The sequence below is a fragment of the Bubalus bubalis genome, chromosome 15, assembly GCF_019923935.1.
Source record: "Bubalus bubalis isolate 160015118507 breed Murrah chromosome 15, NDDB_SH_1, whole genome shotgun sequence".
Classification (NCBI taxonomy): Eukaryota; Metazoa; Chordata; class Mammalia; order Artiodactyla; family Bovidae; genus Bubalus; species Bubalus bubalis.
Genome location: NC_059171.1, coordinates 23488660 through 23632838, shown reverse-complemented (window position 1 = coordinate 23632838; position 144179 = coordinate 23488660). Strand labels below are relative to the sequence as shown.

Sequence of the window (144179 nt, the reverse complement as noted above, 5' to 3'; positions counted from 1 at the left end):
TGAAAGTTTACACTAGAGTTAAACTAAGTATTGGGTAGTCATTGAATATTAAGGTCATTTCCAAGAAGATAATATACTGAGACACAGATTACTAAATATAAGTTTAAATCTATCTACTTTTGATTTGATTTTTATAGAGACAAAGTATATTTGAGTATATTAATAAATATGTCTTCTGCCACATTTAAAAATTATACTGTGAAAAACATGTTTCTAAAAAAATTATAATCTTTAATTCCATATTTATAAATTTGTGAATCTACTATAAGATGTAAATATATGATAGCTCAAAATTGCCTGTTTCTTAGTTTTGGCTGGAAAGTAAAGGTTACTAATAGTAAAAATTTATAATAAAAATTTATAAAAGTAGAACTACTAGAAATAGTAAGAGTAAAGGAAAGCAACTTTGCATGCAAAGTATGGGAAGAAAATGGGACATCAGTTCAGTTCAGTTCAGTCGCTCAGTCGTGTCCGACTCTTTGCGACCCCATGAATCACAGCACTCCAGGCCTCCCTGTCCATCACCAACTCCCGGAGTTCACTCAAACTCACATCCATCGAGTCAGTGATGCCATCTAGCCATCTCATCCTCTGTCGTCCCCTTCTCCTCCTGCCCCCAATCCCTCCCAGCATCAGAGTCTTTTCCAATGAGTCAACTCTGCGCATGAGGTGGCCAAAGTACTGGAGTTTCAGTTTTAGCATCATTCCTTCCAAAGAACACCCAGGGCTAATCTCCTTCAGAATGGACTGGTTGGATCTCCTTGCAGTCCAAGGGACTCTCAAGAGTCTTCTCCAACACCACAGTTCAAAAGCATCAATTCTTCGTCGCTCAGCCTTCACAGTCCAACTCTCACATCCATACATGACCACAGGAAAAACCATAGCGTTGACTAGATGGACCTTTGTTGGCAAAGTAATGTCTCTGCTTTGCAATATGCTATCTAGGTTGGTCATAACTTCTCTTCCAAGGAGTAAGCGTCTTTTAATTTCATGGCTGCAGTCACCATCTGCAGTGATTTCGGAGCCCAAAAACATAAAGTCTGACACTGTTTCCACTGTTTCCCCATCTATTTCCCATGAAGTGATGGTACCGGATGCCATGATATTCGTTTTCTGAATGTTGAGCTTTAAGCCAACTTTTTCACTCTCCACTTTCACTTTCATCAAGAGGCCTTTTAGTTCCTCTTCACTTTCTGCCATAAGGGTGGTTTCATCTGCATATCTGAGGTTATTGAGTAAGCAAGGAATATAGCATGTGTTTTTGTAATGAAAAATGAGTAATACCATCCAAAATAAAATGATTGGCTATTCCAGATTAAAAGGAAAAAGAATAAGAAAAATTCTAAATGGATATGGAATTTTTTTTAGAAGATCTGTGGAAAAGAAATGATGTTGTGAGGCCAAAGCTTGCTAAATTAGTTTTTCATTTTCATTTCACATTTAATGAGTCCAATAATGTACTGATACAAAACTAGAGTTTAATTTTCTCTTTGTTAAAGCCATAACATTTTGCAGATTATTGATCCACTCTTAGTTAAAGTTTATAAAGGGTTTTTCTTTATGTAGATGTAATCTGCCTAGGAACACAAAGACTCTGCACTTTAGAAAATATTTCCTGTGTTCCACATTGTCTTTATTAGGTCTTTGATTACTTAGAAAAACTAAGTCATTTCAATATTAAATAGCCAAGGTGTTTTTGTTTTTATTTACTTACAACCATGTAACTTCCTGTATTTGCAATGCATATCTTCTCATTTTCACTTTGGCTAAAGGTATAACTATTGTTTCACAGTGACTTATGTTCCTGTTTGACCAAATGTTTTAAACCTATTGGCATTTCAGACAAATTTCCCCAAATCAAATTTTGAATGAAGTCTTTTCAAACTTGCACTAATTTGGGGATTTTCCAGAGGGCTCCTCAAAAATCTCAAAAGTTGTACTTACTCCTTATAAAAGAGAAATGTTTTTCAATATTTAGGCATCTGATGTGAGCAATAGACTTACTGGAAAAGACCCTGATGCTGGGAAAGATTGAAAGCAGAAGGAAAGAGGGTGACAGAGGATGAGATGACTGGATGGCATCATCCATATAATGGACATAAACTTGGGCATATTCCAGAAGATGGTGAGGGACAGTGAAGCCTGGAGTGCTGCAGTCCGTGGGGTTGTGAAAATGTGGACACAACTTGGCAACTGAACAAGAAGACATATTTGATGCTAAATTGCATAGGAAAGATTGTCAAATAAATGATGTTTAACATCCTTAGATTATATGACATGTGTGAAAGCATTAGTCACTTAGTTTTTACTGACTCTTTGAGACTCCAAGGACTGTAGCCTGCCAGGTTTCTCTGTCTGTGGGATTCTCCAGGTGAGAATACTAGAGCAGGCTGTCATTCCTGGGGATCTTCCCAACTCAGGAATCAACCCCTATCTTCCACATTGGCAGACAGATTCTTTACTGTCTGAGCCACTAGGGAGGTTTCTTATATTTACATAGGTATATGTTATTAATATAAGTAATTTAGAAATTATATGAAATTCCTAGAATTCTGATCAGATCAGATCAGTTGCTCGGTCGTGTCCGACTCTTTGCGACCCCATGAATCGCAGCACGCCAGGCCTCCCTGTCCATCACCAGCTCCCGGAGTTCACTCAGACTCACGTCCATCGAGTCAGTGATGCCATCTAGCCCTCTCATCCTCTGTCCTCCCCTTCTCCTCCTGCCCCCAATCCCTCCCAGCATCAGAGTCTTTTCCAATGAGTCAACTCTGCGCATGAGGTGGCCAAAGTACTGGAGTTTCAGCTTTAGCATCATTCCTTCCAAAGAAATCCTAGGGCTGATCTCCTTCAGAATGGACTGGTTGGATCTCCTTGCAGTCCAAGGGACTCTCAAGAGTCTTCTCCAACACCACAGTTCAAAAGCATCAATTCTTCGGAGCTCAGCCTTCTTCATAGTCCAACTCTCACATCCATACATGACCACAGGAAAAACCATAGCCTTGACTAGACGGACCTTTGTTGGCAAAGTAATGTCTCTGCTTTTGAATATGCTATCTAGGTTGGTCATAACTTTCCTTCCAAGGAGTAAGTGTCTTTTAATTTCATGGCTACAGTCACCATCTGTAGTGATTTTGGAGTCCAGAAAAATAAAGTCTGACACTGTTTCCACTGTTGCCCCATCTATTTCCCATGAAGTGATGGGACCAGATGCCATGATCTTCGTTTTATGAATGTTAAGCTTTAAGCCAACTTTTTCACTCTCCACTTTCACTTTCATCAAGAGGCTTTTTAGTTCCTCTTCACTTTCTGCCATAAGTGTGGTGTCATCTGCATATCTGAGGTTATTGATATTTCTCCCGGCAATCTTGATTCCAGCTTGTGTTTCTTCCAGTCCAGCATTTCTCATGATGTACTCTGCATATAAGTTAAATAAACAGGGTGACAATATACAGCCTTGACGAACTCCTTGTCTTGTATAATGTTATCAATAATAATTCCAACATTTATCTTAAAATACTGTATATCACAAACACAAACAAGTTTACTCATCAGCTGCATCATTTTTTGTATGGGGATGAATTATCAACAGATCTTTAAACATGGATATTTTTAAGTCATTTATAGTTTTTGTCATTTATACTTTTGTCATTCATAGTTATAGTTTTAGGCTTCCCTAGTGGCTCAGACAGTAAAGAATCTGCCTATAATGCGGGAGACCGGGGTTCAATCTCTGGGTTGGGAAGATCCTCAAGTCTTCTCTGAAAGTGGTCATAATCAATTATAGGCAAATATGTTTCATCTTCAAAGATATTCATGGAAAAAACCCTGACAATACTGTAGAGTTCATGTTTCTGATCACTTTAAGATTGCAACAATGAACTAGGTAAGGATTTCTAAAACTAATGAAAAACTGATTCATAAATCTGCTAACCCAAGATGGAACAAAACAAGAATTACATGAGACTGAAAGTACTGATGAAGATAATCATAATTTTCATGGCTTTATTCAAAACATTCCTGGCTCTTTAATGGTTTGTTTTCCAGATTTAAAGGACTCTTTTTTTTCTCCTCTCATTTAAGCTATCTATAACTTACAGCAATATGGTAAAATATACTTTTGTCAACAACAGTTGAAACATTTGTTATTCTCCATCCCTGATCGCTCCAGAATTCAGGAACTCTTATTAAATATTCTTATTTTTCTTGACAATATATGTACTTACATAAGTTCAATAAAAATCTGTACTCCTTGTGTAATAGAACACAACTAGACAATTTCTCAGCCTGGATTCTTTACGTAAAGAGACTTTCAAGGTCTAATCTGAGATTCCTTATTACTAAACACTTTGAAGAACTAAGGTTGACCTTATAACAGTAGTAAAGTACTTTAGATATGACCCAACCTTTGACTGAAAAGTCATTTTCAAGAAAATACATAGACTATTTTTTGTTCCATTTATGTAAACAATCAAGCCATGTTTAATAGGATTAGTCTCACTTTACAAACAAATTGCTTTCACAGTAAATATCTTCGATAAAAATGTGCCGACTATAAAAAAAATGCATTTCAGTAGATAACTCTGGTGTACCCATTATCAGATTCTAGTCCTGTTAATTGTCTTTGAAACTTTGTAATCTACTGCTTTTGAACTGTGGTGTTGGAGAAGACTCTTGAGAGTCCCTTGGACTGCAAGGAGATCCAACCAGTCCATTCTGAAGGAGATCGGTCCTGGGTGTTCTTTGGAAGGAATGATGCTAAAGCTGAAACTCCAGTACTTTGGCCACCTCATGCGAAGAGTTGACTCATTGGAAAAGACTCTGATGCTGGGAGGGATTGGAGGCAAGAGGAGAAGGGGATGACAGAGGATGAGATGGCTGGATGGCATCACCGACTCAATGGACGTGAGTTTGAGTGAACTCCGGGAGTTGGTGATGGACAAGGAGGCCTGGTGTGCTGCAATTCATGGGGTCACAAAGAGTCGGACATGACTGAGTGCCTGAACTGAACTGAATCTACTTGTAAATTTAGGAGAAAGCACCACAACAGACCATATGTGGACAACCTCATGCCTGTTGCTATATGGTCACTTAAGACAGTTCACCAGAATGCTCTATAATGTCTGATACAGACAAACTGCAAACCAGGAAAATCCACAGACGAAACTGCCATCCTCATTCCACCATGTAAGGATGATTCAAACTCAAATCTAGAAAATTTTCTCAACTGGCTGCTCCCCAGATTCAGAAACTGAATTAATAATTTACTTGAACTTTAACCTTTGCTAACCTCTTAACCTTTCTTTAAAATTAACCTTTGTTTTTCTTTTGCTTCCATGGAAATGCTTCTCATTAAATTACCTGATTGCCCACAGCATATAGAGGTCTAACTTAGGTAGAAGTTCACTTATAATGCCACATCCTGAAATAAAAACATCCATATGTTCATCTTCTCCTAAGTGGTCACCAGGATATGTGATTGCTAATACAACATGTTCTGCCTATGTAAATAATGCAGAAAAAATCAAAACCCAAATACACATACATTATCCAAAAAAAAAAAAAATGTAGTGAAACCTGTATCTTAATAAAACCCACTTGATTTATTTAATTGGTTAAATCTTGGCTTCTGCAAATCTCTGTTTTGGGAAATTGTTCAATTCTTGGCTATTATTCTCCATATAGTCATCATGTTAATCTTTCCAGTGCATTGTATCCTCTCAAGGTCATTTTAAAATGCCTTTCAGCAGCCACTCACATATCAGACGATATCCATGAGGACTAGGCAATAGGAAGAACTCAATGATCTGACTACCCACATTCATGATGACATGAAATCGTTGGTAATGGAGACTACATGACTCTCCATCCTGACTACTGAACTAACAGAAATAGCAAATATGTGATTTTTCAGCCTGACTCCATTTACAGTGGAAATGCAAGTTAATACTCTACTAGTTGGTCACACTCTAAACTTGCTGAGAGAATGAACAAAAGAGGGAAATTTTTCAAATAAAATACAAAATGGAGACTAGAAATGAGAATTCCCTTAGCAGACAAAAAGCCATGTTAATAAAACTAAGTCTTATTTCATTAATAAAAGCAATATTTAGGTTACTTCTTGTAAACACCTCTGAAAATCGTAAAAGAAACGTAAGCCATCTTCCTAAAAATTGTATGAGATAATCACTTTTAATCAATATCCTGCCATCTGGAAACCTCCCATTGCATTAACCAATCATTGCAAAGGTTAACAGCTACCTTATTTTCGCTTTATAAGCCATCTTATAACAACACCTTGCCCCTGAGCTTCATGGGAAACACCTTGCCCCTGAGCTTCATGGGAATCTTTGAATCTGAAAACTCCCAGTTTTCAAACTGTTATTAAAAATATATAATACCTTGTACTGAATTTATTATTTATTAATTTGGTGATTTTAATTGTGCTATTTCTTGATTTTTGACACCCCCCAGTTCCATAAAGTTCTCTGCACTAAGGAAGGGGGAAGCACATACTTTTGTGGACAACTAGCTCTCTTAGCATGGATAAAGATATTAATACTATCCAGGCAAGAATACTGGAGTGGAGTAGCAATCCCTTCTCCATGGGATCTTCCCAACCCAGGGATCAAACTCAGGTCTTCTGCCTTGCAGGCAGATTTTTCACCATCTGAGCCACCAGGGAGGCCCAATAGTATGTATTACTTTCTTATTGCTGCTATAACCAGTTCCTATAAGCTTAGCGCCTTAAAACAACACAAGTTTACTACTCTACACTTCTGGAAGACAGAAGTCCAAAAAGAGTCTCACTAGGCCAAAATCAAGGTGTTGGCGGAGCTGTGTTTCTTTTTGGTGGCTTTAGGAGATAATCCTTTTTCTCACATTTTCCAGCATCTAGAGGCTTCTAACATTCCTTGTGTTTATTCCAATTGTGGCTCCCTCCCATTTTCAAAGCCAGTAACATTGGTCAAGTCTTCCTCTTCATGGCCATCTCTTTGGTTTTCTCTTTTCTGCCTCCTTTTCTACTTATAAGGACCCTTGTAAGTACCTTGGCCCACTTGGATAACCCAGGATAATCTCCTCCATCTGAAGGTGAGTGAATTAGCAGCTTTTACATGTCTTCAGCCTTAATTCCCCTCTGCATAATAACCTATCTATTCACAGGTTCCTAAGATCCAGACATAGACATTTTTCAGTTCAGTTCAGTCGCTCAGTCATGTCTGATTCTTTGTGACCCCATGAATCGAAGCACGCCAGGCCTCCCTGTCCATCACCAACTCCCAGAGTTCACTCAAACTCACGCCCATTGAGTCAGTGATGCCATCCAGCCATCTCATCCTCTGGCGTTCCCTTCTCCTCCTGCCCCCAATCCCTCCCAGCATCAGAGTCTTTCCCAATGAGTCAACTCTTCACATGAGGGGGCCAAAATATTGGAGTTTCAGCTTTAGCATCAGTCCTTCCAAAGAACACCCAGGGCTAATCTCCTTTAGGATGGACTGGTTGGATCTCCTTGCAGTCCAAGGGACTCTCAAGTGTCTTCGCCAACACCACAGTTCAAAAGCATCAATTCTTTGGTGCTCAGCTTTATTCACAGTCCAACTCTCACATCCATACATGACCACAGGAAAAACCATAGCCTTGACTAGACAGACCTTTGTTGGCAAAGTAATGTCTCTGCTTTGCAATATGCTATCTAGGTTGGTCATAACTTTTCTTCCAAGGAGTAAGCGTCTTTTAATTTCATGGCTGCAGTCACCATCTACAGTGATTTTGGAGCCCCAAAATATAAAGTCTGACACTGTTTCCACTGTTTCCCCATCTATTTCCCATGAAGTGATGGGACCAGATGCCATGATCCTCATTTTCTGAATGTTGAGCTTTAAGTCAACTTTTTCACTCTCCTCTTTCACTTTCATCAAGAGGCTTTTTAGTTCCTCTTCCCTTTCTGCCACAAGATTGTTGTCATCTGCATATCTGAGGTTATTGATATTTCTCCCGGCAATCTTGATTCCAGCTTGTGCTTCTTCCAGTCCAGTGTTTCTCATGATGTACTCTGCATATACGTTAAATAAGCAGAGTGACAATATACAGCCTTGACGTACTCCTTTTCCTATTTGGAACCAGTCTGTTTCAGGGGGCCATTATTCAGCCTGTGCTGTGCTTAATCTCTCAGCTGACTCTTTGAGACCCCTGGACTGTAGCCCACCAGGCTACTCTCTCCACAGGGATTCTCCAGGCAAGAATACTGGAGTGGGTTGCCATGCCTTCCTCCAGGGGATCTTCCCAACCCAGGGATTGAACCCAAGTCTCCGGCACTGCAGGTGGATTCTTTACCATCTGAACCACTAGGGAAGCCCATTGTTCAGCCTACCACATAGTAACAGAAAGATTAGTCACAATGACACTTATAAGTACTTACTGTATACAAGAACCATTATATAGAATAATTTATTCAATCCTTATAATAGCCCAATCAAATAGGTATTTTTATCACCATTTTATAAATGAAAATACCAAGGGAGAGATATGCAACAGCCTTGTGTTTAAAGTCATGGAGCCAAAGAAGGAAGAGAACAGGATTCAAACCCACTCCTGTCTGACTCTAAAACTCTTGTTTTAACCCAAAACATCTTTCCCATCAGATCTTCATTCCTTGCCTCATACATTTTTTATAAAAATGAAACCACACAGTTCTCTCCTTTTAAAATTCTTTTACATTTTTAATTGATTGGGAAAAAATTCAAAGAAGTATAACGTTTTGTGAACAGTGAAAATTATCAGAAATTCAAATTTCAGTGCCCATAAATAAGGTTTTATTAGCAAATGGTATACTTGTTTGTTTATGTGTTATCTATGCCTGCTTTCTCACTACAGCAGCAGAGTTAAGTCTATGGGACATATACTATAATGCCCACAATCTGGTCTTTTACAAAAAAAAAAAGAAGTTTGCTGACCCCTACTTTTCACCAACACTGCTAATATCCAGCTCTTCATCGGTGGCAGAGCCCAGACAGAATACACTGACCTGAGAAAGTAGCATTACTGTGTGGAGAGACTGATATTTCACTCATACCCCTGCAGGTAAAATTTCTGAAAATGGAAACAGTATTGAACACCTGCCTCGTAACCTTTCTCTGGTCTATGAACAAGGAGCAATCTATCTATTAGGATAATCTATTAGGATAATCTAATTTATCCTTAGAACTGTCGACTCTGACCAAGCACTGGATGAAGGGTCTTTTATTTATAATATCATTTACTCTTCACTTTGAGAAATATTACTATACCCATTTTACAGATAAAGCAACTGAGACACAGAGAATTTAACCCATTTGCTACAGATCCCAAGTGGTTGAAATCTAGAGTTTTTTCTCTCAAAACAAAGGCTGTGGGTCTGTTCTCTAGACAACACCCCCACATCGCCTGTACCCTGTATTCCAGAATAAATTACAGTGAACAAGAATTCTCAAATTATGTTTTTCACTGTTTTCACCTGTGACTATAAAAAATGTTAAAATGAATAGTGGTATGTAAAAAGTTTAAATACCCTCTTATATGAGTATCTTTCACTACCAAGTGAGGAATTCTATACCGCAGTGTGAAACAGGAGCAGAGCAACATCGAATCCTCCTTTTTTCCCACAAAAATGGGACAGAAGGGGTTGCAATGGTTGAAGTGAAGGAGGGCCCTTCAGAACTGCAAAGTAAATCTGAAGTACTTTGCCAATTGCCAATTGACTCCCAATCGATTATTCTAAGTGTTTGCACTGCCAAGAATGGGATTTCTCCCAGGGACTCTGAAGAGTGGTGCTTAATTATTCATCATAAAATTTAATTTCAGAGCTTGTAATCATGTAACTGTTTAAAATGGAATTTGTCACTGAAACACGATGCAAGAAAATAGAGGATTATTTAACTTGTACTCATCTCACTTCAAGATCAGTTTAAAATTGTATGAGTTTCATGATTTCATGATGGCAATCACATAAGGGCCATGTAAGCTAAACCCGTATATATTTTCTGCTAATTTGGTTGATTTAGGTCATTTTCTATTGTGAACTGAAAAGGATATTACAGATTAGGGGATGTAGATATAAGAGTTTTCTTTCCTCCCAAAGGTCCAGCTCTACAGAAATACAATTAACTTGTTCTAAGCCATTCCTTGAGATGCTTAGAAAAATATTAGCTGATAAATCAAGGCTAAGGTAAGAGATGAGGAAAGACACTAACTGAATTAAGTAAGGATGAAATGACTCAAATAAGTTTTAATCTTAAACAGAGGCAAACAGTGCTTTTGAACTTGAGAGTATCAAAGATTACTGAGGAAGACTTTCATCAGAAAACTCCGGTCCTGGGTTTGGCTATAACCAGAGAGAGTGAGGCATCCCACATAGATGTCTCAGAATGCCCTGCCTGGACACAGATGACCAAGACACAAAACCATTTCCTAATCGTGTTAATGAAAATGAAGTTTGCTGAGGCTTGTCGCTAAGTTCTGTCCCATTCTTTGTGAGCCCATGGACTGTAGCCCACCAGGCTCCTCTGTCCATGGGATTTCCTAAGCAAGAGTACTGGAATGGGCTGCCATTTCCTTTTTCAGGGAAGCAGTTTTTTTTTTTTTTTAATTACCACTAAAACATAAATGAAATGCTCTCTGAATGTGAAGGTGTTAGTTGCTCACTTGTGACTATCTCTTTTCGATCCCATGGACTGTAGCTGGCCAGACTCCTCAGTCCATGGGATTCTCCAGGCAAGAACACTGGGGTGGGTTGCCATGCCCTTTTCCAGGGGATCTTTCCAACCCAGGGACTGAACCTGGGTCTCTGGCATTGCAGGCAGATTCTTTACTATCTGAGCTACCAGGGAAGCCCAAAATGGTCTCAAGGAGTAATGAAATAACTACCATTAAAAAGAAAACCTGGCAATTGTCTAATAACCAATTGCAAAAGTTAAAAATATCTAATTTAAGGTGATACTATGATTTGCCATTATCTAGTCAAGGCTATGGTTTTTCCAGTGGTCATGTATGAATGTGAGAGTTGGACTATAAAGAAAGCTGAGTGCTGAAGAATTGATGCTTTGGAACTATGGTGTTGGAGAAGACTCTTGAGAGTCCCTTGGACTGCAAGGAGATCCAACCAGTCTATCCTAAAGGAGATCAGTCCTGGGTGTTCATTGGAAGAACTGATGTTGAAGCTGAAGCTCCAATACTTTGGCTACCTGATGCGAAGAACTGACTCATTTGAAAAGACCCTGATACTGGGAAAGATTGAGGGCAGGAGGAGAAGGGGACGACAGAGGATGAAATGGTTGGATGGCATCACAGACTCAATGGACATGGGTTTGGGTGAACTCTGGGAGTTGGTGATGGACAGGGAAGCCTGATGTGCTGCGGTTCATGGGGTGGCAAAGGTCGGACACGACTGAGTGACTGAACTAAACTGAACTGAGGTAATATGGTTCAATGAAGGATATAGCTTTTGCAAAAAAAGCATAAACATTTTGTCCTATTTGGTATTCTCTAATCTAGTTCCACAAAGCAGTAAAGTTGACCTCAAGGAACAAACCATCTCCCATTTTAGTTTAAACCAATTCAGTCTTTTTTTTTTTTTTGCATGGCTAGTGATTCCCTGGATGACCTGGAATATTCAACATCTCATCCTTGTCTCATGCTACTGTGTCCTCAACTTATTGGCTTCTCTTTGATTCTTCAAAGCCTATTATTTTTCCCTTTTCCCTATTTTTAAGCCTTTTCATATACTGTTGCCACAACCTGAAATGTCCCAGCCCTCATCACATGACTGGCTTCCTCTTCTGGGTTACAAAGTGAATGCCAGCCCTCTAGCAAGGTCATTCCTTTAGCTCATCTAAAAGTTGTACTCCTCCTACCCTCCATCCACTTTTCTCCATCACTGCATCTTGTTAATGTCAGAGAATTTATAACAGTTTATAAGTACATGTCTATGTGTCTAATAACTTACATAGCATCTCTTATCTCAAAGTTGATTGTAAGTCCCACAAACTTTTGATATTGCCTGAGGTGTGCAATAACAATTTGTTGAAGAAACTGATAAGCTCAGTTACCTCTTTCCATCTCCAAACCACTCCATTCACATGCATTTATGGGCAGTTGGCTAAATTCGTGCCTTTAGACACAGTTTTAAAACTAGTAACCTCATTCTGAATAATATAATGAAAGGTAATATAATTTATTAGGTAACATAAATACAATAATATGATGAAAGATCATATAATTTATTTATCCAAAGTTTATTAAGTGCAATTCATAGATGCTTTGTTTTATTCTAATAGTTAAGTGAGATGTACAAGTTTTAAAATACAATCTCTATCAATAAAAAGCTTGAAATTTTATCAGAGCAACCCCTATACTTTATAGGTACTAGACAAACAGATATTAAAGATAATTAAATAAAGTGCTGAAATAATAAGGAATAGGTCATTGTCAAAGGATTTAAAAGACTTGAGATAGGATATTAATTTGTTTAAGCATAGGAAGAAAGAAAAGCCCCAAGGAAGATGATTTTAGATGGGAATGCAAATACAAGGAATGACATAGAAGGAAAGAATAACATGCCATGTAGTAAAGAAAAAAAAAGAAAGAAGGACAATCAGCCAGGATTAGAGATTATCTGTGGGAAGTAGTTTATGTGGGTTTAGGTTGAGAATGTAACCTCATGGAGGGATATTAATGCTAGATGGAGCGGGTCAGTGTGAGTACTTAGCCAACAAGTTGTCATGTTGATGTAAGAGAGATGATAAGATACAACTGAAGTTTTAGGGGAAACCATTTAGCAGGACCTAATGGGGGACAAAAATGTTCTCTGTAACAAGACAAAAGAGATAACTGAAGCAATGCATAAAAGATGGTAATGAAGATGGACAAAAGTAGGAAACGAAACATTGAAGGTAATCAGTAATTCCTTTCATCTGAAAACAGGAGATTTGACCCTGTTGGAATAAAAGACCGAGAAATTTTAAGACACTTACAAATTGAAGTTGCAATTTTTCTTGTCATCAGAACTCGTAAATAATAAGACATAATTTTAAGGGAAAGTTGATTCAGTTTGAATAACCAAATGGCACACTAACTTAACTTCGGACAAGCATTCCTCACACATTCACTACTGAAGTTTTTATCAGCTAGAATAAACTTCTAATCAATGGACATTCAAAATAAAATAAATGAACCAGGAGTTTGGATTCAGTTTTCCTTAACCCAGAATGCTTCAGCTTTTCTTTTGGACAAAATTGGCTTAAAAACTTTGGCCCTGTGAATAATAGAAGCTTTCTTCACTTGACATTATTCTCAGATGTCACTTCATACCTCTTTAATTTATAGCAAATTCGAAAAGTCTTTGAGAAGCTAAGCACATGGGTCTTTTTAATGAAGACAAGCCAGGAGGGAACACAGTGCTCTTTTGAGAAATTAGAGCAGGACTCTTTGAACCTTTTTTCCCCTTCATCTTGCCTGGTTTTATAAGTTTGGTTTCTATTTCAATCTTTTAGTGTGTAAAAGTTATTTGCATAAAGTCATCTTCAAGAAAAATCGCTCTTGGGTCTTAGAAAAAAGTCTGCTACATCATCTTAAAGCATCTTAAAAGTCACAGAAAAAAACCAGAAGCCCAAAAAATGATATTGACTCTGTTCAGCAAAATCTCCTTTATCATCTATGCATTACAGAAATTTAGAGGTCTGCTTTTCACAATAGATCACAATGTCAGTGAAGCACATTGGTGCTTATTCCTTTCAAAAATAATGTACTACCATTTTTTAATAAAACGTATTGGCTTTCCTGCCTATCTTAAAGGCAATTCCAGTCTTCTGAAGCACATTTGAAAAATACAGAGAAACATAAACAAGAAGAAAATTATTTGTGATCTCATCATCTAACTTTACCACTTTGTCTGACTCTATGTAAATTGGAATCACACTGCACATTCCACTGTATAACTTGATTTTTTCACTTGATAATACATAATAAACCCTTGTCATCCTCTCAAACATTTTTAATGGCTGTCTACCACTAGTGGACTCATATTTTATTTTACTAACCAGCTATTGTAGCAACTTTTTGACTTTTTAATTATAAATAATATTACAATTAACATATTTTTGTAAAAACATTGTATATTTCTCTTTCTTTAAAGTGAATTTTTAGGATTGAAATTGCAGGGTCAAAGGTATTTATATTTTATGCACTTTTAGTACATTTTACCCAATTGCCTTTCTATTATTATTCATAAAAACATAATTTCAGATATCTTATCTATAGCCACTCATTTATGACTACTGATGCTTCGAATTGTGGTGCTGGGGAAGACTCTTGAGAGTCCCTTGGACAGCAAGGAGATCAGACCAGTAAGTCCTAAAGGAAATAAACCCTGAATAGTCATTGGAAGAACTGATGCTGAAGTTCCAATACTTTGGCCACCTGATGCGAATAGCCAACTCATTGGAAAAGACTCTGATGCTGGGGAATATCGAAGGCAGAAGAAGAGGGCGACAGAGGATGAGATGTTGGATAGCATCACCAACTCAATGGACATGAACTTGGGCAAACACCAGGAGGGAGTGAGGGGCAGGGAGGCCTGGTGTGCTGCAGTCCATGGGGCTGCAAAGACTTGGGCACAACTTAGCAGCTGAACAACAGCAACAACAACACATGGCATTTAAGCTTTCATTTGCTTTGCCATTTTGTCCTTTGAGCTGGTCATCAGTGCAGATTATCTTCTGTTGGGGTCATATACACATTCTGGGATATGAACACAGCTAGGTTCAGCTTCTTGCTTGCCTGTATTGAGGAGAATCAGTGGGATCATGATACAATATGGTATTGTAAAGGTAGTCAAGGGCAAGATTATCAAGGGACGATGGGTTACAAGAATTGGGCAGTCACTGTAGAATGTTGAGTGTGTGGGTGTACATGTGCGCACACACATATGTATGTTTATTTAAGGTCCCTTACATTTAGATGTGTAGGGCTGGTCATATATGTTACTAACAAGTATGTGCCAGTATGCATCAGTCAGTTTGCAAAAGTGCAACCATACCTGTTGTTGAAATACTGACATAATTTCATTATTAGAAGTAGTTGCTATCATGTGCCCAACTATCTTCCTGCCATTTGAGTGGGTAGTCTGGACTTTATGCCAGAATCAAGCAATAAAAAAAAAACTATACCTGATATCGCAGTGGGCTTCCAGAATGCTGTTCCAGCGCTTCAGCCAGCATCTAGTCTTTTAAGTTGAAATTGTAGATTTTTTTTTTAGATAACTCCTTCCCAAGGGGTTAATTCTTAAGAGAGTTTTCATAGTTGTTAAGGAAAGAAGTAACAGCAAGTTGTCCCACTTTAGTTAGGGTAACGGTAGTAAAGAAAAAGCAAAATAGAAAGAGTTGATTTAGGAACTAAAATCAGAGATGAATTGGATGTGGAGGTTTAAGGTAGTTACTCTGAAATGGTGGCCAGAGAAGGCTTCTCTCCATTGTTTACATGTAAGCTGAGCTCTGAATGAGAACAGATCATGGGGAAGAATATTTTTGGCAAAGGAAGAATAGTTATAAAGGCTGAAAGGTGGACATGAAGCAGGAGGGAAGGGGGCTGGGCACACACTTTAAAAAAAAAATGACATAGCCCTAGGACAGAACATAAACTGATTAGAACCAAAGAAGTCCAAGTTGGCAGACGACTTCCACTAGACCCTGAGCCTCAATAAATGTTCATCGTAACATACCAGCAAGCTAAATGACACACCATCAGTGCCAAGACAGTTCTGAGATGAACTATCAAAGGCCAAAAAGTGAGTGGTGGTCCAGTTCCTGGAAATCCCCACCCCTTCTCTGAAATAGTGGAACAATCCACCCATTCATTAGCCTACAAAATTAACCAGCCCATAAAAACTAACAGGCCATATTTCAAGGCCACTCTCTTCTTCTGAAATGGCCCATACTCCCTCTATAGAGTGTTTCTTTCTAAATAAATCTACTTCTTACCTATCACTTTGTGTCTCACTAAATTCTTTCTGCAATGAGACATCAAGAACCTGAGCTTCATTAAGTCCTGAAACCAGATGCGTGATCTCAGTTGGAAGACTGTGGGTTTTGACTGAGTTTGAGTCCCAGCGTGTGTGCACGCATGCTCAGCCGCTCAGTTGTGTCTGACACGTTGTGACCCCATGGACTGTAGCCGGCCAGGCTCCTCTGTCCATGGAATTTTCCAGGCAAGAATACTGGAGTGGGTTTCCATTTCCTTCTCCAGGGGATCTTCCTGCCCAGGGATCAAATCCACGTCTCCTTCACCGGCAAGCGGATTCTTTATCACTGTGCCTCCTGGGAAGCCCCCCATGTGGGTTCAAGTCCCAATCTGAGTTGCACAGTTTCAGAAAGAGATTGACACATTTGCAGACATCAAAGGAGAATAAAGCCACAGCATTCCAGAAAGTGGAGTGGAAATGATGGGAGAGTGGAAGAATAAAAGTTTAGCATGGTAGGAGGTAAGTACATTCTTATGATGGCAAGACTGATTTTCCTCTAATAGGGAGGGAAGACAGACACTCCAGCTGCATGTAGGTCACTAGATTTGATGACAGACATTGAACAAACACTAACCTGATTCTAGTCAATTTTCCTGTAGTCATGTACAGATGTGAGAGTCAGATCATAAAGAAGGCTGAGTCCTGAAGAACTGAAGCTTTCGAACTGTGGTGCTGAAGACTCTTGAGAGTCCCTTGGAGAGCAAGGAGATCAAAACAGTGAATCCTAAAGGAAATCAACCCTGAATATTCAGTGAAAGGAGTAATCCTGAAACTGAAGCTCCAAATACTTTGGCCACCTGATAAGAGGCGACTCATTGGAAAAGACCCTGATGCTGGGAAAGACTGAAGGCAGAAAGAGAAGGGTGTGACAGACGATGAGATGGTTGGATGGCATTACTGACTCAATGGACATGAGTTTGAGCAAACTCCTGGAGATAGCGAAAGACAGGGAAGCCTGGCATACTACAGTCCATGGGGTCACAAAGAGCTGGACATGACCAATTGACTGAAAAACAAACCTGATTTTATTTTTAATAATATTAGAATTATAAATTATAAATTTGCCAGATACATAGCTTATCTTACTATTTAAAACAATGTTTCTCAAAATACCCACATAGGTAAGGCATAGAAGTGCAGTCTGAAACTATAAAGATATTATCTTAGTTGTATAGAGAGTCAACTATAATGTGTATGTGCTGTGCTGTGCTGTGCTAAGTTGCTTCAGTCATACCTACTCTTTGCCATCCTATGGAATTTGGCCTACCAAACTCCTCTGTCCCTGGGATTATCCAGGCAAGAATACTGGAGTGGATTGCCACGTGCTCCACCAGGGCATCTTCCCAACTCAGGGACTGAAGCCGTGACTCTTAACATCTCCTGCATTGGCTGGCAGGTTCTTTACCGCTAGTGCACCTGGAAAGCCCAGAATCATGTATCTACATAATGTGTAATAATAAATGGATCAGCCATTGTGCATTTGTTCATTCAGTAAATAAATACTTACTGAATGCCTACTGTGTACAAGGTATTATGCTGGGTCCTTGTATTATAATAATAAAGAAAATAGTCAGGTACAACTTTATGGGAAAAACTTCACAGCTCTATCTCCTTGGGTTCCTTCTGACAACAGAGACTGCTCCCTTGTTGTTAATTTACTTTGCAAAAAGATCCTAGGGAACTAGAATGGGATAACAAGAGGAGAGAAACAGGAAGGAAAGAAAGGCAATTTGAGGATGTAGCACTGACCGAATTACCACTGTGGGCCCTTGAAGGAATGAGCTCAAGTACATCAGAACTGTCTGCACTGGATTTGGAAGTGAAGTGGGGAATGTGAGCCATTGGCTCCCATCTCCCACTGATCACAGGTTTCCCGGAGGAGTGCTGACTCCCTTGCACCTCAAAGAGGTATGCTGCTAAGTCACTTCAGTAGTGTCCGACTCTATGGGACCCCATAGATGGCAGCCCACCAGGCTCCCCCGTCCCTGGGATTATCCAGGCAAGAACACTGGAGTGGGTTGCCATTTCCTTCTCCAATGCAGGAAAGTAAAAAGTGAAAGTGAAGTTGCTCAGTTGTGTCTGACCCTCAGCAATCCCATGGACTGCAGCCTTCCAGGCTCCTCCATCCATGGGATTTTCCAGGCAAGAGTACTGGAGTGAGTTGCCATTGCCTTCTCTGCCAAAGAGATATAGAGTGTGGTTAACTGGGCACCTTCAGTTCCCCATGTTGAGCAACCGGATAGCCCAGGATTTCTTACATGGTCTGTGGTACCCAATGAAACTAGCTGCTAAATGATTAGTTTCTAAATATAAAATGGAATGTCTGTTACGAAACTAAATTATGATGAGCAGACTGCATGGCATAAATCCCTCACAGAATGCTACAACCTCTATCATTTTTTTCTGAAACTACACCACTCCTACATACAGGGGGAAAGAATCAATAAATATCTGACTTGGGCTTCCCACATGGCTCAGTGGTAAAGAATCTGCCTGCAATATAGGAGATGCAGCAGGAGCCTCAAGTTTGGATCCCTGGGTTGGAAAGATCCCCTGGAGAAGGAAATGGCAACTTGCTCCAGTAGGGACAGAGGAGCCTGACGGGCTACAGTCCATGGGGTCGAAAAGAGTTGGATACAACTGAGCGACTGAACAATAATACAATAGGAGTCTATGCATCTTATTTAGAAACACAGAAGACAACAGCAGAAGAAATAAATAAAACAATTGAACGCAGAAGGTAAAGGACTTGCAGCACAAGGTGTTTTAAGGGGGCACCTGCCTGCAGCTGGTTTAAACAGGAATAGCTGTGGGGGTGGAGGGAGGTAGGCCAAGGGGCTGTGTGAGAGACTTCACTGTCCACTGCTTATACTGTTTAGTTGCCCTCGCCGCAGACCCTTAACATATGCAGTTGGCTGCACTCTACAACGGAGAAGGCAATGGCACCCCACTCCAGTACTCTTGCCTGGGAAATCCCATGGACGGAGGAGCCTGGTGGCCTACAGTCCATGGGGTCACAAAGAGTCAGACTCGACTGAGTGACTTCACTTTCACTTCAACCACAGACCTACTATGTCCCAGATGTTTGTCTAACATGAATCTTATCATTTTTCATAATAATTCACTTAGTTGAAACTCTTCTCTACACTTTTTAAATGAAGATTCATAGAGTTAGAACTTTGTCTAGAGTGTGAAGGCATTGATGTCTATGATGTTCTTTGAAGTGAAAGTGTTAGTCTCTAATGTCATGGCTGACTCTTGTGACCCCTCGGACTGCCCTCCAGGTTCCTCTGTCCACGGGATTCTCCAGGCAGGAATACTGGAGTGGGTAGCCATTTTCTTCTCCAAGGGATCTTCCTGACCCAGGGATAGAACCCAGGTCTCCTGCATTACAGGCAGATCCTTTACTGTGTGAGCCACCAGGTAAATAAGTTGCAACATACTTTCTTTTGCTATTCCTCTTTCTCATCCTTCTTGCTGCTGCTGCTGCTAAGTCTCTGCTGCTCAGTCGTGTCCGACTCTGTGTGACCCCATAGAGAGCAGCCTACCAGGCTTCTCCACCCTTGGGATTTTCCAGGCAAGAGTACTGGAGTGGGTTGCCATTACCTTCTCCACTCATCCTTCTTACTGTGAAGGAAAAATTTTGCCTGCCATGGTAGTTAACAGAGGATGTTGTAACCATGAAGCCACCATATTATAGCTTCTGCAACTCAGGATGGAAACAGGATACCCACCATCTAGCAGTCAGCTGCTGCAGCCAGCCCTGAGGAGACCGGGGATGAGAAAGCACAGGATATGGACCCCAGATGGCTGAAGTGCATATCAAAGAAATGATTTCAGTGATCCCAGACTTTTGCATCTTCCCATACATAGAAAAGCACTAAATTCCTTAACTTGACATAACTGATTTTCTTTAATTAACAGTAATCATTTGATGTTCCAACTACCTGGTCTTTGTTACAAAAAGACTTTGTTACAAAAATTCTTATGTACACTGGCTCCTCACCTTGCCTCCTTGGAGCAGTCCTTCAGAGATATCTGAGAGCCTGTCTCCAGGCCTGAGATCCTCAGAAAGTCCACCAATAAAACATAATTTTCAACTTTTAGGTTGTGTATTTTCTCTCCCACTTCCCCCTTCTATTAATACATCTGTGTCTTGAATTAAGCTTTCAGTCTAGGTAGAAAATGTCACTGTCAATAAATGATGGTTCATAAATATTTTGAGAAAAAAAAGGTTCTTACAAGTTACTCTTCCTAAACTCTGAAATTTGATTTTAAAATCACTTCCCAAGTAAAACCTTGAAACATTGTTATAGCATATTTTTAAGTTTTTCCACCTGCAAGTTTTAAAATATGAAATTTACCTCAATAAAACACCTCGATAGTGATCTAATTTCAGACTGTAAAAGTTACATTTCATCATACCTGTTTTAAGCAAAAATAACTAAAGCCAAATATAATTTGCTTTGTCATAGTCCCACATGGACAATTTTTAATTAAGCATAATTAAACTCAGCCTCTTCTGTCTTATTTTATATTCCCATCCCATATGCTATATGTCTTCTTATTAAGATGTAACTTTAATAAAAATCAACTTTTGTTCTTTTCTCATATGCTGTTATTTTATAGCTTTTAAATCCATTATTATTAGGTTCAGGTGCTAGGGATTATTGATTCTCCATACTTTTCTCCCAGTAAAGATTAAGGTAAAATAAAGGAAATGACAATTTCTAACCTGGTCTAACCTTGGAAAAATAAGACTCAGAATAATATTGGGAAGTATTTCTCTGGAATGACTGGATTTGAGCAAAAAAGTATTACTTCTCCCATGAATTCAGGAGGGGGGATGAGTTTGGGTCAGGTATTCCATCAGAAATCCCCCAAGATTGGCTAAGTACTCGTAGGTTCATTCCAGTCTAGAAACCTTCTAAATGAGCCCCACAATAAGCTACCTCTAAGAAAACTGGAAAAATAAAAGCAAATAGCTTTATTATTATGTTTTTCTTGATATTCATTGACTCTACATTTTAGTGTAACCATGACCGAGTGTCTCAGTCATTGAATTGCAGAGAATGGTTACTGAAATGTCTCAATGCTGACCTCTGACCCTCTGTGACCCTAGAGAAGTCTAGTTCCCACTGGGGCAGCTGAGATTTCCAGGCTTCTCTATTAATACAAATAACCTTCTCTCTTTACCCTCAGTTCACTGATCACACATATCATACACATATCACACTGATCACATTTATCACAATTTTCTAAGTAGACCAAGATATCAGAAGAATGGGAAGCACTGTTTTAAATTACAGAGAGTAATGAGGGAAAACATTAGCTTTAGATAGACCTGCTATAAGATAAATTTAGTATATTCTTATTTAAAATATCATTATTTGTATCAATAGTTCTTAAATTTTGCTTCATATTAGATTTAGCTGGAGAGCTCTAAAAAAATCTTGATGCCAAGACTATCCCTCAAACTAACTACAACAGAATTTCTGAGACTGCAGCCTGGCTGAGAGATAGTGCTTTATGGGATTCCTAACAATAGAGAATAAATATGAGATTCTCTGAAACAGTCCCAATATCTACTATTATTTTATAAGAAAGCAAGTTATTAACTGTGTATCTAAATGGGCAAAATATGTGCATTTGAATATGATTCAGCTTTTATAGCTTAATACTATTTTTCTCATCAAGAAATTCACAAGAAAGGAGCAAAAACAGCTCTGATGTATCTGCCAAAGTGACAGCCAATCCACCAGAGTGGTGAATACAAAAGACATCGTGATCACTTCAGTTTGATGAGATTTTGTTTTTGGTATGGACAACTGAAAACATTTAAAAATTAAGTTTCTTTGCTAATTAATTATTTTATTTATATAGTCTATGGGTTTTGCTGTAAGGAAGGAAAAATAGGCATCGGTTTGGGTGAAGGAAATTAGCATGAGTTCCCTCTGTGAGCACTTTTGTGTTCTGCTTTGAGAGAATGTGTGTATAGTAAGCAGCCTGGAGGATGACAGGTTTGATTAAAATAATTCTTTTCCTTCGACTGAGAACAGCCAAACAGAATAAAATCATTAAAAACACAAAGACAAAAAGCAAAAACTAAGTAATTATCTGGGAAGACTAAGTTGTGGAAAACAAATTTAAAAAACTGAATCCTGAAATGCTAACTTTTCTTTACTATGGCAGGAGGAGAAGGGGATGACAGAGGATGAGATAGTTGAATGACGTCACCAACTCTAGGGACATGGGTCTGAGTAAGCTCTGGGAGTTGATGATGGACAGGCGAACCTGGCGTGCTGCAGTTCACGGGGTCGCAAGGAGTGGGACATGACTGAGTGACTGAACTGAACTGAACTGATCAATTGTTTTGCTAAGATATACTGCTCTTTTCTCTAACAGTGTGTATCACATAACTAACATAATCATGCTGAATAATCTGTTTCAGTTATTTCATTCACAGAAGACATTTTGTTTTAATCAAGTATTCTTAACTGTTTTACCAATTGGTTTTAGGAGTTACAAGGACCTCCTGAATTTATGAATACAATAGAATTTTACTTTCATTCCCCTACTGACTTTAGGGTAACAGTTCATTGTTTTTCATTAGTTTCTCATAGAATTATCTAACCCCAAAGTATTAGGCATCAAATTTTAATGGTCCATAATTTATTATATAAATTATTTAAATCTAAGCCCTCAAGGGCTAAATTTACATTTGTCTTTTATTTCATCTCCAAATTTAGCAATATTTAAAATTAATATAATGAACATATTGTACTATCAGGAAACAAAATAAGAAGAATAAAAGTTGACTTTGGTCCTTTCCTTGGGCTGACTTTGATGGAGAAATGCTGAGGAACAGTAAATATTCACTTTGGTGGTAGAGTGATCAGCAAGTTTCCAGTACCTCCTTTTATGACTTTTTCCAAAAGGAAGATACAGCTGCAGGTGCCACGTACTAAGAAAAAGAAGGAAAATAGCCATGAATCTGCTAAAGAAAAGCAATAAGAAGGGTAGTAGATGGTATTATGCTAAATGAAATAATTTCAACAGAAAAAGATAAATAACATATGATATCACTTATGTGTGGAATCTAAAAACACTACAAAATAGTGAATATAGCTAAAAAGTTAGCAGACCCATAGAGAGAGATAACAAACTAGTGGTTACCAGTAGGGAGGAGGGGAGGGGCAAAATAGTGGTTGGGGAGAGAGACCCAAGAATTTATTGTATACCACAGGGACGATAGTTAATATTTTAAAATAACTGTAATTGGAAAGTAACCTTCAAAAATTGTATAAAAATTTTAAAAAATATACTTTTTAAAAAAGAAGATAGTTAGAGACTGAAAGATGGAAACCCAAAAAAAAAAAAAAAATGTGCAATGAATTCCAAGCCATCCATTTCCCCTCTTTTGACTTGCTGTTTTTATACTTTTTTTGTTGGTTACAGCTGTGTTCTCAATAGATGAGCAATTACATAGTGTTCATTTTAATTTAACCTGTGAATAATGGTGATTAAGAGATCTATAACCCAAGCATGCTAATTAAGCACCCTTTGTATGAGTTCTAAGAGTGGGAGATTTGGGTGTCTATCCATTAGCCATGTTTGTGAGTTCATGGCGTCATCCAGCAACGATGAGATTTCACTGGGTTTTATTGCCTAGTATCAATTTTATACCCTGTCCTTGTCCATGTAAGGCTTTTCAGAAACATCAATGGAGTTGGACTAAAATATCTTAACTACTGCTTTCTTGCTCTTTTGAGGGAAACAGGCTATCTGCATGACAAGTAAGACTGCCTGCAATACCATGTCACAGCTCATTTATTTAAAGATTTATCATTCATCATTGTCAGAGACCCTGAGGACCGAAGAACATCATTGTCTATGTCTCATGATCATTGTGAGCTCTTTCAAGTGTTTAGAAGACTAGTCACAATGAAACTTAAGACATGAGTAGGAAATAATTTTAACTTTTCTGAAATGGATTCTCTTCATTTAAAGAAGAGATTTCCGTATAGAGCTGAGCTACAAAGATCACAAATTTTGCATATGTTTAGAGGTTTCTGATGCTTTATAATTTTATTTTTTATGCCCTCCTCCCATACGCAGCAACTTGTGCAGAACTTACACAAGGAGTAAGTAATCAACATTTATTATTGACTTGGTATGTATGACAGAAAGCAAAGAACTAAAGAGCCTCTTGATGAAAGTGAAAGAGAGTGAAAAAGTTGACTTAAAACTCAACATTCAGAAAACTAAGATCATGGCATCTGGTCCCACCACTTCATGGCAAATAGATGGGGAAACAATGGAGACACTGACAGACTTTATTTCTGGGGGCTCCAAAATCACTGCAGATGGTGACTGCAGCCATGAAATAAAAGATTCTTATTCCTTGGAAGAAAAGTTATGACTAGCCTAATCAGTATGTTAAAAAGCAGAGACATTACTTTGCCAACAAAGGTCTGTCTAGTCAAAGCTATGGTTTTTCCAGTAGTCATATATGGATGTGAGAGTTGGATGATAAAGAAAGCTGAGTGCTGAAGAATTGATGCTTTAAAACTGTGGTGTTGGAGAAGACTTGAGAGTCCGTTGGACTTTAAGGACATCAAACCAGTCCATCCTAAAGGAAATCAGTCCTGAATATTCACTGGAAGGACTGACGCTGAAGCTGAAACTCCAATACTTTGGCCACCTGATACAAAAAACTAACTCATTTGAAAAGTCCCTGATTCTGGGAAAGATTGAAGGCAGGAGGAGAAGCAGATGACAGAGGATGAGATGGTTGGATGGCATCACCGACTCAATGGACATGAGTTTGAGTAAACTCCAGGAGTTGGTGATGGACAGGGAGGCCTGGTGTGCTGCAGTGCATGGGGTCACGAAGAGTCGAACATGACTGAGTGACTGAACTGATGTATGTATGTACATTTGTGTAGGCATTTTATAAAGTTTATTTCCTTGTGGTGAGAACTTTAAAGATCTACTCTTAACAATTTCCAAATGTACAATACTGTGATAGGAAATTTAGGTATTTAAATTGATAAAATACCCATTTGCAAACACTTCAAGAATATGACTCCCAAATCACCAATTAATGTTGAATCACTTGTTAATGTTTTTCATAAACAGGCATCTGCCAATGAAGGTAGGCAAACTAAATTCATTCTTTAAATTTTTGTTTATATTATTGGATATTTATCTTTTTCTTTCAAATTTTCTTTTTGAAATCTGGTCTTGGCAATGTATTTTAAATGTCCAGGAGCTTTTCCTATTTTCATTGCCCTTTTTTCTTGGTTATCTAGTTCTTTAGGGTGGAGAATCTTTTTGAATATCCCTGAGAGTAAAAATTTTGTTTCTTAAGGCTAGATATTTCTTCCTCGTTAAGGAATATATATATATTTATATAAATATATTTATAAATATAAAATATTTTACTATATATTATACATTTATATATAAACACACAAATATAAAATAATCTATTTATTAAGATAATAAATTAAAATACAATAAATTTGTTAAATTTATATTAAATTTAAACATATTTATGTATACATATATATATTCACTTCTATTTCTTTTTTATTCTGAAAGCTTTCTTGGACTATTTGATGAGGCCCGGTAATTTATTTATCTTCCCTGATTAGGACTGACTGAGATCTTTGCATATATGAGCAGTTTATCACCTCTCATTCAACTTTGCTTTAGGGTTAGTAGGCAAAATCCAGTACTCTTGCCTGGAAAATTCCATGGGCGGAGGAGCCTGGTGGCCTCCAGTCCATGGGGTCGCCAAGAGTCGGACACGACTGAGCGAATTCACTTTCACTTTTCACTTTCATGCATTGGAGAAGGAAATGGCAACCTACTCCAGTGTTCTTGCCTGGAGAATCCCAGGGATGGGGGAGCCTAGTGCGCTGCCGTCTATGGGGTCGCACAGAGTCGGACACAACTGAAGCGACTTAGCAGCAGCAGCAGGCAAAATCCAACCATTATGGGGTAAAGCCTCACAAACACCAGAAAGTTTGAGTGGAGCTGACTCTGAGATGTTGGGAGCCAAACAGATTCCTTCATTCTCCCCAGTTTTTCTAATTTACTAACAACAGCAACAAAAAAACTACTGATATTTTGCCTTGGAGAGGGGAGATAGTCTACACCCTCTGTGATCTGCATGATAAGAGAATTATCTGAAATCTGTAAAAAGCAGAAGAGACTGTTCAGTTTTCTTTTAGTGGACTCCTGGGATTTATTTTTTATTAATGTTGTCTGTGCTGTCTTACAATTCTTGGGGGTGGAGGTTAATCTTTAGATTTTTGTTTAGTAGAGATACAAATAATTTCTGTCCAGTAGAAAAGATGATCCTAGAGATAGAGACGATAGCTTGTGCTCCAGATGGACATTAACCAGCTGTGTATCTAACCTAGCACACCTACCCTACCATAATCTCTATTAAATTGCCTCCCTATAACTTTATTAACTCCCTCATTAGTTGAATTTAATATCTTTGACATGTGTTCATTTTGTAATTATATGAGAGTCACGCTCTTATCTTTCAGAATATTATATTGAATAGCTGATAAAAACTAATCAGGTGACTAGGAACAAGTCCATGGTCTGATAAAATAAGATTTATTGATTTGCAGCCAGGGAGTACACGCCAGAGGAATTCTGCTGGCCCAGAGGGAGGAGGGAAGTGTGTTTTATAAGGTTTGGCTTTTCACTGAAGGACTCTAAGGAGGTGGCTCAGTGGAAAAGAATCCGCCTGCCAATGTAGGAGACTCAGCAGATGCGGGTTCAATCCCTGGGTCAAGAAGATCTCCTGGAGGAGGAAATGGCAACCCACTTTATTAATCTTTCCTGGAAAATCTCATGGGCAGAGGAGTCTGGTGGGCTACAGTCCATTCGATTGCAGAGTCAGGCACAACTGAGCACACACACCTTCAGTTCAGGACTGCTCGCTTTTTCTGAAGCAGGTTTAGAAGAAATGGGATTGACTAGGCACTGGGTCTGCCTTAAAGCGAGGAAGACTTAGCATTTCAATATTCCCAGTAATAAATGAAAATTGCCAAATGGCTCTGTAGCATCACTGATAAGAAAGCAGTAGTCAGTTGAAGAGGAACAGGTGGTAGTGTTTTACAACAGCTCTGTGATCTTGAGTGAAACAATGTTTTCTGTTAACTTTAAAGCTGGCTTTTTCTGTTTGTTTTCACAGCCTGAAGAATGGCAAAGTGCTCTTTTCCTTTTCAGTTTGAGGTGACTTTCCCTCTTTCCATCTTGGGTAGGTTTTTACTCTTTCCTGGCATGAGAAGGTGGGAGATGGAAGGTGAGGTAGATATTTTAACACCTTACCACCTTCACTTCTTCTCTCTTTTAAGTCCTATTTTTTTTCTCTCTGGTTATCTATGCAACATTCTATTTCTGAGTCTAGAGAGGGGTCAGCAAACTTTTTCTGTAAAAGGCCAGAAAAAAAGTATTTCAGATTTTGAAGGCCAGATGGTCTTAGTCACAACTACTTACTTCTACCATTATAATAAGAAAACATCCAAAGAAAATTCATATATGAATAGCTGTGTTCTAATAAAAATTTGTTTATAAGATCAGACAGTGGACTGGACCATAGTTGCACATTTGGTCCATGGACATAGTTGCTAATCCTGATCTAAAGTTTCTCTCTGTTTCTTCCAAAGTGATCAGCTCCATTTTTTTTTTTTTTTTTTTTACCATTGTCCCCACAACATCTTTTCTTAGCTGTGACTTCCTTTGCTGATTCATCCTTCAATGTTCTCATTTAATTTTGATGTTTCAGAAATGCACTGAAAGATATACTAATAGTCCATCTTACTTTCACCTCATTGTTAAAACTTTTAAATTTTTCTTATCATCTTTTTAGCAAGGTCTCTTATGAGATATGAGATAATTTCTTGGGCTCAACTTGTTATCTTGAACTGGAGACAGTATAACAACTTTTTAATAAAAGTGAGTCAAAATAAAATACTTGCATTGCTCATCAAGGTATGCATAGAATGATTATTTTATCACTATCAGCATTTCTTAAGGTTCCAAATTTTCATATTGAATAATGCTGGCAGCAACAACATACATTTGCTCGGTACTGGTAAATGTTTAAGTGAAGCAATACTACAAAAGAGATCCGATTCTGAAAAATGAGTTTATTTGTTGTTGTTGCTCAGTCACTAAGTGGTGTCTGACTCTTTGCGACCTCATGGACTGCAGCAAGCCAAGGTCATCTGCCCTCCACTATTTCCTAGAATTTGCTCAAATTCATTGAGTGGGTGATGCTATCTAAACATCTCATCCTCTGCTGCTCCCTTGTTCTGCCTTCAATCTTTCCCAGCATCAGAGTCTTTTCCAATGAGTCAGCTCTTTGCATCAGGTGACCGAAGTATTGGAGTTTCAGCTTCAACATCAGTGAATGAATGAATATTCAGAGTTGGTTTCCTTTAGGATTATTATGTACATAGAAAAAACTTTAAAATCAAACATTTCTGTTTGGATCTCAATCATCACCTCTTTTTCTTTAGGTTCTTCTATAAAGATACAAAAATACCAAATACAGATGTACAGGTTTTATAAATAATGATTCACTCATTTTCTAATGTACAGAACTTTCTGAAAAGTCTAGATTGGGGAGCATGTCTGGGAATTCAGGCCAAAGTAGGGACATTCTACTATTTATCGCAAATCTACTCTTTAACTTCCATCTGTGGGAAGAACTGAGTTTTCGAAGCAGATTCCAAGTATATTCACCCAGCCAGATGCATGGATTGTTGCAACTTTCTTCAGAAATCCAGTAACTATCAAACTATAGGTTTGCCTCCAGAAGGAGAAATGGAGGGGAAGCCTTGGTGCATGGTAACAATGCAGGAAAGGGTGAAACAGTTCTTGCTTTTGAGACACAGTACTGTTGCCCACTGCCAAAAGGACCAAATGGATATTAATCCACTTACCAGTTACATGAGTTATTCTTTCAGTCATGTAGTACATACGGGGTGGAAAGAGAAACAGACTCTCTTCTCTGTTCTCCTCGTTGTGAAAAGAAATGAAGATCTCTTTGCTTGTGGTAAAGGAAAGCAGAGCTAAGAAGAAAAGGGATCCTCCATTCCCTCAAAACTCATAAAAGAAAAATGAATTGTAATATAAATGCAACTTACATTCTACTAAACATCTTTTAATCTATAAATCTATAATGCAGATACAGTCAAACTCCTCTCTCTCTCTTTTTTTTAACCTAAAAACACATGGAAGATTTCACAAAAGAAAGGAAACTTGGGAATTATAAGTAAATAGCTAAATATCTGGGCTTACCTAAAAGAGTGAAATCAGCCATAAACTAGTTAACAATGTGCGTATCTTTAGGGTATGACTTTTCCAAGCTGATCATTTTAGAACTGGTGACTGGCAGGCTAGAACCACATATGCAGAACCTTTAAGGTATCTTCTTCAATAGCATCCTGACAGACAGTAATTAGGTTTAGACTCCAGCAGCCTGCAGCTGAGGCTGTGTCACATGGTGACGGATGCTTACGCATCACAGCATGACTCACAGAAGGTAAAAGTTAAATGAATCATCTTGGCTCCCTCTCCTTATTTTGGGGGGAAAAAATGGAATAAGCTCGCACTTCCACTTGAGAAAAAATTGAGAGTGAAGCACCCAACGTCCTATAATAAAAGCAATATTTCAAAGAGGTTTAGATCTGTGGCTGTTGCTAAAATCGAACCTGAAATTACAAGACTTCATCAAGAGCCAATCAACCAGTTAATTGTACTGTTTTCCATTGAATCAGTTCTGCATCATACAGCAACCTTATTATACACACAATATATAAATTCACCAAGTTACTATTTTAGGTATAAAAGCAAGCAAAGGGTGAAATAATTGAACTCTCTTTATGTAGTCTATAATTACTAATGAGGAGTAAGAACCAAGTACGCCATTCCTTTGTGCTGCCAACTAAAGAATGTCACTCTCCCTCTGGCTCTACGAGGATTATATCAGTAGCCACTGCAGCTGCTGACCTCCAACACCCCCTGAAAGCAGTTCAGGGTGGGGATCAAAAATGAGGTACTGTGCTCTGGGAAAAACTGGCAGAGCAGGCCTTCAGATAGGTATTTTCAGAAGAAAAATTTTTGAACCCAATTTTCTGTGTTTTTTCATATTTAGAGAAGCACTAAAATCTTTAATGAAGGCAGCTACTCTTTGTGACCAACAGCAATGTTCTACTGAGGCTCATGCCTCATTGCATTTGCCCCAAACCAAAACTGCATATATGCTGACCACCCCCTGGGCTTCCCTGGTGGCTCAGCTGGTAAAGAATCCACCTGAAACTTGGGAGATCTGGATTCGATCCATGGGCTGGGAAGATCCCCTGGAGAAGGAAAAGGCTACCCACTCCAGTACTGTGGCTTGGAGAATTCTATGGACTGTATAGTCCATGGGGTCACAAAGAGTCAGACAGGACTGAATGACTTTCGCTTTTTTGCTTGACCACCCCCCTTATCTCTTTGGCTCACTGAGAGAAATTCAGTCCTCTGGGCTGCAGTCCTCAGTAAGTTTCCAAGGAAAACTGAAACTCACAGTTCTCACACTGTGCCTTTTTTTTCCCCCACTCAACAGTGCAAGTCATCTGCTTCATTCATTCTTACTTAAACATTATTTATTCTTTTGTCCATGGCAACTTGACACTGAATTACTATCCAACATGCATAACCCCTCTTTTCCCCACCATCACCATCACCATCATTCTCAACTTAGATATTATCAAGAAGAAATAATAACTCATTGGATTTTTAAAAGCGGTATGTTACAAGATAATTTTAAATACAGCAAAACCATAACTCTCATACAAGTAAAAAATGAACATGGAGCAAAGTAATTAACATTAATTAATGAGGGACTGAGCAAAGGCATTAAAAATTGGTTAAAAGGAGAAGCCAAAGAGAAGAAACATACATAGGCAATAAAGCAATGATGAATTGGTATGTTAATAGATGTAAAACTGGCTCCTTTTTCAGGAGTTGGGGGATCCATATACCTTCACTGGAAAAAAATACACTTGCATATCTATGGTCAGGAATACTTTGCATCAATATCAATTTTCTAAACTTACAGAGCCATAAGATCAGATAAGATCAGTTGCTCAGTCGTGTCTGACTCTTTGCGACCCCATGAATCGCAGCACACCAGGCCTCCCTGTCCATCACCAACTCCAGGAGTTCACTGAGACTCACGCCCACCGAGTCAGTGATGCCATCCAGCCATCTCATCCTCTGTCATCCCCTTCTCCTCCTGCACCAATCCCTCCCAGCATCAGAGTTTTTTCCAATGAGTCAACTCTTCGCATGAGGTGGCCAAAGTACTGGAGTTTCAGCTTTAGCATCATTCCCTCCAAAGAAATCCCAGGGCTGATCTCCTTCAGAATGGACTGGCTGGATCTCCTTGCAGTCCAAGGGACTCTCAAGAGTCTTCTCCAATACCACAGTTCAAAAGCATCAATTCTTTGGTGCTCAGCCTTCTTCACAGTCCAACTCTCACATCCATACATGACCACAGGAAAAACCATAGCCTTGACTAGACGGACCTTTGTTGGCAAAGTAATGTCTCTGCTTTTGAATATGCTATCTAGGTTGGTCATAACTTTCCTTCCAAGGAGTAAACGTCTTTTCATTTCATGGCTGCAGTCAACATCTGTAGTGATTTTGGAGCCCAGAAAAATAAAGTCTGACACTGTTTCCACTGTTTCCCCATCTATTTCCCATGAAGTGATGGGACCAGATGCCATAATCTTCGTTTTCTGAATGTTGAGCTTTAAGCCAACTTTTTCACTCTCCACTTTCACCTTCATCAAGAGGCTTTTAGTTCCTCTTCACTTTCTGCCATAAGGGTGCTGTCATCTGCATATCTGAGGTTATTGATATTTCTCCCAGCAATCTTGATTCCAGCTTGTGTTTCTTCCAGTCCAGCGTTTCTCATAATGTACAGAGCCATAAAATAGCTTAAAAAAATGAAGTGCACAAAATACTCTAGATTTAGATATGGTAGAAAGCTGTGCTACATGTGGTTAATGTTCCATAAAATATGAAGTCTTGCTTTTGTTTCTTTTTATTTCCTAATAGGAACAAGTGTAAATTTAGATTACAGTTTAATGAAACCACTAAACAGAAAAATATGTACATGTTTGATAGGATCATACACATTTAACTCATTCTATTGTGTGCATATGGAAGATGAACCCAAAGATAGCCAGATAACTTGCTTTGTAACTATTGATGAAGCAGAAGTCTTCTACTATTCATTGATTTCTTTATTATTATTTCTTATACATTCAATCATCCAGATCTGACCTGTTGATTCTCCTTTTGTACATTCCTTACACCTCCCATTATTTCTCATCTTCACCTCAGCCCACCATTATTAGCCCAGCCATTCAGTCAGTAAATCATTCAGCAGTTGGGTTATGATACCACTGAGTCTCACTTCTTTGAACATCTGTTTACTGATGGACACACTACTGTTGGTGGAAATAACATTTTCATGGGACTCTCCAATAAAAAATCTTTTAAGACTTTTTAGCCTTACATTCGAGGGTAATTGGCTAATGGAAAAGCAACTACAACATGAATGAACCAACTTAAACCCTTTTTAAAAAAACAAGCTAGTAGATATTTAAACAAAGAGAAAAATCAAACCTGGTTTATGGTGAGTGAAATTCAGATAGGTCAACAAGTACGTAAAATGGAAACCTTTTCCAAAAGAGTTTTAGAGGCTACTAGATCCAACTTTTAAAATTTCTTCTATAAGGGATAGAAATGACTTTTAAAAGAGATTTCCATGTTTACCGAAAGTTCAAAATTCATAGCCTTTGTCTTCACTGTGACGGTATGCTGCAGCTTCAGAGTGATTCAGAAGACCTTAGTTGAAGCTTTGGCTCATTACGTCTCAGCTGTGTCACTTTGGTCAAAGTGTTCAGCTACTCTCAGCTACATTTCTTGTTTTGTAAAATGGAGATACAAAGGATAACAACCCTACTTACTCTCCAGGGTTATTGTAAGAAGGACTGGAGGTTGAAAACACTGAAATAATTACTAACTGATAAAATATTGTTCAGATACGAATAGCACTAAATCTATGTGCTGTGCTTAGTCACTCATTATGTCCGACTCTTTGGGACCCCATGGACTATAGCCCGCCAGGCTGCTCTGTCCATGGGATTCTCCTGGCAAGACTACTGGAGTGGGTTGCCACGCCCTCCTCCAGGCAATCGTCCCAACCCAGGTCTCCCACATTGCAGGTGGATTCTTTTTCATCTGAGCCACCAGGGAAGCTATAGTGCTAGCTTTTGCCTCTTCCACATAATTTATTCTTCACTGTACAAATTTTGCAATTACCAGTGATAGAAACTAATAATAAATTATAACATAAACTGCCTCAAGTTGAAGACTTTCTGCCATTTTCTTCCAAGAACAAATACACTGTTGCCTTTTTCCCAAGAACAAAAGTTACTTCAGTGCCTAGGTTCCCATGAAGAGTGTGTCAGTTGATATGCAGTTTGATGCAACTGTTTTCATCAATTTCTTACTCACAATTTTACTAAGTTACACAAGATTTTGACATTCGAATTTCATTTAAATAATATTCAAACAGATAAAAACTTAGAAATAGCTGGAAATGTTTATATGGAATATAACAAGAGGGATTTTAAAAAATATATTAACTTAGGTCACAATTTAGAAATATAAGTATGCATTGTATCAAAACAAATCACAACAAATGACTATGTAAAATGCAATGTCTTATCTTCAACTATTACAAACTTTATTTAATCTAAGTGAATAAAGTATCACACAAAGTTAAAGGCAATTAATATCTTATTAAATATCTACCAAGTGTCAGGCACAGTTTTGGGTTACCCTGTCTTGGGTTAAACTCTGTGGAGATGCTTTACTGAGTTAATAAAAATTATTATGAATGAACACATTATTAACTGGGTTTATGTGGAGGTCTCACAAAGCATACTTTTAAACAAGAATTTGAGTGCTAGTAGTTTATTTTGGAAATAACTCCAGAAGTACTCTAAACAAGTATGGAAGTGAAACCAGGCAGGGAAGACAGACATTAGAGAGTGCTTTATTGAGCAGTTTTCCTCTGTGGGCAGCATAGGAAAAAGCCAATTTATAATCCTGTTGTAATGAGACTGTAGGAAACATGCCTTGGAGTTTTTCCTATAAGAGCTAAGAGAAAGCTGGAATATTCATTCATCAACTTCCATTCCTAAAGGAAATCCAAGAAATATTCATTGGAAGGACTGATGCCGAAGCTCCATTACTCTGGTCACTTGATGTGAAGAGCCGACTCATTGGAAAAGACTCTGATGCTGGGAAAAATTGAGGGCAGGAGGAGAAGGGGACAATAGAGGATGAGATGGTTGATGGCATCACCGACTCGATGGACATGAGTTTGAGCAAGCTCCAGGAGATAAAAAAGACAGAGAAGCCTGGCATGCTCCAGCCCATGAGGTCACAAAGAGCTGGACACAATTTAGTGACTAAACAACAACTTCTGTTCCTCACTGGTTAAAGATTTCTACTGAGGCCTTAATCCTTCAGAAACTATAGAAGAGCATACTTGAGGCCAGAGAATACCCTCAGGCAGAAAGACAAAGGGAGTCACTGACCTGAGGGAAGAAGCATCTGCAGAAGTAGACCACAGGATATGGGTGGGGCATCTGTAGCATCTACTACACTAAATCAATGGAACTTGTCATTATGCTAATCATTGAGGGGACACGGAAGAAACCAAAAGACTAATGCATTCTATGAGTTGAATCTCTTTGTCATGTGCAGACCATGTGTTGTATATTGAGCTAGACACCAGGAGGACATTAAACAATAAAATACAATCTGTGAATTTAGGGGTCTTATATCAGGATGAAGAAGTATATGTAGGCCAAGATAAAAGATGTAATTTAAAGAGCTACATAAATTTTGAGCACCTCCTAAAAAAGCAAATCTAAGTGAAGTATTCAGATACAAAGAAAAATTAAACAAAGATATTATGGATGAAAATGATTGACATATATACACTATCGATACTATATTTAAATAAATAATGAATAAGGACTTACTGTATAGCTCAGGGAACCCTACTCACTGCTCTGTGGAGACCTAATTGGGAAGGAAATTCAAAAAAGAGGGGATATATGCATACATATAGCTGATTCGCTTTGCTGTGCAGTAGAAAGTAACACAACATTGTAAAGCAACTATACTCCAATAGAAACCAATTTAAAAATTAAAAAAAATAAATTTTAAGTTATACAATAAAACTAAAAAATCAACTAAAAAAAGGAAAGAATGATCTGAGCAGAGAGATAACCTGAAGTGAGGTTTTAAAGATGAGTTGGTTGAAGGATTGAAGAGAAAACATAGGAGACAAGAGACATATCATGTGTAATCTGATGTTGATGTGTTGAAAGCCTTGGGCTAAGATTGTGCCACAATCTTGGGCTAAGATCACATTACAATGGTGTGATCACTCACCTCGAGCCCATCCTGGAATGTGAAGTCAAGTGGGCCTTACGTAGAATAACTGCAATCAAAGCTATTGGAGGTGATGGAATTCCAGTTGAACTATTTCAAATTCTAAAAGATGAGGCTATTAAAGTGCTGCACTCAAAATGCCAGTAAATCTGGAAAACTCAGCAGCAGCCACAGGACTGGAAAAGGTCAGTTTTCATTCCAATCCCAAAGAAGGACAATGCCAAAGAATGTTCAAACTACCACACAATTGCACTCAGCTCACATGCTGGGCAAAGTAATGCTCAAAATTCTGCATGCCAAGCTTCAACAGTATATGAACCATGAACTTCCAGATGTTCAAGCTGGATTTAGAAAAGGAAGAGGAACAAGAGATCAAATTGCCAACATCCGTTGGTTTACAGAAAAAGCAAGAAAATTACAGAAAAACATCTATTTCTTCTTTATTGATTACACCAAAGACTCTGACTGTGTAGATCACAACAAACTGTGGTAAATTCTTCAAGAGATGGGAATACCAGACCACCTGACCTGCCTCCAGAGAAATCTGCATGCAGGTAAAGAATCAACAGTTAGAACCGGACATGGAACAATGGACTGGTTCCAATTGGGAAAGGAGTATATCAAGGCTGTATGTTGTCACCCTGCTTATTTAACTTACATGCAGAGTACATCATGCAAAATGCTGGGCTGGATGAAACACAAGCTGGAATCAAGATTGCTGGAAGAAATATCAATAACCTCAGATACGCAGATGACATCACCCTTATGGTTGAAAGTGAAGAGGAACTAAAGAGACTCTTGATGAAAGTGAAAGAGGTGGGTGAAAAAGTTGGCTTAAAACTCAACATTCAGAAAACTAAGATCATGACATCCAGTCCCATAACTTCATGGCAAGTAGATGGGGAAACAGTGAGAGACTTTATTTTGGGGGGCCCCAAAATCCCTGCAGATGGTGACTGCAGCCATGAAATTAAAAGACGCTTGCTCCTTGGAAGAAAAGCTATGACCAACCTAGACAGCATATTAAAAAGCAAAGACATTACTTTGCTGATAATCTAGTCAAAGCTATGGTTTTTCCATGACAGTAGTCATGTATGGGTGTGAGAGTTTGACTATACAGAAAGCTGAGTGCAGAAGAATTGATGCTTTTGAACTGTGGTGTTGGAGAAGACTTTTGAGAGTCCCTTGGACTGCAAGGAGATCAAACGAGTAAATCCTAAAGGAAATCAGTCCTGAATATTCATTGGAAGGACTGATGCTTAAGCTGAAACTCAAATACTTGGGCCAGCTGATGTGAAGAACTGATTCACTGGAAAAGACCCTGATGCTGGGAAAGATTGAAGGCAGGAGAAGAAGAGAATGACAGAGGATGAGATGGTTGGATGGTATCACTGACTTGATGGACATGAGTTTGAACAAGCTTTGGGAGATGGTGAAGGACAGGGAAGCCCGGCGTGCTGCAGTCCATGGGGTTGCAAAGATTCAGACATGACTCAGCAACTGAGCTGAACTGAAGATTGTGCCAATAGAATGGAGCAAAGACATGGTATCTATGGCCCAGTTGCTCATTTCTCATCCAGGTCAACCCTTTACTAGCATGTCTTTCAGCACCAAAGTGGTTAGACACCTTGAAATCACATTTTAGGCTCCCTTCCAGTTGGAGTGCCACATATGACTGGGATAAAAAAAAAGAGAGAGAGAACCCAAATATGGCAGAGATTAAAGCTTACATCCCTAAAAAATCTTAAATTCACATCCACACTCACCTCCCTTGTGTCAACAGTTTTCCTGGCCTTTTAGCTAGATCAATTTACCTGCTGACTTGTTTTTCATCAAAATGAACTTGGGAGTTCTAGACTAAGATTTTAGCCCCAAATCTCTCTAGATATTGGTCATTTTCTATGCCTGCATCCTATTTCTTAACAATAGAAAGTTTTATGACCAAGCATCTATCTTATCTTACAGTCTGGGTCCCTGTTTCGAGTGCAGTTCTTCTGGAAAGACAGTAATGATTTTTAACAGAAGTTTTCCCTGGAGCTGAATTTAAGGTCCTAAATTGAATAACTGGATCCTTGCTGTCATGTTTCCCATGTATATTTCTGCAAACATTTTGCTGGGTATCTACCAATGACCCTCTTGATAGTATTTTCAGTTCAGTTCAGTTACTCAGTCATGTCCGACTCATTGCTACCCCATGGACTGCAGCATGCCAACAACAAAATTAAATTGAGTGTCAAGCAAAAATACCAGCACATAATTGTCTCTCAAGGAATGTCAATATCTTTCCTGTCCTGATTTCTTTCTACTCTCATGACATTTTAGGACTTGCATTTCTGATCTGCTTTCCTCTGATACCTTACCCTCTCTTCTTAGCATCTATCAGTACCTCAGTTGTCACTTATGACCCTAGATCTTGCATTAAATTCTTTGTAGCTATTTCTGATATAACATCCTAGTCTTATCAGTCTTACTTTGCTTCACCCTTTCTCACATCCTGCCTTGTAATATGTATTTTTTTTAGCACATCAGCAAATGTCATGAGGAAGTTTTTCAGTAACTCACTGAATTGATAGCTTTGGGAAAGTTATCATTTGTTCCATTGTTGAAAGAATAAGATTGATACTGCTTTCCTAAAATGCACTTCAAGCCTAATTATACAGAAGTTATTCTTGCATGCTAGATTTTGGGTGGTTGTTTTGTCCATCCTGTGTTTTTCTCTAATTTTTTCACAGTGGGAGAAAAACAGTACCAAAATTAATTTCATTTAAATGAGGTGGGGCAGTAGGAATTGAAAACTGAGTAATATTTGCATCTAAAAAAAAAGTACTAAATTTTCACTTTAGTTTGGCATGGTTCAAGGCCTCATCGGTTCATTTCAGTTGCTCAGTCGTGTCTGATTCTTTGCAACCCCATGCACTGCAGCACGCCAGGCCTCCCTGTCCATCACCAATTCCCGGAGTTCACCCAAACCCATGTCCATTGAGTCGGTGATGCCATCCAACCATCTCATCTTCCGTTGTTCCCCTCTCCTCCTGCCCTTAATCTTTCCCAGCATCAGGGTCTTTTCAGATGAGTCAGCTCTTCACATCAGGTGGCCAAAGTATTGGAGTTTTAGCTTCAGCATCAGTCCTTCCAATGATCTCCTTTAGGATGGACTGGTTGGATCTCCTTGCAGTCCAAGGGACTCTCAAGAGTCTTCTCCAACACCACAGTTCAAAAGCATCAATTCTTCTGTGCTCAGCTTTCTTTATAGTCCAACTCTCACATCCATACATGACAATATACCAATAAATATGGCAGTTGCATAGAGATATAGAACCAGAAGAAGCATGTGATATACTTACTTTAAAAAATATATATATATGGGACCAATCCATTTCTATTTAAGAGGACTGAAACCTTAGAGCACTCATGTTAGATCTCTTGATATATATGTTCAATAAAATACATAATTTGATTGTAAGGAAAGGCTGAAATTATTCTCTGGATTCACTGCAACAAGTTCATAGCCTCAGGAGTTTTTTTTTTTCTGTAGAAATAAAATGATGTGATTTGAAGCTTGAATAAGATCCCCCTGGGAGGAAAGATGAGCACAAATGAGAAAAGTACTGGGGGCAATAGATCAGAAGATACTCTTTTGAATGCTGCAAGGGACAAAAGACAGCTAGAGGAGACATCTTAGCCAAGGAAGCACAGGGAAAGGGTGGCATATGCTTTCATAACTATCACGAAGACACCAAAACTCATGACAATACTTGTCAATTCTAAGTGATAATCGAGTTCTACAGACTTTATTTACATGTGGCCACAGAATCATGTAATATGATGGTTTTCTGCTACAGACTACATTTGTACCATTCTGACAGTCTGGAATGAGGCCAGGGTATCAATACTTACAAAAATCTCTACACAGAACTCTAAAGTGTTGCCATGTTTGGGAAATACTAACATAATAAAGGGGGCAACAGAGGATGAGATGGTTGGATGGCATCACTGACTCAATGGACATGAATTTGAGCAAACTCTGGGAGATAATGAAGGACAGGAAAGTCTGGCGTGCTGTAGTTTATGGGGTCGCAAAGAGTTATACATGACTTAGTGACTGAACGAAAACATAGGAAAACCCTAAGGTCTGAATAAATTTAAAACATGGGAAGGAGAACTTGCCATTTGCTGTAACTACCACCATTCCATATTTTACCACTAAGTGCACATTTTGTATTTGTTAATGAGTTGTAGACACAAAGGGACACACAGTGGAGATTTCATCTCAGGCTTATTAAGTACAGTGTCACAAGATGTGCCTTGCTATGCTGTCCTCGAAAAAGAATATGTATATGGTAACTCTCTCTATCCAACCTACTTCAAGCAAGTAAACCTTGTGTACTTGTGTGTGTAAGTGCCTATATGTATATACATGTAAATGTTTATGCTTTGGCAAGTTTGAGATCTGATTTGATATTTTATCTTGGGGAAATATACCTAAGATAATTCTGACCTGAATATACTCTGATTTTCTTCTTCTACTTCATCAGAACTAATTCCAGCCATGAGACCAATACTCTGCTGAGTTGCAGATTCCTATTATCCATCTACTCCTCCATATGCTGAAGGATGGTCAGATGGTCTAGGGCTTGAAAAGGGGTCCAGTGGAAAATCAGAGGCCTAACATAGATGTTTTATTTGTTCTTCTCTTTATTCCTTGTCCCTCGATCCTATATAAGCAATGGATCTTTTTGCACTGATGACAATCTAGTTAACTTTTACCCTGAGGGGATCCTGAATGTGCTCTAGTGAGATTGTGAATTATGCTTTTTTCTCAATATTTAGGTCACATTCTATGTGTATCAGGGAAGATGGGAAGGGAAGACTGGGGAGACTGGTAAGAGTCACAGCAAAGATGACTGATTTTTGGTTTTTTATTATGTTGGTATTTTTTTTTGAAGCAATGCATTGCATTTTCCTTATATCCTTCTTCACTTTTTAGGTTAGAATACATATTATTGCTGATGACTATGTTCTATCTGGTGGCCATCTTCTTAATTATTCTGAGCTGCATTTGATTACAACTTGCTTCAGGGATTACAGTATTATTTTATCATATTACATCTTTCCATCATCTCTTCAGTTCCTCTGTAAGTAAGGACTAGTCTGCTCTGAAAGTACCTCATTAGATTGTTACATTTGCTCTGTAAGTTCAGTTATTAATGTTCTGGAACATTTCCTTTGCTAATTTGTTCCAAAGTATAAATTTATAGGTCACCATTATAGAAAATCTCAAATGTCACAAGAGGAAGCTTACCATAAGATGATAATGTCCTTCTCTATTTCCCATCCTTGTTGATACCGATTGCATATTAAGGTTTCCTTAGACAACGCTGTTCTATGCAATCTACTCAAAATTTTACTGATGGAGCTAAGATATACCATTACAATAACATGTGAAAAATTATAGTAACTACGAAACTGGCTATTAGCTTTAACTTTGGATCTAACATGATAGTTTCTATATTACTGTTTCGTAATCTTTTTCCTGAAATGGTATGGACCTAACAGAAGCAGAAGATATTAAGAGGAGGTGGCAACAATATACAGAAGAACTATACAAAAAAAAAAAAAAATCTTAATGACCCAGATAACCATGATGGTGTGATCACTCACACAGAGCCAGACATCCTGGAGTGTGAAGTCAAAATGGCCTTAGAAAGCATCACTATGAACAAAGCTAGTGGAGGTGATAGAATTCCAGTTGAGCTATTTCAAATCCAAAAGATAATGCTGTAAAAGTCTGTACTCAACATGCAAGCAAATTTGGAAGACTCAGCAGTAGCCACAGGACTGGAAAAGATCAGCTTTTATTCCATTTCCAAAGAAAGGCAATGCTAAAGAATGTTCAAACTACCACATGATTGTACTCATCTCATACATTAGCAAACTAATGCTCAAAGTTCTCCAAACTAGGCTTCAACAGAACGTTATTTGAGAACTTCCAGATGTTCAAGCTGGATTTAGAAAAAGCAGAGGAACCAGAGATCAATTTTCCAACATCCATTGGATCATAGAAAAAGCAAAAGAGTTCCAGAAAAACATCTACTTCTGCTTCACTGACTATGCTAAAGCCTATGACTGTGTGGATCACAACAAACTGTGGAAAATTCTTCATGAGATGGGAATACCAGACCACCTTACCTGCCTTCTGAGAAATGTGCATGCAGGTCAAGAAGAAACAGAATCAGACATGGAACAACAGACTGGTTCCTAATCTGGAAAGGAGTACATCAAGGCTGTATATTGTCACCCTGTTTATTTAACTTATATGCCGAGTATATCATGCAAAATGCTGGGCTAGATGAAGCACAAGCTGGAATCAAGATTGCAAGGAGAAATATCAATAACCTCAGATATGCAGATGATACCACCTTTATGGCAGAAAGTAAAGAGGAATGAATAAGCCTTTTGATGAAAGTGAAAGAGAGTGAAAAAGTTTGCTTAAAACTCAACATTCAAAAAACAAAGATCATGGCATATGGTCCCATCACTTCATGGCAAATAGATGGGGAAACAATGGAAACAGTGAAAGACTTTATTTTCTTGGGCTCCAAAATCACTGTAGGTGGTACCTGCAGCCATGAAATTAAAAGACACTTGCTCCTTGGAAGAAAAGTTATGACCAACCTAGATAGCATATTCAAAAGCAGAGACATTACTTTGCCAACAAAGGTCCGTCTAGTCAAGGCTATGTTTTTTCCAGTGGTCACGTATGGATGTGAGAGTTGGACTGTGAAGAAAGCTGAGCACCGAAGAATTATGCTTTTGAACTGTGGTGTTGGAGAAGACTCTTGAGAGTCCCTTGGACTCCAAGGAGATCAAACCAGTCCGTCCTAAAGGAAATCAGTCCTGAATATTCATTGGAAGGACTGATACTGAAGCTGAAACTCCAATACTTTGGTCAGCTGATGCGAAAAACTGACTCATTGGAAATGACCCTGATGCTGGGAAAGATTGAAGGCAGGAGGAAAGGGGACAACAGAGGATGAGATGGTTGGATGGCATCACTGACTTAATGCACATGAGTTTGAGCAAGCTTTGGGAGCTGGTGAAGGACAGGGAAGCCTGGTGTGCTGCAGTCAATTGTGTCCCAAAGAGTCCGACATGACTGAGTGAACTGAGTTGAATTGAACTGAATCTTTTTTCAGTCATCAGAATTTTGCCTTAGATATTTATTCACTTCAATAAATTTCATTCCATGTGGATTTCCTGTTAGATTTTGCTATGATAACACAAATAAATTTAATATTTAGAGTACTTCTAACAGAAATAAACTTACTAGGGCCTATTTGGATCAAAGGATAGTTTAGCTTGCAAATAGTAGTGAGAAATTATTACGTATTTCTCCTTTAGAGTTCATGTTCTCTCATTAAAAGTTTAGAATGTGATAATCAAGGGATACTCAGATCTTTCTATACACTAAGCTTTGCTTCAGGTAATCTTCAAAGATAACAACTTAGCACTTTAGAAATGATATGTGATTAGGTATAAAATACAACTTGGTTCCAAGCCCTACTATTTTCTCTCTGTGCTCTTGATACAGTTCAATGTGGTCTCTATTCTCTTACCCATAACATAGAGAAAACTATGCCTACATTGTAGGTATGTTCTGAGAATTAAAATAATGCCTAGCTTATCAAATGAAACCAAGTGATGAAAACCAATGCAGCATTCGATCTTTAATTTTGGACATTTTATTCTTTTCTTGGATTCTTCTGTTTGATTCCTTTGGCTTGCTGAAAATGTTGCTAACATTTTCACTGGAGAAAGCTCTTCTTGCTATGCCTTTTCACTTCCCCTCAACAACAGTGATCACCTCTTCAAAACATTTTATGATCTTTTCATAAATAATTTTTCTTAGCTAATTATTTTATCTGAGTTACTTTATGACTTAGAGGTATTTTCCTGGAATGTCAATATATTTTAGAAGTCATTATTTGGTTTGTGAGCCTTTGAAATGCAGTATTAATACTGAGCCATGGTACAGTGGTCCATTTTTAGAAGCCCAGCAGAGTTTTAAGGTAATATCTATAATTTCTCTTGCCATCTGGATTATAAATGATATCTTGAAATTATAAGGACAATGTCTTTCAAATCCTTAGGTTCAAATGACCCTGAATCACCTGCATACGCTAAACTCGATATAAATTTTATTCACTGTAATATTCATCTGTTTATTGTAATAATTGGCCTAGCACATTACAAGTGGTAAGTACATCACAAATAATTTCTGACTGATCTTCCTATTTGCATATAAATTATTGAATGAGTGGACAGGTTAGCTATATATTTATATTAGTAGTATAACTAAATCGTTTTCATAGTGCTTAGATAATAGGTTTACGTGAGCCACTTCCAGCTTTGGAAAAGCATTATAAAATATAACAAAACAACATAGAAGAAGTTTAGCTGAAGATAATCACTCACAGGGATGTGATGGGACACTGGCTGCTCATGCTGGTCTCTGAGTTGTAACTTTCCTTATGGTTCCAGTTACAAACGGTTCCCAGGGCGCGAACAATGTAATACTGCTGGCAGTGAAATGGGCAAAGGCCGCTCTGTGTTCAGCTGGTACAAACTACAGGAGGGGCAGTATGTCCCTGTGTGGGTGTTAACCACGACTATGATTTCATGTGTAGACGTCTCTGTACCACATACACCGTGAAATAAGGCGCAAAGCATTTGCATTTCTAATAGATATCTGTTTGGGTTAACAACTTGGTAATATCTTTGTTGAAAAACATATGTGTACATCAGAAAACTCTAGAGGAGAATCTTTACCCTTGGACAAATTACACACTTTGTGAGTTGAGCCAAAGGCTGATTTTTTCCCCAAGTACATTACTTACAAAGTTTTGTTTTTTTAGCAAAGTGTTTTTCAGTCATAAAGTCAGAACTTTTTTAAACAAATTGCTTCCTTAATATTGATTTCATGTATAAGAATTGGATAATTACATAAAAATTCAAGTTGAACCAGGAAAGCAGGTTTTCAATTAACCTTGTGCTGAATATAATTACAAGGTGGCTGTTCAAAAACAACTGAGGGGGCCATTTACAAATTATAATTGCTTTTATCTTGAGAGTGACAGACGCAGAGTTAACTGTTTAATGTTATGGCGGTGTGCCAAGGCTTTAAATGTTTGGTCATAATGAAACTCTGATTAAGCAGTAGTTTCTACAACTTGTAACCATTTCATTTTTTGTTAAACATCTTTGTGCTGTGCTTAGTCTACCTTGTCGTGTCTGACTCTTTGTGACCTTACGGGCTGTAGCCTGCCAAGCTCCTCTGTTCATGGGGATTCTCTAAGCAAGAATACTTGAGTGGGCTTCTGTGCCCTCCTCCAGGGTAAATATCCTTTATAAAGATTTATTAGGGGGGGATGCCTTTCTCATATAAACTCTATAATTGTCTCTGTGAAAAAAATTGGACTGATCAGAACTTGGACCTGTTGTTATAAAGAAACAAATGGCAGACATAGTATATACAAGGACCTTACATTTATAGTTCTCTTTTCTGATATTTTTGGAGATATCTTTAATCTTTACTTTCAATTGAGAATTAAAATGTAGAATAAAACTAAATCCCATTGAATCTTCAAAAATTATATTGAAAAAATTTTCCATACACCCAACCTCTGAAGGAAAATCAGAAATTGCAAGTTTATTTCTTTAATAGAGTCAAGAAAAGTCTAATATAGAAATGTTTATTCAATAAGATTTTAGATGAACCTCTCAAAAGTCAATAAATTCAATAAAAGTTTAGCTTGTTTCATATTGAGTGGGCTTTTAAAATTTTCCAAATAGCTCTGATCCTCTTTTGGGAGGCTTTTTGATAAAGTACTTGATAAAAATCTTTGGAAATGTCTAGCAGATTACATTAATTCTGAGATCAAGATATCTGTCATTTATCTCTGATCCTCCCATTTATAGAGATACCACAAGTATAATGTGACTGTGTATAAGACAAAGAGAGGGAAGGAGGGAAGAAGGTTGGGAGCGGGAGGGAGGGAGAGAGAGAATAGTTATTGTTCATTTGGCTTGTTTAATAAATAGATGGATGGCTGGATGAATGAGTAAAGTAATTTAATACCTCACATTTTGGTCAAGAGAAGGAACTAGGCATGCTCATAATCTGATCTTAATGACATAAGATGAATTTCTGTGCATAAGTTGTCTTCCAAAAACACAAGAGAAGACTCTGCTGCTGCTGCTGCTGCTAAGTCGCTTCAGTCATGTCCGACTCTGTGCGACCCCATAGACGGCAGTCCACTAGGCCCCTCTGTCCCTGGGATTCTCCAGGCAAGAACACTGGATTGGGTTGCCATTTCCTTCTCCAACGCATGAAAGTGAAAAGTGAAAGAGAAGTCACTCAGTCATGCCCAACTCTTAGCGACCCCATGGACTAGGAGCCTACCAGGCTCCTACATCCACGGGATTTTCCAGGCAAGAGTACTGGAGTGGGGTGCCATTGCTTTCTCCAAGAGAAGATTCTACACATGGTCAATACCAAATTCAAATTGATTATATTCTTTGCAGCAAAAGATGGAGAAGCTCTATACAGTCAGCAAAAACAAGACTGGGAGCTGACTGTGGCTCAGATCAGGAGCTCCATGTTGCAAAATTCAGACTTAAATTGAAGAAAGTAGGGAAAACCGCTAGACCATTCAGGTATGACCTAAATCAAATCCTTTATGATTATACAGTGGAAGTAACAAATAGATTCAGGGTATTAGATATGATAGACAGAGTGCCTGAAGAACTATGGCAGAGGTTCATGACACTGTACAGGAGGCAGTGATAAAGACCAACCCCAAAAAAAAGAAATGCAAAAGGCAAAATGGTTGTCTGAGGAGACCTTAAAAACAGCTGAGACAAGAAGAGAAGCAAAAGGCAAAGAAGAAAAGGAAAGATATACCCATTTGAATGCAGAGTTCCAAAGACTAGTAAGGAGAGATAAGAAAGCCTTCCTCAGTGACCAATGCAAAGAAAAGAGGAAAACAATTGAGTGGGAAAGACTAGAGATCTCTTCAAGAAAATTAGAGATACCAAGGGAACATTTCATGCAAAGATGGGCTCAATAAAGGACAAAAATGGTATGGACCTAACAGAAGCAGAAGATATTAAGAAAAGGTAGCAAGAATACACAGAAGAACTATACAAAAAGATCTTAATAACCCAGATAACCATGATGGTGTGATCACTCATCTAGAACGAAGTCAAGTAGGCCTTAGGAAGCATCACTATAAACAAAGCTAGTAGAGGTGATGGAATTCCAGTTGAGCTATTTCAAATCCTAGAAGACGATACTATAAAAGTACTGCACTCAATATGTCAGCAACTTTGGAAGACTCAGTAGTGGCCACAGGACTGGAAAATGTCAGTTTTCATTCCAATCCCAAAGAAAGGAAATGCCAAAGAATGTTCAAACTACCATACAATTGCACTCATCTCACACGCTAGAAAAGTAATGATCAAAATTCTCCAAGCCAGGCTTCAACAATATGTGAACTGTGAACTTCCAGATGTTCAAGCTGGTCTTAGAAAAGGCAGAGGAACCAGAGATCAAATTGCCAACATCCGTGGGATCATCAAAAAAGCAAAAGGGTTCCAGAAAAACATCTACCTCTGCTTTATTGACTATACCAAAGCCTTTGTGTGGATCACAATAAACAGTGAAAAATTCTTCAAGAGATGGGAATACCAAACTACCTTACCTGCCTCCTGAGAAATCTGTATGCAGGTCAAGAAGTGACAGTTAGAACTGAACATGGAACAACAGACTGGTTCCAAATAGGAAAAGGAGTATGTCAAGGCTGTATATTGTCACCCTGCTTATTTAACTTATATGCAGAGTACATCATGTGAAATGCTGGGCTGGATGAAGCACAAGCTGGAATCAAGATTGCCGGGAGAAATATCAATAACCTCAGATATGCAGATGACATCACCCTTATGACAGAAAGTGAAGAACTAAAGAGCCTCTTGATGAAAGTGAAAGAGGAGAGTGAATAAGTTGGCTTAAAACTCAACATTCAGAAAACTAAGATCATGGCATCCAGTCCCATAACTTCATGGCAAGTAGATGGGGAAACAGTGAGAGACTTTATTTTTGGGGGCTCCAAAATCACTGCAGATGGTGACTGCAGCCATGGAACTAAAAGACGCTTGCTCCTTGGAAGAAAAGTTATGATCAATCTAGATAGCGTATTAAAAAGCAGAGACATTACTTTGCCAACAATGGTCCATCTAGTCAAAGCTATGGCTTTTCCAGTAGTCATGTATGGGTGTGAGAGTTTGACTATACAGAAAGCTGAATGCAGAAGAATTGATGCTTTTGAATTGTGGTGTCGGAGAAGACTTTTGAGAGTCCCTTGGACTGCAAGGAGATCAAACTAGTAAATCCTAAAGGAAATCAGTCCTGAATATTCATTGGAAGGACTGATGCTGAAGCTGAAACTCCAACACTTTGGCCAGCTGATGCAAAGAACTGACTCATTGGAAAAGACCCTGATGCTGGGAAAGATTGAAGGCAGAAAGAGAAAGGAACGACAGAGGATGAGATTGTTGGATAGCATCACCGACTCTATAGACATGAGTTTGAGCAACCTCTGGGAGTTGGTGATGGACAGGGAGGCCTGACCTGCTGCAGTCAATGGGGTCACTGAGTCAGACACAACAGAGCGAATGAAATGTGAAGAATGCTTATGATTGATTCTTAGTGACATTCAGTTTTATTAATACTGTGTCATTAACATAATACATATAACATAATGATATATAATATATATTAATATTATATAATATATATGATTAATGCTGTATAATTAATACTAAACATATAAATATACATTAGCTGAATATATAATCACATATATACTCATATATATCTTCAGAGCATATTTTTACAACTGGACATTTGCACCTTTTGACCTATAGCACCATTTTTCTTTTCCCTCAACCCCTGGGCAACCACTATTCTCTGGGTCTATGAAGTAAACTCTATTTTTTTCTTTAAGATTTCACATATAAGTGATACGATATACTATTTTTCTTTCTGTCTGGCTTATTTCACTTTGTAGAATTCCCCTCAGCTTAATCCGTGTTGTTTATTTCATGCTATCCATATGATTTAGTTTTACCGTGTAGTTTTGCTCTGTTTTTCTATTGAATTTGTGAAAATGCAACATATCTGCTACAATTGCCACTGCCATGACCAGAATCCCTATTCTAAGGGCGTTTTTATTTAAGGAATAGTATACATTTTCCCTAAAGTGGTTAAAAGTAACCCATTTCTTTAAGATGAACTCTTCCTCTTTATTCATCTACAGACTAAAAAAAAATACTTTTACTCATTAAGCTCACTGAAATTCATTGTGTTTATTACATTCATTATTATACAGAGTGAAGTAAGACAGAAAGAAAAACACCAATACAGTATACTAACGCATATATATGGAATTTAGAAAGATGGTAATGACAACCCTGTATACGAGACCGCAAAAGAGACACATATGTATAGAACAGTCTTTTGGACTCTGTGGGAGAGGGAGGAGGGGATGATTTGGGAGAATGGCATTAAAACATGTATAATATCATATAAGAAACAAATCCCCAGTCCAGGTTCGATGGAGGATACAGGAAGCTTGGGGCTGGTGCACTGGGATGACCCAGAGGGATGGTATGGGGATGGAGGTGGGAGGGGGGTTCAGGATGGGGAACACGTGTACACCCATGGCGGATGCATGTTGATGTATGGCAAATCCAATACAATATTGTAAAGTAAAATAATAATAATAATTTAAAAAAATAAATAATAATAATTTTAAAAATAAATTAAAAAAAAGAAAGTAGGATGAGTTCACTATGAATAAAAGGAAATAATTATTTGCTTGTAAATAAATGGTTTGTCACCAAAAATAAATAAATAAAGTAACAAAGATTTGAATGGGGAGGGAGGAGGGAGGAGGGTTCAGGATGGGGAACACATGTATACCTGTGGCGGATTCATTTTGATATTTGGCAAATCTAATACAGTTATGTAAAGTTTAAAAATAAAATAAAATTTAAAAAAAAAAAAAAAAAAAAAAAAAAATAAAATTAGTTTTACAATAATTGCTTTGGACTACTTTCCTTGTGGCTCAGTGGGTAAAGAAACCACCTGCAATGCAGGAGATGCAGGAGACACAAGTTCAATCCCTGGGTCGGGAAGATTCTCTGCAGGAGGGTATGGCTGTCCACTCCAGTATTCTTGCCTGGAGAATCCCGTGGACAGAAGAACCTGGCAGGGTACAGTCCACAGGGTCACAAAGAGTCGGACTGAAGCAACTGGGCATGCTAGCACCGTTAAATGAGAAGCTACTGCTAGTCCCATATCTCCTCTAGATTTGACCAGAAAATTGCCACTTCCTTTTTACAGTCACCTAATTCTATTATATGTTGTGATTTATGAAACTAAGTGCTAATATTTTACAATGTGACTTGTTGCTATGAACATAAGTGATATGCGAACTAAAGCTCTTTAATAGTTTTTTGGCATTCTACAAGTGGGAAATGAAGCAAACAACAAGAAAACAATTCAATATTATAATTTCATTTCATTTTAATGCCTTTTGGTAAATGTGCTGGGTTTAAATTCCTTTGAGACAATGTTCTGGGTTTCATTTTCATTCATTCCAGGTTTGAACTTCACAAATGTATAAAAATTGATGATCTGAATTTGATTGAGATGCATTCTAAGATCCTTGGTTATCTGAAGATACATTTTCAATCAGCAAAATGGATTGACACTGTACTTAAGGATTTTAATAGCAAAGATTGAAATAAATAGATTCAATCATTTAAGAAATGATTAAACATCTCTTATTTCCTGCAACTAAGAATAATAATGAAGAGTTGGACAGTCCTCACTTTCACATGGCTTACAGTCCAGCTGCATAAAAATGGGCTTTTCTGTAAAACTAGTCTGTTAACTGTGTGACTACCAATGAGTTTTAATCTTTGGCTCTTGGCTTCTTTATTTATAAAATGAGGATAATAGCTATAATGCCTACATAGCAGCAGCATTTTAGAGAGAGAGAAAGGTCTGAAATACACAATGAATGTGAAAAAGCTTAGTGTATAAATTAAGATAGTGCAGTCATTCTCTTATGTGTTAAGATTCCTCATGCAGACTCTGGAAGTGGATGAAACCACTTTGAGTTACCACGTGTAGAGTTACCCAGCAGAGGAAGAAAATGCCTGGACTCAGTAAAATAAAAATATGAGGATCATCAGGACAAAGAAGCTATTGGAAACAACAGGATGACATGAAATCAATTTGTCTAAGAGAAGAGACAGAAATTAAGAGGATCAGGTCATGGGATATTCTAATATTTGGATGTCAGTGGAGAGCTGCCAGAGGTATTCAGAGTCTGTGAGGACACATTCCCATATAGTAATATAACCATTAAATACAACCATTGCCTACTTTTTTCATTAAGTGGCTTAGGTACAGAAAAAGTTTCTGTGACGTTCTTAATTCACTTAGAAACTGAAGGTAAAATTATCTGATAGAATTTACTATTTGGAAAGAAATTATCATGTGGAGTCACCAGTGAGGATTATAAAATAGCATTAATTCATATCACAAAACAAAAAACTGCATTTTCATATAACAGACACAATTTTTCTGAAACACCAGCCTAATTAATATACGGAGGTTCCACTTAAACATCTCTTGCTTGCCAGGAAGCCACTATACGAAGATTTTTGCTAAATTTAACCAACGGAAAATAATTTCCAGTGCGTAATTAAAGTATGCACCAATGTATTTTAAATTTATTTAATTTTTAACTGTTTTACTGAGGAATAATCTATACATGATAAATTTCAGGTTACATAAAAATTTGATGTGTTTTAATATGTTCATATACCCACGAAACTAACACATACTAAAGATAGTGACATACATGTTCTGTTAGTTCAGGATGGTGTAACAAAGTCCCATAGACTGAGTGGTTTGTAAATAACAGAATTTTATTTCTCAAAGTTCTGGAGGCTGGAAGTTCAAGATGAGAGTGCCAGCATGGTTGAGTTGGTGAGAGCCCTCTCCTGGGTTGCAGACTGACATCTTGTATCTCATACATGGTGGAAAGAGAGCAAGAGGGTTCTCTGGGGTCTCTTTTATAAGGACATAATTTTATTCATGAGGGCTCCCCTCACATGACCTAATTACTTTCCAAGGGCCTGCCTCCTAAACTGTCACACTGGGAGATTAGGGTTTCAACATATGAATTCTGAGGGGACACAGTCAGTCCATAATGTCCACCATCCCCCAAAGTTTCCTCATGCCCTTTTCTCATCCCTACCCCCTGCCATTCTCTGTGTACTCTTCCTGCTGCCAGCAATTTATGTACTTTCTGTCACTACAGACTAGTTTGAATTTCCAAGAATTTTATATATATAAAATCATACACGATATGCTCTTTCATTTTTTTTCTCGTTGCTTTCACTTAGATTCATTTCTGACATTCACCCATGTTTTGGTTATCAACAGTTTATTCCTTTCCATGCGTAGAATAGTATTCCATTGTATGGTTTCACCACAATCTATTTATTTATGTGTTGAAGAACTAGCATTAAGGTTGTTTCCCATTTGGGGATATTACAAAGTTGATATAAAAAATTGTGTCAAGTCTTCTTATGAACATAGGCTGTTATTTCTCCTGATTAAATACCTAAGAGAGGAATCATACAATAGGAGTATGCTGAATTTTTCCAGAGACAGCCAAACTGTTTTCCAAAGTGACTGTACCATTTTACATTCCCATCACTGTATGAGTATTACATTTTCTCCACATTCACTCCAAAACTTGTGAATCTTTTAAAATGTTAGTCATTCTAATAGATCTGTTATGGTATCTTCCTATGGTTATAATTTGCATTTTTGTAATGAGTAATGATATTTTTGGTCTTTTCATATGCTTATTTGCCATCTTACATCTTCTTTGGTGAATTTTCTATTAATCTTTGGCTCATTTTTAAATGGATTGTTTTTCTTATCACTGAGTTTTAAGAGTTTTGTATATATGTGTGTGTATATATATATACACACACATATATTTTCTAGTGGCTCAGCGATAAAGAATCTACCTGCAATGCAGGAGCTACAGGAGACACAGGTTCTATCCCTGGGTCGGGAAGATCCCCTGGAGAAGGGCATGGCAACCCACTCCAGTGTTCTTGCCTGGAGAATCCCCTGTACAGAGGAGCCTGGTGGGCTACAGTCCATGGGGTCACAAAGAGTCGGACACGACTGAAGCAACTTAGCATGTATGCGTGGAATACATATTTTCCAGAGAGTAGATCAGTTGATATGATAGGCTACCATAACAAAATACCACAAACTGATCGACTGAACAACAGAAATGTATTTTCTTACAGTTCTGGAGACTGCAAGTCCAAGATCGAGGAGACGGCAGGGTTATTTTCTCCTGAAGCCTCCTCTCTTGGATTGCAGATGGCTGCCTTCTTTCTGCATCCTCAAGGCCTTTTCTCTGTGCATGCACATCCCTGTTTCCTCCTATTCCTAAGGACACCAGTCATATTGTATTAAGGCCCCACACTCATGACCTCATTCCCCCTTAATTAATTTTTAAAGGCCCTAAATCCAAAAAGAGTCACATTGGGGGAGCAGGTGTTTGGGCTTCAATATATGAATTTTTAGGGGTCATGATTTAGCCCATAACACTAGGCCTTTATTAGATATATGCTTTGCAGTTATTTTTTTCAGCCTTTGGTTTTTCTTTAGATTATCTTAATGGTGTCTTTCAAAAAAAAGTTTTGAAAATTTGATGAGGCCTAATTTGTCAATTTCATTGGAAGGACTGATGCTGAAGCTGAAACTCCAATACTTTGGCCACCCCATGTGAAGAGTTGACACATTGGGAAAAACCCTGATGCTGGGAGGGATTGGGGGCAGGAGGAGAAGGGGACGACAGAGGATGAGATAGCTGGACGACATCACCAACTCGATGTACATGAGTTTGAGTGAACTCCAGGAGTTGGTGATGGACAGGGAGGCCTGGTGTGCTGCGATTCATGGGGTCACAAAGAGTCAGACACGACTGAGCAACTAAACTGAACTGAACTGAATTTATCAATCTTTAATTTTGTGAATTTTGCTGTCAGTGGCATATCTAAGAAATCTTTACCTAACTCAAAGTCACAGAGATTTTGTTCTATCCTTTATTCTAGAAGTTTTAGTCTGTTAGGTTAACTTTTGTATATGTTATAAAATATAGATAGAATTTTTTTTTTTTTTTTGCATATGGATAGCCAGTTATCCCAGCAGAGCAGCATTTGTGGAAAAGATGATTCTTTCTTCAATGAATTGCCTTCATCATTGTTGTTGAAAATCCATAATTTTGGTCTTCTGGAGTCTCTATTCTATCCCATTTATCAAGTTGATTATCTTTATACTAAACTTTCTTGAATACTGCAGCTTCACACTAAGGCTGAAATCAGGTACTGCTGATTTTCCAACTTTTTTTTTCCTTGTCATAGTTGTTTATTTTTTCCTAGATTCTTGCATTTTCACATACACTTCAGAATTAGCTTATAAATTTATCAATACAAAATGTTTTCTGGGATTTTGATTCAGATCACATTTAATCTACAGGTCAATTTTAAGAGATTTGGTGCTTTTTCTCTGTGAACACCATGAAACTCTTGAATTATCTAGGTCTTTAATTCAACAATGTTTGCTAGTTTTTTGTTTCATTCCTGATCTTAGAGGGGAAGGATTCAGTATTTCATCATCAAATACAGGCATATCTTGTTTTGTTACACTGCACTTCATTGCATTTTTTTACAAGTTGAAGGTTTGTGTCAAGCAAGTCTCTAGGTGTCATTTTTCCAAGCACATTTCTCACTTTGTGTTTTTGTAATATCAATAATTCTTGCAATTGCTATATCATATGATGATTTGTAAACAGTAATCTTTGATATTATTGTAATTGTTTGGGGATATTACAAACTGCACCCAACTAAGAATGGTGAACTTAACCCATAAATGTATGTGTTTTGACTACTGCAGTGCCCAGTCATTCCTCCAGCTCTCTCCCTCTGCTTGGGCCTCCCTGTTCTAAGACACAACAATACTGAAATTAGGCCAAGTAGTTACCCTACAGTGACCTGCAAGTGTTCAAGTAAAAGGAAGAATTACATGTCCCTCACTTTAAATCAAAAGCTAGAAATGATTATGCTTATTAAGGAAGGCTTGCCCAAAATCAAGATAAGTCAAACGCTAGGCCTCTTGCACCAAACAGTTAGCCAAGGTGTGAATCCAGACAGAAGGAAATTAAAAGTGCTACTCCAGTGAACACACAAATAATAAGAAATTGAAACAGCCTTACTGGTGATATGGAGAAAGTTTAAGTGGTCTGGATAGAAGATCAAAGCGCTCATAACATTCCCTTCCACCAAAGCCTGATTCAGAGTAGGGCCTTGCTATGCTATGCTATGCTAAGTCACTTCAGTCGTGCCTGACTCTGTGCGACCCCATGGACTGCAGCCTTCCAGGCTCCTCCGTCCATGGGATTTTCCAAGCAAGAGTACTGGAGTGGGGTGCCATTGCCTTTTCCGGAGTAGGGCCTTAACTCTCCCTCAATTCTATGAAGGCTTAGAGAGATGAGGAAGTTACAGAAAAGTATGAAGCTAGCAGAGGTTTGTTCATGAGCCTTAAGGAAAAAAGCTGTCTTCACAACATAAAACTACAAGTGAAGCAGCAAGTGCTGATATAGAAACTGCAGCAAGTTATTCAAAAGAGCTAGATAAAATAATTAACAAATGTAGCTACACTAAACAACAGATTTTCAATGTATATGAAACAGCCTTATGTTGGAAGAAGATGCCATCTAGGACTGTCACAGCTAGAGAGAAGTTAAAACCTGACTTCGAAGCGTCAAAGGACAGACTGACTCTCTTGTTAGCTGATGCAATTGGTGACTTCCTCACATCTTTGATCATGCTAATTTACTTTTTCTCTCTAGTTAAAAGGGCTCCCTCATGGCTCAAATAGTAAAGAATCTGCCTGCAATGCTAGAGAATTCCTGGGTTCAATTCCTGGGTCTGGAAGATCCCCTGGAGAAGGGAATGGCAACCCACTCCAGTATCCTTGCCTGGAGAATCCCATGGACAGAGGAGCCTGGGGGGCTATAGTCCATGGCATCGCAGAGAGTCAGACATGACTGAGCAACTAACACTTTCATTTTTCTGGTTAAAAGTTAATCAATTTCATTGATCTTCTCAAAGAATCATCTCTGAGGTTCATTTGTTTTCTCTATTGATATTCTGTTTCAATTTTATTGATTTCCACTCTGATCTTTATTATTTCCTTTTTCATGCTACTTTGGATCTTCTTTGATCTTCTTTCTCTAGTTTATTAAAATAGAAGCTGACAATGATTTAGGAACTTGCACACACACACCAAATATGGGCATCCAGTGCCCAAAATTTCCTGCTAAGTAGTGCCTGCTAAGTAGCATCTCACATTTTGATATGTTGCATTTTTATTTTTATTCATTTAAAAATATTTTATTTCTTTCTTTGGAGTCCTTCTTTGACCCATTGTATTTTGTTAGCGACATTACTTAGTCATACATGTTTGCATGTTTGCTAGTGATTCTTCTTCTTTAATAACTAATTTTATTATGCTCAAAAAATTTGTTTTGTGTGAGAGTTGAATCCTTTTACATTTAATTGACACATTTTTTAACCTAGTATATAGTTTTTCTTGGGAAACATTCTATGCACGCTTAAAATAATGTACTGTTTTTTGCTGTTTGATGAAGTTTTCTATAGATGTCAATTAGGTCAATGCGGTTGATAGTGTTATTCACATCTATATCATTTCCTGAGAGATGGATACTCAAAATCTACAGCTCTAATATTTGACTTTTAAATGTTTGCTTGATAGTCTGTATATTTTAGCCTTAACATTTCTTGTAATCTGGTGGGTTTGCTGGTGATGAATTCTTGAGCTAGTGTATGTCTGTAAAAGTCTTCATTTTTCTTTTGTTTTTGGAAGATACTTCCACTAGTTATTTGTCTAGCTTGATAAATTTTTTGTATTTTCTGATTACTAAAGAAAGATCTTCTGTTGATCTCCAGAGTTCTCTTTCTATGTAACTTGATCCTCTATGTTACTCTGTCTTATGAACTCTAAGAACTTGGTCTTCTGGGATCCTTAGACAATTCTCCTCAATAAGGGAGTCTACCAGGCTCTCCCAGGTTCCCTTTTTTGTGTCATGGACTAAAAACTCGAAACAATAAGCCAAGGGCAATAGAAGTGCTCACCTCATTTGTTTCCCGTTTCTCAAGACTACTGTCTTTCATTGTCTGATGCCAGGGTCTTTAAAAGCAACATTGCTTCTTGTATCTTCTTTTTGTTGTGGTTGCTGTTGTTGAGGACTTAATAGGAGACTATATCTGATACTTGTTGTTCCATCTTGTTATTCCCTTTTTAGTCCCAATACATATTTTTGTTCTTGGATTTCTTTCTTATTCCATTCATATTAAGAAGTAAGCTTTCACTACACACATTTGTAACATCAGTCAACCTTCTGACATTCTGTCAAAATATTTCAGACTAAAACCTGACTCACCAGATATTTGTCAATGAAATTCTATCACTTATGCAAGGAGGAAGTACCTTCCATTTTTTCAAATTAATTTACTTCTGCTGAGAATGTATGAGTTATTTGTGTGATTGTTATCCTTCAAGGATAAGATACAATTAAAAAAGAACATCAATGTAAATGGAACACATACAAAAAAGAAAAGGATGACAATGTCTTTGAATAAGTATTTGTAGTCCTGTATACAATAATTATCTACTTCAGAATTCAAACAGCTTTTCTTTAAGACTATTATTCATGAAAATTTCAAACTGTAGAGTGCTGAAAATTCTGTACCATAAGAAAAAAATGCATTTATCCCAAGAAGACTGATTCATTTGTGTATGTGTGTGAACTCCCTTAAACATGAGAGAGGTGGGGGGAGGTTTCATGTGTATTAATCTACTCTCTAGTCAATTTCAAAGTATCTATCATATATGTTAACTTTAGGAACATAAATCCTAAATATTAAGAACTTTAATTGTTAATAATATATTAGACTTTAACACCTTTACAATGAATACAAATTCAATGAGAGTCTATTTTTGGTAGCTATCTTAACATTGGATTTTTTTTCAGAAATTTTAGTCAAAAATAGGGCAGGCTGTACATTAATCAACACACACAAAAAAGTCTGTCTGGGATATAACATATGCTATATTACTTGCAGGACTAATACCTGTAATTTTCCCCTAGTGTCACTGTTATGAACACTGAAAGTAGTGAGAGAAGGACAGTGGAATTGTTTAACACCGTGTCTTGAGGACATCTGCCTCTTATATTATGTCTTTTCAGAAACAGATATACTAAAAATGTCCTATGTTGGGAAATGAAAAAATGCTATAAAGAAAGCTCAGGAGTGACCTCTGTTCTTTCTTCTATTTCTTTTCTGAAGTCTCTTACTGTTAGTAATTACTTTAACAACTTTGACCTTGTGTAGTAATTAAATCCATCTCTTTTCTCCATGACACAATACTAACTAAAGTTGTCCTACTCACAACTTTCAAGGTGTAACCCATTCATGACTCACTCTCTATTCAATGTTTAAAAAACAGTACAATAGCAGCTATATTAGATAGCTCCATTTTCAACATCCTTTTGAAAAAGAAAAATAAAAAGGCGATTCTAAATGGACTAAAAGTGGAAATAAGGCTCAAACTGGAGAGTTCTTTTCCCAGATAAAACTCTACACATAAGTTCCAAATTCCAAATTTTTCCAGTGTTCAGCTGAAATGGAAAAAGCAGGAAAGTGCAAGCCTCAAATTAAAATTGGATATCAGTTCCAAGAACAAAATTATAATGTTAAAATTTTTATGTTGCAAATACACATTGACCACACTAATGAGTCACCGTTCACCACATAGACAAGGAAAACCAAACTGAAATAACCAATAAGGGTTTGTCAAACTTTCTGATGAAATCTGTCTCAACTACTAATATCAGAGGACTCCCTGTGAAATGGACAATGGATACTCTGAAGACACCTGGAAAGTTGGGAAACCCAAGTTCCCACTCCCAGTTAGAATGTAGAAGGATGTGAAATACCATTACTCCCACTGAGAAAATAAGAAATTACTGCACACATATACATATTCAGAAAGATAGACAGATACAGACATAATGTAAAGCTTGAAATATTATCTGTATTGTCATATGTCAACTGGCAATTTTGTGATTATCACAGTAAAGAAGAAACTAAAAGCATATGAAAATGGGGAACATATCCACGCTCCTAAGTCTGTGTGGGTGCATGTACAAAGAATGTGGTGGGGTCTCTTGAAAGGAAGCTTATGGAATGGGGTCTCTCAAGTTTCTCCTGGGTGTTCCTGTGTGGAGAATCACTGCTTCTAGCTGACTGGACTCTTCCGCAGAAGTTAGCAATTCTGCTTTGGCAAAGTTACATTAATTAGTAGAAATCATTTAGTTTTATTATATACTTCAATGTAAAGGTAAACATTTTACTCCAGATATACATATTTTCTTTAAAGAGATGTGAACACAAAGAAATGTAGGACCTAAAAACACTAAACTCAGAGGAATGAGACATTGTGCATTTACAAGGGAACAGATGGAGGAAACTTCCATCCTCGAGACCCATGGCTGAAGCTGTGTTAGGAGGAGAGGACAGGAGAGACACATTTTTGGTAAAATGAAAATCTTGGCTTAGATGAGGAGAAGCCAGGCAAACTTCTGACAAATCTGTGGGTTAGTGTGTCAGGCTTCAATCTGGAAAAAGCTCAAACCCAAAGACACATTTCTCTGCTCATTGCTGTTGCTGTTGTTCAGTCGCTAAAGTCCGACTCTTTATGACCCCATGGATGCAGCATGCCAGGCTTCCCTGTCCTTCACCATCTCCCGGAGTTTGCTCAAACTCACGTCCCTTGAGTCAGTGATATCATTCAACCATGTCATCCTCGGTTGCCCCCTTCTCCTCCTGCCTTCAATCTTTCCCAGCATCAGGGTCTTTTTCAATGAGTTGGTTCTTCGCATCAGGTGGCCAAAGTATTGCATCTAGAAATTTTGCTGCATAATCAGAGGCTGGGAATGACTGGAAAGCCAAAAGATCAATCTGGTTTCAAAGTATCACAATTTTGATGTCCTGTCATCTCAGAGACTCTAGTCACATCTTCCCACTGTCACTGAGTCTCAGTAGTCTTCGGTCCTCAATTTCAGACCCCATTGTATGCAGTCTTATAACATCAAGACCTCAAAATTTCACAGCCTTTTGGTCTTGAAATCTCACAGTTTGAGACATGGAAATATGTCTATAAAATATCACTACACCATGGAAACCACTCCTAAAACTGTAAAATCTCTCAAGACTGCATAGCAATCTTAATAGACTTAAGACTACTCATATTTTCTATTTCTTCAAAGCATTTGCACAGGAAAGAAAACCACTGATAAAAAGACAATCTATTTAGTGGAAAAATATTTGCAAATGTTACAATTGATGAGAGGTTAACATCCAAAATATATGAACAACACATACAACTTAATATCAAAAAACAATCTGATTACAAAATAAGCTGAAGACCTGAATAGATATCTTTCCAACGAAGATGTACAGATAGCTAATAAGCATATGAAAAGATGCTCAGTGTCGATAATCATGCCAGCGTTTCCACTCCTGGGTATTTTTCTGACAAAAACAGTAATTAGAAAAGATACATGCACCCCAATGTTTATATCAGCATTATTTACAATAGTCAATATATGGAAGCAACCTATGTACCCATCACTAGATGAATAGGTGAAGACAGTGTGGTATATGTGCAATGGAATACTACTCAGACATAAAAGGAATGAAATTTTGCCATTTGCAACACACGGATGGGCCTGGAATGTATTATGCTTAGTGAAATAAGTGAGATAGAGAAAGACAAGTACTTAAAGTTATCACTTAAATGTGGAATCTGCATTCAAATGGATATATCTTCCTTTTCTCCTTTGCCTTTTGCTGCTCTTCTTTTCTCAGCTATTTGTAAGGCCTCCTCAAACCATTTTGCCTGTTGGCATTACTTTTTCTTGTGGATGGTCTTGATCACTGCCTCCTGTACAATGTCACAAATCTCTGTCCATAGTCCTTTAGGAACTCTGTCTATCAGATCTAATTCTATTTCTCACTTCCACTGTATAATCATAAGGGATATGATCAAGGTCATACCTGAATGGTCTAGTGGTTTTCCCTACTTTATTCAATTTAAGTCTGAATTTGGCAATAAAGAACTCCTGATGTGAGCCACAGTCAGCTCCTGGTCTTGTTTTTGCTGACTGATGAACTTCTCCATCTTCGGCTACAAAGAATATAATCAATCTGATTTCCATATTGACCATCTGGTGATGTCCATGTGTAGAGTCTTCTCTCGTGTTGTTTGAAGACGGTGTTTGCTACGACCAGTGCGCTCTCTTGGCAAAACTCTGTTAGCCTTTGAGAAAATTAGAGATACCAAGGGAACTTGGTATCTAAAAGGTATCTAAAAGGAATCTTTGCATTTCATGCAAAGATGGGCACAATAAAGGACAGAAATGGTATGGACCTAGCAGAAGCAGATGATATTAAGAAGAGGTGGCAAGAATACACGGAAGAACTATATTAAAAAGATCTTCATGACCCGAATAACCACGATGGTGTGATCACTCACCTAGAGCCAGACATGCTGGAATGCGAAGTCAAGTGGGCCTTAGGAAGCATCACTACAAACAAAGCTAGTGGAGGTGATGGAATTCGGGTTGAGCTATTTCAAATCCTAAAAGATGATGCTGTGAAAGTGCTACCTTCAATATGCCAGCAAATTTGGAAAACTCAGCAGTGGCCACAGGACTGGAAAAGGTCAGTTTTCATTCCAGGCACAAAGAAGGGCAATGCCAAAGAATGCTCAAACTATTGCACAATTGCACTCATCTCACACACTAGCAAAGTAATGCTTAAAATTCTCCAAGCCAGGCTTCAACAGTACATGAACAGTGAACTTCCAGATGTACAACCTGGATTTAGAAAAGGCAGAGGAACCAGAGATCAAATTGCCAACATCCATTGGATCATTGAAAAAGCAAGAGAGTTCCAGGAAAACATTTACTTTTGCTTTATTGACTATGCCAAAGCCTTTGACTGTGCAGATCACAACAAACTGTGGAAAATTCTTCAAGAGATGGGAATACAAGACCACTTGACCTGTCTCCTGAGAAATCTGTATGCAGGTCAAGAAGCAACAGCTAGAACTGGACACGGAACACAGACTGTTTCCAAATTGGGAAAGGAGTATGTCAAGGCTGTATATTGTCACCCTGCTTATTTAACTTATATGCAGAGTATATCATGCAAAATGCCAGGCTGGTTGAAGCACAAGCTGGAAGCAATATTGCCGGGAGAAATATCAATAACCTCAGAAATGCAGATGACTCCACCCTTATGGCAGAAAGCAAAGAACTAAAGAGCCTCTTGATGAAAGTGAAAGAGAGTGAAAAGTTGGTTTAAAACTCAACATTCTGAAGACTAAGATCCATGGCATCTGGTCCCACCACTTCATGGCAAATTGATGAGGAAACAATGAAAACAGTGAGAGACTTTATTTTCTTGGGCTCCAAAATCACTGCAGATGGTGACTGCAGCCATGAAATTAAAAGACATTTGCTCCTTGGAAGGAAAGTTATGACCAATCTAGACAGCATATTAAAAAGCAGAGACATTACTTTGCCAACAAAGGTCCATCTAGTCAAGGCTATGGTTTTTCCAGTAGTCACATATGGATGTGAGAGTTGGACTATAAAGAGAGCTGAATGCCAAAGAATCAATGCTTTTGAATTGTGGTGTTGGAGGAGACTTTTGATAGTCCCTTGGCCTGCAAGGAGATCCAACCAGTCCATCCTAAAGGAGATCAGTCCTAAATATTCATTGGAAGTACTGATGTTGAAGCTGAAACTCCAATATTTTTGGCCAGCTGATGCAAAGAACTGACTCGTTTGAAAAGACTCTGGTGCTAGCAAAGAATGAAGGCAGGAGGAGAAGGGGATGTGAGAGGATGAGATGGTTAGATGTCATCACTGACTCGATGCACATGAGTCTGAGTAAGTTCTGGGAGTTGGTGATGGACAGGGAAGCCTGGTGTGCTGCAGTCCATGAGGTTGCAGAGTCGGACACGAATAAGTATCCAAACGGAACTGATAAAAAATAAATAATTGAATATAAAAAACAGAAAGAAACTTGTAGTTATCCATCAGGAGGGGAAAATGGAGAGTGACAAGATATGGGTAGGAATTTAAGATGTACAAACTAATAAGCATAAAGCAAGCTACAAGGTTATATTGTACAGCACAAGGAAGATAGTCAATATTTTATAAAAATCTTAAAAAGATAATAATCTTTAAAAATTTTGAAGATTATCATTATGTTACATATCTGAAACTAATACTTTAAGTCAACTCACTTTCTCAGAATCTCAGAGTCTCACAGACTCCCAAGTCTCGCAGGCCCATGATCTAGCAGACTTAAGGTTATGAAGTTTTGAGGTCTAGGAGTATCATAATGCTTAGTTTCAGAGTCCTCTGAATTCACTCTCAAAATGTTATGTCACTCTCAAATGGTTACTGTTGTAACCAAATCCTGATACAATTAAATTTTAGTAACAAATCCCCTTGGCAGCATAAAAAATTGAGGACTGGACTGAAAAACAAAGTCTTGGACACCTGTTACTTAAATTCAAGCGTAATTAACACAATGGCAGGAATATCAATGAAACTGAATACAAGTCAACAGAATTCAAAATTCTTGTATGAAAGAAAAAAAGATTGTGAAATAATGAGCTTAAGATTCAAAAAGATTTCTTACAGAGGACAGAAAACACATTAATCATTAAAAAATGTTTTAAACTTATGCTTCTCAAAATATGCTGTGAAGGAACTGAGAAGTCAAGTTACAAAATGACAGAAAACATTTGCAAACATTTCTCTGACAAAGCATTCCTATTCAAATATACTCAGATATTTATATTAAGAAAAACAGACCAATAAAATGGGCAAGAGACAAAAGTAGATATACGAATGGCCAGTAAGTACATCATAAGATATTCAATGTAAGTCATCAGTAAAATAAAATCCAAACAATAATGTGATACCACTCTATAGCCATTAAAAACTGACAAAACAAAATGCTGACAAGAATTTAGAGTAAATGAAATTCTCACACACTGATGATAGAAGTTAAATGGTTCAGCCACTTTGGGAACTTTAACTTTCATAAAGTTATGCACACACACACACACACACACACACACATATATATGTACACACACCTACTCAATGACACAGCATTTCTATTCCTAGATATTTACTCAAGAAAAGTGAAAAAATGTGGCTATAAGAAGACTTTCCTGGTGGCTGAGATGGTGAAGAATCTGCCTGCAATGCAGGAGGACCCGGGTTCGATTCCTGGGTCAGGAAGATCCCCTGGAGAAGGAAGTGGCAACCCACTCCAGTATTCTTGGCTCGAAAATCTCATGGAAAGAAGAGCCTGGCAGGCTATAGTCCATGGGGTCGCAAAGAGTTGGACACAACTGAATGACTGACACACACATAAGAAGACATCAATATTTGTACAGCTATTTTAATTTTCCAAACAGGAAATCATCTAATGTTTATCAACATGTGAATTTCTAAACAAAACATGGAATATTTGTATAATACAATGTTCCTCAGCAATAAAAATAAATAGACTACTGGTACATATAGCAACATAAATAAATCTAAATATTATACTGAGGGTAATAAATCAGACACAGAAATGTAGGTACAATACTCTTCTGATTTCGAATTCTACAACTCCAAATTGGTGATAGTGGTTTTAGGGGTTTAGGGTTGACTGAAAAGGGGCATGAAAGAATTTTCTCTGGTAGTGAAAATGGTTTGTATCTTGACTGAGGTAGTGGTCACATGGTGTAAATATTTGTCAAAGCTCATTAAACTGATCACTTAAAATATATGCATTGTATTGTATGTGTATTCAATGAGTCGATTAAAAAAAAAAGAGGAACCACTTATGAAACCAGTGTATATATGAAAAATCTTTTAAAGATATTTACAATTTATAGTCTTAATGAAATATTAATTATAACTATCATTTACTGAATGTTTACTATTAGTCAAGAACTGGGGTAAGCATTTTAAATATACAATATAGTTCAAAATATCACAATAAAACTATAAAGTTATATTAGCTTGAAATTCCCAAATGTAATAATTTTTAGTCAGTTAGATGAAAAATCTCATGATTGTACCAATTTACATTCCCACTGACAGTGTAGGAGGATTCCCTTTTCTCTACACCATCTCCAGCATTTATTGTCTGTAGGTTTTTTGATTACTATTCTGACAAGTATGGGGTGACACCTCATTATGGTTTTGATTTGCATTTCTCTAATAATTAGTGATGTTGAACATCTTTTCATTATGGAGAACAGTATGGAAGTTCCTTTAAAAACTAAATATAGAACTGCCATATGATCTGGCAATCCCACTCCTGGGCATGTATTCTGAGAAAACCATAATTCAGAAGATACATGTATCCTGTACATGTAAACATGCAGCTCTGTTTACAATAGCCAAGGCATGGAAGCAACTTGATTGTCCATCAACAGAGGAGTAGATAAAGAAGATGTGATACATATACACAATGGAATATTGTTGTTGCTGTTTTAGTTGCTACACCATGGGCTGTAGCCCACCAGGCTCCTCTGTCCTTCGGATTTTCCAAGCAAGAATACTGGAGAGGGTTGACATTTCGTTTCCCAGGGAATCTTCCCAATGCAAGGGTCAAACCCTTCATCTCCTGCTTGGCAGGCAGATTCTTTAAATGCTGAGCAAGCTGGAAACCCCCAGTGGAATATTATTCAGTCATAAAAAATGAAGGAAATGATGCCACTTGCGGCAACATGGATGGACCTAGAGATTGTCACACTGAGCGAAGCAAGTCAGACAAAGACAAATATCACGTGATATTGTTTATATGTGGAATATAAAATACGGTATAAATGAATTTATTTACAAAACAGAAATAGAGTCACAGATGTAGAAAACAAATTTACGGTTACCAGGGGATTAAGGCGTAAGGGAGAGATAAATTATGAGATTGGGACTGACATATACACACTACTATATGGGATGACAAATAGATAACTAATTAGAACTTAGAACTAATTAGAGCACAGGGCTCTACTTAATACTCTGTAAGGACCTATATGGAAAAAAATCTAAAAAAGGAATGGATATATGTATATGTATAACTGATTCACTTTACTGTACACCAGAAACCAATACAACATAGTATGATAAATCAACTATATGCCAACAAAACTTATCAAAAAAATAATAAGACACACACAGAGAATTTTCCTTTGCCAAATACCCCATTCACAACAAATAAGTGTTTTTTGTTTCCTTTGTGGACTATCCTTTACATATACTGCCAGGTAGGTAGGTAATCCTTATGTTAACTAGTTTATATCCTGCAACCTTTATTTCACGAACTCGGTTACTGTCAGCAGAAACAGTCTAACCATATTTCTACTTTCTTGATATCCTAACACTCTGGCATCCACAGGTAGGTTGGTCAGCACGCCTGCATTACTGTACTGCCAAGGTTTCTTTCAAAACCAGACAATAAAGACAAATCAACAGATACCATCTCTGAGGAAAGAAACCGCCAGCAGAAGATTAACTCTTACGCTGTTGTCTCCTATTCTACAGCAAAGTGACTAAAATTAGTGTTGCATCAGTTTTCTTCCCTCTGTATCCAGTCTCCAATCCATTCTTCCCGAAAGCAGAGGTAGTGTTGTCTTTCAAGTCCTACAGAGTTTTAAAAAGACTTTGTCCGTTCCTTACATTACATTAAGACACCTGAAAACATTTGAATTTTAGATCACACATGTAGCTCTGAGATGTTATCAAATGCCATTGTGCATTTTCTTGGTCCCACTACAGTGAATGCTATATTTAAAAGGTGACTTTTCATCATGAATATCCCATATGAAATGCTATTGTCTTTTTTCCTTCCTGTTTAAGTGTTTCCTCAATCACATTGTGAACAAAATTGGAGCCATCATATTCGTACAGCAATGAAGTAATAGCTTGACTACTTAAACAACCTCAACAAAACCTGCCTTTCGGCACACTTACAGAATCTCAAGCCCGTTCATCCTCATTTTTTACTGTGTTGACTTACATTTCACATCCATGTGGCTTCATAATGAGAAGGTTAGAAATGATATAATTCTTATTGATAAGAAAGAAATCTGAAGTCAATCAAAGAAAATGTTATTTTAAAAAATTCATGGTGCAGTCTCTACTATAGAAAATAAAGGATAAAATTATACTACATTTTGATGGGTGCTTAACAAAATATGTTCATAATAACATAACCATATTTGAAAAACAAGACTGGAGTTAAAGTAAGTTGTAATTTTACATGGGCAATAAAATGGAAAATCTCTCCCTTGATTAAATAGAGCTGAAGTGTTCAGTACAAATGAAATTTATTAAAGGAATCTGAACAAAAATTGGCAAGCTTGAATTTTGCATTGGGATGTTACAAACAGTATATTCTAAGATAGCATTTTACTAATAATATGTAAAGCTACAAACCTGAATATATTTTAAAAGGACGTTTGCAAAATTATGTCTAAATGCTAATTTCATCTGAGAAACATAATGGATTGATAAGACATTTTATTCCTACAATCTCTTCCAAATAGCATTAAAAATTCAGTGTTATCTCACAGAAGATATCTCAAATGAGATTGCATATCTATCTCCAAAATAAGATAATACATTAAAAATTTGCCAGTTATATTTTTTATCAAAACAATGTATGATACATATTTATATCCTTCTATTTTGGGAATGAAGAATGGGGTCTGTAATTTCATTTATATCCATATACTTTGTGTTTTCTTTAATAGCTTTAAAAAGTCCAAACAGTTTGTTGTTTGTTATGTTTCCATAATAAAGGTAAATAGTTCTCAAGTATAGTATTCCATTTTTACTTCATGTCCTCAAGGTTAGGGTTTCTGCAACAATTTCTCTATTCATTTCATCATGGACATCTTATAATCCAATATCAAAATACATGGTTAATATATGAATATGAGATATTCAGAGCAGAAAATGAAGGTATCTACCCAATATCCATTTAACTTTTTTTTCCTTTCTAACATAACTGCAGTTGTGTTCAGGACATCAATATATCTAAAGAAAATAATTTAATCGCTCGGTTTCAACTGCATTTAAGGATGGTCATGTGTTATATTTCCAGATGAGTTGTTGGAGATTTTTTTTTAATAAATAAATGTCACCACCAGCAATATGGATATAATGAGTAGATATCTTGAGAGCATGAGAAAAATACTGTGTAAGAACAGCAGATCTGGAAATCGAAAGGCAAATGAATTTTTGATGGCATACTTGAACTGATGTACCAAACCTGAATTACGTATTTCCTAATTTCATGCTATGAAGCAGGTAACCTAAATAAGACATGGTTAAGCTACTCTTTTGGTGCTTTTATTATGTGCCCTGGACACCATTGTGATATTGTGTTTTTATTAACTAGGTTAATATTTTTTTATTAACTAGGTAGGAACTGTAATTCTTCCTTAAAATCTACCAGTCCCTACCTTTTCAATCACTTCACTGATGTCTCTACCTTGAGACTCAGCCTTGTCTGATTTCTGAGCCAAAAGCAAATAGAACAGTGAGTATATTAGGTATTTTAGCACCACGGTCTAGAAGGCCTTGCAATAAATCTTGCTGCCAAGAGATCAGGACTTGGCGCTTGAGCATTCTTATACCCTGAAATAATGGCTTAATCTTAGGAATTGGTTTTCTTTCCCTAGTGTTGTAGTTTTCTCTAGGACTGGCAGGAAGCTTAAGTCTCAATTTTATTTGTGTAAGAACCTGATATTCTTCCTAATCCTTGTCAGTATCCTTCTAGAAGAATGTTGCTGGTTAAATGCAAAGGTTTCAGGCCATGCAGATGTCTTATTTTGGGTTAAATTGTGTAGTCATTCATTTGCTCTAAGCCCCAATGGAGCTTCATGCTTGAAATCTCTTCCATTATGACTGATCCAGGAAAGCAGAGATGACCCAAGAATTTATCATGTAATTTGGATTCAGAATTTCTTTTAAAATTAAAAATTTGCACTTGTGGTTTGAAGCTGGAAAGTCCACCAGATTTACCAGTCATTTAAGTAAGGCTTGACCTGAAAATAACAGAAAGTGACAGCTTTTCCTTTGCTTTTGGGCTTTAAAAATCTTGAAACTTTCAAGAATTGATGAGAGGGGCAGAGATTTACTTCTCTGTGAATCATTCATGTGTAAAAGCATTTTATTTTATACCAAAAAAATTCCTGAAAAACTCAGAAGATCCGTATCGCTCTGTAAAGTTCAGTAGGCTCTCTACTCACCATTATCAAAAGGGAAACACAGGACTAAGATATTTAACTTTTAACTAGCCACATTTTGGTGGTTAAAATGTTGACAAAAGGTAATCAATGCTTTGTACAGGTTAATAAAAGCTGCATGAATGGGATGTATGTGTGCACGCACACACATATATATATACACACACATATATATTCAATTTCGGTGATAGTCATTGAGTAAATGACATTTACATTTTAAACTTCTATACAGTTATATTAGTGAGAATAAGAACACTGTACTTACAGGCCATTTTGAAGAAGTGTATGGGTTATCTCTGTTATGACATTCAACAGATTTATGTCTTTTCCACAAAATAAAATAATTTACAAAAGAGAAAGACCTTCAAATTATTACAGTTGTAAACACTATGAATTTTACACACATCACCTAGTCCAGATAAAAATGTGTAACTCCTATTGTACATACCAATTCTGCTTTACTTCCATGTCCAACTGCATGGTGTTACTCATTGAGCTTTGTATAAGAAACTAACTGATGAATCTATTTTGAACTTCAGAGTCAAATCATTCTATCTTTTGAAGGACTGACACATTTACCAGAAAATATGAGTGCTATTGCTTTTTGTATTTTTAATTTTTGGAGCCTGAATGCCAGAAACCACAGAACTAAATTTAAGTGCTTAGTTATGGTAACCATCTGATCCCTTTTCCAAGTACTTTTATCTCCCTTCATCGTAACCAAAGTGTACACATATAATAAAGTCTATCTTCTTTATCTTAAAAATTGTTACCAATTGTTTTTAAAAATTAAGCCATTTTAATTTTGTGAGGGAAATAAGGGGAGAATCATATAAATATGTGGAGAAGGGAAAAAGCTACCCACTCCAGTATTCTGGCTTAGAGAATACCATGGACTGTATAGTCCATAGGGTTGCAAAGAGTTGGACATGACTGAACGACTTTCACTTCACTTTCGTATGAAAATGTGTGAAGATATAGTCAAATAGTTGAAATGTGAAAATTGAAATAATTTGAATTAGCATGAATATTGATAAAATAGCTGGAATGTGAATATTGAAATAATAAAAGTCATGTAACTAGTTTGATTACTATTTAAAATGGGTTGGTTAGGTTTACATTGTTTATAAACAGCCTGAAGAGTTGAATCTTTCAAGTCAATTAGCCTTTAACACTATTTCAACTGTATCAGAAGCAGTGAGAAATTACAGAGGAAAAATATAGCATAATTCTCGATGACTGACTCTATTCCAGCAGTTTTGCAATTTAATTTTGAAATGCTGCTGCTGCTAAGTCACTTCAGTCGTGTCCGACTCTGTGTGACTCCAGAGACGGCAGGCCACCAGGCTCCCCCGTCCCTGGGATTCTCCAGGAAAGAACACTGGAGTGGGTTGCCGTTTCCTTCTCCAATTTTGAAATGCAAGTGACACCAAAAGATGAAATCACCAAATTTTAGCCATAAATATATGAGAAATAATCATTCACCACAATGATACAGAAAAGTTTATGTAATTATTTTATGTTATAAAAATAAAACTTAGGCAAAAGGGCATAAAGAAATTGGCATTATTATTACTGCTATCATTTGGACATAATTGAGAACAAATATAAGATGAATGAAAAGTTTTTAGAACATGTTATCTAGGAAAGTTTTTAAACTTTGTTTTATTTTCAAGAAGTGTCAAAATGGCTGTCTCCAGGTCATCATGCAATAAACTTGGTAAGAACCAAAATATGATCACATAAATATTGTGTGAATTTGCCAGCTTTATACTGAGGATTTCCTGTTATCTCCTCCCCTTGGTGAAATTTCAGTATAATCCATAATAATATATCTAACTATAAAATGATATATTTATGTAATATGTATATATAAAATATGTACACATACACTCAATACTCATGGCTCAATACTCATGGAATACTAGGGATAGTAGAAGTGTTCTTAAGATACATTACTATATGTAAAATAGAGGAGAAAAAAAAAAATGTAAGTTTCCATGTTACTCTTTCCATACATCTCACCCTCTTCTCCCCTCTCTCCATGTCCATAAGTCTATTCTCTGTTTCTCCATTGTTGCCCTGAAAATAATTCTCCAGTACCATTTTTCTAGATTCTGTATATATGTGTTAGAATATAGTATTTATCTTTCTCTTTCTGACTCACTTAATTCTGTATAATAGGTTCTAGGTTCATCCACCTTATTAGAACTGACTCAAATGCATTCCATATTATGACTGAGTAATATTCCATTGTGTGTATGTACCACAACTTCTTTATCCATTCATCTGTTGATGGACATCTAGGTGGCTTCCATGTTCTAGCTATTGTAAATAGTGCTGCAATGAAAAATGGAATACATGGGTCTCTTTCAATTTTGGTTTCCTCATGGTGTATGCCTAGGAGTGGGATTGCTGGTTCATATGGTGGTTTTATTCCTAGTTTTTTAAGGAATCTCCATATCATATTCTATAGTGGCTATATCAATTTACATCCCCACCAATAGTTCAAGAGTGTTCCCTTTTCTCCACACCCTCTCCAGCATTTATTGTTTGTAGACTTCTTGATGAGGGCCATTCTGACCGGTGTGAGTTGATATCTCATTGTAGTTTTGAGGTGGCTCAGATGGTAAAGCGTCTGTCTACAATGCGGGAGACCTGTGTTCGATCCCTGGGTTGGGAAGAATCCCTGGAGAAGGAAACGGCAACCCACTCCAGTACTCCTGCCTAGAAAATCCCACGGACGGAGGAGCCTGGTGTCCATGGGGTCGCAAAGAGTCGGACACGACTGAGCAACTTCACTTTCACTTTCAATAATGAGCGATGTTGAGCATCTTTTCACGTGTCTGTTAGCCATCTGTACGTTTTCTTTGGAGAAATGTCTGTTTAGGTCTTTTCCCCATTTTTTGATTGGGTTATTTGTTTTTCTGGTATTGAGCTGTATGAGCTGCTTATGTATTTTAGAAATTAATCCTTTGTCAGTTGTTTCAATTGCTATTATTTTCTTTCATTCTGAGGGTTGTCTTTTCACCTTTCTTATAGTTTCCTTTCCTATGCAAGAGTTTTTAAGTTTTTAAGTATATTCCATAATAATATATCTAACTATAAAATTATATATTTATGCAATATGTATGTATAAAACATGTATACATATACTTAATACTCATGGAATACTAGGGATAGTAGGAGTGTTCTTAAGATACACTTTTAAAGGCAAGGAAAAAGAGAGGGAGGCGATACAAATTTGGGGGAGAGAATCTATTCAGTTCAAACAGAGAGAGGTAGAAGACAGATCACATATTTCATTGAATCTGAAAGTCATTAATTTTAAGATTAACTTATTTTTTCACTACCAAGAAAGAAAAAAAGTTGCTGTCAATTACAGCATGACACATCATTCATTTGAAGATGCATCCTAAAGTTAGCATATCAAATGTGAAAAAGTTCATCTTAGAATCAATGAAATATATCAACATATGTAGTATTTTTGTCTTTTTTCTATTTTGAGTGATGTCTCTTTAAAATATGCATTTTCAAGATTAATATTTTAAATTAACATTAAAGGTAAGTTTTACCTCCAAGCAACTGAAATTATTAAATAAGAATGTTGATAAGCTGCAAAAGTTTCCTTTTTTCATGAGTTATTTCTGAAGCTAAAATGTGGTTAGTTCCTTGTTCATAAAGAAAAGGTCTCCCTTGCCGATAAACAAGTTATAGGTTTGATACAAATGACTGTTCATTATTCATGTATGGAACTTCATGGGATCAGCCCTCTGAATTAATAATTATGCAGAATTGGGAACATATTTGTCTATTTTTTGTTTCTTCTAGTGTTTGAAGTATGAATGCTCTCTTACTAGAATAATTTGCCCCTCCAATTTAGAACCATTCAACAAAGTTGGTATTCAGTCTTTAAAACAAATGCATATACTTTGCTCAAATTCATGGAACTCTTGGGCATCTGAATCTTCCTTCAAAATTCATATTTTTTTTTCATTTGTTATTACATAATTAAATAGTGCAATCTGGTATCTCACCACACTACAGACACATTTTAAACCCAACTCTTCCTTTGCTAATCAATGTTAAATAATGTAGGTTTCATTAATAGCATGACAGCTTTGAATTTATTAATGACTTTGAGTTAGGAGCCTAGTTGGTCAATTATAGTATGTTTTTTAAAAATTTATTATATTTGGCTGTGCTGGGCCTTCATTGATGAGCTGGGGTTCTCTCCAGCCACAGTGCCTAGGCTTTTCCTTGCAGTGTCTTCCCGTGTTGTGGAGCACAGGCTTAGCAGCTGTGGCACATGGGCTTATTAGTGGTGGCCCATGGGCTTAGCTCCCTCATGGTATGTGGAATTTTCCTGGACCAGGGATTGAACCCATGTTCCCTGCATAGGCAGGCGGATTCTTAACCACTGGATCACCAGGGAAGTCCTAAATCATAGTATGGCTATCTGTTTGTTTATTCATCTTTAAACTATCTTTAATTCTATGAGAATTAGAGTAGGTTAAAAAAAGAGAAAATCCAATTCTAGTCAGTGTAAAATTAGAATAAAAGTCCTTAGACATCTTGCTTCTTTAAAAATTATATTTTAAAATACGAAATAGCTATCCAACAAATTAGATCGATGTCTGTCTGCTACACACAGCTAGCAGTAAGACAAATTCCCTCTGTTACCGTGATGCCTGTAGCTTGATTGAGACAGTGGCTATCTATGTTACAGAATGTAAAGATCAAACTATTAGTAACTGTTCTGAGCCCTTGGGACCTTATCTGTTGGATGTTACATGACAAGAGAGCAATATATATGAACTGTAATGCCATGGCTGCATGAAAACCATTTACACAAGTTAAGATGAACTGCTTTACTTAGGGCTTTTAAAATAGAGCAATTAAAAGACTTCCATTTAATTTTAATTTTTGAATTAAAAAATGTACAATCAATTTTATTGTTGTTTTATTTAGTGTCACACTATATCTTTGTGCCTCAATTTCTTTACCCAAAAGGACAACAGTATACCAGCCTCACCCACTTAGGATTGTTATTAACAAGTGAGAAAATGTATTGGAAAAGACCTCACACTCCTGCCATAAGACAATATGTGGGATACAACATGATTACATGGCACAAAATACGGAGCTGTGTTTTTTTTCTTTTCAAGGTTAAGGAACAGACAAGGGTGAGAGCTCAGCTAGCCTCGGAGAAATGTCATACCAATGGCTGCACGTCCTGTGTGTGGCTTAGTGCCACCTGGTGGTGGATTTGATTTGGGGCTTAAATACAGCTGAGAGCAACTCTGGGTTCAGTGGCTGACTGGTCCCTCCAAGACACCAGCAGGGGTTCCAAAAACCTGCTGGTTGTTGTCTGTTCCACTTCTACTGAAGATACTGGGGACAGATAATAGTAGGAATGACAGACCCAACTCACACCTCCTCATCTGCTGCTGCTGCTGCTTTCCTGCCCCATCCTGCTCTTCTCTGCCCAGCTCCACACCAGAAGATGAGTCTATCCCAGTTGGAGGCCATCAGGTGAGTGAGTATCAAACAAAAGCCATTCTACCATCAGCAATTGGATTAAATCCAGTGAATACAAGATAGCCTTTTTCCCTTTGATGATTTTTAAACTACAAAACAACATGAACAAAGTATTATAATTCAAATGAACGAAGTAATTAATGCCAAGTATTAATTGGCTTCCTAGGTAGCTCAAATGGTAAAGAATCTGTGTGCAATGTGGGAGACCCAGGTTTGATCCCTAAGTCGGGAAGATCCCTTGGAGAAGGGAATGGCAACCCACTCCAGTATTCTTGCCTGGAGAATTCCATGGACAGAAGAACCTGGTGGACCAAGTCTATGGGGTCGCAAATAGTAGGACACAACTGAGCAACTAACACACGTTATAATCACGATGTCTAAAATTTTCTGTAATACATTTCACATAAAAAACACTGCCATAAAAAAAGTTGTCATTGTATATTGACATTTGTACTTCTTATTGGTGGAAATATGAAAATGCTGGTTTTTCAGTTTACCTTTTAACATCCCCCACATCTACTTAAAGAGGCTAGCTGTGTAACAACAGGACCTATGAATGTAAAAGTATATAAACATCATCTTGTGGCCTCCCTTAACTGCAAAGGATACCAGGAAACTTAATCCCTGCTATGCAGTCACTTTTCAGGAAGAATTTAACCCAACAGAATGGAAAACAGATATTCAGTGGACAGCTCAACATCTCTGTCACATCTACATGTCAAGATTTCATATATTTTATATACAAACGTGTTCAGTTCAGTTGCTCGGTCGTGTCCAACTCTTTGTGACCTCATGAACCACAGCACGCCAGGCCTCCCTGTCCATCACCAACTCCCAGAGTCCACCCAAACCCATGTCCATTGAGTCAGTGATGCCATCCAACCATCTCATCCTCTGTCGTCCTCTTCTCCTGCCTTCAATCTTTCCCAACATCAGGGTCTTTTCATTTGAAAAGACCAGCTCTTTGCATCAGGTGGCCAAAGTATTGCAGTTTCAGCTTCAACATCAGTCCTTCCAATGAACACCCAGGACTGATCTCCTTTAGGATGGACTGGTTGGATCTCCTTGCAGTCCAAGGGACTCTCAAGAGTCTTCTCCAATACCACAGTTCAAAAGCATCAATTCTTCGGTGCTCAGCTTTCTTTATAGTCCAACTCTCACATCCATACCTGACCACTGGGAAAACCATAGCCTTTACTAGACGGACCTTTGTTTACAAAGTAATGTCTCTGCTCTTTCATATGCTATCTAGGTTGGTCATAACTTTCCTTCCAAGAAGTAAGCATCTTTTAATTTCATGGCTGCAGTCACCATCTGCAGTGAGCAGATGAATAATCTGGAGCCCAGAAAAATAAAGTCAGCCACTGTTTCCCCATCTATTTGCCATGAAGTGATGGGACCAGATGCCATGATCTTAGTTTTCTGAATGTTGAGTTATAAGCCAACTTTTTCACTCTCCTCTTTCACTTTCATCAAGAGGCTCTTTAGTTCTTCTTTACTTTCTGCCATAAGGGTGGTGTCATCTGCATATCTGAGGTTATTGATATTTCTCCCGGCAATGTTGATTCCAGCTTGTGCTTCCTCCAGCCCAGCGTTTCTAATGGTGTACTCCGCATATAAGTTGAATAAGCAGGGTGACAATATACAGTTTTGATGTACTCCTTTTCCTATTTGGAACCAGTCTGTTGTTCCATGTCCAGTTCTAACTGTTGCTTCCTAAACACATGTGGTGTTTTATAAATTTGTAAATTGATTAATAACACTTAAACACTCGAAGATCTCACCAAAACTTTGCATAATCCTGCTTTTTCTGGGAAAAAAAAAAAAATATCAGATGATCTGGCAACACCAGCCCACATTTCCTCTAGGCAACAGTTGGTTGGAGGTAAGAAGTAGCTGCCTGCATTCTCTCCAGTTTGCTGGAGAAAAAACCTAACCAGCTGCACCCATTAATTTCCCCTCTTACACCTGTAGTTACTGAATTTGTGACCCCTGACTAATCATAAGATGAAGAATATGCTTTCAGAAAAACTTGGGAAATTCTCAATTTTAGGGGCTATTCAGAGGAAAAAAGAGTTACTTAGTATAGGTTACTTTTCTGTGAAAACTGTTCCAAATATAAAATTAAGAGCATTTATAGAGAAAAATAATAGAGATATAATGTCCACCTTAAAATCAAGTTAAGGATAAATGCATTCAAATTTATAAAGAGAGGGGAAAAGGGAGTAAAAGTAAAATGAGCAAGGACAGAGATAGGGTTAGGATTAAACAGAAATTTAAAATAGAACAGGTAAGAGAGAAGTCAATTTTTTAAGTAGAGAGAGATGTTGGCAACATTCAAAGAACTTGAAGGAATCTAAGAAATAGAAGCTTTCCTAGTATTTCATATATTTAGGAATGTTTATCTAGCAAGAGAACAATATAATGATGATATTAATAATTTATAATGACGACTAAGACTTATGGAGCTCTTATTCTTTGCTGCTGCTGCTAAGTCACTTCAGTCGTGTCCGACTCTGTGTGACCCCATAGACAGCAGCCCACCAGGCTCCCCCGTCCCTGGGATTCTCCAGGCAAGAACACTGGAGTGGGTTGCCATTTCCTTCTCCAATGCATGAAAGTGAAAAGTCAAAGTGAAGTCGCTCAGTCGTGTCCGACCCTCAGCAACCCCATGGACGGCAGCCTTCCAGGCTCCTCCGTCCATGGGATTTTCCAGGCAAGAGTACTGGAGTGGGATGCCATTGCCTTCTCCTATTCTTTGCTAGCACTACCCTAAGTGCTTTATATGGATTGTTTCATTAACCATTTCAGAATTATGGTTTAAAATCCACATAAAAGTGGTGATTGGCTGCCTGTGTGACAACAGGCAGACTTTTAAATGTAGAGATGTCCAGTAGAGTTACCAAAGTTCCCCTGCCTGGGAGGGAAGCTTAAACAATTTCAATAAATTCTTGATTGGCTGCCCTACAGACAAAGGAATAGAAAGAAACACTGAAGTAGTAGAAACCCAAACATTTGCTTCATAATTTATTATATGATATTACTTTGTAATAGCTTGTCCTTGAAAAATATTTTGTTCAGTTGAATATTATTCTTTGTAATGTCTTTTATCTATGATTGCAACGGTAGAGAGCTAAGAAGATTCTAACGTAGAAAATCAACCCAACTGTCATCATCATTGGGTATTATTTTCAAAGACAATACTCTTCAGATCAAAAGTTAAAAAATGTGCTGTTTCTACTTACTCATCATTTTCTTGAACGAATGTTTTTTTTTTCATATTAAACAAATTTTATATATTTAAATTATTAACACCTGTCTAGGGATGTGAAGGCATACTAATGATTAATGTTAAGGGTATGACTTTAAGTTTAATTCTAGGAAGTAAAAGAGAACTTGAAATTTAGATAGAAATACAAGCATCAGTATTGTGTTTTTCCAAGAATGTTGGCAGTTTTTCTCTTCTATAGATATTTGGAATGTAAATTCTTCCCAGAAACTTAAAAAAAGAAAGAAAGAAAAACCTGTGATTAGTTGGGCATCGTCTTCTTACTGAATAACAAGCAAGGTACTAAGCTGGTGGATATTATCTATAAACAAAAGAATAAGACGGATATTGAGATAATGCTTCCAGTGGCAACAAGTTGGCCACTAAAGTCTTAGAAGGCATTTTCAACCAGAAATTCTTAAGAAATTATATATTCATTAGATAGGGGTTCATAAGACTGTTCCTGAGTGATTTATTTTTATTGTCAAAGATTTTTGCCTTGTTTCATGTAAAGACTATCAAATTATTTCATTATTCACTTCAAAATCTTCCAAGAATCCTTTCTTCTATTCTGAGAATTTTAACTGAATTTATTGCATAAGAAATTGGATCATCATCTCTAAAAAATAATGATATATTAGAATTTTAATGTATCCTTTAACAGTTGAAAGCTGTGATATGTTTATTTATCCTGCAACTTTTTTAAAAGCAAAATTGAAATGAGGTAGCATACAGAAATAAAAATCCTATGTGGGTAATTTTTTTTAACAATAAAAGCCTATTTTGGTTTGAAATATTTGTCATTTTCATAAGAGTTTCATAACACGTAATCTTATTTTACCACAGGTAAAATAAGGAAATAGACAGGATATAGATAGGAAAATAGATAGGAAAAAGACACAGAGCTCTATTTCATGCAAATACACTTTGAATTTCATTAGTTCTTTGTTCTGAAACAAGATCTTAGTCTATTCTTCCATTCTTTTCCTGACCCAATCTATAAAGCCATTGTTTTTTGATCATTCAACCAATCTGGGACATGGATACACATGCATTCCTCCCACACACTTTAAAAGTATTCAAGACTAACTACACCACTTCTCTGCAAAGTCAGGCCTATTGCCAAGCCAGGGGAATGTGGAGAATATTTTACTTGCAGGGACACCCGTGAAGGTCTAGTGGTGGACTGGAGTGACTGGCCATTGCTTCAGCTGAGAGTCACTGTAAGAGTTGAGAACAAACGTGCAGAAAGGAGAATGGCAACTGCATCAAGCAAAGAGCCCCCTACCCTCTCCTTGAGAACAGAGGAAGTTGGAAGGCAGAGGCAAAATATCCTGATTGTGAATGCTCACGTCACACCTTTAGATGCCTGAATGATGGAAATGATGCAAATACCAGTATCAAAGCTCCAATCAGATTCTAACAGGGGACTTCAAATGGACCTCAGGGAGATAAGGTAGCTGAGGTGTGTCCATTCTCAGACTTTAAGATCCAAAAACAGTATAGTTGGGCCCCTTGGATAACACAAGTTTGACTTGTGCAAGTCCACTTATACACAGATTTTTTTCAGTAGCAAATACTGCTGTACAACATGATCTGTGGTTGGTTAAATCTGTGGATGTGGATCTCTGAATATAGAGAAAATGCCCCATGGATGGCCAACTCTTAAGTTATGTTCAGATTGTCTTCCTAATCCCCATGTTGTTCAAGGGTCAACTGTACTCACAATTTAAGATGAATAAAGGAAAAATAAGAAAGTCTATATGCAATAAAAATGGGACATAAAGGAAAGCATGGTATGCTATGTTTGATTGACAAAAAAGCCTATGTTCAAAGATTTTTCCCCCTAGTAAGAGAAAAAATATTGGGTAACTTTACCTTCTTAAAGGAAATTAAAGAAAATCCTGACTCTATGAAATGGAGATGGCAATGAGATAATTAAAAAAAAAAACAAAAAAAAAAAAACACGCTGGACTGAGAAAAAGTTAGCATAAAATGCATTAAAGGGGAAAATGACACTGATGATCTTAAAACCACTTTGGAGGCAGAAAAGAGAAGTAATAATATAAAAGCCTCTGAATGGAGGACAGATTTCAGAATATCATATAGTTCAAAGCATGTGATTAAATACAAGATAATCAAGACTGTAGAAAAGAATGGAAATCCATCATTGAGATAATAGTCATGTTTGAATATGAAACAAGAAGAAATTCAACAGATAAAAATTCAAAGATAAACTATTCCTGAATTGAATGAGAACCTAAAACTACAGATTCATAGGATAGGGCTTATCAGCTAACACTCAGAAAAATTTTAATGAGCTTACTGATCTCTAAGAATAAGGAAAGAGTCCTTCATATACCTAGACCAGAAGGTCACCTACAAGTGAAAAATTTAGTCTTGCTTTAATCTGTCAGCAAAAATAGCTGTTACACAAAAGTGCAGCACTTGATACAGAATGTGCATCACATACTAGGCTTCCTTACAGTCCTGTCAATGCAAAGTCAACAGAGGCTGTCAACTATGTGAACGTTCATGAACACATCATCTACATGTACATCCTGATGAATCTACTTGAGTATGTAATTTAGTGCAATGAAAATAAACCAAAATGTAAACTTTATGGAAGTTCACCTCTGTATATATCTGAACACAGAATTAATGTTAAATGGTTATAGTTATAAATTATATACATAGTAATATATATTAATTGTTAAGAAGGAAAGCTGAGTATGATAACAATATTACGGGGACCAAAAATCCTATAATATAGCATGATAGAACCCCCAGAATGGAGATTAAAAAAATGACAAGATTGACTATCCTAATTTCTTCGTATCTCATTAAGGAAGAGATTCATTAGATTCTGTTGCAATGTAGAAAACATAATTAAATAAACCATAATACAAATTCTCTAATAACTAATACTCCAGGGGGGGGGGGAAATAAAAACAATACTGATTAAAATAAAAGAATGTCTCCCCTGAGAAGGGGAAACAAAGCTTTAGGTAACTGAGCCAGTCATCTGCTTTAAAAAGAAGTAAAAACAAAAAATTCAAAACAGGAAGTTTTATATATATATGTACACACACCAAGTACATACCAATAAAAAGAAAGGTTCAGAATGTCAATATCAAAGGAAGTCACATATAATAACTTTATACTGATGAAGGATTAACTTCACAATGGAACTCTAGATGTCATGAATATTTATGCTTCTAAAAATATTGTATAAAATATATAAAGCAAAACTTTCAGAAATATAAGGGGAAATAATAAACACAGTGAAAGTGAAAGTCGCTCAGTCGTGTCCGACTCTTGGTGACCCCATGGACTATATAGTCCGTGGAATTCTCCAGGCCAGAATACTGAAGTGGGTAGCCTTTCTCTTCTCCAGGGGATCTTCCTGACCCAGAAATCAAACCAGGGTCTCCTGCATGGTAGGCGGATCTTTGCCAGCTGAGCTATCAGTGAAGCCCAATAAACACAGTAGTAATGGATTTATATTTCATTTTCTCAGTCTTTGACAGACCAAGTAAACAAAATATATCTGAAGGTATTGAAACTATCTCTCTCTGTGTATTATATAAAATACATTTTTTCAGTCATCATTTTATGAGATGTCTTATAAGACAATAAGCATACCTCACTCAATTCAGAATACTAGAAACTAGGTAGACCACATACTTTAAATAGAACACAATAATACTATAAATAAAAACAAGGAATAAAAACTCAAACATAATTTTTAAAAAATATCTCAGAATGCCACTTCCAGAATGGTAAAGCAAGCTATCAAAGATCACCCCTGACATTGATGACAACTATAAACTCCGGACCAGACACCAAAAAAAAACAAAACCACACCACTATCTTAATGATTCCAAATTGGAAACCAAAGAAAGCAAACAGGTGAGGGGAATCTAAATTTAGAGAAGTGGGAGGCACAGGGGGCATTTTTTTTCATTATTTGCAACTTTGCCCTGAAGATGGACCACAGGGCACCCTCCACAGTCCAGGAGGCTAAAAACTCTGATAGAAAGATTACCACCTCTTTGACCAGAGAAACTAAAAGGACCGGGAAATCACAGCCCACCTCCAGACTGGCAGATGGGAATCCCAGAGAGAAAAAAGCTGGAGGAAAATGTCCCCTAATCCTGGCTATGAAGACTTCACTTGCCTTGGATGACCCCTAAGGTCTATAGACATGAGACAAAGTAAAAAATTTAAAGTGAGACCAGTTAGGAAGAACGTTTTTTCCTCCATTAAGTTGCTCAGGATCAGAATGGAATAGGCAGACAACTAGGCTGCAAGAGATTACAGTCAATATGACATGGTCAACATATATATATGAGAGGTAGGTGAGGTGAGACTAAGATGATTCCCAGGGTTTGTTTGTATGACCGAGTGGACAGTGGTATTCAGATGCAGGAAGATTTCTTTGGGGAAAGTGTTAGGTTTAAGATACCTAAGAGAGAGTCCAGTGGGGAGAAGGGGGTAATACACATGGACCCACTCCAGTATTCTTGCCTGGAGAGTTCCATGGACAGAGGAGCCTCGTGGGCTACATCCCATGGAGTTGCAAAGAGTCAGACATGACTGAATGACTAACACACACTCTACTGCAAAATAGTTCAGTTGCTGTATTCATTTTCTTATTGATGTGTAACTAATTAATACAAATGTAACATTTTAAAGGTGTACTACATCCTTACTGTCTCACAACTTAGCTGGATCCTGAACTCAAAGTCTCACAAGGGTATTATTGAGGTGTCATTCAAGCTACATTCTTATCCTGAGGTTAACTGGGGGAAGAATCACTTCCAAGCCCACTCAGGTTGATGGCAAGATTCATTTCTTTGAAGTTATAGAACTGTGGATCTGGCTTCTTGCTGGCTCTCTGCTGGAGGTTGCCCTCAACTTCTAGAGGCTACCATAAGTTCCTAGAGGCTGCTTTTAGTTCCTTGCCAAGTGGCTTTTCCAACATGGTTATTTATTTCTTCAAACCAGCAGGGAGTGTCTCTAGAGACTCACTCTAGATGCAAGGTACAGTCTTCTATGATGTAACATGATTATGGACATAACATCTATCATCTTTGCTATATTCTATTGGTTCCAAGTGTTTAAGAGGAAGAAATTTTCCTCTACCCTTCTAGGTTCTTCTGGCTGGTTCAAGAATTATATTCCAGATTAACAAGAGAAAATCAGAAGTGCAATAACATGTATATACAGGAAAGACCCAGGATAACTGTGTAACTTGCCAAACTACTCAAAACTCTCATCTTAAATACCATCTTTGGCTATAGACAAAAGAAAATATTGGCAGTAGTGGTTTGGGATTTCAAAGGAGAGGATGGCAATTCACATGGAGATGGGAAAGCAAAAGTTTAGTAAACAAATGTATGCTGGGCCGTGCAGAGACAATGGACTCAGATAGGAATTTTAACAAATGGACTTTGTTAGATCCCTCCCTGTCCACACACCTGCTTCACAGTGTAGTTATCTATGGTGATAGCTCCCTTCCTGCAACAGGTCCTTCTTTTAGACACTTGGGGAGAAGATCAAAGTTTCTTCCTGCTTCTTTTGAGTCTTGATTGTCTTCAGTTTGAAATAATCCAAGTGCCAAAGGAGCATTTTGGGGTGGATAATTTTGCTCCCCTGCAGAAGCAAGCCAAAGGTCCCACACTCAGTGGGAGAAGGAACAAGGGCATGAGCACGAACATCTGGAGACAGATCTTTTTTGGCTGTGCTGACTCCTTGTTGCACGTGTGAGGGCTTCTCTTGCTGTGGCATCTGGGTTTAGTCACTCTGTGGCACGTGGGATCTTAAGTTCCCTGACCAGGGACCAAACCCAAGTCTCTTGCATTGGGAGGTGGATTCTTAAGCACTGGACCACCAGGGAAGTCCCTGGAGACAGAGAGCTTGATGGAAACTTAGAGTCTGCCCACCATAGTTCCTTAAAATGGCATTGTGCATATCTATTACCCAGAAGAACCCTATGGGGCCTTCTTGGGACAGACTCCTTCTCCCCCATCCTGTGCTTTAGCTCCTCTCTGAAGTACCTGGATAACAGTATCTGATGCACAATTTCTGAGCCATTTTACAGACAGGAAAACCTCCACCAAATGGAAAACAGTAACTACTTGATGACTATGAGCATGCAGTCCCCAGGTCACCTGGAGCCTAAGAACTGATAATGTTAACCCCTGTGACACAGCCTTGTTACGTCACCACCAACCAATCAGACAATTGTGCATGAGCTGATCACATACCCTCTGACCCTCCTCCCTTACCTGGCCTTTAGAAATGTTTTGCTGAAAGCTTTCAGAGAGTTTGGGGTCTGGGGGCCATGAGCCACCTGTCTCTTTGCATGGCCCTGCAATAAACCTTTCTCTGCTCCAAACACTGATGTTTCAGTTTGTTTGGCCTGTACACTGGGCACATGAACTTGTGTTTGGTGACATCCACATCTGGGAGGTCAATGCTTACAGCATGCACTGTGACCCAACATTTTTGACTGGAAATACTGGTGTTCCAAAAAACATATTCTGGGAAATGCCACATGAGAAGGAAGTAAGCCCCATGTGCAACAAGTAAATTTGAATTCCTGTTCATTTTCACATGCCTCTTTTCCCCATTTGCTATTTCTCTATACACACAGAAACCTTTTTTATGTGACTGTATTAAAAGTCAAGTCATAAGAAGTATCGTTATAAAAATTATTTGCTCAGCTGCTCAGTGGAATCATTGCTTCTTACCACTATAACTAAGTTTATTCCAGATTTTTATGTTTTTATTATATGAAGAATAAGAATTCCAGTTTCATGAACTTGTGTCTCCACATTGTAATAGTTTTTGATGAAGACTATCTCATTATGAATTACTGAGGCTTGTATCCCAAGAGGCCTCATTTTTCCTTGAAATTCTGGAGTTCCCTCTGGAACTCAGACAGACATCTGGGACCATTCTAGGGAACAGGTACCCTGCTATTCTCTACTTCTCCAGAAAATTTTCTCCCTCCTCCCCAATAAGTCAATCCAGTTAATAGATACCATGAGGCCTTGGTTTGTTTGCTTGACAGACCCACCCAGAGAGTTTAAATACTACTTTTGTTTTCTTGAAAAAATAATTACACAATGTGAAAGTTGCAAGTTAAGTTTGATTTGGGGAAAAATGAGGACTGCAGCTCAGGAGGCAGCATTTCCAATAGCTCTAAGACACTGTTCTGGAGGAGATGGGGTGGGGGTGGGTGGGAGTGTGCAGCTAGGGTATGTAGGAGTTTTGCAGAAAAGGGTAGGTAGACAGGAACATCAAAAGGTTACTGCTAATTAAATAAATCAGATATGTCAACTTAAGTAATTTAGCACTTTTCTATGTATGGGAAGATGCAAGAGTCTGGGCTCACTGAAATCATTCCTCTGATATATACCTCACCTATGTGGGACCAGTATCCTGTGTTTTCACATCCTGAGTTTCCTCAGGACTCACCATAGGGAGTGGCTGCAGTCTGATGGGGGCTAGATAGCAGGTATTCTTTCCTTCCTGAATTCCCTCAGGGCTCATCCATGCAATCACTGATGACTGTGACATCATTTGCTGATATGGCAGGAAATTCTCCATTTCTCAGGCTCACCTAACACCCCTGCTATAATATTCTACCACCTTTGACATGTTTGACATTTTGGGTGTGACCATCTCTTCTGTAGAGACCGCCATAATATGTAAGAGGCCAGTTAAGAGAGAGGCTGGAGGAATGTAAGAATGTTGCCTCCCATATCAGTAAACAAAGAACGTTGTGCCATCAAGCTACCAGCCACTATAACCACCCAGAGTGTGTACCCTGAGGGGATTCAGGATGGAGAAAAACCAGAAACTGGCCTTAGATAACTGAGGTACATATTAGAGGAATGATTTCAATGAGCCCAGACTCTTGTAATTTCCCAAACACAAAAAAGTGCTAAATTTATTAATCTGAGATATCTGGTTTTCTTTAATTAACTGTAATCTTTTGATATTCTAACTACCTAACTTTTTTAAACAAAAACAACAACAACAAAACACCTCTTATACATCCTGGCTACTCCCTTAACCTCTTTGAAGCAATCTCTCAGAGCCATCTGAGAGGCTGCCTCCCAGGCTTAAGTGCTCAGCAAGTCCACTAAAATAAATATATTTTATTCAAAATGTAATTCTCAACTTTTAGGTTGTGCCTTTATTTTTTCAGTCAACAACACCTGTTAAAAAAAAAAATGTCCCAAGATCCAGAGAGTAGACCCTGGATGGCAATGATAGTCTATGTGGGATGTGTGTGCATGTGTGCTCAGCCCTATCTGACTCTTGTGACCCCTTGGGCTGTAGCCTGCCAGCTTCCTCTGTCCATGGAATTTTCTAGGAAAGAATACTAGAATGGGATGCTATTTCCTTCTCTACTCTTTGGGGTGGGGATGGCTAATTAAGAGAACTGATAAACCTCTCTCATTTGAGGAAGCTGGAATTCAGTAGTTTTCAAATTATGTTCTGTGTAGTCCTGAGGCTGAGGGAATTTCCTCTAGGTTGCTTCCAGGGACAATGTAGAGATTGATCCAGAGCGTTCCATCCACATAGGGCCCAGATCAGCATAAGGCAATCTACGATTTGAAGACTGTGAGATGGTTTTACTGTCTGAGCCAGCAGAGCTTCCCTGGTGACTCAAGTGGTAAAAAATCCACCTGCAATGCAGGAAATCTGGGTTCGACCCCTGGGTTGGGAAGATGGTGTTAAAACAAAAATTGCACTAGACAAAGTTAAACAGCTAAGGATGACTTCATTCTGGATATTGCAATTGGAGAAAAAGACTGGACTCAACTCCACTAAACCAAAAGGCAGGAGGGATTTTAAGTACTAGGATGAGCTGGCGGAAAAGCACTGGAGGACAACCACTGTGGGAAGCTGATCACTGGGATATGTAAGTACAGTGAGTTATTTCTGAGCTTGCACATTTTTCCTTCTGTGTTTAGGCCATTTGGGTTTGCTGTAAAGACTGGGAGATAGGATGCTATCTTCTTTTATGTTTACAATTCAAAGAGATGGTTTCCTTAAGAAAGACATTCCTGGGTTATAAATCTGGCAAGAGGATTTTAAAAAGATTTACATCTTAACGAGACAGAAAGAATTTACAGTGTTAAGTTTTCTAAAGTGAATGCTCTAAGGAAAGACAGGTCAGGGCCTCAAATCAGAAAGTTAAACCAGTCTAAAGTTTACCAAAGCTATAGCAAAGTTAAGCTCTCTTATTCAATGGTAAATTAGCCAAGGCCTTCAGGAAATAAAAGATACAAATTAGAAGACCCTCTCCTTACACGTTCCCATTAGAAACAATCTACAAAATAAAGCAAAACAACTTAACTTTTACAGGGATATTCCTCTAAATCATGATGCAGAGCACTGATAAAGTGGGCTGGGACAATAGGTATCCCACCTTCCTTCGTATGCTTAGTTGCTCAGTTTCCAGCTTTCTGTGACCCTATGGACTGTAGCTCACCAGGTTCCTCCGCATGGGATTTCTCAGACAAGAATACTGGAGCAGGTTGCCATTTCCTCTCCAGGGGTCTCCCCTGGCTCAAGTATTGAACCCACGTCTCATGTATCTCCTGCATTTGCAGGCAGATTCTTTACCACAAGCGCCAACTGGGAAGCCTTCCTTTAAGGCAACCTAAAGCTTTCCCCATATCAGCAAGAAAGGGAGGTACTGATGAGAACAAAAGCCCAAGAGCTGGCCAAATGACAGTATCCTAGTGAAGATACACAGGATAGAGAGGATGAGGAACTAAGAGCAACCACATGTCTGTATTCATTCATGATTCTGCTCATGACCAAACATGCTTGGAGCCAATTGCATTAAGGATTAATATTCAGATATATGCCCAGGAGTGGGATTGCCAGATCATATGGTAGCTCTTCTTTAAGGAACCTCCATACTGTTCTCCATAGTGGCTGAACCCATTTACATTCCCACCCACACTGTAGGAGGGTTCTGTTTTCTTCACACTCTCTCCAGCATTTATTGTTTCCAGGGAGAACCATAATTCTTAAAGATACAAGTGCCCCAATGTTCATTAAAGCACTATTTACAATAGCCAGGATATGGAAGCAACCTACTAATAAATGTCCATCAACACAGGAATGGATAAAGAACATATGGTATACATACACAATGGAATATTACTCAGCCAAAAGAAAGAATGAAATAATGCCATTCGCAGTAACATGGATGGACTTAGAGATTGTAACACTGAGTGAACTAAGTCAAACAAAGGCAAATATTGCTTATATGTGGAATCTAAAAAAAAAAAAAAAAGGATACAAATGAACTTATTTACAGAACAGAAATAGAGTTACAGATGTGGGAAATACACTTATGGTTACCAGGGAGAAAAGAGGAGGAAGGATAAACAGGAAGATTGGGATTGATATATACACATTACTATACATAAAATAGATAATTAATAAGGACCTACTGTATAGCACAGGGAACTCTACTCAATGCTCTTAATGGCCTCAATGGGAAAAGAATCTAAAAAAGAGTGGATGTATGTGTATGTATAACTGATTCACTTGAAACCTACACAACATTGTACATCAACTATACTCCAATAGATATTTTTTTAAAAAGAACTATTCTTCCTTGGGGAAGCAGGCAAGAGAGTGAAAGGAGAATAATAAAGGAAACTTCAAAGAACATATTGCTATATGGGCTCTGATTTTAATAAAATATTTCGGCAACCAAACAATAAAAATTAGAAAATCTGAGATTGAAAGACCTCTTCCAGTTGAAACATGTAATATAATCTATATCTGTCTTCTACTGTGCTTGAATTTTACTCTGCTCAGTTTTACTTAAAATAATGGTTTATGGTTTGGACTCCATGATTCACTGGAATTTTGAAATTTGCAGAAATGGAAATGTAACTGAGCAGAACCCTCTGGGGCCTTCCCAGGGCAGATCCCTCCCCCATATCCTCTGCTTTTGCTCCTCTTTGAAGTACCTAGATAATAGTATCTAGTGCACATTTTCTGAGTTGTTTAACAGATGCTAAAACCACCACCACATGGAAGAGATTAGTTCCTTGACAACCATAAGCACATGCCTCCCCATGTCTACTATGCTTAAGGATTGATAATGTTAACCCTGTGACACTAACCTGTTACCTCACCATCAACAAATCAGAGAATTGTGAGAATCGTGCACAAGCTGATCACTACCCTGTGACCCCCGCCCCCCCTCACCTGACCTTTACAAATGCTTTGTTGAAGGGGGCACTGGCTCAATCCTCAATCAGAAGGATCCCACATGACACGGGACAACTAAGCCCACGAGCTAAAACTCCTAAAGCCCATGCAACCTAGAGCCTGTGCTGTGCAACAAGAGAAGCCACCTCCATGAGAAGCCCACACACCACAACTAGAGAGTAGCCACTACTTGCCCCAACTAGAGAAAGCTTGTGCATAGCAATGCAGATCTAGCACAGCCAAAATTAAAAATAAATATTTTTTAAAAAATGCTTTGCTGAAACCCTCCCAGAAGCTTGGGTTTTAGAGCAGGAGTCACCCCATACTCCTCATATGGAGGCCTTTACAATCAACACTGCACTTTCCTTCACCCCAACCTTGTGTTAGTCGACTAGCTTTACTGCACGTGGGCAAGTGGACCCAAGTTTGGTTTATTAACAAAAATTGATCAAATTCTTTGCATAGTTTGACCCATCTGAAGCATAGAGAAATGTAAAAAACTATTTTGAACCTTGAGAATCATACAGATGTGCCCCAACTGTTATAGTGTATTAAAAACTGCATTGAGATTCTGAATTACTGCTTTTTTTCCCCAACTTCTTTTCTATCTTGATTATCCTCATTGAAACATTTGGCCATTCAAGTCAAGACTGAATAGTAACTGAGCATCTGGGCATAGTTTCCATCGTTTCTGTAGCAGCTGAATGAGATTGAGTTGTATTTGTGTTGGAAGTGTGAGTCATCAATTTGAGATTTGTCATAGTCACAGCAAAGACCTTGGTTGAGACAAAACTGGAGACAGACATTGCAATAACAATCAATTCTTGGATACTTTTCTGGGTAAATTCAGCACACTTGAACACAAAGCTTTCAAAACAGTCTTTAAATTAAATTTAGTATTAAAAAAAAGCATTCGAATATGGTTTTGGAACAAATGTTAATCTCCAAATGCCAAAAGATATTTTTGCTGAGAGTTTCTGGAAAGATTATTTGGACATGTGTGATTTTAATTTAGTTGAGTATTCTCTGAATAATCCTGTCATACGAGGCTAAGAGCCCAGGTTATGGAGAAAGACTACCTGAGTTCTAATAGCAATTTTTGCTGTACTAATGTGGCCTAGGGCAAGTTATTTAACTTCTCCATGCCTCATTTTCCTCTCACATAAAATGGGAACATTGGGTTGTGTAAGAGAAATAAGCATGATTAGCATAGAGAAAAGTGCTAATTCAGGATTTATTATTATTTACAATCTGTACTTTTACAAACTCCACAGATTTGTTACCAAAAGATTACTTATCTCATTTTAAAATGTTTGATTAGGCAAAATAAGTTTTTATACTTATTTTATATTTTTAAAATGTGTCCACACATTTTTAATATTCTGTTTGTCATTAAATAGCCACTTTTATTATCATTGTCGACTATCATGGCCAATTGCCTAGCTATATTAAGGTGATACACTATTTTGATCTGAATTACTCAAGTGTTAGTCACTCAGTTGTGTCCACGTCTTTGCAACCCCATGGACAGTAGCCTGCCAGGCTCCCCTGTGCAGGGGATTCTCCAGGCAAGAATACTGGAGTTGGCTGCCATTCCCTTTTCTCCACGGGATCTTCCTGATCCAGGGATCAAACGCAGGTCTCCTGCATTGCAGACAGATACTTGTATGATCTGAATCACCAGATAAGCCCAAATCCAGGGCCCTACTAGGAATTACTCAAATTCAAGTTTATACTTGAGAATATGATTTTCGATCTTTGTTGAACTTTTCACGACTTAAAAGAATTTATTTGCTGCCACAAAATGATTCCACATTAGTGGAATAAAATCATAGTTTAAGGTAACTCTTTTTATTTACTTTTCTACAAGAGTGTTTTCAGTTTCAAATACATGTCTTGAGACATCTATTGATTGATGAAATGTTTGAAAGACAGAAAAGTTGATTTCTTTGATTATTACTTAAGGAAATAGGTTGGAACATGGGGTTGCTTCCCAGCTCTCACTGATCTGTTTTCATAATTTAGCTTCATTACTTTATCTGAAGTAATTTCCTAGAATACCATGAACAACCATATTTCATATAAACATAAAAATAACCAAAACCTAAGAGGAAAAAAAACCTTTTTTTTCCATTCTATTATAGAGTCTAACCCATCTTATAGTTTTCTCTCTAATGATATTACTACCCCCTCGTGGTAACCCATTGTTTTGCCTGACTCCTTAACTCCTTAATGTAAAATTTATTCTAACCTCATTTTTCTGGTTTTTATTGTTCTGCAACTCTCTCTATACCAACCCACAACCTGGCCCCAACTGCTAAAGTTAATAGGTCACCTCCTTCTGGTCATTAATGGAAGTAGAACATTAAATAGGAATGAATCCAATACTCACTGAAATACTGGACTGCTACTTGAAATCAACAAGAGTGTACACAATGGTAGAACTAGACAATACCTAAGGTGACTACTGTGTTCTCAGTCACCTTTGCTTTTAATGGAACTAGGCCTGCAACAGAGAAGCAGAACTCCTACCCTTGTGATAGCATTACATGGCTCTGTCCTTTTGACCATGCTGATTGTCTCTAGGGTAGACACTTGACCCTAACTGGGCTGGTAATATACAAACAACTGGAAACTTAGGGTGAAGGCACTCACATACTGAAAATATTTAGAGTTGAGTCACGTCAATGTCAGAGCCTGGAGAGAAAGCATGAACTCCCACCCTGCTACCTACACTTTGAGTAAACTGCGATGAGCATTATCATTATTATCTATTTTCTAACATTTCTTGAGCACCAGTGGGTCAGGGGCTATGCTAGGTGACCACTGAGCATTAGGTCATACAATTCTTTCAACATAAGGAAACAGATTTTGTGAGGTTAAATAAATGGTCACACATCCCATAGCTAGTCAGTAATAGACCGAGTGAGTGAGTGAAAGTCACTCAGTCGTGTCCGATGCTTTGTGACCCCATGGACTATACAGTCCATGGAACTCTCCAGGCCAGAATACTAGAGTGGGTAGACTTTCCCTTCTCCAGGGGATCTTCCCAACCCAGGGATCGGACCTAGGTCTCCTGCACTGCAGGTGCATTCTTTACCAGCTGAGCCCCCAGGGAAGCCCATCAGTGATAGAAACACTGTACAAATCCAGAACCTGTTTCTTAACCATTCATTTATGCTTTACTTCAGCAAATGCTTATTAAACAACTTCCAAGTGGCAGGGAAGTTTAAGAGAATGGAAATGTGTACACCAATATGCTTGACTATATTTTGTAAAATCTGATTTTTCACCCAAAGCCACCCTTTTTTGAAGGTTATTATGTAGATATTTAGGAAAAACACCAGTTTTACTCATCTCACTTTTTGGTTTCTCTATGATTTGTCTGGAATCTAGAATTTTTTTTAAAGTAAAATTGTAAATACATCCCTACTTTATACTCAGTAAAACCCATTTCCCTAAATCCTGAACCACCAGACATATTCGAAAAGAACACAAATCAATCTGGGAATAAAGCCTTAGATGAATGGTGGGAAATTTGACGTAGATTTATTGAACTAGCCTTCACAGAGGAGCAAGGACCCTTGAAAATTGCTACAGCCCATGTCAATCTGAAAAATAACAAACTTCTATCCTCTAATATGTGATAGTCTCTATGCTAAGTATAGTTTGAAGAGCTTACGTGAGTTATTTTAAAATATATGCAATTAGCTACAAAGTTACTGCATCTCTTAAGGCCAACAGAAAGCTAAAATAAAAGACTAGAGCTGTGCTTAGCATACTTGGACTTGAATGCAAAGAATTAAAGGGACACAATGTGGTCTAGATTTTGGTCACTGACATTCCCTAGCAGTTGGAACAAAATTGCCTGTGATGGATCCTAGGGAGTGAAAATAATATCTGGTTACTGAGATAATTTTCATAGCTATTTATGTTACCATTCCAACTTCAGCAGTGGTTCCTAATACTTGAAACATTTAGATAAGAAAATTACAAGCTTTTCTGAAAAGTATTAGGAAGTAATAGGAGAGGAAAATTAATGGTCTTTAAGCATTTGGCTCATTCAGCATTAGCCAAGTAATTAGATAGACGACACAGCCAGGCATGAGGCGGTTAGAGTTTATGTATGCATTTCAACATAGTTTGTACATTAAACTGTGTCTTACAGAACAATCATGCATCTGGGTCATACAATCTATGGTAAGACGCTTAATGTAATTCAGTTAAACTCATTTTTATAAAAGTAAGCTTACCATATAAAGAATTTGTGCATCCAAAGGTCAAAGCACAATCCTGGGGTTAGTTGTCGGTCCCACTGGAAAAATTATGGTACAGATATTATCCCCATTTGGCAGATTGGACTCTTGAAACAAAGTAAGATTGTAAGCTTTATCTCAGGATTACTGACTCAATATTCTAAATAAGAGAGGACATATTCAATATTTTATATTGGTTATTCTTTTTTATTTCTGTTCATATGTTTGACAAGTATATTCAAATAAACGTTACACTATTTTAAAGTTTGATTAAAAAATTGAAAAAAGTAGAAAAGAAAGGAAGAAATTGTGGTAGAGAAAGGAAAAACATTGTAGGAAAAGTGAAATATCAAAAGGTAAGGAAGAACATTGGTATAAAGTCCTGTGTTAAAATTTAAAAAAATCTTTGCTTAGAGAGCAAGGAAATAATCAATAAATAATAGTATACCTCAGTAAACATTGTGTTGATAACAGAATAAAATGAGCTTAAAAACCAACCAACAAACACTATCCTTTATATTTTCTATCACAGCATATTTGACATTGCATTTATTGACTTTACATAAAAATTAAAGAAATATAATATAGATGGAAAATTCTGAATGCAGATAAGATGGACATCTTAGCATTATATTAAAGAAAGAAGTTCAAAACAGTGACAGAACTCTTTATTCATTAGAAAAAATATTCTATCCTAGTATAATCCAGCTATATGATCAAAGCATTCAAGGGGGAGATATAAAGAAAGTAACAAGGTTTCTCTCTTTTCTCTGCACATCCTAGCATTAAGCTCTTTCAGAATAGAGATGAACTTCTAGCCCAGTAGTGGTTAATGTGTAGGGTGGGAGCTAAACAAACTCAAAAACCAAAAATGCAAAAAACAGTACCATTCCTTCTCCAACTGAAATATCTGGAAAATGACCAGTAATGTTGATTGTCACAATGACTGAAACTTGCTACGTGACCTCATGGCCTGAAGGCCAGGGATCCTATTGCTTTATAGGGGACATTACTATATGATGGAGAATCACTTGCCCCAAATTCCATTGCACCCCCATTAAGAGATACAGGAGAGGTAACAATTACCTGTCGCACTTGGATACAAGTCTGCCAGACGTTTTTAACCTAGGATGATAATACTGTTTAGATAGTAACTTTCACATCTAATTTCTTCACCTCTATCATCCAGGAGATGGTGAAGAACAGAGAAGCCTGGTGTCCTGCAGTCCATGGGGTCTCAAAGAGTCGGACGTGACCGAGCAACTGAACATCAATCAATCCAGGACCTAACTTATCCCAGTGCACATCCATAAGTAGTGCTCAGTAGAAATTTGCTGTAACTCTATCCAAAAAAATGATGAAGAGAGAGGTTGGCCTGATGTTAAGGTGGACTTTAGAGTGTTGTTGTTTTCAAGTGGTGTCACTTGCAGGTCAATCATTCTTTGCTTAGACTTTGAAATTTAGTGACATGATCACATCAATTCATTTAGAGACAGTAAGAGTTTGAAGTAGTGAATCACATGAAAGAACTCATGAATCTGAAAGTTTCAGACATTCTCATTCTGCCCTTGGGTAGGTTCTAAATGAGTACAGGCGAAGCAGGGCTGCCATGTAGGGGTGTGCAGGTTGTATACAGAACAACTGGCAGGGACCCCATTTACATGGACTACTGTGCAAATGATGTCCTTAGAGCTGTGCAGCCCAATCTTATGCAGCAACTTAGAAGTATTGCTTGGTGGGCATAGAATTGAAGGAGGTTAATATCAAGAAAAATTACCATAAGTTTATGAGATCTTCATTGCCACTCTCACTTTATGTGAATTTTTGTACACACAATAGAAATTATTAGATTTACTTTTTCTTCTAGACCATAGTGGAAGTGTAATACCAATTTTGCCCTCTAGAGTCCAGTAAGAATAACTTAGTATTTCCTGACTGTTTACTAAGTGCTGCTGCTGCTGCTGCTGCTAAGTCACTTCAGTCGTGTCCGACTCTGTGTGACCCCATAGACGGCAGCCCACCAGGCTCCCCCATCCCTGGGATTCTCCAGGCAAGAACACTGGAGTGGGTTGCCATTTACTAAGTGCTAGGGATTAGTTTAAGAATACCATGTTTTAAAATTAACCTTCAGAACAATCCTATAAGGTAGGTAACTATTATTTTGTTAGAGATAAGGAAATGGAGACACAAAAATATTAACTGATATATCCAGCATAAGTGGAAGTGAGGAAAGTACATGAATTATGCTTGGCACATGGCTAGTACTAAATAGAGAGGTAACTGTGCCTGCAGCAAGGTAATCTTGGTATTTTATGTTGCTCCAGAATTGACTCCATCTTGAAGGGAGACCTTTGTTTTTTTTTAAATGTTATTCATAAGTTTAAATTCATCGACAACCCCTCTACACACTGAAAAAAGTAAAAGTAGATGAATTACATAAAGGAGTACTTGATTGTTATCTGTGACCCTGGCAAATAACACCAAACAAAAATGGTATTTCATGCAAAATGACATGTACATTGGTTATGGGAAAAAAAAGACTCTACCTGTTGAATCATCCTAAATAGTAAGTGGAGGATATAATTATAAGAAAGAACTCTGACTTCTCCTCACACTTGAGTTTGAGATGTTTCCAAGCTTCAGGGAAGAATTGAATTTCTTTGGCCAGCTGTGATTTTTTTTTTTTTTAATTCTCTTTTCACATAGTGACTATTTTCTTGCCCATAAATATCTTGTCTTTAAAGGGAAGGGCAACAGTATGTGGAAAAAAACAAAATTAAATGACAAATTACATATTCAGAAACCAATATTGAAAATAAGCAATGAATAATTCCCTGGATTAATACATAAAATATATGAAATATTACAAAAAGAAAATATAAGCACAGTGAGACATTTTCTGGAAAATTGAAAAGTTCTCTTTGTTTAAAAAAAAAAAAATAGTTCCATCGACTGACCAGGAAAAACAGATTTTAAAATTCATTAGAGTAAGCAATTCTAGGGAAGTGCCTTAGGGAAACTTCTATGTACAAATCAAATTGGATGTCAAGCTGAGCTCCTGGGAGAATGCAATTAAAATTATAGGATCAGGGAGCATAACTACATAAGGAAAGCCCTGGTATACAGTCCTTGGGTAGAGTGGTGGGGGCTAAGCCTTAACTTGTATACAAATTGAAACCATTATAAGGTCTGTGGTCTCTGAAATACATATGAAACTGCTTAATAGGCTCTTATGTTGGCTGCAATATTAACCCAAATGCAAAGTAAAAAACTCAACAGTGAAGTCATAACATTTCATTTGGCACCTACTATGTGCCTAGAATTCTGCTACAGAATTGGACTACAGCAGTCTATACCCTCAACGAGTTCAAAATCTGAGGAAGAGGCAAGTACACAGCATGTCATTATTAACCTCAACCCTTGCCCCACCAATGCCATGATATATGAGGACCTGATCCAAATTAAGCCAAAGACCACACCTCACCACTGACATAGCTGATTGGTTTAATACGATTTGCTGACTTAAGCTGGACCTGTCAAATCCTTCTGCAAAAATTAGCATTGGATAATCAAAGATAGTGAGGTTACTGTCTTTGGGAGACTGAATCTTACATACAAAATTCCAAAACTTGAAAGAAAACAGGAGTAAGGATGAGTCAAAATGTTTACCTACTTGAGACGGAAAGCCTGATGGTGAGTGACATTTTTTTCGAAGATAATCTGTTTCCCACACATGGTGAGGGTCAGAGATCCTGGTTTTCCAGGTGTTTCTGAGGTCTGAGATGGGTTTTGTCCTTCCAATTCATTGCTCTTCAGGTCGTCACCTCAGATATATAGCTGGTTTCCATCATCTTATCACTAGCCATGAAGTCTAGAGGATGTGACTGGCAGTGTATCAACTGAATCAGAACCTTTCCTACTTTATATTCAAGTCTCCTTCTCTCTGGAGTTTCAGGGAACACTGTTTAAGGGAAGACTCCTTGTACAAATCAAATTAGATTTGCCAGACGGTACACCTGGAGGAATGCAATTAAACTCACATGCCAGGCAGACTATCTATAGCAGTTACTGAGCTGAATGCTTCATGATTTTTTATGTAGAAGTTTGGGAGAAATGGAAAACATGAACCTTCACCATCAGATGGAAACTTTCTTCCTGTCATGTGAAAATTCTTCTTCCAGCGATCAATAACTACTAACAATTTCAATCAGCTGATGTTCAAGATCTGAGAGTAGGAAAAACTGTATTACACTTCTCCCTGGAGACCACAGCTCCCTGGAACACCAGGCTAGGAGACCTTGGAGAGGAAGATCTTCAACCTAAATTATACCAGGTGCAGGAAAGTTCTGTGGGAAGGAAGCTTGACTAGTCAGAAGATCTAGGTTGCTTAAGAGGCTTGCAATCATAATTATAATATATAAGGTCAAGTAAACATATCAATCTGGTGGCATTAGTGGTAAAGAACCTGCCTGCTAATAGAAAGACGAAAGTGATAGCAGTTCAATCCCTGGGTCAGGAAGATCCCCTGGAGGAGGGCATGGCCACCCACTCCAGTATTCTTGCCTGCAGAATCCCATATACAGAGGAGCCTGGTGGGCTACAGTCCATGGGGTCGCAAAGAGTCGGACACAACTGAAGTGCCTTAGCTAGCAGGCACACACCAATCTTACCTTCCTGACATGAGGAAGATCAATTATGACAATGGACATAGGAGTGAAAAGCAACTGATTAATACAATTCACGTCAAGTCTGTATAGTGTCACTCTGCTTATTTAACTTATATGCAGACTACATCATGAGAAATGCTGGGCTGATGAAGCACAAGCTGGAATCAAGATTGCTCTGACGAGTCCAAGGTACCTTACAGGCCAGCAGTACTGAAGGATTTTAGCAGTGGAGCATGTCCAAAGAGAACCTTATAAGAACCCCTGTCTAAAATACATATAGGTGATATTTCTTTAATATAAATTCAGTTATAAGTTTAAATTGTTAATATTCATGTTTCTTAAGGTATGTAATCAATGAAGATACTGAGCATGTTTCAAAACATATGTGATAGGGATTATGGGTAAATGTTTTAGGCACGTCAGTCTTTGTATTTGTGAAAATTAAATATTTTCAACCATTCTTCAGAATATAGTTTAAAATTTATACATCCCCCTCCATTTAGAGTTGAATCACCGGTACAGAATTAGAATAGCTATCTTACTGTAACCAGCTCGTATACTTCCTACAACATTGCAACATTACATGAATCTTAAGGTTTGTGATAAAACTTAAAATAACATTTATTTGATTCATTTAAAAGTTCATCAATACTTTATGAAGTAAAAGCATGAGTTTACAGTCTAAAATACTGATCAAGAAAATGCCAATCAATATATTTAAGAAGAACACAATACAATTTTAAGTCAATTCAAGTTCACATTTTCTGAAAATGTTTATGGATGTTCTTTGGTTCCGGCTGATTAAATCTGATTGAACAATTTGGAATGAAATTAGGTGTCCTCATATTACTGATAATTTGTCTCACTACAATCAGTGTAAGAACCACTTTACATTTTGAGCTTCCATAGAAATCTTTGAAACTAGATTATAATACAGCTAAGTCCAACTCAAAGTGGAGAAAATAACTTCTAACTTAAAGTGATTTTCAAGGGCATCAGTTAAAGTTCTCCTTTTAAAGTATCTCATTCCAGCATCCCCTCCCTCTCCCTTTTTCCCTCCCTCCCTCCCTCTCGCCATCTCCCTCCCTTCCTTTCTTTCAGAAAAGTTTTACCTCCCTACTTAATAATTCCAAAGTGAATAAAAATTCTGTACATGAAAACAGAAGTACTATGCCCAATGAAGGTCTATGTGTTCATTAGAATAGTTACTGAGCATTTGCTGTATAATCTACTTGAACTGGATGCTTTAAGGCTCTGTTTTCAAGTGTCTTAGCCACTAACTACATGGAGCTATGTACATTTAAATAAAATTAAAATTCAGTTCCTCAGCTGCCCTAGCTGCACTGCAAGCGCTCGTAGACACATGTGGCTCTAGGCTTTGGTGCTAAACCCCCAGCACTAGGACATTTCCATCATCACAGAAAGATCTTTTGGACAGCGCTGCTCTAGGAGATCCTAAAAGTATAAATCTCAGTTTCTGCCTTAAGGATCCTTTTGTATGTTTAGGAGAATCAGACTAACATACACGAAGCAATAGGTCATTGGTATAGAGAAGTGGGCAAGTTTCCTGTTAAGGCAAAGTGGAACTGACTCTAAGTGCTTTGGGAAATATGCCACAATTTCAGAAGTTAAAAAAAAAAAAAAAAAATGAATGCACTTACAGAATGAAGACAAACAAAGGAGTAACTGAGTGAACAAACCTGCTCTACTACTAAGACAGACAGGAGGTGGTCCTGCTTAAGAATTTGATAAGATGCCATGTGTGGGACCTTTCCAGCGGCCCAGGGTTAGACTTCACCTCCCAAAGCACGGGGTGTGGGTGGGATCCTCGGTGGGAGAGCCAAGATCCCACATGCCTCTTGGCCAGAAAACCAGAACATAAACAACAGAACAAATTCAATAAAGACTTTAAAAGTGGTCCACATCAAAAAAAATCTTAAAAGAAAAAATACCTGTGAGCATAAAACTCAGTATTTCACCTGGGTTTATGTGGCTCTGAGAAAGAAAACATTATAAAGGCATGTAGTTCAGCAGTAGGAAGATGTTTCTCATGCCCAGCAGGCATTGGGGGGAAAAGTTGTAATGAATTTGAGAAAATAGCTGAACACAACATTGCTTCATACCCCCCAGCATAAACTCCTTTGTGAAAAATACCACCTTGCAAATTAAAGGACAGCTAGGGAGCTGTTTCTTTACTTTTTTTTTTTTTTTAGGTTAGAGCCTTTTCAAAAATTACTGTCTTTCAAAATCAACATCTGCCCCTGGGAAATGTGTATATGCTTATATATACATTGATGTGTATCTGTGTTGTCTCTTTCACAAAATTATCCATGGAAAAGTATTTCTCACTCACCTGGATTGCAAATCTTGAAAGGATACTTAATTTAAAGAGTCCATACTTCCTTCCCTTAGAATTTCATGCAGATCTTGAAAAGCACAGGCTACCACCAATAATCTTGATGGTGATTCCAGGGCATTTATTTTTTTTAGAAAAAAAGAATTATTCAGGCATGGGAAAACATATTGCTGGAGCAATGGGGGTGGGTAAGGGCCCAGAGTGCATTAAGCAGCCATGAGGACTGGCCAGGATATACAATTTGTTTCTTCTCTGTTATTTTGTAATATTAAAGAGCCCAAGCCCAAGTGGGGATTATACCATAATCTCCGTCTGGCTTGAGCCAGTTTACACAATGAATAAAAGTCAAACATAATTATAAGCAATTTTACTTACAAATTAGAACTAATACACATGAGTACCTCATGCCCTAAAGTTAATAGGGCCTGGAATTAATTCCTAAGACAATCTTAGCACCTAGGGACTCTGATTCTTTGACCTTGGAACATTTTTAACTTCCAAGTCGCTTGCTGAGTTACTGCTAGACTGTTGAGTTAAGACTCAGGGTACCATTTCACACCAGTCAGAATGGCTGCGATCCAAAAGTCCACAAGTAATAAATGCTGGAGAGGGTGTGGAGGAAAGGGAACCCTCTTCCATTGTTGGTGGGAATGCAAACTAGTACAGCCACTATGGAGAACAGTGTGGAGATTCCTTAAAAAACTGGAAATAGAACTGCCTTATGATCCAGCAATCCCACTGCTGGGCATACACACTGAGGAAACCAGAAGGGAAAGAGACACGTGTACCCCAATGTTCATCGCAGCACTGTTTATAATAGCCAGGACATGGAAGCAACCTAGATGTCCATCAGCAGATGAATGGATAAGAAAGCTGTGGTACATATACACAATGGAGTATTATTCAGCCATTAAAAAGAATACATTTGAATCAGTTCTAATGAGGTGGATGAAACTGGAGCCTATTATACAGAGTGAAGTAAGCCAGAAAGAAAAACACCAATACAGTATACTAACGCATATATATGGAATTTAGAAAGATGGTAACAATAACCCTGTATACGAGACAGCAAAAGAGACACTGATGTATAGAACAGTCTTATGGACTCTGTGAGAGAGGGAGAGGGTGGGAAGATTTGGGAGAATGGCATTGAAACATGTAAAATATCATGTATGAAATGAGTTGCCAGTCCAGGTTCGATGCATGATACTGGATGCTTGGGGCTGGTGCACTGGGACGACCCAGAGGGATGGAATGGGGAGGGAGGAGGGAGGAGGGTTCAGGATGGGGAACGCATGTATACCTGTGGCGGATTCATTTTGATATTTGGCAAAACTAATACAATTATGTAAAGTTTAAAAATAAAATAAAATTTAAAAAAATAAATAAATAAAAAAGAAAAAAAAAAGACTCAGGGAGACTGTTAATGGGGTGTAAAATCTGGGTGCAGTTTACAAATTATTACTGTTGTCCCCCAGGGGAATTGTTCCAATATTGCATGTGTGCCAATGGATGCATTTGGGTGGATGTATGTTCAGTGATGGAAATGTTTTCCGGTTGTTAGTGGACAGGTTTCATCTCTGTCCTCTCTTCTTCAAAGTAACTGTACTTCTTATAGGTTTCTGGATTTTTCATAATCCACACCGCTGTATATTTTGTGCTCACAGTGAATGCTCAGTGACTTCTGTAATCTAAATAACTTTTAACCGTTTATCAGGTTGAAGGTTTCCACAGGATCTGAGATAGCAAGATTAAACAAATCAGTTAATTTAGAGAGAAATCATCAGGTGTGTAGAAAGTATCTCGGAACCATTCAGAAGATATTTATAATATCCCTGCCACATTTGCATCCTGCTTTAAGCTTTTTATATTCTTTGCATTGCATTAGCTGGATTCTCCCAGATGCAAGGTTGGGGGTAATGTATCAAAATGGAAAGGGCATGGACTTTGGATATGACTGGATTGGAATCTAAACTTTGGAAATTAATAGATGTGTTACTCTTACTGAAGTTAAGTTTTCTCTCCTGTTTAAAAAAACAAAACAAAACCTGATTTATGTAGTTGTCAAGACCAAATGAGATGCACACAGTAGGAGTTGCATTTACACGTTCCATTTCAGTTAACTCAGAGGATTAAATTTATTTGTTGATGTCACTCGGTAAGAAAAATCTAATTCAGATTTTTTCCTTCTCAACAGTTCTTTTTGATAACATGTTGATTGTGAAATTAATACCTAGTATTTTCTATCAGGGCTTCCCTGGTGTCTCAGTGCTAAAGAATCTGCCTGCCAATGCAGCATATATGCATTTGATCCCTGGGTCAGGAAGATCTCCTGGAGAAGGAAATAGCAACCCACTTCAGTATTCTTGCTGCGGAAACCCCATGGACAGAAGAGCCTTTTGGGCTATAGTCTATGGGGTTATAAAAGAGTTGGACATGACTTCTGTTAAGCTGCTAAGTCACTTCAGTTGTGTCCGACTCTGTGTGACCCCATAGACGGCAGCCCACCAGGCTCCGCCGTCCCTGGGATTCTCCAGGACATGACTTAGCAACTAAATAATAACAATCTTCTGTCAATTGTGGGTAAAATGAGTCTGGGAACCAAATATTTATTTTGTAATTGGCAATAATTATTAAAGGTAGAATAATCATTTATCAGCCTGACCATGAAGAAGGCCTAGAGACTTTGTAGGTAGTGAAGGAGCGATGAAGCACTCGTGGCCTCTTGCCTCTGGCCAGGTATCACAGGACTCTATTCTCACTTTGGAGCCCCTGGTCCTACTCAATTGCTAGTCATACAAATGACACCTGCCCCTCAATGTTCATCGCAGCACTATTTGCAATAACCACGACATGGAAGCAACCTAAACGTCCACCAATAGAGGAAGGGACAAAGAAGATGCACACATGTACACAATAGAATATTATTCTGCCATAAAAAGGAATGAAGTTATGCCATTTGCAGAGACATGGATGGATCTAAAGCCTGTCATACAGAGTGAGGTAAGTAAAAGAGAAAAACAAATATCGCATATTAACACATCATGTGGAGTCTAGGAAAATTCTTCAAATGAAATTATTTGCAAAGCAGAAATAGAAACGCAGACATAGAGAACAAACATATGGACACCAAAGGGAGAGAGGGAGGGTGGGATGAGTTGGGAGATTGGAATTGACATATATACACTCAGTTAAGTTCAGTTCAGTCACTCAGTCATGTCTGACTCTTTGTGACCCCATGAATCACAGCACGCCAGGCCTCCCTGTCCATCACCAACTCCCGGGGGTTCACCCAAACTCATGTCCATCAAGTCAGTGATGCCATCCAGCCATCTCTTCCTCTGTCGTCCCCTTCTCCTCCTGCCCCCAATCCCTCCCAGCATCAGGGTCTTTTCTAATGAGTCAACTCTTCGCATGAGGTGGCCAAAGTATTGGAGTTTCAGCCCCAGCATCAGTCCTTCCAATGAACACTCAGGACTGATCTCCTTTAGGATGGACTGGTTGGATCTCCTTGAGTCCAAGGGACTCTCAAGAGTCTTCAACACCACAGTTGAAAAGCATCAATTCCTTGGTGCTCAGCTTTCTTCAAAGTCCAACTCTCACATCCATACATGACTACTGGAAAAAACCTAGCCTTGACTAGACAGACCTTTGTTGGCAAAGTAATATCTCTGTTTGTCAATATGCTATCTAGGTTGGTCATAACTTTTCTTCGAAGGAGTAAGCGTCTTTTAATTTCACGGCTGCAATCACCATCTGCAGTGATTTTGGAGACCAAAAAAATAAAGTCTAACGCTGTTTCCACTGTTTCCCCACCTACTTCCCATGAAGTGATGGGACTGGATGCCACAATCTTCGTTTTATGAATGTTGAGCTTTAAGCCAACTTTTTCACTCTCCTCTTTCACTTTCATCAAGAGGCTTTTTAGTTCCTCTTCACTTTCTGCCATAAGAGTGGTGTGATCTGTGTATCTGAGGTTATTGATATTTCTCCTGGCAATCTTGATTCCAGCTTGTGCTTCCTCCAGCCCAGCATTTCTCATGATGCACTCTGCATAGAAGTTAAATAAGCAAAATGACAATATACAGCCTGACGTACTCCTTTTCCTATTGGGAACCAGTCTGTTGTTCCATGTCCAGTTCTAACTGTTGCTTCCTGACCTGCATATAGGTTTCTCAAGAGGCAGGTCAGGTGGTGTGGTATTCCCATATCTTTCAGAATTTTCCACAGTTTATTGTGATCCACACAGTCAAAGGCTTTGGCATAGTCAATAAAGCACAAATAGATGTTTTTCTGGAACTCTCTTGCTTTTTCGATGATCCAGCAGATGTTGGCAATTTGTTCTCTGGTTCCTCTGCCTTTTCTAAAACCAGCTTGTACATCAGGAAGTTCACAGTTCACATATTGCTGAAGCCTGGCTTGGAGAATTTTGAGCATTACTTTACTAGCGTGTGAGATGAGTGCAATTGTGTGGTAGTTTGAGCATTCTTTGGCATTGCCTTTCTTTGGGATTGGAATGAAAATGGACCTTTTCCAGTCCTGTGGCCACTGCTGAGTTTTCCAATTTGCTGGCATATTGAGTGCAGCACTTTCACAGCATCATCTTTCAGGATTTGAAATAGCTCAACTGGAATTCCATCATCTCCATTCCATCTAGCTTTGTTCATAGTGATGCTTTCTGAGGCCCACTTGACTTCACATTCCAGGATGTGTGGCTCTAGGTGAGTGCTCACACCATCATGATTATCTGGGTCATGAAGACCTTTTTTGTACAGTTCTTCTGTGTATTCTTGCCACCTCTTCTTAATATCTTCTGCTTCTGTTAGGTTCATACCATTTCTGTCCTCTATTGAGCCCATCTCTGCATGAAATGTTCCCTTGGTATATCTAATTTTCCTGAAGAGATCTCTAGTCTTTCCCATTCTGTTGTTTTCCTCTATTTCTTTGTATTGATCTCTGAGGAAGGCTTTCTTATCTCTTCTTGCTATTCTTTGGAACTCTGCTTTCAGATGCATATATCTTTCCTTTTCTCCTTTGCCCTTCCCTTCTCTTCTTTTCACAGCTATTTGTAAGGCCTCCCCAGACAGCCATTTTGCTTTTTTGCATTTCTTTCCCATGGGGATGGTCTTGATCCCTGTCTCCTGTACAATGTCAAGAACCTCCATCCATAGTTCATCAGGCACTCTGTCTATCAGATCTAGTCCCTTAAATCTATTTCTCACTTCCACTGTACAATCATAAGGGATTTGATTTAGGTCATACCTGAATGGTCTAGTAGTTTTCCCCATTTTCTTCAATTTAAGTCTGAATTTGGCAATAAGGAGTTCATGTTCTGAGCCACAGTCAGATCCTGGTCTTGTTTTTGCTGACTGTATCTTTGCAGACTGTATCTTCTCCATCTTTGACTGCAAAGAATATCTGATTTCGGTGTTGACATCTGGTGATGTACATGTGTAGAGTGTTCTCTTGTGTTGTTGGAAGAGAGTGTTTGCTATGACCAGTGCATTCTCTTGGCAAAACTCTATTAGCCTTTGCCCTGCTTCATTCTGTACTCCAAGGCCAAATTGGCCTGTTAATCCAGGTGTTTCTTGACTTCCTACTTTTGCATTCCAGTCCCCTATAATGAAAAGGACATCTTTTTTGGGTGTTAGTTCTAAAAGGTCTTGTAGGTCTTCATAGACCGTTCAACTTCAGCTTCTTCAGTGTTACTGGTTGGGGCAGAGGCTTGGATTACCATGATATTGAATGGTTTGCCTTGGAAACAAACAGAGATCATTCTGTCATTTTTGAGATTGCATCCAAGTACTGCATTTCGGACTCTTTTGTTGACCATGTTGGCTACTCCATTTCTTCTGAGGGATTCCTGTGCACAATAGTAGATATAATGGTTATCTGAGTTAAATTCACCCATTCCAGTCCATTTCAGTTCGCTGATTCCTAGAATGGCGACATTCACTCTTGCCATCTCGTTTGACCACTTCCAATTTGCCTTGATTCATGGACGTGACATTCCAGGTTCCTATGCAATATTGCTCTTAACAGCATCAGACCTTGCTTCTATCACCAGTCACATCCACAGCTGGGGATTGTTTTTGCTTTTGTTCCATCCCTTCATTCTTTCTGGAGTTATTTCTCCACTGATCTCCAGTAGCATATTGGGCACTTACTGACCTGGGTAGTTCCTCTTTCAGTATCCTATCATTTTGCCTTTTCATACTGTTCATGGGGTTCTCAAGGCAAGAATACTGAAGTGGTTTGCCATTCCCTTCTCCAGTGGACCACATTCTGTCAGACCTCTCCACCATGACCCTCCCATCTTGGGTGGCCCCACGGGCATGGCTTAGTTTCATTGAGTTAGATAAGGCTGTGGTCCATGTGATCAGATTGGCTGGTTTTCTGTGATTATGGTTTCAGCGTGTCTGGCCCTCTGGCAACACCTACCGTCTCACTTGGTTTCTCTTACCTTGGACACTACTGCGTATGAAATGAGTAACCAATGAGAACATGCTGTACAGCACAAGGCACTCTACTCAGTGCTCTGTGGTGACCACAATGGGAAGAAAATGTTAAAAAAGAGGAGATATATGTATACATACATCTGATTGACTTTGCTGTACAGCAGAAACACAATATTGTAAAGCAACTATACACCAGTGAAAAAAAAATTAAAAATAGCAGAAACAATTGAAATACCTGACATTTAAAGTAAAATTCACACATTGATTTTTAGGAAAGATATTAGTTCCCCCAACACTACTAAAAAAAATAAATAAATAAGCTTGACACGTTCAAGACCAAACTCATCAAATTCTCTTCCTCTGGACTTCCCTGGATGAAGCACATGTTTTCAGATTACTGTTCCTCATACCACTGCCTCACAAAATCTCCTCTTCAATCTAGGCAAGTCCTCATATTTTAGACATGCTCGATCCTTCAGGAGAGATGCACAAAATGGTGATGGACAAAGGAGAAGACCCTGGCCTCGGCGGTCAGATGCACCGAGTGAGCACGATTGGTCAGTGCAGTGAGGGATGGCAGCTCCTCACTTCCCATCTGCCTTTTTTTTTTTTTTTGCCTGAGAAGATACTGTCAGCAAGGCTTGAAGCCCGTGTACTTCTTCCATCATTTCCCATCATCACTGCTTCACTCAGATTTATGAAGTCATATGGCTACAACTTCTCCAAAGACCCAGGCTTTGATTCTAGCCTTTCCCTGGCCATGTGTACAGCCTGCTGCTGCTGCTGCTGCTAAGTCACTTCAGTTATGTCCGACTCTGTGCAACCCCATAGACGGCAGCTCACCAGGCTCCCCCATCCCTGGGATTCTCCAGGCAAGAACACTGGAGTGGGTTGCCATTTCCTTCTCCAATGCATGAAAGTGAAAAATGAAAGTGAAGTCGCTCAGTCATGTCCAACTCCTAGCAACCCCATGGACTAAAGCCTATCAGGCTCTTCTGCCCATGGGATTTTCCAGGCAAGAGTACTGGAGTGGGGTGCCATTGCCTTCTCCGTGTACAGCCTGTATTATGCTCTTATTATTAAAAAGAGCCTTGCAGCAGCTCTTCCTTTTCAACTTTTCATTTTATATTCGAGTACCCCTGATTAACAATGTTGTGATAGTTTTAGTGGAAAGCAGAGTGACTCAGCCATACATATACATATAGCCATTCTCCCCCAAACCCCCACCTATGCTGACTGTCACATAACATTGAGCAGAGTTCCCTATTCCTATACAGTAGGTCCTTGTTGGCTATCCAGTTAATTAATATAGCAGTGTATACATATTTAGCCCAGACTCTGTAACCATCCCGCCCCCTTGTTCTTCCCCACTACCCGGCAACTGTAAGTTCATTCTCTGTCTGTTTCTGTTTTGTAACTAAGATCATTTGTATCTTTTCTATTTAGATTCCGCATGTAAGGGATGTCATATGATATTTGCCCTTCTCTGACTTACTTCACTCAGTGTGACAATCTCTACCTTTTTTCCTTTGCATCTAGCCTCAAGGATCTGTTGAGTGACTGTCAAGTAGATCAGATTCAGTTATTCCCCACACCATCCTACTCCTTCTCAGAAACACATACTGACATCCCATTACGTAAAAAAGAAAAATGAGTGGAGTTTCTTCATTTTTAGACCCTCCATAATATTCCGTTAATAGTCACATCCTGCTTGTTTTTCCACGGTTCTCCTACTTCATGCTCTAGCCTAGCCTCTCAAGTTACTTTCTCCCCTGATGCATCTCTTTTTTGCTTTTATGACCCAGAGGATATTCTTTTCTGTCAGTTTCTAATATAAAAATACTATCTATCTTTCAAGAACCATCTTAAATATCAATGTTATCACAAAACTTCTCTTGCTTGCCCAGACCCAAATCAGATCTCTTCACTTGAATTTCCAGATCTCTCCCTTCACACTATGGCACTTACATTTTTATAAAACTATGTAACTATAAACATTTCATGAGGCATGCCGTGGTTATTTGTTTTGTGACTCAGTCCCTATGAGCTCTCTCCTGCTTAAGACTGACAATGATGTTTGTATGTCCTATTGCTACTTAGCATAGTGCCAACACAAAACTGAAGCTCCATGAAATTTTTGTTTGAAATGGAAATATGAGATATCCCGCTGGTTTAAAGCAAATACAAACTGTCTTGCCTTATTTCTTCAACTTTATTTTAGGACTTTTGCATGTGTTAGTCTGCCACCATTGGTGTGCACATTTGTAGAAGACATACCTTTGATATCATTACATCTGAAGTCACTTTGAGATGACTACAGACCAGTGATCTATTACACTTTAATAGGATGGTTTTGCATAACTGTGGACTAACGTATGTTGGCAGCAGACTTACCAGCAAACAAGAAGTATAAATCAAAATAATATTGTATCTCATAATCATGATTATTAGGTTTTCTCATAAGGAAATATGACTAATGTATCTTAAGTAAGAGCCAAAATATATTGACTTTGATTAATTTACTTATATTTCTTGATTAATTTACATATCTAAACAAGGGGACTAATTATGGTAGCGTCTTTTTTCTATATAATTTTCACAGCTTTATGTAAAGGTGCTTTGAAACAGTAAAATTCAAAGATAAGGTAGCGGTATTGCTGTTTTCTAGGCTTCCCAGGTGGCTCAGTGGTTAAAAAAAAATCTACCTGCCAATACCGGAGACACAGGAGATGAGGATTTAATCCCTGGGCCAGGAAGATCCCCTGGAGGGGAAATGTAACCCATTCCAGTATTCTTGCCTGGGGAATCCCATGGAGAGAGGAGCCTGGTGGGCTACAGTCCATGGGGTCACAGAGAGTCGGACACAACCAAGCGTGCACACAGCATGCATTGTTGCTTTCTAGTAAGAGTAGTATATTTGCACAGTGTCTTCTCTGTGCTTCCCTGGTAGGCTTTAAGGATTATCAGCTGTAGCTCTAAAGGAGAGAAAATCCCTGGTTTACATGGTACAAGAATCGGTGATCACAACAGGATCATTTACCAGGACCCTTTAACAAGCCCACAAAATACCCAGACACAGGCACCAACCATATAGAATACTAACACAAGTAAGGTCAAGAGTCCTATTATGTTTTTAACTGATTGTGCTCTAAACACTTTGCTAAGTCGCTTCAGTCGTGTCTGACTCTGCGTGACCCCACTTTACTGAGAGACAATACGGATACACATTATTCCCTTTATTCTTTAGAAGCACCTGAGGAATCAGGCATTATTAACCCTACTTATGGATGAGGGCAGAAAGGCTTAGCAAAGATGTATAACTTGTCTTGAGTCAGAGAAATATTGTGTCAGACACCTAGTGTGACTTGAAGCCAGATTTGTCGGATCCTGAAGTATAATCATTATAAAGCCTTCCGGACTTAGAATAAAAATTCAAGAACCATGGAAAGAATACTGATGCTTCAGAAACGAGGAATGACTGCCATTCTCTCAGCACAGGCCATGTTGGTCTCACCTCCACGTTTTGAATGAGTAGCTCCCTCATTCTTGACCGCTGTCTCCTTCCCCAACCCATACCATCAGCCAGAACCGACTGTCCCAAAGTTTGCATCCTTTTAAGATTACTTCAAATATATGTGAATAGAAATATCAAAGACGTGATAGAAGAAGCAGTTCTTCCCATTACTAAGCATTTCTTCATGTGCTGAATGATTCATTGCAGACTCCATTAAATAATACTTACTAATAAATACTACTGAACTTGGCAGCTGATATATTTTAATAGCACAATGTAGTTCCAATGTAGTTATCACCAAGGACAGTGGAAAACCCTTTTCTAAAAATATGATTAAGTAAGAATGTGTTATATTTGCAAGTTATCAAAAATACTACCAGTATAGCTCCATTTCCAGAGAGAAACCTCCTCCAAATAACTGTTCATTTGGGAATTTCATTTGCAATATTAAATAAATGTGAAATCACTTAGTGCAAAAGTAAAGGAACATATATATTATTACAAGTTTAGATCTAAATCTCATTTTCATACAAGAAAAAGCTTTATTTCTAACTGCACACTATTTTTTAAATGCACTTTAGTGTTTTTAATAGTTTAGTCTTAATCTAAAAATTATATAGTGTACTTCAACATATCCTTTAGAAGTGATATAAAGGAAATGAATACACAGTCTCTATTTTGTGGAATATTGGAACAAAAAAAACCACTTCAATACAGACAGACAATTTAAAGTACTTGAATAATTTTAAAAAATTCAGGGTCCTTGGCTAAGAGGAGACTCTGCCTTGGGCCCGCTGGTGTAATAAACTGTATTCCATTAAAATAAACAAATAAATAAAGTAAAAAAAATTCAGAACCAAAAAAAAGAGGGGTGGCAAAATATTTGAATAGACATTTCTCCAAGATGACATACAAATGGTTAATCAGCACATGAAATGATGTTCAATATCCTTAGTTCAGTTCAGTTGCTCAGTTGTGTCCGACTCTTTGCAACCCCCCAGACTGCAGCACGCCAGGCCTCCCTGTCCATCACCACCAACTCCGGAATTTACTCAATCTCATGTCCACTCAGTCAGTGATGTCATCCAGCCATCTTATTCTCTGTCGTCCCCTTCTCCTCCTGCCCCCAGTCCCTCCCAGCATCAGGGTCTTTTCCAATGAGTCAACTCTTTGCATCAGGTGGCCAAAGTATTGGAGTTTCAGCTTCAGCATCAGTCTTTCCAATGAACATTCAGGACTTATCTCCTTTAGGATGGACTAGTTGGATCTCTTTGCAGGCCAAGGAACTCTCAAGGGTCTTTTCCAACAACACAGTTCAAAACCAGCAATTCTTTGGCCCTCAGCTTTCTTTATAGTCCAACACTCACATCCTTACATGACTACTGAAAAGACTAGATGGACCTTTGTTGGCAAAGTAATGTCTCTGCTTTTTAATATGCTGTCTAGGTTGGTCATAGCTTTTCTTCCAAGGAGCAAGTGTCTTTTAATTTCATGGCTGCAATCACCATCTGCAGTGATTTTGGAGCCCCAAAAATAAAGTTTGTCACTGTTTCCACTGTTTCCCCATCTATTTGCCATGAAGTGATGGGACCAGATGTCATAATCTTAGTTTTCTGAATTTTTTTTTTTTCAGAGTATTTAGACTTGGTTAGGTGTAATTTTTTTTTAATTTTATTTTATTTAACTTTACAATATTGTATTGGTTTTTCCATATATCAAAATGAATCTGCCACAGGTATACATGTGTTCCCCATCCTGAACCCTCCTCCCTCATCCCTCCCTATACCATCCCCCTGGGTCGTCCCAGTGCAGCAGCCCCAAGCATCCAGCATCGTGCATTGAACCTGGACTGGCGACTTGTTTCATATATGATATTATACATATTTCAATGCCATTCTCCCAAATCATCCCACCCTCTCCCTCTCCCACAGAGTCCAAAAGACTGTTCTATACATCAGCGTCTCTTTTGCTGTCTCGTATACAGGGTTATTGTTACCATCTTTCTAAACTCCATATATATGCGTTAGTATACTGTATTGGTGTTTTTCTTTCTGGCTTACTTCACTCTGTATAATAGGCTCCAGTTTCATCCACCTCATTAGAACTGATTCAAATGTATTATTTTTAATGGCTGAGTAATACTCCATTGTGTATATGTACCACAGCTTTCTTATCCATTCATCTGCTGATGGACATCTAGGTTGCTTCCATGTCCTGGCTATTATAAACAGTGCTGCGATGAACATTGGGGTACACGTGTCTCTCTCAATTCTGGTTTCCTCGGTGTGTATGCCCAGCAGTGGGATTTCTGGATCATAAGGCAGTTCTATTTCCAGTTTTTTAAGGAATCTCCACACTGTTCTCCATAGTGGCTGTACTAGTTTGCATTCCCACCAACAGTGTAAGAGGAATATACAATGGATTAAAGACAATCTCTTTAACAAGTGGTGCTGGGGAAACTGGTCAACCACTTGTAAAAGAATGAAACTAGAACACTTTCTAACACCATACACAAAAATAAACTCAAAATGGATTAAAGATCTAAACGGAAGACCAGAAACTATAAAACTCCTAGAGGAGAACATAAGCAAAACACTCTCCGACATACATCGCAGTAGGATCCTCTATGACCCACCTCCCAGAATATTGGAAATAAAAGCAAAAATAAACAAATGGGACCTAATTAAACTTAAAAGCTTCTGCGCAACAAAGGAAACTATAAGCAAGGTGAAAAGACAGCCTTCAGAATGGGAGAAAATAATAGCAAATGAAGCAACAGACAAACAACTAATCCCAAAAATATACAAGCAACTCCTACAGCTCAACTCCAGAAAAATAAATGACCCAATCAAAAAATGGGCCAAAGAAATAGACATTTCTCCAAAAAAGACATACAGATGGCTAACAAACACATGAAAAGATGCTCAACATCACTCATTGTCAGAGAAATGCAAATCAAAACCACTATGAGGTACCATTTCACGCCAGTCAGAATGGCTGCAATCCAAAAGTCTGAAGCAATAAATGCTGGAGAGGGTGTGGAGAAAAGGGAACCCTCTTACACTGCTGAATGTTGTTTTCTAAGCAAACTTTTTCACTCTCCTTTTTCACTTTCATCAAGAAGCTCTTTAGTTTGTCTTTGCTTTCTGCCATAATGGTGTAGGGAAATGAAAATCAAAATCACAATGAGATACCACTTCACACCCACTAGGATGGCTAATATCAAAAAATGGAAAATAAGAAATGGTGAGGATGTGCATAAATTAGAACCCTCAAACGCTGCTCTTGGGAATGGGATAGTGCGGCTGCTGTAGAAAACAGTTTGGCAGTTTCTGAAGAAGTTAAACAGAATTCACCATATGATCCAGCGATTTTTCTCTCAGGTATATACCCCCAATTGTGAAAACAAGAATTCAAAGAGATACTTGTACCACTATTTTAATAACATTATTCACAATATCAAAGGCTGGAAACACCCCAAGTGTCCATCAACAGATGAATGAATGAACCAAATGTGCTGTGCCGTATACCAACGCACATGATGGTATATTCAACCACAAAAGGGAATGAAGTTCTGACATACAGTGCAACATGGCTGAGGACATGGGCTGAGTTTAAATTTGACTACCTGTTAGACGTTTAAAGATTTGTTAATTTTTTGCAGTTGTGGGAGTTTCTTCAGGATATTTTAAAGAGCCACATCTTATGCTATTTATAGATAAATGAAATATGGAACTTGCTTTCAAATAATCCCATGAGGAGGTTGAGTGTTGGAGGAATGAGTGTGTGGCTGAAACCAGAATGGAGGAGAGCAAGTTGAGGTCACTTGCTGTAGGGCTCGTGGGGCTCCTCTCTCTGCTTTGTTTATGGCTAAAATTGTCCAAATAAAAATTTTTTAAAGGTTAAAAAAATGTTAACAATATCAAAAGATTTTGTCATCACCTGTTTTGTGACCTTTAATCTGCACTTATTTGTTTGGTGTTTTAGTAATTTCTTTAAGCTGATCTTACAAAGTCACAAATAAATTGTGATCCTTGAACTTCACTGTTGGAATATTTATAGGATGGCAAAATCTAGGGATTTTAGTTAGAACACTAATTAACACTTTTTTTTTTTGCTATATATATATATATATATATATATATATAAATTCTATTTGCTCAGCTATCATACTTCTGCCAACCACAAGAATATAAGCATGGGTCCAAACAGAGACATTAAAAAAATAGCATCTGGAAACATGAAATTAGCTGCTACAAGCACTTGGCTTCATGGGCAAGCAGAACTCAGATGAGAACCTAGTGACTTGTACAAGAGATTTGATGACAATTTGAATGAGTTGAATTTTGTGCTGCCTCCATTGTGTGTGCTAAGTAGCTTCAGTCATGTCTGACTCTGCAACCCTATGAACTGTAGCCCACCAGACTCCTCTGTCCATGGGATTTTCCAGGCAAGAAGACTAGAGTGGGTTGCCATGTCCTCCTCCAGGGGATCTTCCTGACCCAGGAATCGAACCCCCTGGAAGGTCTCTTATGTCTCCTGTATTAGCAGGTGGGTTCTTTACAACTAGTGCCACCTGGGAAGCCCATTGCCTCCCAAATTGAGCAATTAATTGTTCTTACAACTATAAAAAGAGTCATGTCTATAGATGAGTTCTTATGTCCTTGTGTGGACATAATGTATAGTCAACATACAATTGAAACAATATAAAACATAAATGAAATGTACTTAAATCTATTTTGGAATATACTAATATTCAACTTTGTGAATATAGGCACACAAAAAAGTACAAACCCTAAAAGGTCTAGGAAACAGCCTTCTTCCTTTTTCATCTTATCCATGTCTCATCTTCCTTCAACATAGAGAAGTTCCAATAATCCAATGAATATTCTCTGAAAAGTTTAGTTCATGTTACTGTCCTGTTGGCCCCAAGAATTATTCTTTTACATAGAAACTTTTCACATTACAGCCTCTTCTCTAACATCATTTAGTATTTATTATTTAGTATATTTATGATTTGTTTCAGTACATAAGGCTATCTTAGTCACCAATTCTCTCCTGTATGTACTTCATCTTTCTATTAGAAGACTACACTAATAATATGAATGAGGATCCTATTATACTTTTTTGTAACCTCATAACAATTTTTGTGGTGGTAGAATTATTAACTGATAAAAAAGAAATGGTATCTAAAATGTAGTTTATATTTTAGTAAAACAGCTAATACTACATGTAGATGTGATACAATCTTGTACCATCTTGGATCATATTTGCATGAATAAGATCCCTTTGAAGTCCCCACTGAAATCCCTTTAAATGAGCTAAGTGCATTTTCAATGCAAGTCTAAAATGCATAAATATAATGTAGCATCAGTGTATAGATATTTGTAATAAACATGAAAATATTAAGTTTTTTCTAAACATATTTTTATCTGTTTTATATAAGCCTTTTAAATTCATGCTTGAATATGGCAAGTTTTCATGATATTGTTTTTTGTAAAAGAACCTAGTCCTTCTTACAAAGGCTAAAACAGATTCTCAGTTGGAAATCTTTCTTATTCCAGGCACATTACAAAACCAAGGATTTTCATACTATTTCATATTCAAAACTCAATGTACCTTGAATTTAAACACACCCTAGAAGTATTGATGGCACCCCACTCCAGTACTCTTGCCTGGAAAATCCCATGGATGGAGGAGCCTGGTAGGCTGCTGTCCATAGGGTTGCTAGGGTCAGACACGACTGAGAGACTTCACTTTCACTTTTCACTTTCATGCATTGGAGAAGGAAATGGCAACCCACTCCAGTGTTCTTGCCTGGAGAACCCCAGGGACGGCGGAGCCTGGTGGGCTGCCATCTGTGGGGTCACACAGAGTCGGACACGACTGAAGCGACTTAGCAGCAGAAGTATTGATACAATGTCCTTTGTGAGTCATGGCTATTTAACCTGTATTCAGGGTAATAATAGACGTGGTCAGAGAAGACATCTCTGTGAAAGTGACATTTGAACTGAATGCTGAATATTGACAAGAGTTAGCCTTATGGAGATCTTTGAAAAGATTATGCCAGGGGTGGGATGGGGGAAAGTAAAGATGAGGTCCAACCTGTAACAAGTAAAATATGTATGTTCCCAGAATTGAAAAGCCAGGCAGAGTGACCGAAGCTTAGGGAACAAGCAGGAGCATAGCCTAGAATGAAGCTGGAAAACAACGTGGAATTGCTGTCCTCGGCCCCGTGGGTTTAGTCCACGGCAAATGCTGCTCCGGCTCTTGGCAAGTTGAGGCTCACAAGGCGGATAGAGCACTGTACTCCACGCTGTGCTTGGAGCTCCTGGATGCGGGATAGAAATTGTCTGGCACTGATAGCGTGGCAGAATTGGTCATTTCATTACATTTGCAAGAGATGTTCAATTATATTTTCACCCAGAATCAATTTTTATGTCAATCTAAAAACTTAAATGAATTGATATATCAAAATCCATTCTATAAACCTTGTTTCCAAGTACACCTCCTCTAAAATATATATTACTTATTTGTATTATTTTTAATTAGACTTTAATTGCAATAAACACTTCCACTCTGTATGAGGAATAAGTTGGAAATATTTCTGTGAGATACTTTTCATTAAGTAAATTTGTACTGAGTTGTATTCTCTACCTGCAGACACTCTTTTGCAAAGTTTGCAACACAGCAAGAGAGCTTAATTTGATTTTTTTTTTAATTTAAAGAAGAAGCCCATTTCCTTAGCCCAATATATGACAGGATGTCATTTTGATTAGTGTCCCCTTAGCTATATTCAGGCTGCTTAATTTCAGTAAAGGATGGCCACGATTTATCTTCAGTGAGGAAATTTGACAGAACTCAACACTATCATAGCAAAAGCAGTATTATTTTAAGAAGACTCTATCACCCTCTGACAACAACTTAACATTTTAGTGTCCTGTCAAGACCAGCTGCTTGGAAACTGGGTGGATGTGCAATGAGATTTAGGAGAACAGATGCAAAAATGAGTCAGAAAGCCTGATTTTTAAAGACAGGCTTTGTTTTCTTCTAAGTGTGCAACTGGGAACTAAATGTTTCAGCTTCAGTTTTTTGACCTCAAAAAGGGAATGAATAACAATACTTCAAATTTTAATAAACCGTAAGAAACTACTTTACATAATTCAATTCAAAACAAATGTGAAAATAAGAATACATATATAATTTTCCAGGAAATTTTATATTTACAAAAAGTGACTCTTAAAGCATTAGAGGATTTAAATAGACTGATTCTCACAGGTGACCAATTCATCAAGGAGTATATTACTAAAAATCACAAGGCTCAGATGGTTTCACAAAGAAAGTTTACCAAATCTTTGAAGAGCTAATAAATTTCAGAATTATTTAGTTTGCTTCAAAGAATAGTCAAAAAAAAAAAAAAAAGAGAGAGAGAGAAACTTTCAGAATCTTTTTGTAAAATGAATGCAACAGTAATTAATTCCGAAGTGTGATAATGTTAGACACTTAGGGACTATGGCCCAATATCACTTGTGCCTACCAATGAAAATAATCCTAAGTATGCCAGGCTGGATGAAGCACAAGCTGGAATCAAAATTGCTGGGAGAAATATCAATAACCTCAGATATGCAGATGACAACACCCATATGGCAGAAAGCAAAGAAGAACTAAAGAGCCTTGTGATGAAAGTGAAAGAGAGTAGAAAAGTTGGCTTAAAGCTCAACATTCAGAAAACTAAGATCATGGCATCTGGTCCCATCACTTCATGGCAAATAGATGGGGGGAAACAATGGAAACAGTGAGAGACTTTATTTTCTTTTTTTTTATTTGGGCTCCAAAATCACAGCAGATGGTGACTGCAGCCATGAAATTAAAAGATGCTTACTCCTTGGAAGAAAAGCTATGACCAACCTAGATGGCATATTGAAAAGCAGAGGCATTACTTTGCCAACAAAGGTCCGTCTAGTCAAAGCTACGGTTTTTCCAATAGGCATGTATGGATGTGAGAGTTGGACTATAAAGAAAGCTGAGCGCCAAAGAATGGATGCTTTTGAACTGTGGTGTTGGAGAAGACTCTTCAGAGTCCCTAGGACTGCAAGGAGATCAATCAACCCTAAAGGAAATCAGTCCTGAATATTCATTGGAAGGACTGATGCTGAAGCTGAAGGTCCAATACTTTGGCCACCTGATGCAAAGAACTGATTCATTGGAAAAGACCCTGATGCTGGGAAAGATTGAAAGCAGGAGGAGAAGGGGAGGACAGAGGATGAGATGGTTGGAAAGCCTCACCGACTCAATGGTGGACATGAGTCTGAGTAAACTCCAGAAGTTGGTGATGGACAGGAAGGCCTGGCATGCTGCAGTCCATGGGGTCGCAAAGAGTCGGCCACAATTGAGCAACTAAACTGAACTGAACTGAATTCTGTCCTTTAGGGGACCTGGATCAGAGATCTGAGTCAGGCAGGTGTAGGTCACGCACTGTTTCCCAAGGCAATAGCAAGAGCAACTTTCCAACAATTTCTTTCCTTTCCTATTAAAAGAAAAAAGTATACATTTTTACAACACTGACAGATTGCCTCCAGTCCTAGGTCAAATCTACTCCTCTGCACACACATTAGCTCCAAAGAACCTCCTGTGCCCAGCTGTCACTGGAAGGGTTTCTTCTATTTTTCTTCACTTTTCCACTCTAGTTCCTTTAGAACTTATGGATAGGGAGGACAAACTGAGGAATTAGCTGACCATTTTAGGCAGAACTGAACATCACCCCACAATATTACTTTTTGTCTTTGGCCTGGAAATAGCTTTATCTCATTCCTTTTTTTGAATGATTGTTATACAGTTTATGAAAATGTAGGTGGATGGTTATTTTTTCTAAGCATTTTGAAAATACTGATACACAATCCCCCGGCTTCTACTGTTGCTGTTGAGAAATCAGCCACATGGAAGTTATCATTCTTTTGTAGGTAGCGTACCTTCTCACCATTTCCATCCCTGCATCCAACCTTGGTTACTTTTAAGATCTTCTTTTTGCCTTTGCTGTTTTACAGTGGGAACACAACATGCCTAGGGTGGATTTCCTTTTATTTCTAGACTCCATTTCTTAGCTTCTCTTAGAGCTGAGGAGTCTGATTTTGCTTTGATCTTCACACAGTGCTTCTTGGACATATCTTTTCCCCTTTCTGAATATCTCATTAAGGGTATGTTAGAACTTTTTATTTCTTCTAATTTTATCTTTTCATAATTTTCATTTCTTATGCCATTGCCTTGAATCCTGAGTTTAGGGTTATCTTTAGTGCATGAATTCTTTATCTCAGATTAATGTGCTGGCAACTCATCCATTGAGTCTCTGATAGCAATCACTAATTATTTTCCTCTTCAGATAATCTTTTTATCAAAGCTGTTTGTTTTTGACAGCCTTTTATTTAAGTATTATATTTTCAATATACAATTTGGTTCCTTTAAATAAAAATTACTCTTTCATGTTCTATATTGTTAATTTAAACTTACATAACTATCATTTTTTGTGAAATGATTCCTTTTTGTAAATCATGAAATCATGCTCCCTGGAACACATTTTATTGGCTTATTTTACAGTTTACTTTTTCTACTTGGGTTCAAGATGCCTTTTTACAGAAAGAATTGACATTTAGTTTTGCCAGTAACCTCTGTAAACCAACTCATGAAAACTTTCACATTATAAATTTATATATATATGTATAAATTTTATTTCTTTTCCACCCAGAGCCAAAATAAAATAAACAAGTAGTTCCACTGTCTTCGCATCATGTTTTCCACCTGATTTCCATTGAGGGTGTTTTGGTTTTATGCAAGAGAGTCAGGGCTCAATTCCCAAGTTATTAATACAAGTGCAAAATCTTATCTTTTCTCCAACTGGGGCAAGGTTTCATTAAGTCCAAGCTCTGGGCAGAAATCTCCAGGTGCTACTTGTAGAGCAGTAACTTTAGCCATCCCTTTCCTCTTGGGATTTGTGTGTTCTCTTCCTTTCTAAACTTCTGGAATCCTCCTTTTCTGGTAGCTTAGTGATGCATTGAAATACCTTCTTAAGGCACTTTATCCAGAAATTTTAGCTTTTGATACCTGAAACTCTTCCTAAATATCTTATAATTGCCAAAAGAACACAGATGTGTGTTGTTAAAAGATAAGTGAGGTGTATTAAAAATTTTAAGTGTTTATTTGAGCACTTAACCATTCCAATCAGGTAGCGCTAAACCAGAGGTGGTTAGAAGCACTCCTGTTAGAGGCAGGAAGAAAAACTTCTATAAAGAAAATGAAGAAGAAAAGAAAGGAAGTTATTTGATTGGCAGTTTAAAGTCTAGTTAGCTGTCTGTGATGTGTTGCCCTTAAAGTTTTGATCTTGTAACCCTGAGGAATTTTGGTTTGCTTATGAGATTGTCATGTCATGAGAGCCACCTAAGTCTTATTTAATTAATTTAATGGTGTGTGTATAATTAAATCCATGTATTAGTTAACTCTTCCTTCAAAAATACTTTTTTAAAAGTCATTATGTGTTAATGCTTTATTAGGCCATGAACATAAAAAGCTGATAAAGACACTCATGGAGTTTATAGTGTAGTATGTGGGTTGAGAACAGTAGAACCAGTAGAAAATAATAATTTAGTGTGAGACATAAATAGGGTTTGAGCAACACAGGCTGTTCTGGGAGTGAATAAGAAGGGCATTGTTCCAGAGGTTGGCAGTCAATTAAGAAGCTTCTGGGAGAAACTGATATCTAACATATGAATCTTTAAGAAAGAGCAGGTGCTTTCCCAGAGAGTAAAGCCATGAAAGTGAAAAATTTACAGACATTTGGACAATACATTTCCTTTAAAACTTTGTTTTTCATTTTATAGCTTTCCTTCACTTCTGTCCTAACAAAATGCCTCTTCTCATTTCTGTATGACCCCCTTGTGAGATCCTTTGTGTGCAACTTCTTGAGAATGATAGAAAAGGAAAAAGAAATTAGAAAAAGATGCAGCCAGCACCCTCTTGTTATTTAATTACTTTTGATTTCATCTGTCCTATTTTCTGCAAAGTACCACTCTGCTATATTCACTGACATGACCATACTGCCCTCTGGAGGAGTATTTTAGCAATATTTTTAAAATACAGAAAAAGTTTTGAGACATTAAAAAATTAAGCAGCTTTCAAGCCATGAGAAGACACAGAGGAAACTTAAGTGCACACTGCTAAGTGAAAAAGGCCAATCTGAAAAATTTAAATACTGTAAGATTCCAAATTTATGACATTCTGAAAAAGAGAAAACTATGAAGACAATAAAACATCAGTGGTTGCCAGGAACTGGAGTAGAGGGAGATGAACAGGCAGAACAAAGAGAATTTTTGGGACAGTGAAACTATCCTGTGTGATATATAACGATGGATATATGTCACTGCGTATTTGTCCGAATGTATGGAATGTACACCACCATTTTTGTGCCCCAAGATAAACTACGGACTTAGGAAGACCTGTGTGTCAATATAGGTTCATCCTTGGTATGAAACATTCTATTCTACTCAGTGATGTTGAAAACAGAGGAGGCTATACATGTATGGGGATAGGGGCTTACAATAAAACTTATTTTCCTTTCAATTTTGTGTAAACCTAAAACTGCTCTTAAAATATAAGCAGATTTATCTAAAATGCAACTGGAGTTTAGTGGGAGAGAAGGAAAGCATAATTGTATCACCTGAAAGTTCATAAGTTTAAATAGATCTCTGAAATTGGATTCTAGATAAGTGCAAATACTTTACTCTCCTTCATATTAAAGAAAAATTGCTTTAATTGAAAAAAAAGTCATAGGTCTTCAAGAGAAGCTTAGCATTTAGGTATTGTAAGGCTGGGTTGAAAAAAGAAATATTTGACATATCCAAGCGTAGGGATTTTTTTAAAAGTTAAGTCATCAGGTTTTTTCACTTCTCTCAGTTCCAATCTTCATTTAGAGGGAAGGGTAGAAAGGACAGGGTAAAGCAAATTATTTCATTTTTAGCTTGTTTTGTCCCCAAACCTAATCATATTCAAAGTAGTGGTACAAAATTTATTAATTTTTGATTTTGATTGATATAAATCAAGAATTAAAGTAATACATTTATTGTTCAGAAATTCTCATTTCAAAACAAAGATTTTTGAAAGTAAAAGAGCTGGCCGAAAAATATGGATTTTCAAGTTTTCAGCAAATAGCTAGTAACTAAAAACAGCTAATATGAATTCAAAACAATACTCACTTAATTGGATGACTACAGTTTAGGTACCAAAATGCAAATATTTTAAGCAAAAGTCCAGTGATTGATTGACAAGCTACAAAGTAATTTCTGTAATACTAGTGCACAGAAGTTACAGGCTCTTTTAGTTCAGTTCAATCCATGAATTTTACCTTTTGCATGAAAGCTTGTCACGTTGCTTTTTTCTCCTTTAACCTCTAGAAGAACAAATTTTATTCTACAGATATGTTTTTCAGCAGAGAGCAGTTGAAGACTCAAAATGAAATGGAGCAGCATTTTCAAGTAAAGAATCATATATCCTACTGCTATCTCCAGACTCATGATTCAAATGCCCTTAGGAGGCATAGCCAGTTATTAAACACATACCAGAAATAATAAATTATGCAAGCTATTCTCTAATATCAAGGAGTAAATAAAGCAAGTGGAAGGGCAAATAGCAAGTGGTGTATTCTTGGGATCAGATGATTTGTAGCTTTGGTTATTATTCTTTCTCTATTGATAGGCGAAGACCCTAAATACTCTGCAAGTTAAACAGTTAATAATGTAAATAGTCATAATGCCCCAAACTTTTAAGCCAAAAACAATCCATGAAGCTATTGCAACAGTGATGGGAACATCTACTTGGGTAATTCTACCCACTGTGTGCTCCCAGTCCATCTTGTGGTCAAATTCCTGCTAATAGCTGAAAGGATTTTTAAGTATTTTAGAATGTTAAATATTTTTGTAAGATGGCATAGAAAAAAACCAAATGATCTTTTCAGCCAACCCAATATAAATAGAACATATATGCTTAACATGGAGGCTTCATAAGTAAGTTATGTAAATTGCATGTAAATTACGTCATAAGTAAATACCACGTTTGTGCTAGTTCTATGTGCTTAAGTGTTACAGTAGTGCCTCCTTATCCACGGGGGTTATGTCCCAAGACCTGCCGTGGATTCCCGAAACCACAGAGAGAACTGAACCTGACACATACATGACTTTTTCTATATGTACATACTTATGATAAAGATTTATAAATCGGGTACAGTAAGAGGTTAACTGTTACTAATAAAATAGAACACTTATAACAATATAGTGTAATAAAAGTTATGTGAATGTGGTCTCTGCAAATGTAATGCCTTTGTCATCTTTAAGCCCTGACACACAATGGCTGTAACTTTCTCTGTTTGAAATGGGACAGCAAAACTAGCACAAATTTATTTTCCCTTCCTCACAACTTCACAGAATATTCTTCCTTACAGCAAATCCTAGCAACTTCAACATATCATTTTTTTTTCTTTCCTTATTGAGAATTTTCACCTTTTCACGTTAATGAAGCAGTTTCTGACTTCTCTTTGACATTTCCAAATTGCCTCCATCACTACTTTTGTGCTCTGGGGCCATTATCTAAGTAAAATAAGGGCGATCTAAACACAAGCATAGAAAAGGCAATGGCACCCCACTCCAGTACTGTTGCCCGGAAAATCCCACGGATGGAGGAGCCTGGTAGGCTGACGTCCATGGGGTCGCTAAGAGTCAGACACAACTGAGCGACTTCACTTTCACTTTCCACTTTCATGCATTGGAGAAGGAAATGGCAACCCACTCCAGTGTTCTTGCCTGGAGAATCCCATGGACGGAGGAGCCTGGTAGGCTGCAGTCCATGGGGTCGCACAGAGTCGGACACAACTGAAGCGACTTAGCAGCAGCAGCAGCAAACACAAGCACTGTGGTACTGCGATACACAATCTGATAACTGAGGCAGGTGCCAAGCGACTAACAGGGGATACGCTGAACAAGAGGTCATCTCAGACTGGATGGAGGGGCCGAGCTCGAGATTGCATTGTGCTACTCAGAATGGCAATTCTGAATTTAAAACTTAAGGATTATTTATTTCTGGAATTTTCTAGTTCATATTTTTGGCCTGTAGTTGACTGCAGATTAACTGAAACCATGGAAAGTGAAACCCCACGTAAAGGGGGATGACTGTGGTACCAAGGTAACCTCATCTGAAAAAGATAATTGACAAACTAAAGTACTGACAGAAGATTAAAGTCATTTTGACAACATATCAGGAAATATCAGTTTCTGTGTCATACTGAAGGAAGCAAGGGGAATTCATTCATTCAACAATACAATCTTTGCTAAATAGTCATTGCCTCACAACAGTCATTGAGAAGGTATATATCAGCTACTGTTTCTAGGATCAGAGCCTAGAGCGATGAATGGAAGAAATAAGCATCCCTTACCTCAAGGAGTTTATATCCTACCAGAGAGAACAAATAAATAACATGGTAAATGATTAAAATACACAGGAGATATTTTTAAGTCATGAAGAGCTGGGTCTTCTGCTCTCAATGTGATACTCACAAGAAAAGTTCCAAAACTTTGGGAGTAAACTTTAAAGTGTAGATAATAATAAAACTTTAGCCAAAATCAAAGAGATTCAATATGTAATTTAAATATTCTTTTAAAAAAGAGTTCTAAAATGATCATATAAGAAAATTTGAGACAAGTATTGTGATATGTTATTCACAGCCAAAGTATTGTAGTTTCAGCTTCAACAAAATCAGTCCCTCCAATGAACACCCAGGACTGATCTCCTTGCAGTCCAAGGGACTCTGAAGAGTCTTCTCCAACGCCACAGTTCAAAAGCATCAATTTTTCGACCCTCAGCTTTCTTTATGGAGAAGGAAATGGCGACCCACTCCAGTGTTCTTGCCTGGAGAATCCCAGGGAGGGGAGCCTGGTGGGCTGCTGTCTATGGGGTCGCACAGAGTCAGACACGACTGAAGCGACTTAGCAGCAGCAGCTTTCTTTGTAGTCCAACTCTCACATCCATAGGTGACTACTGGAAAAACCATAGCTTTGACTAGACAGACCTTTGAAGGGAAAGTAATGTCTCTGCTTTTTAATATGCTGTCTATGTTGGTCATAGCTTTTCTTCCAAGGAGCAAGCATCTTTTAATTTCATGGCTGCAGTCACCATCTGCAGTGACTTTGGAGCCCAAGAAAATAAAGTCTCTCACTGTTTCCATTGTTTCCCTATCTGTTTGCCATGAAGTGATATGTAGGTTTATCCATTGAAACAACTGTACATCCTGGTGAGGGAGGTTGATAATGGGGAAGGTTATGCATGAATGAAGACAGAGGGCCTTGGGAAATGTGTCTTCCATACAGTTTTTCTGTGACCCTAAGTAAGTTGGAGAAGGCAATGGCACCCCACTCCAGTACTCTTGCCTGGAAAATCCCATGGACGGAGGAGCCTGGTAGGCTGCAGTCCATGGAGTCGCTGGGAGTCGGATACGACTGAGCGACTTCACTTTCACTTTTCACTTTCATGCATTGGAGAAGGAAATGGCAACCCACTCCAGTGTTCTTGCCTGGAGAATCCCAGGGACAGGGGAGCCTGGTGGGCTGCCGTCTGTGGGGTCGCACAGAGTCGGACACGACTGAAGCGACTTAGCTGTAGCAGCAGCAAGTAAGTAAGTAAAGTAACTGAAGTCACTCAGTGGTGTCTGATTCTTTGCGACCCCATGGACTATAGCCCACCAGGCTTCTCTGTCCATGGGATTCTCCAGGCAAGAATCCTGGAGTGGGTTGCCATTTCCTTCTTCAGTGGATCTTCCCGACCCAAGGATCGAACCCGGGTCTCCCGCGTTGCAGGCAGACATTTTATCCTCTGAGCCTCCAGGGAAGCAAAAACTGACCCTAAAACTGCACTAAAAAATGAAGCATATTTTTTTAAAAAGTCCCCTACATACAAACAAGTTCCATTCCAAGAGCGCATTTGTAAGTCTAATTTGTTCCTCAGTCCAAGAAACTTAGCCTAGGTACCCAGCTAACACAATCAGCTATACCTACTGTTCTTTAATAGGTGTATACTACTTTTCATACAAATAATACTTTATTAAAAACAAACACAAAAAAACACAACACTTTTTATCTTACAGTACAGTACAACAGCTGGCATACCAGGACTGGCCTCCAGTGAAGAGGAAAGAAGAGTTACTGACTGGAGAAAGAGAAGAGGTGGGAGACGGTAGAGCTGAAGGATTGTCAGCAATAGGAGATGAGAGCAAGCTGCAATTTCACTCATACCTGACGCTGATGGAATGCATGTCTGCATCTTTGAAAGTTCGCAACTGAGGGTTCATATATAAGAACTTACTGTATCTAATTAGCTTTCCCTGGGGCTGACACTGGGCACAGAAGGTCCTACTTAACTACAATGAAGCTTTGTTATCTTCAAGGTCAATTTAAGAAGCACCTTGGCATTATAAGGTGTCAGACAGTACTTGTGGACCCCAAAATCATTCAAAAAATTTAGATTCCACTTTTGTCTTTTACCTACTAGGTGACTTTCGAAAGGAACTTAATTATTTGAGTCACAGTTTTATCACTTATTAAAAAAGATGAATGCAGTATTTACTCAGAAGATTGTTGAGGCCATTCATGGGATAGATATGTAAAACAACCAGCACAAGTCACGTAACCAATACATTTGCCTGCATAATATGAGATTGGAGTCTGGATGTAACGGCCAGTTTCTCACACACATCTCAAGATAAGATCGCTGCTTCTCGGATTCTGTGCAAATAGCACTGAAGGATCCAGTCACAGGATGTGGTGAATGTGCTCACTGAGTGAGCTCAGCATTTTCACAATTTTTCACACATCTATTTCCTACTGCTGTCGATTCCATGGTCCCCAAATGACATAATGACACAATTCCTCTTTACTTTTGGATCATTTAAAGCGATGTATATTTCAAGACTTAAGGAATTCAACTCTACTCTAACCACAACAGCATTTTGAGGAAAATGAAAGTCCTCAAAGAAATAGGACCAGGGCTGAGGAATACATCAGGTACTGATGGGCAAGCGTACTGGAGTCTGTTTTCAAACTCTCCACAAATGTAGGAGTCCACCATTAAGTACCGAAACAAGTAAGGAAAAGATGTCTTGGACTGAATTTGGATTTATGTTTTTCACATGTCAGCTGAATAGAACTTCTCTTGTTTTCAGTGGAATAAATTTGGCCTTACATACTGTAATTAAACCTGTCCCAGAAAGGCATACAAATATTTGAAATGATAAATTTAGATTAATAAAAAAGGATTAGCATTCTCATGTACTTCTATTAAAATTATTTATCCTATATCAATAATACCCACTTAAATATGCATATTTACATTTTTTCATTGGGTAAATATTTCCCTCATCTCTTTTTTTATTTTTTGTAAGTCATAGATTTACAATGTGTTATATTTACATTTTCTCATTTGTTGTATCAATCATGAAAGAGAAGGTAAGGGGTAATGGGATTTGTTAGCTAATTTGTGCTCTTTCAGCTTGCTCTAAGTAGTTGTCCCAAAGCGTAGAAAAATACTTCAGAGTCTTACATAAACTGTAGCTGCACTGTTATCTTTTTCTCACAGTAAAAGCAAAAGTGAAAGTCACTCAATCATGTCTGACTCTTTGTGACCTAATGGACTATACAGTCCAAAGCCTTTCTCTTCTCCAGGAGATCTTTCCAACCCAGGGATCAAACCCAGGTCTTCTGCATTGCAAGTGGATTCTTTACCAGCTGAACTGCCATGGAAGCCCAAGAATACTGGTGTGGGTTGCCTATGACTTCTCCAGCAGAAATTCCCCATGCAGGAATCAAAACAGGGTCTCCAGCATTGCAGAAAGATTCTTTACCAGCTAAGCTACCTACCCACTCCAGTATTCAAACCTCGAGAATTCCATGAACTGTATGGGATCACAAAGAGTTTGATATGACTAAACAACTGTCACTTCACTTAACTTTCTCAAGGTAAAGGATTATTAAAAACAGCAAGAGGTCAGACCTCTCAGTATGTTCTGATCACTGTCTCACATACAGAATAAACTCAGGAAACATTAGATCACTGTAAACATGAATGAAGGAATCAGGTTTTAAATCTTATATGATTTAAAGCTTTCTGAAAGCATGATTTAAGAAACCATGGAAAATTCAGAATCAGAAAATTAAACTGAAATACTAAATACACGAAGCTTGCTGCGGCTGCTGCTGCTGCTAAGTCACTTCAGTCGTGTTCGACTCTGTGCGACCCCGTAGACTGCAGCCTACAATGCTCTGCCATCCCTGGGATTCTCCAGGCAAGAACACTGGAGTGGGCTGCCATTTCCTTCTCCAATGCATGAAAGTGAAAAGTGAACGTGAAGTCCTTCAGTCATGTCTGACTCAGCAACCCCATGGACTGCAGCCTACCAGGCTCCTCTGTCCGTGGGATTTTCCAGGCAAGAGTACTGGAGTGGGTTGCCATTGCCTTCTCCTAAACGAAGCTTACCACCCGTGATATTTTCAGAATACATTCCACATACATAAACCGGGCTCATCATTCATCACTCTGAATGTCAGTGGTTGTATGGTGCTGTTTTACAACGAGGGGGTCCCAGGACTCATAACCAGGTAGTACTTAAACAGCCACGGAATGTCCAGATCTGAGGTTTCTTACCACTAATTTTTAAATTTTATTTTTGTTTTGTCCTCAACTCAGGTTAGAAGCACTGTTTTCTTTCTTTTTTTCTTTCTTTTTTTTTTTTTTTTTTTAATAAAAATGTGTCTGTAGAGATTCATGTGGGCTTCCCAGGTGCAAATGGCATTCCTATAAATTAAGTGCATGAATCTACATTTCTTTTGGTGACGTTCAGGTTCTTTGGCTCATGTTCTGAGTTCTTGACCAACATAGACAATTGGTTTGCCTGCTGGCTGTGAAAATTTCAGTAGTTCTGCCATAGCCACAGCCATAGCGGCTGCTGCTGCTACCCAGCGAACAGGTCTTATCCACTGGCATCTCTTTTTTTTCTGGATCAGACCACTCTATTTAAAAACAAGAAATCTTCTCTTCTAAGCCTATCTAAATCAGGTCTGACTCCTCACAGAAAGTTCCCAACACACTGTCTTCTCAAATATGTTGTTCTACTGTGAGTTTGGGGCTCCTGGGTTAATATACAGTGTTCTACAGAACACGTATTCGTAAAACAAGATAACAACTACTGTAGTTTTAGCTTCCTCAGTAGTCATACTTGCAATCATTCTGAAAAACAGGTTTCCTTATTGTCATTTTATAATTGAAGAAACTGAAGGTCAGAGAAGCTGAGAATTTTGCCCAAAGTCAAACAGTTCAAAAACAATGTATTTAGAATAAAACTTCCACTGTATTTTCAGAGAACATGCATTTACACATCCTTCACATGGTCTCTGAGTACACACAAGCCTTCTACTCTTAGCATTTGGCTTTGCCTACAGGAGTCTGAAAAGAGTGACATAAATTAAAAGTTTTAAAGTGGAAGCAATAGGAGTGATCACCTAATTAGACATTATTTTAAAATGAACACCCTATCTAGACAGTGAATCAGGACAAAGTTGGAACTAGAATAGACATTTTCTTAAGCTCATGAAAGATGCACCTTGAGTAGTCAGTTCCACAGCATTTGGAAAATGAGACACAGGTTTCCCCCACTATCCAGCAACAGAGCATTCCTATGAAACCTTTGAGCTGAAACAGCATTAAAAAAGCATATTCTCCCTGCTTTCCAAAAGCTCACGTTACACCACTTAGCTTTTACAGAAGACTTCTATTAGTAGAGAAGAGCTTAATTCATAAAACAGAAATCTTCTTTGAGTTTCTTTTGGTTAGTGAAACAGGTACTAATGTAGAGTAGAGGTCTTTCCCAAAAGCCAAGCGACTGACTTGAAAGCGAGGGAAAAATAAAAAAGAGCCAGATACCTGTACTTGCTCTGGGGCACATGCTTTCTGTAAGACCTACACCTAAAGCAGTTATCACTATGAACAAGAGACAACACAAAAGATGTCCCTTACTATGGTGACTGAAGCAGCTAAAACCTCAAATTTCAGTTTGGAAAAACTGCAATTTCTCTGACAGCGTGTTTCTCAGGGAAGAGTAATCAGGATGTTGCTGAATAGCTCCATATGCTGGTATTTGGGTAGAATTACACAGAGTAGTTCGGAGAAGGCAATGGCACCCCACTCCAGTACTCTTGCCTGGAGAATCCCATGCACAGAGGAGCCTGGTGGGCTGCAGTCTATGGGGTCGCTTAAGAGTCAGACACGACTGAATGACTTCACTTTCATGCCACTGGAGAAGGAAATGGCAACCCACTCCAGTGTTCTTGCCTGGAGAATCCCAGGGATGGGGGAGCCTGGTGGGCTGCTGTCTATGGGGTCACACAGAGTCGGACACGACTGAAGCAACTTAGCAGCAGCAGCAGCACACAGAGTAGTTAGACTTCAGACTGACCATTTTCTTTAAATGGTGTACTTTTATTTACAGGCTATGGTAGTGGCAAGAATACACAGAAGAACTATACAGAAAAATCTTCATGACCCACATAATCATGATGGTGTGATCACTCACCTAGGGCCAGACATCCTGGAATGCGAAATCAAGTGGGCCTTAGGAAGCATCACTACAAACACAGCTAGTGGAGGTGATGGAATTCCAGTTGAGCTATTTCAAATCCTGAAAGATGATGCTGTGAAAGTGCTGCACTCAATATGCCAGCAAGTTTGGAAAACAGCAATGGCCACAGGACTGGAAAAGGTCTGTTTTCTTTCCAATCCCAAAGAAAGGCAATGCCAAAGAATGCTCAAACCACCATACAATTGCACTCATCTCACATGCTCCAAAGTAATGCTCAAAATTCTCCAAGCCAGGCTTCAACAGTATGTGAACCATGAACTTTCAGATATTCAAGTTGGATTTAGAAAAGGCAGAGGAACCAGAGATCAAATTGCCAACATCCGCTGGATCATCGAAAAAGCAAGAGTCCCAGAAAAACATCTATTTCTGCTTTATTGACTATGCAAAAGCCTTTGACTGTGTGGATCACAACAAACTGTGGAAAATTCTGAAAGAGACGGGAATACCAGACCACCTGACCTGCCTCCTGAGAAACCTATATGCAGGTCAGGAAGCAACAGTTAGAACTGGACATGGAATAACAGACTGGTTCCAAGTCAAGAAAGGAGTACGTCAAGGCTGCATATTGTCACTGTGCTTATTTAACTTCTATGCACAGTTCATCATGAGAAATGCTGGGCTGGATGAAGCACCAGCTGGAATCAAGATTGCTGGGAGAAATATCAATAACTTCAGATATGCAGATGACACCACCATTATGGCAAAAAAGGTGGAAGAACTAAAAAGTCTCTTGATGAAAGTGAAAGAGGAGAGTGAAGAAAGTTGGCTTAAAACTCAACATTCAGAAAACTAAGATCATGGCATCTGGTCCCATCACTTCATGGGAAATGGGGAAACAGTGGAAACAGTGGCTGACTTTATTTTTCTGGGCTCCAAAATCACTGCAGATGGTGACTGAAGCCATGAAATTAAAAGACGCTTACTCCTTGGAAGGAAAGTTATGACCAACCTAGATAGCATAATAAAAAGCAGAGACATTACTTTGCCAACAAAGGTCCGTCTAGTCAAAGCTTTGGTTTTTCCAGTAGTCATGTATGGATGTGAGAGTTCGACTATAAAGAAAGCTGAGCACTGAAGAATTGATACTTTTGAACAGTGGTGTCAGAGAAGACGTTTTAGAGTCCCTTGGACTGCAAGGAGATCCAACCAGTCCATCCTAAAGGAAATCAGTCCTGAATATTCATTGGAAGGACTGATGCTGAAGCTGAAACTCCAATACTTTGGCCATCTGATGTGAACTGACTCATTTCAGAAGACCCTGATGTTGGGAATGATTGAAGGCAGGAGGATAAGGTGATGACAGAGGATGAGATGGTTGGATGACATCACCAGTTGAATGGACATGAGTTTGAGCATGTTCTCGGAGTTGGTGATGGACAGGGAAGCCTGGCATGCTGCAGTCCATGGGGTTGCAAAGAGTCAGACGTGACTGAGCAACTGAACTGAACTGATGGCATGCGCAGAAATGAGGCATGAATACTGGGACACAGAGTGGGGCAATCAGTGGGCTAACTGAAGAAATAAACATGTTGCTTTAGAGACTCACAACATTTTTCAGTTGATCTGAAATAATGAATCAATAATTCCCAGGACCCATTGATCTAAAGGAAAATTTAAAATATGGTGACTATGTAAAAAAAAAATGAAACTTCTGTATGACAATGATTAACACAACACACAAAGGGCATTATAACAATCAGAATGAGTATGATGTGGTTTTCTGGTTGCCTGCCACTTCTTCCTTCCTCTCCACCCCAGTTTCCAGTAATCCACTCATCCAATAATTATTCAAACAATACTTAGTCAGCAAATATTTATTGAGCACCTACTATGTGCCAGGATTTTTACTATGAAGTGGAAATACATGGTGAATGGCACAAGTCCTTTCCCTAAAAGAGTTTACATTCTATAGTGGGGTGAACGGGAGGACAGGGGAGACTAATCAAATAAATATACTTCAGGTGGTGATTAGTAGGATAATCAATAAGTAGATTAGGGTATAGAGTTATGAGATAGCTACAAATTTACAGAGATGATCAGGAAAGCCCTCTCTCAAGAGGGACACCGAGAAGAGATGTGAAGAAAGTATAGGGCAAAGAGAAGGGAAGAAATTAGACACTGTGATATTCTTTGACATGTGGGGATATATTCAAGAATTAATATCAGTAAGTAGAAGAATGACCCATACCACCATCCTCCCAGCTATTGCGATCCTGAAGCTGGGAGCCCATCCTGGCCATCTTTCCAGAGTATCTTACTCTTTGTTAGGATGGACTAGAAAGCTAATGGTCTCCTGATCTGTTATAAATCATCTCTAGATCTTAGCAAAGTTAACTTGGATCATGGCCTGACTCAGCATTTCAGCATATATAACTATCTTCACGTTACCAAGCTGACCACTTTGCAACATACACTGGTATTTTCATGCCTTTGACCTTTTAAAGCAAAGAATAATACAGCATGGGCCAAATGTAGGTTAGAAACGAGCATGATCATAGAAGACAAATGCCCAGCAGAGAATTGAAAGAAAATAGTTCAGATTGTGGAGAAGGCAATGGCACCCCACTCCAGTACTCTTGCCTGGAAAATCCCATGGACGGAGGAGCCTGGTAGGCTGCAGTCCATGGGGTCACTAGGAGTCGGACACGACTGAGCGACTTCACTTTCACTTTTCACTTGCATGCATTGGAGAAGGAAATGGCAACCCACTCCAGTGTTCTTGCCTGGAGAATCCCAGGGACGGGGGAGCCTGGTGGGCTGCCATCTATGGGGTCGCACAGAGTCGGACACGACTGATGCAACTTAGCAGCAGCAGTTCAGATTGTGCTAGACTTTTCCTCAAATCCCTGCAACACACATGCCTCACAGGCCTCTTATGTTCCACAGACCTAGAATTAAACTTGTGATATTGACTCCTGGCACCCAAACCTGATCTTCTTGCTGTGATCTCTATTGTAGAAAATGACTCCACTTCTTACCCATTTGCAGGTGTCTGAAACCTCAGAGTCATTCTTGATACCACCTGCTCTGATACTTTACACCCCTAATAAATTGCCAGTAATACTGATTCTGTAAAGTATGTCTATCTACTTTGATCTGCTCCTTTGCCATATCTATACCCAAGCTACTATTATTGATCAGTTAAACCACAGTAATTGACCTATGATTTATTTCTGGTTTTTGTCCACTCTGTCCATACCTCATCTACTTCATTTTTCTGCCCACACCCAGAATTCTTTTTAAAAAAATTATGATGTCTCTGTACTGCTTAAGATTTTTACTAGCTTCACACTGTCCTTTAGGAAAAAATACAAAATCCTTCATAGTGTCCCTTCAGAATTATACATATATACACAAGGGAATTCTCCTCTCTGTTTTAGGCAATAAACTGTTAAAATGGTATATTAAATGCCTGTGTACCACCCATAAAACCGCATAGTTCATTAAATTACAAAAATCTTATAGCAATAAATTTATTTTTCACTTGCTTTCCAAGTTTTCTAGAGCATGTTAATTTTTTCAAAAATACTCTGAAAATGTCAAGTATCGATGGGTAATGATTTTTAATGTAACATCAATCAGCAAAATACCCAACTTTTTTTCTGTTAACTAATGTTTCCTTTCAAAGACTTTGGGTCTAAAATCTCTAACAGTGCACTTTTTCAAATGAAATTCAAGTACAACTCAATCCAAAGAGACAGGGAGAGTCAGTCCTCATCTGTCTCTCACTGGCATTTATGATATCACCACATTGATGAATAAGAAAATAATAGCATGTACCGGCCACCCATGTAGTTAGTTTGCTATTTAGTTGTTAATGTAAGTGACGAACCAAAGCATAACTATTATATTTAAATGGAAAAAAAATGTATTGTCTTATATAACTAACCCTCCCACACCATGCAACAGAAAGAATGTGAAATCTGATGTAAACAGACCTAGTTAGGGATTGTGGCCAGTTATTAAGAGACTGGAGCAAATTATGTCATCTCTCTGGAATTCTATTTCTTCATTTCAAGATAGGACATTTTAGAAGAGGGGCAAATTCCTTTCACAGAATTGAAAACAATGTTAAGTAATATCTATAAAACAATATTAGCAAATACAAAACGTGTCAAACCTACACCCAATCACATTTAAGTCTATGTGAAATAAAATTTTACATACTTGTAGATTAATCACTTTTAAAAGTGTAAGTCAAAGGCTTTTTCCTTTGCAATATTGAAATATCACTGGCTTTAAACTAATTCTAGAAAGGACTAGCCTAAAAGAAAATCTAATAATAAACTGTGAGTATCAACCTGTTCTTGACTAGCCGAACTCCTGATGCCGCTACTTTCCTGGGTGGAACTAATCACAGGCATTCCTCTGCACTGAGGGGCTGCTTCAGCTTGTACAAGACACTAGGTCATGAGAGAACCACGTGTCCTGTGTGTGCTGTGGGACCAGCTGTTCTTCCCCATCCTTTGTCTCCAACTGATGACCTAGGCAGCAGTCAGCAACCATCATGGACAGTGAATGACTTTCTCCAAATGATTCTAGTACCCAATCTTAAGATCCAATTTTTCAGTCTTCCCAACTGAGGCCCCAGACATCACAGAACAGAGAAGACTCAAATTTCTATTCTTATTATGTCCTGTTTGAATTTCTTTCCCATTAAATATGTGAATTTATAATAAAGCAGTTGTTTTAAACCAATAAAACAACTAGACCAGTAAACTTTGGGATGAATATTATGTAATAGTGATACAACCTACATGGGAGCTTCCATGTAGGCTACAAAGAATTGGCATTGCTTTTGAGTCTGAGGTTAGGAGGAGACTGAAAGGCCTTGAGGAGACTGTTATTGAAAACTGAAAATATCTCAAGGACAGAGTTACAAAGCTTAGGCAGACAGGGAGAAAGTATTATTGGACATTGGAGGAAAAGGTTTTTGATAGGAAGTATTGGAGAGTTTAGCAAAACTGTTGCTGATGATAACATACAAAACAGAAAAAAGTAACACCTTTGTGTTAGAAGTTGTAGAACTCAAAGAGTTATGCATATAACCCTGTACCATATAATCACTTACCATGTCAATAAATCATATTGATTCCTAAAGACCTTCAGTTATGACTGTGGGTTGTTTCTGAAGTCTTTAAGCTGTGACTTTGAGTTTGGTCTCTGGAGATTGTTCACCCACTACTCCATTAAGGCTTACAGCACTGTTAGGCGGCATCTCATCTATGCATCAAAGTACCAGAGTAATAGTAACAGAAAATCAAAGATAACTCATTCATATCTTTCTAATAATCCTGAGACCAGAAGGCAAATGTGTTCCTTGTTAAGTAATGATAACAATTGTTTATATAAACTTTAAGTTGACAATGCATATTTATATACATAATCTTACTTGATCTTCTCATTTAACCCTTGAAGTAGTTATTTCACTTTTAATAAGCGAAAACCATCCACAATAACTTATTTGCCCAAATTCATAACAAGTAAGTGGTCAACCAAGGACTATATGTCAGGTTCTCTAATCATAAGCCTTTTGTTCTTTTACGAATAATAAATGATTGTATAGAATTCCTGATATTTATAAGCTACTTGACTAAATATACAGTCCTGCACGTTATAACAGCTACGACTGTCAGCTTTTAAAGGAGAGAATTCCATCAAATCGACAAGCGTCATGTGTCAAGCCCTGCCACTCCCAAAATAATATCTGTAACTGCGATTAAGTTCTTAAAAGAATAAACAGAAAGCATAGATAATTTCAAGCATATGTGAAGAGAAATATCAGAAAAAGTGATACAGGAGGTAATTATTCCCTTAACCAAGTACTTCTTCATGTACACAATGAATTACTATTATCACTGCAGGCTCGATTACTTATTAAATAAACTTCAATCTATTAAAATTTAATTTCCACAAAACTTAGTAGCAATAAAGCGTGCCACAGATTTTGAAAAAATAAACAGTGGAAAATTATCTGGTCTAGCTACAGCAATTTTGTAAAGTGGAATAAACACGCCTTTATTATCTAACTCTTTAGTTCTCAGTTATTAATAAAGCAATTCATATTTGTTCTTTGTTAGCTTTCAAGGAAGCTGTGATTTAATTGATTTCAATCAACATTTCTTGAGTATAACTCTATGCAGGGCACGTATCTGGGAGTTGGAAGCATTTAATTACAATAACCCATGGCCCCTGATCTCCAATGAAAACAGTACACAAACACTTGTAAGACAAAGCAGATTTTGGCAAGTGCTACACAAGAGGTTTATATACAACAGAGGAAGAGGGAAGAAGAGATTTAATCCAGACTTAAACTGTGTGCAAAAGCTTTGATGAAGAAACAGTAGTGAATATAAAGACTTCAAGACTTGAAGGCTGACAAATATCCATATTTCCACTTAAAGATGTTCTTAGTTCTACTGAACTGTTTTCAATAGCCTGTGTTGGTAGGCTCAGCTTTGTAAACCCAAGTTCTCAGCAATAACTTTAATTCTATATGTATTGATTGCTCATGGAGCATTTAAGTAAATTATGACCGATATGGTATGTTCTATAATAGGGGCCCCCAATCTCCATACCATGGACAGGTACTTCCTGTCAGATCAGCAAGGCATTAAATTAGAAATAAGTACATGATAAGTGTAATGCATCTGAAACACCCTGAAACCATGCCCTCCCCTTCTCCCACTCCTCCATTGGAAAAACTGACTTCCATAAAACCTGTCCCTAGTGTCAAAATGGTTGGGGACTGCTGGTCTATAAGATGGTTTCCAACAAACAGCATCCCTCCTCTCCACTAAACAAATAGATAAATAAAACAGAATAAAGAGAAGACCAAACTAGTATCTGTGCTGAGAGTTTAGTCAGGAATAAGATGGATGCCCAGGTGAGCCAAATGAACCCGTTATGCAAACCTCGGAATAAGAACATTGACTCACCAGTCACAGAAGCTCTGGCCTTTGCACCAACCAACCTTCACCTCTCTCCTCCGGGGCAAAGCTGGAAAAAGAAGGAAACAGTGCTTCCTGCAAGCAGCAGGCTCTCAGGAGAAGTCTGGAGCCCAGCTGAGGGGGGTGGGTGGGGTGTTGAGAAAAAAAAAAAGGACAGTTAGAGCTTCAGCTAGGCCCAGCTAAGATAAGGGTGCATGAGTGCACAGTCAGTCGAGTCCGACTCTTTGTGACCCCATGGACTGTAGCCCACCATACTCCTCTATCCATGCAATTCTCTAGGCAAGAATACTGGAGGGGGTTGCCATTTCCTTCTCCAGGGGATTTTCCTGACTCAGGGATTGAACCCTAGTCTCCTATATCTCCTGCATTGGCAGGTGGATTCTTTTCCACTGAGCCACCTGGGAAGCCCCAAGCTGAGTATCTCTTTCAAATTTACTATGCAAATAAGTTACTCTCCCTCCTCTGGGGAGACAGAGACAGAAGAAAAGGACCAGGAGTGCTGGGAGAAAGGGCCTCCTCATGGAAACCAGAAGCAGGGAAGTTGTGATCCGTCTTAAATATCCCCCAAGATGATGATGATTAGAGAAGAGGTGATCTTTTTGTATTGATCATTCACTGTTTCCCTTTTACAGACTTGCTCATGCTTTTAAGTTTTAAAGAATGGTCCATTTTTCTCTTGTGACTTGTGTGATTCCAAATCAATAGTGTAACAGTAAGTATAAGAGCAAAACAAGTAGTTAGCACCCTGGTGTCTCACTTATAGAGCCTCTCTGCTTCTCATTTTTCTTTCAGTTTTTATCGTCCATCTTCCCTCCCCACTGGGGACTGGCTAGAAATGCAGGAAGGAGGCAGCTTTTATTCATTGGTTGCTATGCTTGAAACCAAAAGGCAAGAAGAGGGAAAAAAGCAAGTGAAACAGGAAAGAGTAATACAAGAATTGGCTTGGAAAAATTCTAGAAACAGAATTTTCTAGAACAGATATTTCTCCTTAAACCAAAGAATGACGGGGTAGGTATGCAGGTATTTTAGAGAGTGGCCATGTTCCTGAGTCCTGTACAAATGTTAGTAAACTGACATAAAGCTGGATTAAACATGAATAAGCAACAAGGACCACAGGAGCTCTGCTCAGGAGCTTGGGGAACACAGGAGTTTGGGGAAGAATGGATACACATATGTGAATGACTGAGTCCCTTTGCTGTCTACCTGAAACTACCAAAACATTGTTAATTGGCTGTACACCAGGATAAAATACAAGTAAAAAAAGTAAAAAATCCAAACAGCTGTGTTTGCATACTCATCTATGTTTAACATGTATTATTACAAGGAGCAAGAACTTTGAAATGAAATAAATATTTGAAAATGTGTAGACCAAAATATTTGGGGCATATAGATACCTTCTTATTTATCTATATCAACTACCATTTTAGTTCTTTTAAACAAAATTGTGACTATGTCGGCTTGAGTACCCACCACTTGTATCTCAGAAATGAACTCTGAAAGCTTTTTTGTTCTCTTGAATTATCATTATTTCAATCTAATATTTGGAAGGAGGTAAGTCATGACCAAGATGAACTGATAATTTTGAATTTATCTGCAGGATTTATTCATTAGGCAAAAATTTCATTGTATTGCTAAGAGAATAATGGTGGACAGGGAAGGAAACACAACATTCCAGAACATTTACAACTTTGATATGATCATATATATTTTAGCTTCAGTTTGTGACTTTATTAAAACTATAGTATATTCACATTTCCCTTTGGCTCAGACAGTAAAGAATCTGCCTGCAAAGTAGGAGACCTGGGTTTAATCCCTGGGTTAGGAAGATCCCCTGGAGAAGGAAATGGCTACCCACTCCAATATTCTTTCCTGGAGAATCCCATGGACAGAGGAGCCTAGTGGGCAACAGCCCATGGAGTTGCAAAGACTTGGACATGACTGAGCGGCTAACACTTTAGCTTTTCCTCTATATTTCATGGCACAGGTACACTTCTCTTTACAGAATGAAGGCTCAAAACCAACTGAACTTGTCACTTAAAATGAAGACGTATCATGGTAATTTTCTCTCAGAAGAACTATTTCTGAAAGTAATAACTGCAGTTTTCTGAAGAGCTACATTATGGCTTTCCTCTAGTTTTTCATGTCAAGTTCTGCTCTAAGTAAAGATTTTCATATTTCATGAGTTATTATCACTACCTACAGCTTGCCAATATAGGAAGAGGTCTGGCAGGAGAAATCACCTTGCTGGCCTTGAAATGTTGGGAGTTCTAATTAGTGGAGGGTAGTGACAGCTTGTGCCACCTGGAGATTTTAATATTCCTCCCTAATGAGATGACTATCACTTCCCTGCAATCAGGGAGCTTTCCCAGGGTTCCCAATCAACTCACACTATTTTTAGTTTCATTCAAATTGGCTAATTATGAGGATTAACATGAATTATGCCTGTGTTTTACTAGGTGTCCAAGTGTCATTTCAATATCAGAATTATCATCTTGGTATTCTGTGGAGAAAGGTTAGGAATGGTTAAAGTTACACCCCACACTGCACAGAATTTGTTGAAAAGATGTATCTGATCTTAAAACCAGATCTTGATTAGAAATGCTCTACTTTAGGAAGAGAGTGAGAAAGGATTGATAAATATAAAGCCTTCTCAGAGTGCTTTCTAAAGATCTCATTTTTTAATTCAATAATGGAGGGAAAATTATGTAACCAACAACAAAGAAAATGGATTTGATATTTCATTGATAATTCTAGAACTCAAAGTAAGATAAATGTCATTAAAATATTAAAGCTGATTAAAAGGATTTTAAGTTACATTTAAAACAAAATAATTAAAATAGTGTGGGGTAAATAGAGTCTTGGTAAGGCATGGCAAAGTCATATGGAACTACTCAACTTGCCCAGAGGAGTGAAACATTTTTAAGAGAACACATTTCTCTTTTAAAAGAGTGAAAATGTTCTTATGGATGGACCACCTTCTAAGGATTCTGAGAAAGCCCATGGACCCACCTGCCGGTCTCTTAAACTCTGAACACTGCTGGAGACCAGGAGGAATACGAAAAGTTTGAAGACCAGTTTTGATTTTTCAAGAGGAGACAAAACAGATCAGTGAGCTCTTGAGTCTGACCTTGGGCAACACCCTGAATTAGATTATTAAAGGAATGATTTGTGAGCTTCTGCAAGAGAAGTATTGGAAGGTCTGCCACACGGCCTTTCTAAGAGCTGCTGAAAGGAGGATGTGTGACCCCAAGGAATTAACTTTTTCTTTATCAAAAGATTCCTGCTGTTATGGGCTGAACTGTGTCAACCTCAAAATTTATAGGTTGAAATCCTAACCACCAGTATCTCAGAATGTGGCTGCATTTGGAGATAGGGTCTTTAAAGAAGTGATTAAGTTCAAATGAGGTCGTACAAGTGGGCCCTGCTCCAATATGTCTGGTCACCTTTTAAGATGAGATTAGGACACAGAAACGCACAAAGGAAAGACAGTGTGAAAACACGGGGAGAAAACCAGTCCAGGAAAGAGACCTCAGAAAAAAGCTGATTCTGCCGACACCTTGATCTCAGACTTTGAGCCTTCAGCGCTTTGAGAAGATAAAGTTCTGTTATTTAAGCCACCCAGTCTGGAGTGCTTTGTTATGGCGGCACAAGCAAATGAAACACAGCAGCTAAAGTTCAATAAGAATCATGTGGCGGCGATGTCAAATGGAGGACCCTTAAAGGTACCATGATAAAAACAGGATCTATGATTCTCTGTCCTTATATTATTTGGTACTCAGTTGAGAGAGATAAGTCATGCTAGTTATTTTAACAGAGAGAATTTAACCTAAAAAATTGCTAACTAGCCATCTGAACTTCCTGGGACAGCCATAACATAGTACCACAAACTGGAGGGCTTAAACAACAGAAGTTTATCGTCTCACAGTTCTGGAGACCGGAAGTCTGAGATCAAGGTGTCAGGAGGGGTGCTTCCTTCTGAAGGCAGTGAGGGAGAAGCTGTTCCTTGTCTTTCTCCTCATTTCTGTTGTTTTCTGACAATCCTTGGTTTATGGATATCTCACCTTGATCCCTGCCTTCCTGTTCACACGGTGTTCTCCTGGGTGAGCAACTGTCTCTGTGTCCAAATTTCCCTTTTTAGAAGGACAGAGTCATATTGCACAGGGCTTCCCCCATGGCTGCGGTAAAGAATCTACCTGCAATGCAGGAGACTTGCAGGAGACTTGCAAGAGAGGCAGGTTAGATCCCTGGGTCAGAAAGATCCCCTGGAATAGGAAATGGCAACCTGGTCCAGTATTCTTGCCTGGGAAGTCCCATGGATCAAGGAGTTTGGCAAGCTGCAGTCCACGGGCTCGCAGAAGAGCAACCAAACAACAAGCTATTGCACTAGGGCCCACTCCGGTGAGCCCATCTTAACTATCTGCGAAGGCCTGAAGAACCAGGACTTAAAGCAGCCACTTATGTTAGGGACAAAATAGAATTGGCCACTGCAAGTGTATAGAAGAAAATGACCCTTAACCTTACCTAAGTTACAGAATTTTCAGCTCTTCTCAGAAATCAGCAGAGGACTTCGGCGAATCCCCCAGCCACCAAGGCTGCCCACATCAGGTCTGGACTTGCTTGTTCGCCTCGATCCAATAGGGAAGAAAACCCCTTGGCAACCAGTCATATGAAAAAGCCAAATCACTTTCACGTTTGCCTCATTAAACCCCCTTACCTGTGAGCAACTCAGAATTCATTGCTTTCAGAGCCTTGAGTTTCCAGGTGGAAACCCTTGCAATAAACACCTCTTTCTCCTTTGTTTATCTCACTGTGCAGAGTTTGGTTTTTGACAAATCCTATTTCCAAGTAAGTTTCCACTTCCAGGTACTGGGGCTTGGAATTCAGTATCTTTTAAGGTAACACAATTGAATCCATAATACTAGGTAATCTAAAAACCAAAACATTTTACAGTGATAGAAACTGAAGGACGAGCTACTACCGCTAGGACTGGAGGGGCAAAGGGAAGGGGCTGAACATAAAATGTAGAAGCCTGGAGAAGGCGCCCTCAAGGAGCTGGAGGAAGGGGTGTGTGTGTGTCACTCAGTCATGTCCAACTCTTTAAGACCCCGTGGACTGTAGCCTGCCAGGTTCCTCCATCCATGGGGATTCTCCAGGCAAGAATACAAGAGTGCCTTGCCATTTCCTTCTCCAAGAGGAAGGAGTACTTGCACTTGTGCTCACCTGGTGGAATCCTTGAGAAGGGTGCAATGCGGCTGCTTCTGCAAATGCTGGGAAAACGGAAAATGCTGGAAAGACCACAGACTTTGGAGAAACTACATGCTGGATTCAGCTGCTGCTGCAAAAAGACACGCTGCTGCAAAAAGACACTGCTCTTCCCTGGGTGAAGCATCACCAGGGTGATGCTCAGGAGACCTGCACACTTTCAGCCCCTCAGTTCAGTTCAGGTCAGTCGCTCAGTCGTGTCTGACTCTTTGCAACCCCGTGAATCGCAGCACACCAGGCCTCCCTGTCCATCACCAACTTCCAAAGTTTACCCAAACTCATGTCCATTGAGTCAGTGTTGCTATCCAGCCATCTCATCCTCTGTCGTCTCCTTCTCCTCCTGCCCTCAATCCCTCCCAGCATCAGGGTCTTTTCCAATGAGTCAACTCTGCATGAGGTGGCTAAAGTATTGGAGTTTCAGCTTCAGCATCAGTCCTTCCAATGAACACCCAGGACTGATCTCCTTTAGGATGGGCTGGTTGGATCTCCTTGCAGTCCAAGGGACTCTCAAGAGTCTTCTCCAACACCACAGTTCAAAAGCATTAATTCTTCGGCACTCAGCCTTCTTCACAGTCCAACTCTCACATCCATACATGACCACTGGAAAAACCATAGCCTTGACTAGACGGACCTTTGTTGGCAAAGCAATGTCTCTGC

General features: G+C 38.2%; 1 long non-coding RNA gene across 8 annotated transcripts; it reads right to left on the bottom strand.

Annotated features, from left to right (window-relative positions):
* Positions 1-22706: 22706 nt before the first annotated feature.
* Positions 22707-142924, bottom strand: LOC123329445. Of its 8 annotated transcripts, none has more exons than XR_006544871.2 (5): positions 142782-142924; positions 138249-138374; positions 136382-136533; positions 93600-93661; positions 22707-23015 (listed from the first exon to the last, which is right to left on the bottom strand). It is a non-coding gene; the product is annotated as an uncharacterized LOC123329445 (long non-coding RNA). The 8 variants fall into 8 exon arrangements; XR_006544867.1 differs by lacking the exon at positions 22707-23015 and adding an exon at positions 57361-58548 and having other exon boundaries at positions 142782-142919; XR_006544873.1 differs by lacking the exon at positions 22707-23015 and adding an exon at positions 65842-66711.
* Between the last annotated feature and the right edge of the window lie 1255 nt (positions 142925-144179).